Source organism: Rhopalosiphum padi, chromosome 2, assembly GCF_020882245.1.
Source record: "Rhopalosiphum padi isolate XX-2018 chromosome 2, ASM2088224v1, whole genome shotgun sequence".
NCBI lineage: Eukaryota > Metazoa > Arthropoda > Insecta > Hemiptera > Aphididae > Rhopalosiphum > Rhopalosiphum padi.
Genome location: NC_083598.1, coordinates 11,522,682 through 11,666,860, shown reverse-complemented (window position 1 = coordinate 11,666,860; position 144,179 = coordinate 11,522,682). Strand labels below are relative to the sequence as shown.

General features: G+C 26.7%; 10 protein-coding genes across 18 annotated transcripts in view; 7 read left to right on the top strand and 3 right to left on the bottom strand.

The window, feature by feature from the left end:
• The window catches only part of LOC132919547 (uncharacterized), a 13,885-nt gene extending 3,753 nt beyond the window's left edge, over nt 1–10,132 (top strand). Inside the window, exons 2-13 of one of the 2 annotated variants that reach the window (XM_060981228.1) lie at nt 1,976–2,064; nt 2,326–2,392; nt 2,835–2,981; nt 3,069–3,280; nt 4,227–4,375; nt 4,437–4,545; nt 4,611–4,769; nt 5,272–5,394; nt 5,460–5,676; nt 5,751–6,032; nt 6,137–6,358; nt 6,440–10,132. In XM_060981228.1, coding sequence (XP_060837211.1) covers nt 2,062–2,064; nt 2,326–2,392; nt 2,835–2,981; nt 3,069–3,280; nt 4,227–4,375; nt 4,437–4,545; nt 4,611–4,769; nt 5,272–5,394; nt 5,460–5,676; nt 5,751–6,032; nt 6,137–6,358; nt 6,440–9,369 — 4,620 coding nt within the window. In that variant the 5' untranslated portion in view covers nt 1,976–2,061 and the 3' untranslated portion in view covers nt 9,370–10,132. Of the gene's footprint in view, nt 1–1,975; nt 2,065–2,325; nt 2,393–2,831; nt 2,982–3,068; nt 3,281–4,226; nt 4,376–4,436; nt 4,546–4,610; nt 4,770–5,271; nt 5,395–5,459; nt 5,677–5,750; nt 6,033–6,136; nt 6,359–6,439 lie in introns of both variants that reach the window. The other variant, XM_060981227.1, reaches the window with a different exon arrangement.
• Nucleotides 10,133–12,744: 2,612 nt separating this feature from the next.
• On the bottom strand, nt 12,745–18,576 carry LOC132921993 (SH2B adapter protein 2). Its single transcript, XM_060985282.1, is given in 9 exon segments — nt 12,745–13,402; nt 13,633–13,923; nt 14,364–14,545; nt 14,644–14,762; nt 14,848–14,963; nt 15,085–15,159; nt 15,161–15,190; nt 17,663–17,930; nt 18,018–18,576. Coding segments are annotated over 9 exon segments (1,458 nt in total). The 5' UTR covers nt 18,263–18,576; the 3' UTR covers nt 12,745–13,270.
• A 9,471-nt stretch (nt 18,577–28,047) lies between these two features.
• LOC132920576 (repetitive organellar protein-like) lies at nt 28,048–33,777 on the top strand. The gene is made up of 3 exons (XM_060983073.1): nt 28,048–28,265; nt 28,845–28,935; nt 31,887–33,777. Exons 1-3 carry the CDS (start codon nt 28,252–28,254, stop codon nt 33,570–33,572), a joined length of 1,791 nt encoding a protein of 596 aa, XP_060839056.1. The 5' UTR covers nt 28,048–28,251; the 3' UTR covers nt 33,573–33,777.
• A 2,152-nt stretch (nt 33,778–35,929) lies between these two features.
• LOC132920579 (uncharacterized) lies at nt 35,930–39,773 on the top strand. The gene is made up of 2 exons (XM_060983075.1): nt 35,930–36,507; nt 36,604–39,773. Exons 1-2 carry the CDS (start codon nt 36,115–36,117, stop codon nt 37,150–37,152), a joined length of 942 nt encoding a protein of 313 aa, XP_060839058.1. The 5' UTR covers nt 35,930–36,114; the 3' UTR covers nt 37,153–39,773.
• Nucleotides 39,774–39,864: 91 nt separating this feature from the next.
• Nucleotides 39,865–42,794, top strand: LOC132920578 (tektin-2-like). The gene is made up of 6 exons (XM_060983074.1): nt 39,865–40,618; nt 40,682–40,898; nt 40,983–41,197; nt 41,946–42,168; nt 42,228–42,451; nt 42,530–42,794. Exons 1-6 carry the CDS (start codon nt 40,416–40,418, stop codon nt 42,660–42,662), a joined length of 1,215 nt encoding a protein of 404 aa, XP_060839057.1. The 5' UTR covers nt 39,865–40,415; the 3' UTR covers nt 42,663–42,794.
• A 5,124-nt stretch (nt 42,795–47,918) lies between these two features.
• On the top strand, nt 47,919–51,282 carry LOC132921774 (uncharacterized). Of its 2 annotated transcripts, none has more exons than XM_060984974.1 (5): nt 47,919–48,163; nt 49,732–49,814; nt 49,880–49,907; nt 49,986–50,263; nt 50,498–51,282. In XM_060984974.1, the coding sequence occupies exons 1-5, from the start codon at nt 47,981–47,983 to the stop codon at nt 51,015–51,017; spliced, it is 1,092 nt and encodes a 363-aa protein (XP_060840957.1). In that variant the 5' UTR covers nt 47,919–47,980; the 3' UTR covers nt 51,018–51,282. The 2 variants fall into 2 exon arrangements, with proteins under 2 accessions (XP_060840957.1, XP_060840958.1); XM_060984975.1 differs by having other exon boundaries at nt 48,025–48,167.
• Nucleotides 51,283–56,437: 5,155 nt separating this feature from the next.
• Nucleotides 56,438–61,260, bottom strand: LOC132921377 (nucleolar complex protein 4 homolog B). Of its 3 annotated transcripts, none has more exons than XM_060984370.1 (9): nt 61,119–61,260; nt 60,838–60,988; nt 60,534–60,771; nt 60,263–60,457; nt 60,129–60,189; nt 59,095–59,205; nt 58,383–58,540; nt 58,121–58,314; nt 56,438–56,946 (listed from the first exon to the last, which is right to left on the bottom strand). In XM_060984370.1, the coding sequence occupies exons 2-9, from the start codon at nt 60,949–60,951 to the stop codon at nt 56,827–56,829; spliced, it is 1,191 nt and encodes a 396-aa protein (XP_060840353.1). In that variant the 5' UTR covers nt 60,952–60,988; nt 61,119–61,260; the 3' UTR covers nt 56,438–56,826. The 3 variants fall into 3 exon arrangements, with proteins under 3 accessions (XP_060840353.1, XP_060840354.1, XP_060840355.1); XM_060984371.1 differs by having other exon boundaries at nt 61,081–61,183; XM_060984372.1 differs by having other exon boundaries at nt 61,064–61,150.
• Nucleotides 61,261–61,380: 120 nt separating this feature from the next.
• LOC132921376 (xaa-Pro aminopeptidase 3-like) lies at nt 61,381–64,436 on the top strand. The gene is made up of 8 exons (XM_060984369.1): nt 61,381–61,811; nt 61,900–62,033; nt 62,106–62,406; nt 62,466–62,650; nt 62,787–63,090; nt 63,237–63,478; nt 63,562–63,682; nt 63,762–64,436. The coding sequence occupies exons 1-8, from the start codon at nt 61,769–61,771 to the stop codon at nt 63,929–63,931; spliced, it is 1,500 nt and encodes a 499-aa protein (XP_060840352.1). The 5' UTR covers nt 61,381–61,768; the 3' UTR covers nt 63,932–64,436.
• Nucleotides 64,437–69,180: 4,744 nt separating this feature from the next.
• Nucleotides 69,181–126,669, top strand: LOC132921351 (organic cation transporter protein-like). 5 transcript variants are annotated; one of them, XM_060984336.1, is made up of 13 exons: nt 69,181–69,199; nt 76,891–77,088; nt 120,777–121,051; nt 121,668–121,835; nt 121,899–122,002; nt 122,770–122,924; nt 122,990–123,158; nt 123,215–123,344; nt 123,920–124,109; nt 124,323–124,451; nt 124,522–124,706; nt 124,772–124,905; nt 124,993–126,669. In XM_060984336.1, the coding sequence occupies exons 2-13, from the start codon at nt 76,977–76,979 to the stop codon at nt 125,069–125,071; spliced, it is 1,830 nt and encodes a 609-aa protein (XP_060840319.1). In that variant the 5' UTR covers nt 69,181–69,199; nt 76,891–76,976; the 3' UTR covers nt 125,072–126,669. The 5 variants fall into 5 exon arrangements, with proteins under 5 accessions (XP_060840319.1, XP_060840317.1, XP_060840318.1 ...); XM_060984334.1 differs by lacking the exon at nt 69,181–69,199 and adding an exon at nt 71,772–72,023; XM_060984335.1 differs by lacking the exon at nt 69,181–69,199 and adding an exon at nt 76,456–76,808.
• LOC132921059 (uncharacterized) lies at nt 92,768–95,821 on the bottom strand. The gene is made up of 2 exons (XM_060983882.1): nt 95,475–95,821; nt 92,768–94,019 (listed from the first exon to the last, which is right to left on the bottom strand). Exons 1-2 carry the CDS (start codon nt 95,502–95,504, stop codon nt 92,955–92,957), a joined length of 1,095 nt encoding a protein of 364 aa, XP_060839865.1. The 5' UTR covers nt 95,505–95,821; the 3' UTR covers nt 92,768–92,954.
• Nucleotides 126,670–144,179: the final 17,510 nt, after the last annotated feature.

Sequence of the window (144,179 nt, the reverse complement as noted above, 5' to 3'; positions counted from 1 at the left end):
TTTTCTTCAAAATTTCTTCCACAATATATTTCACTTAACGTTACTTTATGTTCTTGAACCAAAGAAGATAAAACCAAGATTAGTTAGTATATAAACTAAAATACTATGCACGTGACTAAAACGCAAGTCATTTATGTAAATGCTCTGTTAATAATATCATTATTATTGCTGACGTCATTTCATAGTAATCACTCAGACGCTTGTTACATGACAATATAATTTTCCACAAAAATATGATTCAAAATGTACCTAAATATAACATAAATTAATTGTGATACAATTTATAAAACTCAATTAAAGTTGGTGTACACACTTACCTACTTATTTTTCTTACTACCAATTAACAAAATATTCATTAGATGATTTTCTTTCTTTATTGGCATGTATAAATATTGATTTTTAATATTAAACTTTCAGAAATAGATTTATTTTATACTTGATGTGAGTGGCATCAATTGATATAATATGATCTATATATTATACAGTATAACTATTGTAGAACAATGCAATATAGTAGTTTACGCATCGTTAAAACTTGTCACTTGAAATCTCTTGAATTTCCGTCTCAGTTATACGTACCTTATACCATTTTATTTTACTTTCTGTTCATTATAGTATAAGATCGTCTTTGATAATAAATACTACATCGTATAAATTTTTTGTTTTTGTTTTATACGACATAATTTCTAAGTGTTTTAAATATTTATAGCTTTTATAAGGGTCTATTAAAAAATAAAAGTAATATTGTATTTTTTTTCAATGTATTTGTTATTTTATTTTACTTGCAGTTATATAGTAGGTAAAGTACTCGAATTAATCGATTTAAATTTTTTTCTTGCTATAAATTATAATATAAAAATATATGTCCTTTAAAATATTTGAATGAATGGATTCTCGAAACTAGTAAGTTTTCAATAGAATAAAATAATTTTTTTGAGTATTTAAACACTAATACTAATATTATTATTTTTCGATAAATCTTAATGGTAGAAACTTTTATTGTTGAAGTAGACATTAATAACAAAAAAAAAAAAAAATCATTGAAGCATATAATAGGTAATATAGTATAATTTAAACATTATTATTAATTATCATCATTATTATTTTTAATAAACTATGTTATAATGATCACGAATTCATGATAGCCGATAGGTGCTGTGATAAAATTCCGATTAATACATTTCAAAATTTAGATAGTTCTCACGACGTATAATATTCTATTATTTTCTGGTGAAATAATGAAAAATTAAATGTTTCGTTTGGCTAATAATTTAATAACACATTATACATTATACCTTTTATAAATTAATATTACATTTAGTAATATAGTGTTACACTTGGGCACACAATGTTACCAACAGATGACTACAAATATACGTAGTATAAAATAAATAGTATAATAATGCGGACGTGCTTACTGCTTACACAGAATAACGCGTGAAACGATAATATTGTTGTAGTAATATTATAGTAATGGTTAACTGACAATAATTGTTAAAGTTCCGCTGTAATAAAATACCTAATACGTTGTAGGCATTAAATTCCTTAATAAGCTACCTGTAGATAGTAATCCACCCGCTCGTAAAAATTAAAGCTATATATTATGCATATACGTCTGGTAGGTCTGTGACATAAAAATAATACTGCCGCGTCGATATAGGAACGTTATGCGTGCGCGAAAACTATTTCAAAATTAATAAGCTATTATGTTTGTCAAACGGGTGAGGTTTCTTTGCGAGACCAGTCAAACCCGATTGCCGGTTTAATATTCGCCGAGAGATGTCCATACGTACTTATGTAATATGGTTTGCGAAGGATTTTTCAACCTCTCTCGGAAAAAAAAATATATATCTATGTATAATATCGAGAACACCGCCTCGGGCGTTCCACTGCAGATCGCTCTACATTTATACTATAAGCCTACCCACGTGTATACGCACGCACTAATGACAACTTTTATTTTTTTATTTCCAAGGGCGCCAACGCAAAAATGTACCTGTATTGCTCGACATAACATATGAAAGAATTGTGAACGAAAAGTGAAAGAAAATTTAAAAAAAAATGGTTTGTATAATATAATAATATGATATATATATGATACACATGCCCAGAAATATTGTTCTTCCATTATATTATTATCGTTAGTATATTTTAGTATACATAAATGAGTACCTATACTCGCAGCACTCGAGTGTTTCAAGAAGGTCGATTTATGAATTATCGGCATATAGTCAGAAGGTCGGTTTAAGCCGATGGACTGTCGAAAGCCCTCATATAGTCATATTGGTTATATTATATCAATATAGATTTTTATTTTTATTTCAGATGACTGAAGGACCGAGATTGTCCGGTCTACTAATCGTGTTCCTCGCAATCAACTTGGCATATTCCGGTAAAACAACTTCCGTTTTGGTTTTTTTTGCTTTAAATTATTATTTATTATTCATGATATTATTTTAAAGTCAAGTTAGGAAATTATGAATAGGTGTTAACGAAAAATATAATTTATTTTTACAGTAACTTTTCATAGTTGTAATTTATTACCTAAAAACAATTTTCGTAAATTAATAGAAATGAACTATGAAGTATTTAAATATTTATTAGATTCAAAACAAAAATGAAATTTACTTAGAGCAACTTTTAATTTTCATAAATTTAATAATGATTCTAGTTTATTTTATGAATATTAACTTAGGTACCTAAAAGGCAATTATTAATTTATACGATTTAAATTAATTAATATGGATACTTGCCTAAAATCTCATGACAATTAACATTACCTACCTATACATTGATTAATTTCATACAAAGGTCTAAATTTATGATTTTAGAAGGTATTCAAAAATGTGAGAATACGCCTATGAAACAAATCATTTGCGAATTTGGAACCGCCAAAGAAATACCAAACTTCGACAGTTGTCTATGTACACACATCGCAGTTCCGGTTACCTTAGAATCGGAAAAAGACGATGAAATTACGGGTAAATATAGTAATATAATAAAATTATCGATTATGTGATATCCGCATGAACCACTCATTTACTTTTATATCATTCATTGTTTGTAAGACTTGACGTCAACGATCAAATCATACAAACAAACCAATGGCGATCTCAAGTCGTTGGCTGCAATATCCATGTACACGGAAGACGTTGCAAAGAAGACAAACCAGATTTGCAATGAAATCGTCGATGTGTTAACTCACTACGATGGCGTACAAATAGATCTAAGGCAATCTGATGTGTCCGTAGATAAATCACTGGTTGTGCATTTCTTCAAGGTGAGTTGGTAAATATAATATGGCACACCCTACTAATGTTCCGAGCATTCTAGAAAAACTATATCACAATTTATATCTCATCATAACTGCGTACACACTGTTATTATTAATATTATGATGTATTTAGGTATTATACGGACGATAATAACCGACTAAACATGGTCGTTTCCTTTTTTTTTTTTAATAGTATACTACTATGACGGTCCGTCTTAAGTTTCACACGACCACATAATATAGATAACTGATATAGTGGCCTTAAACTTGAATTCAACACCACAGTGATGTAATAATTACAACTTGACGTCCGACCTAATAATAGACATGTTAATTTGACCGTTTATTGACAGCAGAAGATAAATTAAATCCTAGTCCCTACGCACACAAGTAACGTTGGATATAATGTTCGTCATTTTTACGCAATGTCGGGAAGTTCAAGGTCACAATAGGAACTGGTCATTCATAATAATAAATAATCTGATCCGAAACCGAAACCGAAAAGAGAACACGCCCATATATTAACTGATATAATAGAATAGCAGTTGTTTGTAATATACCTACCTAGTGTATATTATTATATGATCGATGTACGTAAAATTGTATATAGGCAAAAGTGCAATTTCTTTATTGTGGAAATAAATTATATATTGGTCAAGTTAATATTTTTCATTAAAAATATACTTTAATTCTAGCTAGGTACCTACTATACCTAGGTACCTATCGATTAATTAAAATACTTATTTATATGTAAGGAATAAAACATAAAACAACATAAATATTATTGTTTATTAGTTATTACTGCGTGTTAGAAATTGGAAATTATAAACTACAATTTTTAATTATTTTTTTATTATTATTTAGATTTGTTATTTTTAGTAAATATTATATTCTTTTGAATTATGTATATACCTAATTATTTATTAATAATTTATAATCATAATTTTCATAGGAATTATCGATTGATATTGAAAATAAATTTAAAATAGAGTCAACAAATAACTCTTTAAAAATATTTAAAAACCCAAAAGAAATCCAACTGGTGCTTCCTCCAAATGCTGCCATAATGACAAAATTTTATGATCTCAAAAAACTTTCAAAGTAAGACATACAATAATCTAAACAAACTCCAAATTAAATACTATACGTTTTAATATTTTAGGTACGTAAATTATTTTATAATTGCAACGCACAATCTTGTAGACAATTCTGAACAAGGTTATTCATACCACCCCAGTCGTCTTATGGGAGCCGATGATTTACTCAATGCTGTAAGAAATGTGTAAAATTGGAAAACTCATACAATGATTAATTCATAATTTTTTAAACATTTTAGGATTCTTTAATTGATCTTGTAATTGGACTTGGTGTTGATCATTCATCTATACTTTTATCATTGCCTTCTACTGCAAGTAAGTTTGATCTCAAGGATCCCACCCAGAACACTCCTCGATCACCAGTTAACGGATTACCAACAACAATTACACGTCCAAAAGTAAATCAATTTTACAATTATTACAGAAGTATTTTGTTACAAATTTTAAACGAGACAATTGTAACACTTAATTTTTTTATGAAAATTCTATTTGATTAGGTGTAACATTAATTGTGTAAATAATTTAAAAGATTAAAAGTCAAACAATATACATAAATGTAATTGGTATATTATTTTTGTCTATTATTTAAGTTTTGTTTAATTTAATTGTCCTTGTTTTATTTTCAATCTTAAAATACTTAAACAGATTTAAGTATATTTTTTAAAAATGAAAAAAAAAATATTATTACCTTTTACTCAAGCGCTGTTACAATTGTTTTCGCTTAATTATAAATACCTTTTTTATTATTTTTAATTGTTTTAAGATATTAGTAAAATCAAATATATAAATATTTAAAATGTTTAATCTCGTCAGAAATTTATTATATAATAAAAATATGCAATCGTACTCTATTTTCCTTTCATTCAACTAAGCATAATATAAATATTTAACATGTTTTAGATGTGCGAAGAAATGAAAGAAGGTAATTGGACCATCGAAAGAGATGAAGATCTAACAGCACCATATGCATTCATGAATAAAACATGGATGTCATTCGATGATAGCGTCAGCGTTTCAATAAAGGCATGGCATTAAATTTAATTTTAAAAATTAACGAGTTAAAATTAAAATATCTACCTATATTGTAGGGCAAATACATATTATTACGAGATTTAGCTGGAGCAGTTATTACTGACGTCGAAGCGTTGGATTGGAAATTAACATGCTTAAACCAAACTGCAGTAGAACCTTTAAAAGAACTTACGAAAACGTTTACTGAAACTGCAAGAAAATCTAGATCAGCTCAATTATTAAGTTTACAAGAACAGTTACAACGGCCGGCTGACCAGGGATTCTATTTCAACAGTACTGTTTTAAGAAATTATTTAAGTTTAAAATATTCAAGTACATAATATGCTCACTAATAAATTTTATATTAGATGAAATCAGTTATTCGCCATATTATATTGAGAGAGTGGTAACTAGGGACGGTGAAGTTCATGCAATTCGAAAAGATACAAAAACCGAATTTGAATGTTCGCGACAAGGGTACTTCAGACATCCAAGTGGTTGTAATCGATTTTATCGTTGTGTAAAATTTGATCAAAAATCCAACTATTTTACGGTCTACGAATATGATTGTCCTGATGGTTTGGCGTTTGATGAAAAAGTTGAGGTATGCGTATGGCCTGGATCTTTATCTAATACAGGAGCTTGTCAAGGTAAATAGTCTTACATATTTCAATGTAGTTGGTTTTTCTATATTTTTTTTTTTATAATTTAAGACGTGTGAAGACCAATTTATTTGTTTTATGTATTGATTTAGGGTCAAGTGAAATTGCTCCTGTTCCTCGGAATCAATTTGTCTGTCCACCGATAGAAGGTTACTACGCTGATCCTGAAAACTGTCGGTGGTTTTTCGCTTGTCTTGATCATGCTAAGGATGGTTATACTCCACTTACAGCATACGAATTTAGATGTCCATTTGGATTAGTGTTTGACGAAAAAACGTTAAAATGTGACTGGCAATGGAAAGTGGGGACTTGTGGTAAGTCGAATTAATATTTTATTTTTTATTTGTGTTATTATTACTAATCAATATTATCACTAATGTTTTATTTTACTTTAGGAACCTCAGGAAAATCATATAATTACGGAGAACAATCTTACCAAACAAACCAATTCAACACATTCTACGGAAAAGAGCCATCTATTCCTTACTACGGAAAATATAATCAAGATCAACCTCAATTTTCATTTGATTCCAGTGATTCTTATATTGCTCCGGGTAAATTCGATTTCCCATATTCTACAACTAGCAAACCTCATTTATTGTATGGATCTACAGAAAATTATGTTACGCCAAATGCACCTCGGTTCTTATACAGTTCAGCACAATCTTACGCACCACCAAATAGTCCTCAAATTGCATATGGTCCATCAGAAACGTATGTTGACCATAATAAATTTCAATCATTATATGGATTAACTGGAACTTATGCTTCCGCAAAAAGTCCAGAATTCTCATATGGATCTACGGAATCATATGCCACTACAAGCAAACCTAAATTCTTTTACGAATCTTCAGAATCGTACTCTACAACAAGCCGACCTCAATTCTCATTTGGCTCTTCAGAATCATATTCTTCCACAAGCAAACCTCAATTTTCTTATGAATCTTCGGAGTCTTATTCTAGTACAATTAAACCACAATTCCCATACATTAAAACAGATGCTTATGTAACACCAAATTATCAAACTAGATTACCTAACTTTGATTTGAATAATTATAGACAATTAGGAGTACTTTATCATCAACACCACGGTTCTGAAATAGAACCACAACGTAATAGTGGAATTCTTCTTCACCAACAAAACAATTTCCAAAGTATACCAATAAATAAAAACTACGATTCTCATAAAAATGATGTTCAATATCCACCAATAAAAGATTATGAAACATATTCTACAACACAAGGACCTTTAAATAAAATACCCAGTGCAAAACTCTACTCAGAAAGTTATTCATCTTCTAACGTTTACTCAAACCCATCAATACCTTATGAAAATAATGCGTACAAAAATTCTTATTCTATTTTAGGAGGAACCAATGGATATGATTCCCACAAAGTTAATGAACAATATCAGCCTTCATATAACTTTGAAACATATTCAACAACTCTAAAACCCATTGCTAAATTGCCTGATGTACCAAATTACTCAGAATCAAATATTTATTTGAAGCCTACTTCTAAACCATTTGATGAATATTTACAAGGTATTTCTCATTCAAAATTAAGCGAAGAATCAAAATTCCAATACTCTACAACTAGTTCGCCTTATTTATCTTCATCTCCAATTATTGACTTTAACGACTATCATATTTCCTCAACTACGCAAAAACCAACATTACACGACACTAGCTTGTATAAAGAAAAGTTTAAGACTCAATTTAATTTTGAAGATTATATATCAAGGCTTTCCAGTCACCAATATCCATCTACTACTTCTACGGTTGATTATACACCGTCTGTTCATGGAAATAGTTATGATAATAACTTTGCACAAACTTTATCTACGTATTCATCCACCACTCCAAAACCATCTGTATTTTATTATAGTTCCCCGTCGCCAAAATTACCAAAAGTGAATGAATACTCTGAAAGTTATGGTTCTTCTTTATCATATCCTGTAACTACTGAAAAATCAGTAGATTACAATTTACCTATTTCTTCAACTTATGCTCCATCAGCGTACAGTCCTTCAGTTACTCCAAGTGCATATACACCAACGTTCAAGCCAACGGTTGACTATTACACTCCATCGTCTACAGTTACTAATGATGATTCAGTTTTTGTCGAAGAACTAATTTCCAAATTATCAAAAAATCCCATTCCTTATACATATTCAACTAGTACTCCTAAACCAATATACGACAATTATCCATCACAACAAGCTGGAGATTATATACCAAATGATTCTTTCAATATTGATGAATACATATCAAAATTATCTGAATCTATTGAAAATTCCACACCAAAACCATTATACTCAAGCACTTCTCAAAAACCATATGTGGTATCATACAGTTCAAATGACTATTCATCTCAACCACTACCCACTTCAGTTTACTTATCTTCAACTGAAGAACCTAAGACATTTGATCATGAATCATATTCAGCACTTCCTGTTCAATCAACAACGTGTAAACCTGAAGCTTCAATCAAAATAGTATCCCCTAAGGTACCATACATTCCATCACTCGAATCTGTCTTTAGTGTAAGACCTCCTGTTACATACACACAAAGACCAGAACCATTGATTGGCTATTCTAGCACGGCTTCTGACTTAATAAATTATTATCACAATATTCATTCATCTTTAGATTCTGCATATCGTTCACCATTGCCTAGATATTATGCTGCTCCAATGGGAAATTCACTTTACACTAATAATTATACATTACCCAGAGAATATGAAAAAGACGGTGGGCATCATTTACATGCAGCTTATCCAGCGTACCCTCTAAAACCAATAGTTGTAGAATCAGTTAGTCCAGAGCTGAATGCAGAGTTTGAACGATACTATACAGCTGGAATAAGACAGAACTTGAAGAGCGAAGAAAACGGAAAAGTGCTCGTAATTGGTGACAATAGCCCTCTAATTGTTGGTAAATTGGGAGCTCAATGCGACTGTGCAAAAAAGAAGAAGCCAACAATTGTATCAACTACAACCAGGACAGTAATCGAAAACGACGATGACGATGACGATGAAAAAACATCGATCGTAAAGGAAGTAGAAACAAAGACCAAAGTAGTATTGGATGAAGTAAAAAAACCATCAAATAAAAAGTTATGTACCCGAGCAGGATTATTTAGAGATCCAAAGCAATGTAATAAATTCTATTCGTGTAATTGGGACAAGTGGACACAAAAATATGAACTTAGTGAGTTTAAATGTCCAATTCACCTTGCTTTTGACGAAAATCTAAGTGCTTGTAACTGGCCGTCTAAAGGACCGGCATGCTCACACGATACGCTCATTAATTACTCGAATTAATCTTAAATAAAATCAAGGAAATTCAAAACTGCACATAACTTTTCATATGAAACACGTTTCAGTGTTTTCGAAAACAATATTAACTTGTAAACAATGTACACATATATATTATTTAAGTTATGATAATTGTTCTCAACATGTAAGTATTCACATACATGTTATAAGAAACACAATAACTTATGTATATAAAAAAGTTAGGTAGGTATAATACTAATATAAAGGTTCAATATATGGATTGATTTATCTCCAAATTATCACGCAAATATAAAATATACCTTTTGTAGTTTTCAATTACAAAATGATATCTACTTATTCAAATGCAGTGAATATTACGATGTATATTACCTACCTATGTAAATGTAATATAGATTAAATGTACCTACATGCCTATTATAATACTAAAATTAACATAAATCTGTTTTTATTATTTAGTAGTTGATAAAATACAGTTATCGGAGGAAAAAATACTTTAAACTATTTTGAGTAATTTACTAGAAATTATGTTTAACAATATTGTACATATATTTACCAGCTAAAATTATGTCAATATAACGTTAAAGCGGGTTACAATAATGAGCAACATCTTTGTATTATTATTTTTAATTTTACAAGTTCAGAAGTAAGTCAAAATATTTATAAATACTAAGTATAAAATATGTTAATAGGTATTAAATATTTTATTTCATATTAATATATTATTATATTATGAATTATAATTTATAATATCAATTATTTGTAAATAATAAACATTTTATCAGCAATAGTTGTTGTTTTTTTTGTACATATATAATGGATAATGTTACGGATAGCTATAAAAAAAAATACACAATATCTTCTTCCGATATTTTCTGAATAATTTCGCGTAACCGCGGCATCGCCTAATTGTGTCTGCAGTCTGCAGTCTATAGTTCTATACCTAATAATTAATATGTGTTGATGATAATAAAATTTAACTTCACATTTGTTATTGTTTTATAATAAACATATCCATGACTCAACTTGTTTTCGTGAAATGAATAATATGAATACGATATACATTTTTTTTTTATAATTTCTAAATATTGAATTTCATAATATCAGCTATTATGAATTATAATGATTTATAAATTATAATATAAATCAAAGCAATTATATGTTTATATATTGCTTAAACTGGTTAAACTACATTTAAATTTTAGTTATTACATTGTTATTATTAGACAGTGTCATATGATTTTATTGACATTATGTCATTATGACAAAATTAATAATAAATAATAAATTGTCATGATTGACATTATCATTTTAAAGTGAGTTATAGCTACCTATATAAAATATTACAACTTTAAAATGTCCATAACTCACTTTAAAATAATATCAATAAAAGCATATTAGGTACATTGTCCAGACTACAGATAATATAAATTTGATGATAGGCAAATTTACTCTAATATTAAAGCTTACAATGCTTACATTACAAAACGCACCTATTCTGCTGAACACAAAATTACCATGATGTAAGTTAGTAAGACAGAGAAAACATATGCGAATATAACGTCCTCTTAATATAATTTCTATCAATTAGATTTATTTTACTTGATTTTCATGTATCGTATTTAGGATCTGAACTGTTCTGAGCGGAGCTACATAATCCTTTAAATATAAAGTTTCATTATTAAAATATAGCCACGAATACATTTTTTAAGAGTGATTAAAATTCAAATTTTGACAACCTTGGATATTCGCATATAAAATTACGAATTTTCGTTATTTTTTTGGGATTCAATAAAAATATTAGCCATAAAAATTGCATACAAGGATACATTAACTATTAATTAAACTGATATTGTCTAACGTCTATAGCCCTAAAAGGATATACACGATGACCTTTTTAAAATATTTAAATTATTTAATTTCAAGCTATTTAAATTATGAACTTCGTAGGTATCAATTTACAGTAGTTTTAGATGTATTGATTTATGTTTTAATAATAGCTACAGTACCTAATATTGTAATAATAAATTGCTATACAATATTTGTGATTTGTTTTTAGTAGGTGTAAACATTAGTCTAACATAGTAACATACAAGGGCGGCTTGTTTTAAGAATACTAGGAGCGACTGCTCCTGCCCCGAAAATGAGAAAAAAAATGTTTTAAGTTAGACAGGATTATTTTGTCGGGTGGTACTACTGAGTACCTTCCCACTCTGTTGTTTTCACTGCTATTTCACTCAACAAAATTATTTATTGTACAAAATTATGTATAGCTTGTAATTATTCTAAATAAAATAAAAAAAAAGTTAGACAGGATTAATTATAATCCATAACAGAAGATTGATCATTCAAGTAAAAAATAATTGTATCTATATCATAAAATGTAAAAGTTAATGAAAATGTTAACTAAAGAAGAACCTAAAAATATTACATTGGTCTTAGTAAATTTAGTTGGTGGGAGGGTGGTGGTTGGGTTGTTTTGAAACTTGCTCCTTGAGTTTTGAAAACTCAATCCGCCACTTGTAACATATCCAAATATTCTATTACTTATAGGCTATAAGTTATAGCAATGTAAATATATAGGAAATAAAATATCCTTGAATATTATAATATTATAAGGTATAATATTTAAACTTATCATCACAATTGTCAGATTGTCTCCACTCAAAATCATTTTTTACATACAGTGTAAACACTATTATCATTTTATTTAAATTTAATAAATCCATTGAAATAATGTTATCAATGACTAGATACACTCAAGAGTCTATACCAGGGGTCACCACTCATAAACTAATTTCTATGGAGGTCCGTTTTGAGACTTACCATACTGACAGCGGTCCCTAACAGTTTCAATAATTTACACATGTTAATAAATACATTTTTTTTAAATTAGTATTTATATTGATTTATTTATGCATTTGTTCAATACAGATTAATTTAATTGTTTTGCCATAATATAAATTTAATATAATACACTTATAATTTTTATTTATTTATAATATATAAAAATTATAAAATCTACTCTGCGGATAAGGGTCCATAAAAAGTGTTCGCGGTTCGGATGCAGACCACGGTCCGCCAGTTGGTGACCCCTGGTCTATACCTTCTATACTGCAAAGCAACTTTCCTTTTTTAAATTGTATCTAGTAAGATAATAACAATATAAATCCATAACAAATTATGGAAAATATTAATTAAATGACACCTATTGTTGCAAAACCATATTCAATATTATTCATACATACAAACAATATACAATAATCATAATTCATGATACAAATTACAACTACTTACTTTTGATTTAATTAATTAAACTAACGCTGTAAATAAAGGGTGAAATATTTTAAACTTTAAAAAATAAACTAAAATATAATCATTAATAAACAAATCAAATTCATATCATTTTAAAGTTTTTGACATTTATTTATTTATTACCATCATAAATATTGATTTCAATAATACATGTTGATGGTAATTACTCAAAATTAAAACAAATAATACAATAAAATTTTTTATTTTCATAAGCTACTACTCTTTTTGTTATAAATAAATACAATAAAAGCATGGTAAGGAACCAAATTTGACTAATAATTGCTAACTTATATGTTACAAGAGGCAATTTTAAATTTACAAATATGATGTTAAATTAATGATATTAGTAGGTAAGTTATAAATAAATAAATCTCTTAACATTTTCAATTGTTAAATAAACTTAATTGATTAAAGAATACTAGATTGAATAATTGAACATGAAAATTGAAGTACAATATAAACAAAATCTAACTGGATTTTAAAGCAAAGACAAAAACACACAAACACGAGAAGAAACTCGGCAAAATAATTAGATATATTTTATAACAATAATAATAAATTATTTACATGTTTAATACTGAACAAAATTATACAGGTGGGTGTCTCATTATAACTATCTTAGTGTATACTGGTTATTAACTGCTCTTACAACATTGCCCAATCCTGGTTCAGGTGTTGACCGATTAGTAAAGTCTGTCTGCAAGTCTTTTGTTTTCGTTCTAATAGGAGCTAACATTGTCTTAAACTATAAAAATATAGTTTTTAATAGCAATTAGATATGTTTATAAATGTATAGCAACAGTGGCATATATAGAAATTAATTTCAGGAAGGGTTAAAAAACTTCCATTCTTAAATTCCAATTAATTATACAATCAAAATCAATGCCTGTACCAATCATACATTTCAGGGGGGTTTTGAAGTTTTAACCCCTAACCACCCCTATATATGCCACTGTATATAAGATGTATACATACTTCTCTATATAGTTGAGGTGCTGAAGGTCGAAGTCCATGATCCATACTCTGAGGTAGTGGGGCATTTGGATCACGAGTAATAACAATAAATTCAATATTGGTATTGCTTGGAAACACACCATATTTAATTGGGGTATTTAGTATATAATCTCTGAGAGTTACATCGCCAGGTCCACCATTCTCCAAAGGTATTAAATGCGTTTGAAAATGTTCAAGCATATCTTGAATACTAGGAAATGATAGATGTTGTACTCGACAGTGTCCTTGGTCGTTTAATGTCATTCTTAAATGCTAAAAATAAAATGTATCATGTATAAATGTGAAATGTATGTTGAAAGTTAATTATATAAATAATTAGCTATCATGGTATAGTTTGCTCTACTGCAAAATTTGTTCTAACAACAGAACAATAGGCGACATACCAAAACTGCATTCTACAGTATCAGTAAAATGTTTAATTAATTATTTATACCCAAGTACATTTAGGCTTTAATTTTATCGATAGAATTATGGAATTATATTTTAATTTAACTAACCAAATTAAAAAAATAAAATTATAAATATGTATTCTAAAAATCAAAATTATTTATATTGTGGAGTATAAAAAAATTTTTTAATTATTATTATTATTATTATTATATTGTTAGAGCACATACTGCGTTTATAATATCACTGGTAGAGCTCTATGAGGCATGATAAGTTTAAATATTATACCTAAATATTAATAATACCTTTGGTTTTCCCTTAAAATTAAATGTCAACACATATTCACCCTTTCGGGTTTCAGACTGTCTGACTAGAAACATTCCATGTCCATTAGTGCCCAAGTGTGACACTAAATTAGTAGCATCAGATCGAGCTAGCATACCATGAAACCATGGATAAAGGCGAAGTGATGACGATATATCATTTTCTTTGACAAAAAAAAAATTAATAGTAAAATGCATTATTCATACACAAATTAGTAATTTGTAACTACAATAATCTACTATCATTTTAATTAATTCTTACCAATATCATTATTTACAATAATATCTAAATTATTAGTGGAACTCTGAGGTGAGCTTAATAATGTTTCATTTGAATGTGCAGCTGATGAATCTAACACACCATCAATACTGCCAATAATACTATACAAAATAAATTCATAAGTTTCAATCATCGCTTACCAATTTTTAAGAAAATAAGTATATTCATATTATAATTTATTATCACCTTATATCATCATGTAAACCATCACGTTTACGCATGCAATATTTTACAGTTGCAAGCCATTGACGCATTTCTTCTGGACTTAAGGCATCAATTATATATTCAACATTGTTTTCATCCTATATAAATATATACAAGAATGATAATTTATAATTTATTTTATACAAATTAAATAATAAGTTATTTATAATGTTATATATAACACATTAATATTTATAAATTATAATGCTAGATAATTACTTTCAGTACAAATGTATTAGCATATCTTTCAGGCATTTCAATTTCTTTGGTTTCTCTAGCATCTTGTATCAAAAAAACAAAACACTCCGTGTTTTGATTTTAAAGACTAGAATTTAAATACATTCATAGTTAATCATTTTACAAATAATATTAATATACATAGTACCAGAGGCAGTGTTGGGTAGTTACGTAATGTGCGTTACTTATAACTGTAACGTAGTTACAATTTTCAGTAACGTTATGGTAACTTTGTTACTATTATTTTTGGGTAACGGCAAGAGTAGTGACGTTAATTATTTAGAAGTAACTTAGCAGAAGAACATGTTACATTATAAATTTAATTATATTTTTTATTTTTTCATAAACCGTAGTGTTATGAAGGGGCACTTCACGGGCAGTCCTTCCCCTCGTATCAGCATCAGAAAATTTAATTATATTTATAATTCAAGTAAGTATTCATGTAATTACAACATTTTCCCAGTATAGATATTAATTATTAGATATAATATAATAATATAAATAAACTATTTTGTATTAAGATCATTTTCAATTTCAATTTTTGGAGAAAACTGATTATAAACATCAATAAATAGCTTACAGGAGTACGGATAGCAACTGCTATAGCTTATTTATTTATAGATAATGTCTGATAAATTAATATATACAACGACATACGGTCATGTTCGGATTACTGCTATTATTGGTAGGTTAGGTGAAAATTTAGATAACATAAGAGTAACGTTAAAATAACATCATTGTTACTCAATTACTTTTGTACTAGTGTAACTAATAAGTAATCTAGTTGCCTATTTTATGTTGTAACTTGTAACGTAACTTAGTTACTTTTAAAAAGTAACTTACCCATCATTGACCAAACTACCAGAGGTATACCAAAGTAGGTTTTTGAAGAAATTGCCTCAAGAACAAAATTAATGCAATAAAAAGTTTTAATAAGAATAGTTACATTATGAAATAAAAAAGAAATGTAGATTAAAAGCTGGGGTGGGTGAGTAGTCAAATAGTAGTTTGCCTCTGTCTGAAAATTGTTCAGCACACTACATCAGTGTTTTCCAACTATCATAATCGGTCCACAGAAATAAAGGTTTTTTTTTTACTCAACATTTAAATTAAAAAAAAATAATGTACCAAAAAATAATTTTAGTAAGTGTATTATAACTTAAAAATATAACTATATGCAAGTCATATCATAGAATTCAAAAATGTTTTATAAGCAAGTCAAGCTCAAAAATTACACTAGGTAATGAATAATCAATGATTAAGCTAGGAACTTCATGTCCTGACAATTCCTATACTAGTCAATGTAAACATCGCCTGTTAAATTAAAACCCTTGATTTTTCTTTATCTAATAGGATAAGGCACTCTTTTGTTCAGCAAATAACAATAAATTTTAGTAATTGTAAGATAATAAAATAGGAACTAAAATAAATAATATGCCTATATAATAAATATGCCCATAAAATATGTATCAAAAACTAAAAAAAAACCCAATAATAATACATTATAGAATGTACACCTTGTGGCCACAAAATATTCATAGATCTACGAAAAAGTTTAAAAACAGTTTAGTAATAAGCTTATTCCAAAAACAAATTATATTAGGCAATCATTTATCATTAACAATGAAATATGCATAAAAAAAAAACAATAAATAATAAATTGAATTAATAAACTATAGAGCAAAAATAAAAAAGAGTGTGAGCAAGTGGGTATTGCTCTGCTGTATAGTAGAGATGGAGAGTAGGTCACTATAATAGATGTGTTAAATTTTAATGTAATGACAGGTATCATTGTATACGAAAAACGATTCTAAATGGAGATGATTTGTCAGTCTAGGATATGTTATATTATTACCTATATTTAAATTGAAATATATCGTTATTTTACTAGATTTCGTAAAAAAAAAAATTTTATAAAAAAAAAACACACATCATTGTAAAATCAATACATTCATCACACCATTCAGAATCTAAAATATTGATATTAGGAATAGCATTGTTGTTATTTATTCTAAAAACAAAGATTTGTGATAAGGAAAATCTGTTTAAAAATATCCATAAAAATCAAGATGGTTCAAGATCTATCAAAAATTCTCTAAGCAAGTCCATAGGGTCAATAAGTTTGGGAAACACTACTACACTAGTATAAATAAATTAAATAAATATTAAACATAGTATCAGTGCCCAGTGGCATGCCAAAATAGGTTTTTTTGAGGCGATTGTTACAAGATCAATATTTGGGTACCGAGCAGTGGGTTGATTTAATGCAATAAAAGGTTTATAATAAAAGTAAAAAAAAAAAAAAATGTTGATTAAAACCTCTAGGTTCGTGGGTATTTAAATAGTAATTTGGCTAAGATCTGAAAATTGTTCAGCACACTATTGCGTATTATTGTTTATTATAATAAAATGCCTAATTGTAAATACTATTGTTTAATATATTTTTTTTAACTAAATTTATTAGTTATTACTTATTCATTTAAAATTAAAAACAATTAACAAATACAAACATTAATATTATAGCATTAAACTAAAAATAAAAATGAAAATTATATTATACCTTAGGAGGACAGTAAAATTCTAGGGTGTAACCGTCTGTATTCTTAACCAAAGCAAGTCTTGCTTTTTCCCATCTGGGTTCTCCACCATCAAATGTTTCGCCCAACCGGTAGTTTACTATACCTTCTTTGCGACATTCCACAATAATTTTGGCTAACTTTTTCTTACATTTTATAGGTCTTTGAGACATTATAGATGCAGCATCAAGTTCTACCTCATCAGAATGTTGTTTATGAAATAGTGGACGTAGAGCTCTAAATGACATCCGTCTACAAAAAATTGTAATAAGTAAACATTTATAGGATAAAAAAATGAATGATACAGGTACTTGAGGTACTTAAAAAATTCCAACTTACCTAAAAAAAGGCTTTTTCTTGACAGTGATCATTGACTCTGTATCTGAATCACTATTACCAGAATCATTATCTGGCCAATTATATCTATCACACTCACGTTTAAAATGAGCTGCAAATACTTTAATGTAATGACCAAGTACTTCCTGCCGGGTTGATGGCTGAGATGAAAATGATGACACTAGCAGTTCAGCATTGGCCCTGGCTTGTTCATCACATAAATCAATCCAATTATTTGCATGATTCATGATTTACAACTTTAAAATTTCACTAATGGACACAACTACAGAATAGGATCGAAATAACAGTGTTTTCCTTTCATCACTAGGTAGTACACATTATTATTTATTTTTAAGATGTTAATAAACATAAACACGTGCTAATTTTAAAAGTAAAATACATAAAAGAAACCTAAGTGAAAAATTATTCAAATATTTGATACTCGTCTAAAATTGTTGTGTTAAAAGTCTGTGCAAGTTTATTCAAAATTAATTATGTAAATAAAGTATTGTATTTTTCAAAAATTTTAACATTTTTAAGGAGTGTAAACAACGTGAGTGTGTTTTGGTTATTATCGCTTATCTGATATCACTAATCAATGAAAAGTAAGAGATAATGATAAACGGGGTCAATAAAGTCAGTGTATCATAAAATTCTCCCGCTGTTTCACAATATTTTTAAATGATAAGTGGAATTACAATATAATTACTTCATATATACGTTTTATAATTTAAATTATTTAATCATAAATTCCTAATGCATTAGCGTAACTAAAGATGAAATATATGATGTTCTAATGTTAAATTATATGTATCTTATAAAGAGCTATTTCTTTAGGTAGGTACTAGGTAGTAGGTAGTAACAATTTGATATTCAGCCTAGAAAAAATAAAAATATACAAATTAACTAAAATCAAAAATTTTTTATTGTTAAGGATGATTTAAAATTATCTAAAGAATACAAATAGGTACACTATGCTTCGATGAAAAATTCCATAACAGTCCAAAAATGTTATGTTATTTTAATTACATTAAATAATTTATGAACATTCTTGATTAGAAGTATTATAAGTACTATTATTTTATTTATATTTTTATAAAATCCATAAGATGGTTATCGTATAATATATTAATAATGTGTTTGATGTGTCGGTTTAATTATTGATTTTTTAATTAACTCATTATAAGTATACACCTACACCTATAGCACCTACAGTAATGGTACGTCTTTTTATTTTTCAGAGTACCATCGAATATATTGGATTGATCATTTAATAATCAATCCAATATATTTTTTTATTATTGATGGTGGATTGGCGGTAAATAACAAACCAGTAGGTTCTATTGTCTCATAGTTTGGATGTTATATATAAACTAACCTTACCCTAGATATAAAAATATAAAATTATAATAAAAGAATTTTTTACATGTATCATATTATAAAATAAAATTTAGATTATTATTGTTTATTCAACAATGAAACAGATTTTGAATCTCTTGTTTCATTCTACTTATTCTGTATTTTAATAATTATGTGTTAACCACTCTCAGCAAACTGAAAATATGAAAGCTAAAGTTATTACTTGTCTGAATGAAAGACCATCAAATGGAATTGATGCATTAAAGCATTTAAATAAGCTTTGTTATCCAGTGACCTACTCAAATATTCACTTGCTATTAAAAAATATATGTTCACTGCAAATATCAACAGATACTCTACAAAGAATATTTTCAAATTTAAAAAGGGTGAAAACTTATTTAAGAAATTCTATGAAAGGGGTAAGCTATTATAATTTGTATATATATTTATATTTATATCTGAATGTATACAATTTTTAATTTTTAAGCTAAGAAATAAGTATGTATATAGGAGTATAGGACAGATTAAACAGATTTTCTATGTTGTCATTATATACCATGGCATACCTATACAATATACATTCTCTGAAGAGGTCATTGACAAGTTGAGAAGAAACCTCCAGAAAATCAGATACTTTTGTAAATAAAAAAAACTTTGAATAATTAGGTACATTATTCAACATATTTTAGATTCTGAACGAAGTGATGAATGTATTGATTTTACAATGATGTGTGTGTGTTTTTTTTTTTGTCTGTCATCACATTTTGGAATAGTAATAAAGATTTGATTTTTAGCTTCAGCCCCGATTTGAAAAGGAAAGTGAATCTAGTTGGTACTTTGGGAGGATCAAAATTAAAAAACTTCCAGTAGTTTTCAAAAGCATTAAGAAAATTCCTAAAAAAGAAACAGAAAAACGGGAATTTTTATGCATAATTATAGTTTTATTTTGTTGTAAATCAAAAACAAATCATTGTAAATACTTGAATTTTTCACAAAATGTTTATATATTAGCGTTATCTATTTACGATTAAATTTTCAAAATATTTGGAATTTTTTTAAGCTATAAATAGACAATTGAAATTTTTATTCTTTAAATGCTGACAAACAAAATTTGGCTTTCCTAAAAATCTTTAAAATTTAATACAAGGTTTATTATAATTTGTACCTACTTATCGTAGTAAAAAAAATCAAAAATCGTTAGTCACAATTTTTGTTTATAAGCATTTAAAGTTCAAATGTTTACGAAATATATCAAAATCGCGAAAATTTGGAAGAAATGTTGAAGTTGAAAATTCATAAAATTTTTGTAATTTATATCTAAGGTTAACGCCGGGTTTTCTAAATTTCATGGGGTGCCAAAAATCCCAAAATTATTTAACTTATATAAGCAAAATGAAAAAAAAATTCAACAAAGCATTACATAAAAATAATCCTTTCTATTTCTATATTATATACATGTATAATATTTAGGTATTGAATATTTATATGTTTTATCATAGGTGTGTACAGACTTTGACCGCAGGGGGCCCTTAAAAGATTCTTGTACTAATGAATACTAGTATAATTAAATATTTAATTGTTAATTTTAAAAAGTATTTATTTAATTCAATATATACAAATATAAAAAGTGGGCAAGTGGGTATCGCTCTGCTGTATAGTAGAGATGGAAAATAGGTCACTGGTCACTATAATGGATGTGTTAAATTTGAATGCAATGACGGGTATCATTGTATACGAAAAACGATTATGAACGGAGATGATTTGTCAGTCAATGATAATTAGTTGGATATATTATATTATTACCTATATTTAAATTGTAATATATTGTTATTTTACGCGATTTCGTAAAAAATTAAATTTCATACGCTCATAAAATGTTTTCTATATTGACAATGGAATTTTTTTTTACAGTTACTTGAAGGAAAACTTACGGATAACATAGTATTGGATTTTTGAACCTTAAGTATAAATCACAAAAATTTTATGAATTTTCAATTTCAAAATTCTTTGCAAATTTTCGTGATTTTGATATATTTTGTAAACATTTGAACTTAAAATGCTTATAAACAAAAATTGTGACCAACGATTTTAATTTACTACGATAAGTACAACTTATAATAAACCTTGTATTAAATTTTAAAGATTTTTTGGATAGCCAAATTATTTTTATAGGCGTTTTAAGAAAAAAACTTAGAAAAGTCGAAAATTTCAATTGTCTATAAGTAGCTTAAAAAAGGTCAAAATTTAATCGCAAATATATAACCATAATATAAACATTTGGTGAAAATTTCAAGTATTTACAATGATTCATTTTCGAGTTACAGCAAAATAAAAAAATCGATTTTGTCGAAAAATGGTTATGCGTAAAAATTCCCGTTTTTTCCGTTATTTTTCATGGTTTTTCCCGACGCTTTTAAAAACTACTGTAAATTTTTTACTTTTGATCCTCCCTAAGTAACTAGATTCACTTTCCTTTTCAAATCGGGGCTGAAGCTAAAAATCGAAGCATTATTACTACTTCAAAACGTGATGACAGACACAAAAAAAAAAAATAATAATAAAAAAAAACACACATCATTGTAAAATCAATACATTCATCACTCCGTTCAGAATCTAAAATAAATACAAATAAAATATAAAGGTATTAAAATGTATAATAATAATAAAAATGAATAATAATAATAAATTGAAATTGAAACAGTGTAATAAATAATAATACATAAATATCTATAAAAAATAGTGAAATAACTTAAATAAAGTAGTTGATAGACACACTGTGATAAAAAAATAGACCGCTAGCTGATATCTGATAAATGTTCAATTACTTTTGGATATAAATATATGATACAAGTCAAAAAAGTATTTAAATTCACGATACAAGATACAATTGTATCTCAGATACGTATCTTATAAATACTATAGCATCTAAGATATTGCCCAGCCCTGACTGTATCTAATGATAGTTTTTATAATGCGATTATTGACAATATATTATATTATATATTTGTGGATATATTGCCAAGCATTTTTATCGAGATATTAACTGTGAATATTGTATAATCGATAGTTTTATATAAATTAAAATAGAGGAGAGCCTAAACAGTAAATATGCATCTAAAGCACTCTAAAAATTATTAAAGTTACTGAACAATATTTAAATTTTTTTATTATTAATAAACACATTTAATTAATAAAAAATATTGATCATAAGATTATACTATTAACTGTCCAAAATTTGTTAGCATAGGCGGACATTTGATTGAATTTTTAGGGGGGCTATATAATAATCCAATGTAAAGTGACCCCGGACCACCTTTTTATACAGAAGTATAACATATTACCTTCGATTTTTAGGGGTCTATTGAAATACTTGGGGGAGCTGAGCCCCCTAAGTCTCCTCTGACACATAATATAAATTTATTATAGTAATAAATAATATGACATTGTATTCTGTGTTAATAACGTGTGTTATTTGTTATGGCGACTACCGATTCCGTGGCTTCAAATCTCCCAATTACCGATAACAACAGTTACAATCTAGTTTATTATCTATATCTGTGCTATTAGAATAAAACTGACTTAGCTTTTTTCATGTAAAATGTAAAAATGTTCGCTATCTAGTATAATATATATATCTATGCATTTATTAAAGAAAAAGTAAACGGCCGCAAGGGGGGTCGCGGCCCACCCGCCCCCCCTGTGCGCACGCCTATGTGTTTTATTTATTTCATGTAGGATGCTTGAACACCGCAGCACCCCAGTAGTCGGCGGCTCGGCGCCCATGGTTCTACATAACTTTTTCTAAAAATAACTGCAAAAAAGAATCCAACGTCAATATAGAAAACATTTTATGAGCGCATGAAATTTAATTTTTTACAAAATCGTATAAAATAATGATATATTCTAAAACGATATAAATATTTGTTGTTATCTAATATCTATTCAAAAAGTATAAGCTGTAGAAACTTGAAACTTTCACTAGTAGTTGAGAAAAATAAATTACAATTTAAATTTTAAATATAGGTAATAATATAATTTATCCTTGACTGACAAATCATCTCCGTTCAGTATCGTTTTTCGTATACAATATGATACTTGTCATTGCATTCAAATTTAACACATCCATTATAATGACCTACTCAGTACTCTTCAGTCTCCACCACTACTTATACAGTAGAGCAATACCCACTTGCTCACCCATTCTTTTTTAAATATGTATTTTTGAATATAACCTCCTCTCCCATTGAAAATATTCGCGTGACGATGTACATCAATAATCTAAACTACAAAATCAAAAGTTTTAATTTATAAATACATGTTGACTGCTGTAATATTTAAAATTTTAAAAACGCATCCTAATTAAATTATTTAACTTTTATAAAAGCCATAAAAGTATTCGAATTTCTTTAAGCGAGGATATATGACTAAAATTATTGATGCAAAACGGCTCAGCATTTTATTACCTACTGATAAGAGTCAGTGGCATATATAAGGGGGGGTTAGAGGTTCAAACCTCTCCCGAAATGTATGGTTGGTACGGGCATTAATTTTGATTGTATAATTAATTGGAATTTAAGAATGGACATTTTTTTAAACCCCCCCTGAAATTATTTTCTTTATACGTCACTGGATATAGAATAATAAATAAAAAAAACACAACTATAACCGTATAAAAATAGCTAAAAAAAGGTGGATTAAAGGGGAGATATATCTCTCTATAATCTCCCCCCCCCATAAATAAGCAACTGATATAAGTCATAATAGACTTATTAACCAATATACATTATCAATATAATATTTAGTTTTTTTTATATATAATTTAATGCTTGTGTAACTTAATAGTTATTAGGTAGAGATAGGTACTAAATTATTTAATTAATTAATCAAAATTAATAATTTAAATTATAAATAAACAATGTTCACCTATGTATAATAACAATAATATAATAATATAGCCTTTGATAAATGCATCCGCATTGATTTTAGCTATAGGTAGTATATTATATTAATAAATATACATATTAGATATACACGTCAATTCGTGTGCGTTTGTTTGAATAATTAATCAATAAATAAATGTTTGTTGTATATAGTAGTCGGTAATATACTAATATGCCAAAGTTGGTATCTTTGGTACTTTTGTTAATTATTATTACTTATTATATAATTGTATTTCTCCTCTGATCAATAAGCTTTTTGATATACCTACAATAATATATACCAATACGACCTTACCATCAAGTCTTTTACGTACACCTACATGTGATTTGCCTATTATTATTACTTTTTTTTTTTACCAAATATACCTATATTTTTACTTTTATTTTATAAATTGAAGTAATCCATATGACCCAGAAATAATAGTTATTATTTCGGAAGAAGGAAGAGACAATTTTTTGAATTATAACACTCATCTTAAGTACCTACTATATAATATTACAACAATATTAATTATTAGTTATTTATTATACATAATAATAATATACACTCCAAATTCCAAATATTATTTGATAATATTGTGATAATAAAGAATAAGCACATTATAGATATTATACCTATATATATAAATCATAATAAATTCAGTATTGTTATTTGTTTCTGTACATTAATATACTTAATAGGTATTTTGTTTATGTAAGTACCAGGTATTATTGTTAAGTTATATAGACATATGCCTATACAAGATATAATGTAAAAAAAGAGGGGATTTATTATAATGTGTATCGTTCTAAATAAGTACCTAGCTTGAATTATTAAATCAGCAAATATATATGTACAAATTATTAAAATTTAAAATAAATAAATGAATCATAACAAATTTAAATAATAAGACTAATAGGTTGGTATATTATATTTAATTTCATAATAGGAACATTTTTTGAACATTAAGAATACGCGTATACATAATACAATTTTTATATAGGTAAAATATGTTATATAGACAAAAGCTAAAAAAAATAAAAAATGTAATCGTAGGTAACAAAATTGTATTAAATACGTTTCTTTTTATTCAGCTGGCCACACTGACAGCTTGATCTTGCATGCCATTTCATTTATTATTTTATTCTGCTACTACTGCATACCATACAACTTTGTTGCCACTTGCCGCTGGCCTTGTTAAATACATAATTTTTTTTAAATGTGTTAATATTAAAATTATTTTATATTATACAATATTTAAAATTAACATACTGAATTGAAGAGTTTTGAGGTAATTTGTTATTTTTGCATATAATTTATTTTAATAAAATTAAATTAAAAAATAATTATAAGTACCTAAGTATCACGATTAAAAATAAACAAATTAATTTAAAATGTATAGTCGAGTGACTAGATCACTAATATATAAACCAATGCATATCCCATGCCATAAATTATATTATAACTATTAGATATTATAATTTAGAACAGTTTAAGATAAATCCATTAATCCATATCCATAGATCAAATCGAAAAGTATATCATGATGAAGATAACGATATATTCCTTCATGGTCAATGGCATAATAATATTTAACATTTATATAACTACATAAATAATTACTATTTAAAAAAAAAAAATTTAGAATTTAAAAAAATACATATATTCTGAATAATATAGCTAGAGATTCAAAAATTGGTGACGTCACTATTTGTGGTATCTATAGCCACCGTTCTAGTCAATGACTCAATTATTATTATTTGTTAAGATAATGCGTGGAAATATTACTAAATATATCGTGCAAAAAATACAATTTAGTTGTTATGTAGGTACCTACTTTTATTAAAAACATTTCATTAAATCACCAAATTGTTATAGTAAAAGAATATTCAACCACTGTCCACTACAATAATAACACTACAAGTTTTTTTTTTTAAATATTACCTAGGTTGTACACTTATACCTATAAATAATCATAATGTGCTTACGTAAATTGTAATAATGTTATGTATTATAATTTATAAGTATACGTACTTACTATCCGCGTACCTATCCGCTATCGTATAATATATCATTTATTAATTATTATTAATTTTCAATTAGGTATTATACAAAAAAAATACCTTTTCAAATAATCAAAAATACCATAGATATATACATGTATAATTGCAATATTTTGTACAAACGTGAATACCTATACTTGTAATTATAAAATTAATTTATCCCTTCATTTAAATTAAATGAAAATGTTTATTTTATGTGTTTAGAAATTTAAGTTTGGAAAAAAGTAGTAATATTTAAATTAAAATAATATTTTAAAGTTTTATATTTGTAAATAATTTGCTTGAATAAAATGCCTATAACTATTAATATATTATTTATTTGTATATTTGTATTATACAAATAAGCTATCAGTTATTAGTTACCTACTTAAAACTTACTACCTATTTTTACCATAAGCAAATTAAATAAAAAGTATCAGAAAGCATTTGTTATTTGTTTATTTAACTTTTATTAATTTATATTTATACTAAAAATTATTTATAAATAATTATAATACATATCTATTGCATATAACCAAATTAGGTATACCTAGGCCCTAGTTAGATACCGATTTCTATGTAAAATCGTATATATCAATTATAAAATAGTAATAAATCGAATTTATATAAATATAATAAAGTTAGGTTTAGCTAGTTTCTCTATTATTCACATTATCAACCTATTATTACCTATATTAGGTAAATTGTTTTTAAGTCACAAAAATAACTAATATTTATTTAATTATTTTATTCAAAATAACTTTTACTTATATGTAAAATATCGAAGAGCTTGTTTCATTCAAGAAAATTAATATGAATCCTACTCAGTTATTGATCTTATTATTCGAATAGCTACTAAATGGCTAACGCAAAAATTCTTTTAAATTAATAATTACGTAAATAACGATTTAATATTTATATAAGCATTTTATAATATATTATAATAATAAGTAAACCATAAACGTCTTACAATCAAAATTAATAAAATAAAAGCCAAGTATATGTTAATATTGGTTAAAATATTTATGGAGCTTTATTATTTTTAAAATAATTAATTAATTTAAATGATAATATAAATATGTAAACAAAACAAATACGAATTAAATAATTTTTTATTATATTATTATGACGATTAGATATACGTTGAGTCACCATTTATTGTTAAATTAAATACATTAAAGATCGCATACTTGGGGCCAATAGTGAACAAAGAGAGCAACAAGCCAGCAAATATTTTGTTCTGATAATATTTTATATACGTATATTATGTAGGTACTTATTATTTTTTATGTAAGGAAATTATTCCGCAGGAATAAATAATTTCCTAAACATCTAAGAAATTTATTGAACCTTATAACGGTCACACTGTTTGCATGATCTTGGGGTATTAGGGTTGTATATTTCACTATTTGGTTAATCGATGTTGTTACATTTTATCAAATAAATCGATTGTAATATTTTTATTTTTTACATTTGGAGGCTTATAATTTTTTATATTTTGTAATATAAATTTACAACATTAATATTAATCATAATATTTATTTCAATTTTATATTTAGTATGAACATTTTTAAATTTGAATATTTTATAATTTCACAGGAGTTAGAAGTAACTCAAACATAATAATTAATAATTATCCAATTCAATGAATAATTTATTATCGTAAAATGTAGGATACAATATAATGATTGTTCCTTATCGATATTTCTCGTAATTCGATTGTGTACTGTCTAGTGCCAGTTGTAAGCTGTAGCTCTGAACAGTGTTACTGTTTCGCTCTACCTTTTTTCTACTTTCATTTTTATTTTATTTTTTTAATGTGTTTGCCAATTTTAATACATTGCTATTTGTTTTAAATAAATCTAAAAATGCCATCTTAATTATCCACAATAATTACCGAATATAATTTTAATTTAATGTTCAATTCACCGTGAGTAATATACTTATAACTAGTTATAAGCAATTATTAAACTTATTATTACATACCAAATTATTCATAATTTTTTTTTATTAATTCTTTTATATATATATAAAATACAATTAATTTGTCTATTTCAAATAATAAATTTTGTTTATAATTTTATTGTTTATTTACTGGTTTCATGCTTTACCAAATAGTATTTTATAATATTTTAGTCATAAGTTTTATGACCAATAATTAAATATAGATATTGTAAATAATATTAATTTAGTCAATTGTTTATTTATTATCAAACTATCCAATCAATTTAATTAAAAATTATTTTACTCTTAGAATAATGGATAATATTAGGTAGTTTATTATATTTTGGTGTTATTTGTATTCAATAGGTATTTTAATTTAATTTTAAATTAATATAGGTACAAAATTAAATAGTTTAATTATTAAAAGTACAATAATTAATGTGATAAACTTATAATTAACAATTGATTTATTGACTTATATAACTATTATTTTAAGTGTTTTTGAATGTTTAATTCTTTACCCTATGAGCGATTATAATTAATTTATTAATTATTTTTGTTTTAGATTTAAAATGACTGAAACAGATTTGAAAAAAATTCCATTTTTTAAATTATTAAATCTTGAAGCTATTACTCCAGTGAATGATTCATCCAAGGTAATTATAATTTATTTATTTATCTTTCTTTTAAGTAGATAATTTATAGTATTTTAAGTGTTATTATGCTGTAGAATAAACTATAAGTTAGTTTACTAAAGATTAATAAATTATATGGAGTAAACTTATTTGTGGATCCACTTATTTATATAATATATATTATAATTTTAGTTAATGAAATTAGCATACATTTTGCATAATTAATTTACAATTTGTTTACATGTTATTACATTTATAAAAATTTGCTAGTATTTAATCAACATTAAATTCAATTAAGATAATTATATCACCAAAATGTATTTTTTGATCTATCTTTTAGATATACATATAAGTATCACATGTTTTTAAAATAAAATTGTTTATAATTTATCCTCATGATAAAAATGTACACTTTGTTATATCATCAAACTAGAATCTTCTATTCTTATATAAAGACAATTATTTTGGATATTTTGATTTACATGACTATGTATTTCATTTTGATCAATTAAAAAATTCATTAAGGACATACTTATTTTTAAATACTTAATCAGAGCACAAATTTTAATTTAAGTACGTAATTTTGTGGAATGCAGGTTTTAATTAAAAATGAGCAGTGAGCACATTCCTAATACTTTTAATAAAATAAACAGTATTTTTTTTATATATTTTGTAGTAAATACAGTTTTTTAAATAAACACATATTTCTTGTTTTTGTATTAACTATTCAGACATATTGATAATGAGCATTTTTATGTTAAATATGTACAATCTATCATAAATCATATTAGAGAATGTCGTTATTAATAAGATAAAATAGGTAAAAGATTTTTGATTTCTCAATATGCCCAATTCAATCTATTATTTTAGTGGTATGAAAATGTTGAATAATAACTTTTGTTATATATTTCATGTTTTTTAAAATGTATTTTGGCAAAAATAATCTAAACATTTACATATTTTGACTTGTTTATTTAAAAATAAATACGGTCTTAGTAATAACCAATAGCCATTAATTTGTTAAATAGAATTAATATATTGATTATTTTACTTATATTTATTATCAATGCTTCTTATCTATTTATTCTTTGTTGAGTATTTGTGGATAAATATAATTTATAATTGATTTTGTTAAATAATTTTAGTATAACATAACATAATTTTTATATCAGTTAAAAGTAATAACAATAATACATAATAAATACATTATTTTTTATTTGGTGATAGACTATATTTCATGGGGTGCCACTAATGGATAACATCCACTCCTCATCATTAAAATACCATCTAATTTACTTATTATGTAATGTCTAAATAGTAAATACAAATTGTGAATAAAAAATTTTAGTACAATAAAAAAAAAATGTATATATTAAATAAACAATATATATTTTTAAATTGAAGCACTTTTTTTTAATGATATTTTTTTGGTTATTATATATTTAATTATTATAGTTAATTTTTTAATGATTTTATGAAAAATATCAATCAATTTGATTTAAGTTTTAACATTTTAAATAGGAACAATAGTTTTTAATTTTATTTTTTGAAACTGAATTTTTAATAACAGATTTACATATAAACATTAAATAAATAGATTCCTTTTAATAAAAAGGTTGAGTTTTGGTACAAATTTTAGAATAAAGTACCTAGCCAAGATGGTCTAAGACCATGTCACATTCAATCCTCAATTTTCCCCTATCTGTGGCTTGTGTTTTCCAATCTTGGTCTTCCGTTCAGGGATTCTGCATTTTTTTTAATTATAAATTCCTACCTCGAATAGGGTTTCCAAATTTACTTTTTTTCTACTAAATTTTCTTTCATAATGATGTGTAAAAGTTGGTTAGGGATTTTGCCACATGTGTAGATAAATAATCTTCAGCTTTTGTTTGTGTCCAATATGTTTAGTTTCTGAAAGAGTCTCTAACTTCTGTGTGATTTTATTCTTAAATGTCCTCAAAGAGTCATAACATAAGTAATAACTAGATTTATTAGTGTAACATATAATTTTTTCTTCATTTCTCTCGGCATAGACCAAAACCCTAATATTTTTATTTCCTGACAAATAGTTTTAAGTTTTTTCTTTAACAACTTAATTTTTTCTATCAATATTGAACCAAAGTATGTAAATTGTTTAGCTGTGCTGAACTCATAATTACCAACAATGAGGGATGAATTTATTTCCATACTGTCTTGTCTCTCAGGGATCATCTACTCTGTTCTGGTCTTATTTACCTTTAGCCCTAACCTTTGTAATTTATAGTAAAGAGGACATTCTACCTGCATGTGCTGTCTCTGTCTTACTAATGTAAATCATAACAAATGAGTTATGATCTACATTAGTAAGACAGAGACAACACATGCAGGTATAACGTCCTCTTAATGAACTATTGGTTCAAAATTTATTTATTTACGTTTTTGGAGTATAGAATAAATTGGCTATCGTTAAAAAATAAATTGACTGAAATAAATATTTAAGGTACATAAGGAATATATTTTTTAATAACTAAACATAATTATAATTACAGTAGACTCTTGTTAATCCGGCCAGGCAATAATGCGGTATATCCAGTAATCGGCTGTATTTTAATTTTTTTTTCATGTAAACAACTACAAGAAAAAGTCTTATAAACCTCATTTCAAACAAAAAACAGAAAAATTTCTAATTTTTTTAGCCCTGAGATTAATTCAACCCAGTAATAAATTTGTATATATGTTTTGTTTATGTTTTTATAAAATAAATTACGGTTTTTAAATAAGCAAAAATGCATTTTTACGTGATCCCTCATTAATTTGTCAGTTCTCTGGTCTGATTGGTCTAGTATCTACCTGACGTAAGAGTCTACAAGTCTACTGTATTTTTAATAATTTATTTTATACATTTTCAAATGTAATCACTATTATTTTCTGAAAAATACATTTTATATTTAGTTTATTAATGTGTTTATATACCTATATATATTTTTTTTCAGATTTTCAGAAATCATTTATTAGTTTTACCAGGCCATAAAGCAGATCTCGTGTACAAAAATAACAATATAAAAACTGGATATGAAAATTTTTGTATTAAAAAAGGCACTTTAAAGTTGTTTCCATTTAAAGATTTTGATTTTATTGGTAAACATGTTGTTTGTCAAAAATGTTGTCAAAAGTTTGCTTCAAAATTGTCTTATAAAGCACATGTTGGAACTGGTATTTGTGTTAGAACTTACAATGGACCGAATCTTATCTACCTGAAATATAAAAATAGAAATTATAGACAAGTTCGAAAAAAAAATAAAAAAAAGTTTGAAGAAGACTTTCATGGTCATGATATTAAAAAAAATTTATTAAATCCTGAAATGTTGAACACCTTACAGACTCGTAATAAATGCTATTCTGATATAACATATCAACGAAATAAAGTTAAAGAAAAACCAATTAATAATGACGATCCTTCTGTGAAAAAACCAAGAGGAAGACCTAGAAAGAACATTATTAATAATAATGAGAATAATAATGTTGAGCTTAAAAAACGAGGCAGACCAAAGAAGTTAACTGCAGTCGGAGTTGATAGCTCAAGTCAAAATGATAACAGCTCAAGTAGTAACCTGGAAATCGATGAGTCTGAGGAACCAAAAAAATTTAGTAATTGCATGGCTGATGATGCATTCAATAATAATATCAATGACCATGGCAAATTAAAATCATTTTCTTTCAAAATGAAAAGTCTTAGAGAAAAGTTTTGGAAAATTTTTAAAAATGATTGTAAACCGAAAGATGTAGATATTAATGAATATCAATATCCTATCAAATACAAATCCCAGTGTAATGAAGAAAAAAAAGGTGATTTACCAGCTGAAGAAAAAGAAATTTTTCTTAAAATTGAAGAACTAGAAAATGATATTAAGTTACTTTCTAAACAGTTTCAGGGTAAAAATGAATATTCAAATAACGATGAATTAAAATTAATGCTGACAAAAATTAGTGATATGCGTAATGAAATTAAACAAAGTAAACTGAAGAAGACTGATATGAAGGAATCAATACCAGATGAAGGCAAAGAAAATATTCAATGTACACTCAAAAAGAAAGAAAATGAAACTGAGATTGAAATTAATAGTATAAATTTTGATAAAAATGAAAAATGTATAGAATTCTGGTTAACTAATAGTAATACTGTTTCCTCCACTATAACAATAAAAATGAATGATGGTTGTAAATCCATTAATTGTACAAATGTAGATAATTTTAAAAAAGAATCCACAAGTCAGGACAGTTTTGGAGATAATTTAAAAACATTAACAGCAGATAAAACTCCAAATATTACCAATTCAGTTAATAACCATTTAAATGATCTTGGTTTAAATTATATCTATAACCCAATATTGAACTGTAGAAATTGTAGTAAAAATTTTGCTTCTATTGCAGAATGGAAATTACATCGTTCTGAACATTTGGTTAAGTTAAATAAAAGTTTTTTATGTAAGATTTGTGGACACAGATTCAAAATGTATAAAAATTTTACAAAACACATCAATATTCATAAAAAAACTGAACAAAAAAAATTGTATTATGATAAAAAAAATTCAAAAGCCTTTGTGTGTAAAATATGTAATAGACATTATAATTACCTTAGATCATATTATGCCCATATTAAAACCCATATTGATGAATAACCTTTTTTTTAATTTCCTGATATATATACATGAATTTTTAATGTATAGTACATTTTCTATAACCATTATAGATTGTTCACCATATTTGAATTTAATTATTTTTGTATTTTATGGTTTAATTAAAATATTCATTGTATTTAAATTGCTATAAGTTATGCGTTTTGGTATCTTTTTAAAATAAAATATTTTTTATAATATTGAATTATATTATGTATATTTTAATTATAATTAATTTAGTTTAAAAAATTAATAAAAGTCAAAACAATGATAAAATGTATACATTTTTTGGTTTAAGATATCAAAACCATTAAGTTTATTTTGTGTATCACGTGCAGTGGCGTGCCAAACTACATTTTTGAAGCAATTGCCTCAAGACCAAAATTGGTGGGTAGATAGGTGGTTACTGAGTAATGGATTTAGCATGATAAAATATTTTTAATAATAATAAAATGTAGATTAAAAGCAATAAAAGCTGTGGGTGTATGGTACTTTGCTTCAGGTACCTATGAAAATAATCAGTACACTGCTGTGTAGGTATATACTCATATTATGTACTCTAAGCTGTAAATCTAAAACAATTATATATAATTTACTGATAACAAGGTTCTTCTACAGTGTCTTGAGTCAATTACCAGCCTGTGATGGTCAGTTTGACGATGAATAATTGCACCTGTTTTATCCAATATTATTGTCAACTGCATCTAGATATTGCAGGGAACTAGGGAAATGATAGATTTATATTATTGACACTGAATGTACCTAGAAATGTCTGGGTTTTACAATAACGTATGTATATTTTTAATTAACTATGCTAAGCACTTTTTGGTTGAGTAATTTAAAATTATCTTGCTGCAACTTTGAAAATAGGAAATTTCATTCTTTTATAAAAATTTTTATTTTTTTTTTTTTTTTATTAATCAATAATTAAAAATTGTATAGAAAATATATTAACTATAGAGGTAATTCATTTTCCAAACATGTCCATTTTTTTAAAGTTATTTTAGAGATCACTTTAATAAACCAATTAATTTATCTAGTTTGATGTTGTAAGAGGAATACATATTATCCTATACACCCATTATATTAGTTGTACCTATATAGTTTTTCTATGACCTAATATCCTACTTCTGTAATCTGTCTAGAATTACCGATTTTATTTCTTACATTTGCATAGGCATATCTAGGGGGGGGCTTAGCCCCCCCAGTGCGAATATTAGCCCCCCCCCCCAGAATTATAGTTGAAAACAAATAAATGTCTTATTTTCATTTAGTTTAGTGTTTTTTTTTTCTTATTAAGTATTATTATTTTTGCAGCCTCCCCGATATATTTGATCACCCTACGCCTATGTACATTTGTAAAATAGTTTAAAACACTAAAATACATTATATTATTTAGAGTCAAAAGATGGATGTGAAACTTATACAATATAATTTAATATACAAAATTTATTAATAATACAGTTAAAAAAACAGTTGAGAGATCACAAAACATATTTTTCATGTCGATTTTAAAAGTAGGTACTTAAATAACAAATATTTCTCAAAAAATATTAAAATATATTTATTTACTCAATTCCACCTATAAATGAATAAACGTCAATAATGACTAATGTTAATAATATTTTTGTTTTATTAAAAAATTACATGTATTTTAGAATTTATTGGTATGCATTATACTTATATAACACTATACTACAATAATACAACGTAATGATAGAAATTAGAAGTAGAGGCTAGAGCACGGATTAATATACTAATATATTAATCCGTGGGCTAGAGCACTATTGTATTTTGTCTACACCAAATTAAAATTGTCTAATACGAATTTCAAATTAATGTTAATATTTTAAAGTTTATATACCTATACGACTTCTTAAATATAATTAATATATATAATTGTTATATTTAATTGGTAGGTAAGTTAAAAGAATTATACCGTTTTATTAAATCACTTCACTCACAATCTAAAAAAAAGTGTTGTTAAATTATTTAGGAATTCGGGAATAACCTAAAATTAATTTTGAAGCTAATCAATTATAATAATTGTTTATTTGTTTATACATATAACATATGTAATAATTAATAAATAATTATGAAATTTATTTCATCCTTTCATAGGTACAATTTTCTCTAACAATAAAAGTAAAAATAGTCTTGACCTAGATACAAATTAAAATGGTTTGAACTAGATATTTAATAGTAAAAAAATAATGATCAAGGACAAGAAGGAGAACAAAGCTGCATGGTTCGTATAAAAATTTGTGTTAAGCGATGGAGGGGGTGGATGTTGTTTTTTTTAAGAATTACAAATATAATATGAAGGACTTTAAATTTGTGTATAAACCATAGACATATAATATTATATGTCTATGGTATAAACATTAAACAATGCGATAAGTGATAACTGATAACAACTGTCTTTGTTTTGTTTCTGTAATGCATAGAGTAATACTATAACTACAGTAGTCAGTACTCTATGATCAAATGACTATTGTAATGTAAATACATTTCTTCAGAGTTCAGCTGTGTGGCCGTTTTTAAAATGAATAAAACGCGAACGATTTTTATTTTGGATGCGGGGGCGTTGTTTACCCTGCAAATATTGCAATTCTTCAGTCTAGATTATTACATTATGATTGTGTTCCGGAACACTTGGTACTCCAGATATCCAAACATACTCTTCCTGATGCTCAACATATTGTTGACATTATTGTTCTACCATACTTTCCTCAACTGTTACAGAGAATACAAATATGAACGAAGTAAACAGACAGGAAATCTAGTTGAATGCAAAGCTAAGTATCCTGTATATCTAAACTGCATCACCTGGGGCACATATGTGACCGTGTTGTTCAGTAAAATCATGATGATTTTTTCCAACAATGTCATCTCGTTGGTTTCCAATGATGATTTCATGGGACCTCAAATGCTTAAGGTAAAGTACCTATTGCCTATTATACCATTATAATATAATCCATATTTACATACCTTTAATAATTTTTTAAATTGTATATTTGTTTTATTTTTTCAGTTGCTTATTGGCGTTTCTGGTATTGTATTTTATCTGTTAATCAGTGCTGAATGTTTTGGACGACAAGTAGATCGTGATAAATGGCCAACAAATGCATGTATTATTGAGATTTTTGATTCTGTTGAAATATTATCGATAATCATAGCATCAAATGTTAAAATTGGGTACATAGAGTATTTAATCTACACTACAGCATTTTTAAACTTTATGTTACCATTATGGGTACTGTATAATGTTTCTCAACCAGACATTGATACCAAGCCAATGGGACTTCCTCAACCAGTATGTTATAATTTTATGCATTTAATGTTAGTTCAAATGCCTTTTTTGGGCATCCGGATGTATATGTGGATTGTGTTCAATCAAAATGCCTCAGTGTTCATCATGAAAAATTTGTTACACTTGTTATTTTTTTTGCATTCATTGTATCCATACATAAAAGAAATTTCTAAGAAAAACCAATATAGTCCTGAAACTTGTCGTGATGAAGATATGCCAGAAATTCTTTTGACTAATCGTAAGCACGATGAACCCAATGAATCACTTTAAATGATAATTCGTTAAAGATATTAACATGACCTACTCAATGAAACAAAAAAATAAAAATTATATTTAAGTTATAGATAACTAATATTACAAAAATGTCCCAATCATTTATGATATTAATTATATTTTTAGATATATGTATATATATTTATTATAATGTATATTTTATACAAATGTACTTAAGTTTTTACCTTTCTAGTTACACAATTATTTTTACTTTTTACTTTTTTTTATGTATAAATTAAATGTTCAAAAAAGACTAAATATGTATTCAAAAATGATTCTCAAACATTATGCCAAATATAATATTAAGACTGATATTAATTTTATATTTTTCTAATATAGTTTATTAAGGGTATGAATCACCATTGTGGTAATGTATATTTTTATTTAAAATTTCCTAACATATAATTTTAATTGAGATGGAATTAAATGTGTTCAGTTTTGTTTAAGTAAAATATGTAGTAATTATAATAAAGTTTTAAATAGAATTACATAACATTTTTTGAAGTATTATAAAACTGTTTTTACTTTATATTGTAACTGTTTTTCATTACATTTATTAGAATTTTATTCTTAATTATAAAACAAAATGTAATTTAAATAAAAATAATTTTGTATATAGTGTTTATAGATGGATTAAACTTAATACTTATATAAACTTCTTTAACATAAAGATTAAAAAGTTTTATTGTGGTTACATCTTGCATAATAGGTACTACAAATTAACATTAACAGATTGTTTTAATACTTATTTTAGAGTATTTCTCTAGAGAATTATCAGACAAAATAATTAATGATGAATAAATTTCATGATTTACTTACATTGTAATTATTGTATTAAAAAACTATTTTATGCATAATATTGCAAATGTTTTAATAAAAAAATCAGAAATTGAAGTTTAGTTCAACGTCATAGGCAGTCCATAGGTACATTATAAGATTGTATAATTTATATATCTTTGTTATTTTATGATTAAAACTCTATTGCTAATTTGAAGTTTTGATGATAAGGCTAAAATAGATTTGAGATGATAGACAGAGTTATAATAATTAGTATTTACAGACCTAGCTCCGTTCAATCTCATTTATCCGAACTATCTGGCAGTGGCGTACTTATGGGGAGGCGAGGGCCAAGCCCCCCTCCCCCCGAAATGAAAAGTACAACTATTTAAAACAGTGTGTCTTCTGCTTCCTTTCCCCCCAAAAAAATTCAAATATATTTAATCGGCCCCCTCCGAAATGAAAATCTATATACTCCACTGGTGTTGGTGAACGACTCCTTTCATGATTTTGTTATTTTTTAACCAATCAGCAACTATGGGTAAAATTGTTTGGTGTCAAGCTTAACATTTTTTTAGCAACATCTGGTGTACTCCAAGCCCCAAGGTAGACATTTATCACCGATTATGTTTTCATTATTTGTTAATAGTGTATGTATAGTGTTTTGCCTTTCTACAAACTACTTTGTTTCACAGATGACATGAAGTTCTTTATGGAAATAAGCTCAGCTGATGATGTGTGATCTATGAAAATAACCTTGATTGTTTCGCTAATCGGTGTCATACAATAAGTCTTAAAATCAATACTTCTAAATGTCATGACATTCATCAGATTTCGTTCTCCTATATTTTATATTGTACAAAAATTGCATATGTTAATGATGATCTAATAGATATTAGTTTTAGACTTAAAGAATTCTTAATCCTGGTAATTATATTGCAATGACTTCTATAGTAGAGTGTTTAAAGTTTTATGATTCATGATAACGTCTATCTAAGGACTTAAAATTAGTAAAACCGCTAAGTTCTTTATATTGTGCTTTAGTTTGTCCTATTTTCAAATTATTTAAAATTATAATTATAATTATCCATTAGGAAATTGTATTGTAATGTTTTACTTTTATGTCTTTATTATTGAACTGTTTTAAATGTTAAAAAGGGAAGCCCATATATTTAAAATAAATAAATAAATAAAATTGAAATTTTTTTCTGAAAAATGACTATTGGAAAAATGAACTTTGAACAATGACTCAAACAAGATTGGATTCACTAATGTTATTTGTTAAACAATATAAAATAAATAATATGAAAACTGACAGTCATCAAAAAGTTTAAATACTACCTAATTGACACAAACATGCCAAATGGTATTAGATAATTATAACAATTACACAATTTAATAAATTAATTGTTTATAAAAAATAAAATGAAATGAAAATTCAAAGTAGAAAAATTGAATTAAAAGTATATATAAATACAGTAGAATCCGCTTATTTGGGACACCACATAAAGGGGACAACCGCTTAATAGAGATAGATTGGCATAGTCCTGAACGAATGTATCGATTTATTAGTTTTTCAGTTAATCGGGACAGTCGGATAATGGGGGACAAATAGGTCACCACCCAATGTGTCCCAATTAAGCGGATTCTACTGTACATGTAACTACGTGTTGTGTTTGTGTGTATGTATGTATATTATGTATTTATGTGTAATTAAATATACTGCATATGAACTATGAAGTAAAGTCCTGAGACCGCCTATGGTCAATGTGTTAAATTATTTGGTTTAATAATAAATTGTCAATTGATATGTATTATGTAATATACTAATATGTATTGGCTATTGTCTATTTATTTGAATTGAGTTATTAGTTATACATAGGTAAATTATTATTATAAATCTTTAACCTTCATTGATGTATTCTAAATCGGTATATCACAGTAACAATATCTAATTATTTTTATTTTGTAAATGTAACTTTATTTGTATATTATTCGGAATATCATAACCGCTATGGCCATTAATCACTGGATATTAGGATAGAAAGCTCAGATAAATTATTTACATTTTTTTTTCTTTAAACTTGATAATATTTATGTTAGAAAATTTGATCCTAAATGGCTGCCAAATTTGCTATGAAATATGGTATTTGTTTCTTGTCTGTGAATTGTTGACTGTTGGTATAGCAACTGTTATTGTGAATAATTATTAGTATATACTGGTATAATGGTATACTACATTGTGTGTTCAATAACACAAATTATACATGGACATTCAATCTGATCAATAGTATTATTAACATTATAAATTATTTTATCTTATAATAATTAACCTAAATTTACAGTACCTATCTAGATAATACCATTAATATTGTAACAAAATTAATGATATTTCCTTCTACCAAAACAATAGATATTTGATTTTTGTTCTATAATATTTCATGGTAAACAGATTTTTGTTTGCAAATATTTAGGAAAAAACAATGTCTATAGTTACCTTTGAGAAACCTGTGCCCAAAGTGGCAGAGTCTGATTGGTATTACAAAATAACTGAATTAAAAAACTCTTGTGACGAACATAGGCGTTATACGTTTGTATTGGGAAATGAATCGCAAAAACTAAGGAATGATACAGATATCACTACTTATTGGAGTACACATCATACCAATTCTAAGATCTTTGACAGGTACTTATGGTTTTTATTTTAATTTTAGATAATGAAATAGACAAATAACTTTTATATTTTCAGACGTACTGAAATAACACGCTGGAAATATTTAATTGAATTATGTTATAAAAACTTGCAAAAAGAAATTAAAGACTTGAAAATTGAAAAAGAGAAAACTGAAAAATTTATAGAATTTCTAAACTTGAACTTTACCGTTACAAATCATTGCTTAAGTATAAGAGATGAAAGGGGTGCTACAGATTTATGTCATGATATTGCATCTATTGAATTAAAAAATGTGTGTGTTTAAATGTTTTAAGATTATATTGTTCAATCATAATAAGTAAATTGATGTATGATACATTATATCAAGTTGTTTTAGGAACAAAACATTTTGGAAAAGCTGAAAAAATTGCTAGTTGAAGTATGTCAAAATGCATGGGAAATGATTAATAAGTTAGAAGAGTTGGAAATGAATGTTGCTGAAGACTTAGAAAAAAAAAATAACACAATAAATATAGATAGTCAGTTATTAGAAATAACAAAAGATTCAAATAATATCTCTCTAAAACCAGATCCACTAAGGGTTTCAAAAGAGTAAGTTTTCAAAAGTAATAATATTGATGTTAAATATTTCATTGTGTTGAAGTTTATTGTCTTTATGGTTTTTCTTTTTTTTTAACTTTTATTTATAAATGTGTTGTTTTAAGAGTACCTAACTAACAGTTAATAATCAATTAATATAACTATAATAAATCTACAATATTGGGTATTAATAAGTTACAAATCATATTTCTATAAATTATAACAAAAGTATAGCTTTATTAGGTACACATATGTCTTATTGACTTACATATTGTGTTAATATTGTGTTATATACTTACCTATATGAGTTAATTTTCAACCAGTTATATTTTATAATTTAACAAAAATAAGTTAATTTGCGAAGTATATTGTTCTTATCATTTTATTGTGATAAAAATATGTTTTTTAAATTATTAATTTTTTTTTAATACTTTTCAAATGTTTTTTACTATACCTACTGATAGTCTTATTTAAATATTTAATATAGGATTATTGGTTTCTCACTTTTATATAAATATGGTATTAATAAATAAATTAATTTGTTAACCTTACAATTTACAATGGGTTATAAGTAGGTATAGGTACATTCTTAACAGATAGGTAGTGTACTTAATTCAAGTTAATATTTTTTTAAATCAAAAATAAAACTATCTTGTTAAAATAATATTATAACTTAACAAATGCCCAATATTCATTATGAATTATTAATCTAGTATATCTAATGTCCTAATTGATATTACTTCAAATTATAAAACTATAGTTTCAATACATATGAAAAATGGCTCAAACAGTGCATTGATATAAAACAAAGAATTGAAAATGAATTAATGAATTCAACAAAATTGCGTGAAACTATGTTTGTACCACAAAATAAAACTTTAAATGATCTATTAGCTCAAAATGACAAAGTAAATTATAGTCTCAGAAGACGTATTTATGATACAGAAAGGATTAAGAACGAATTAGAATGGCAAAAATGGAATGTAAGGCAGTTAATACATTATAAGATTATTTATTTACCTAATTTAAAAATTATTTAAAGATGTTAACAGATAAGGATAAATTTTTGAAAGAAATTGAAAAATTAGAAAACACTTTGTATAAAAAATTGAATCCTAAAATGTTGGTTGAAACACGGTGCGAAGAAAGATTATATAGGACTGGTATTGAATTGTGTCTTGATAAAACTACTATTGGATTGCAAAAAGAACATTTTCAACTTAATAATACCATCAAAATGTTGAATGATAAGCTAAATCAAACAAAGTAAAAATACATATGAAAATAATGCTATAGTAGGTACATAGTAAATGCCATGTTTTGATAATATATTTATTTTTCTAGGGCTTTGCATAATATTCTTATTGAGCAAATAAATGTTCTTGATGAGCAATTAAAAAATAAGACTCATGCATTAAATGTTGACCATAAATGTCTACAGTATAGAGTACAACTGGACAACCGGAGTTGTAGCTAATTATCTAATCATTTTTTGGCTAACAGAATATAATATTATAGACATCTTAGATCTTGAGAAAATCCCAATCAGAACACACATTTTTGGGTAAACCAATTTCAACTCACAACTGTTTTTATTTTTTCTAGTTGCATCTGCGTCCCAACTATTATTATTATTATTTATTATTATTTTCAAAATCAATATATATATATATATATATTCTTGGAATAGTTTATTGTAGATAATTTAGCATTATCTTTAACCTATAGGTAATATAAAAAAATACAAATTAATTTGTAACTTTATTTATGTTTATTAATTTAAATTGTTTGAATATAATGTTCTGTTTTGAAATCTATTTAGTACTTATATGATTATATTTATTTACTTAATGAAATCACAATCATTATAATTATAAATATCTATTTGGAAGTAAATTATATATTATACAATTAAAATGTAGGTACAATTCTTGTAGGTGCATAATATACTTCAAGGCTTGAATATAACCTTATATTCTTAAACAATTAATAATACAATTAATATTGTTACTTTGAAGTTTGAGTAATATCAGTTTACTGTTATAGATAACTATACAAAATTGTTTCTACTGAACTCAATTAACTCATATTTTTCACATTTTATTTAACGGACTTATGGTTATAAAAGCTGGTGTATATCAGTCTTAAAAAATAATTGTACCTATAGATATATAAGAATATTTTTATATATCTGTGATTGTACCTTATTGCATGGCATGTTCACATTGAGAGGGTTATGGATATGATATTGGTTCCCCTTTGGCTTATTTTTGTCAGTAATAAAATGTTATGTAAAAAAATTAAGGAGGATTTTTCAGCTCGAACCACCTATAAATCACTACTGGATCAAATATTTAAAAAATATAAATTTGTATAGACTAAAGTCCGTTTTGTCTACGCCAAAAACTTCAATAAAAATATTGTTTTATAATTATTTGATTAAAAAAGTAAGAACGCGTTTAACAAATATAAGTTCTCACTGGTTGTAATTTTATCAGTTTTCGAACATTATTTCATAAATTTATAATATTGATTTATGATTATTATTACTGAACACAATTTATGACTATTGAGATATTGGCTTGGAATACTAATTAGTGAAAATTATATAAATGAAAAGCACATACGGCCACTACGATATCCTGTCTTGTCAGTTGCCACCCTCCCTAGTCAATGCGTTTGAATAAGACTAATAAGAGCTATAATTATTATTATTTATAAGCTAGAATTTTCTAGGGATTTTGTATTTCCTCACAAATTATATCGAGTAATTGGTTATATATGTAAGTAAGTTTCCACACGAACAAAACTATAACTTAAGTAATTACTTTAAGTTATAGTTATAGTAGGTATAATATTTTAAGTTAAATTAATAGATGAATATTGAAAATTTTATTTTTGAAAATGATTTAAATGAGATTATTACATTATTTGCATGTGATACAAATATAGAATTTTTAAAGCAATTTGAATTAGTATATAGTCTATAGATGGTACTTAAAAATTAAAATTATTGCAATAAACGTTTTATACAACTCTATACAGTTATCATAGATTAAAAAAAAGTATTTATAACAGAACAACTAACAAATGTTTACCATACCAACAACATTTAGTATATTATACATGCCTACACGTATTTTTTTTGGAGATGATAGGTATATATTGGCTTAACCATGGTGGACTAGCCTATTTACAGGGCACAATCGCACAGACGTTTTTACCGAAAACATACAAAAATAAACTGTCGTCTGACGTGTGTTTGAATGTGTAAAATAATTAATAGTAATTGTATATATTATATAGGTACAATCAACCAGTTTAAAAAAACAAAAATTCGGCGACCATTATACAATTTAAATAGTGGTCCGAAAATTATATTATATTGAAAAATAATCATAATCCAGCGGATTAAGATAGAGAGTGAGATTATAATTAGTATATTTTTTCAATACAATATATTTTTCAAACCAATGTTTTGTAAAATCGTAATATTGTTGCTGGAATTAGTGCACTCTCTAGTCTCTAGTGAATGCCTTTTGTGGTTACTATTAGCACTTATTTTGTTAATATTATTATTGAAATTCAGGAGCGTAGACAAGTGGGGCATTTTAGGAGATCAACTCTTCTTTCGACATTTCAGAAAAATTATCAATTACGTTTTTATAGAGTAAAACTAGTAAAAGTGCAGGTTTTTGTCAATGAACTTCTTATTATATTATAAGTATGAAAATGTATCCCCACCCCCTCAAAAAAAAAAAAAACAAAAAAAAAATTTGTGTATATGGCTGTTGATGCCATTATTAAATAGGTATTATTTTAGTGTTTCTTAAACTGTGAGGCATGCCTTGGAAAGCTCAAGCACAACTAGGGCAGCGTATGATTAAGTTGGGCATTTAAAATTGATATTGAACTATTACAGTTTTACACTTTAGGCGGTACTAACATAGTATACTATAACATAGTTTACTATACACTAATAAAAAATGTTGTTTCATTTATTCATGGAAGGTGCGATGATATTTTTAAATTTAATAATAAAAAATTATTATTTTAAATCAAATAGAATTGAATAGTACATGTTTGCAATGTTGCACTCATTTTCGTATACGCAATCGTAATGTTTTAAGGCCTATAGATAGAGAGATCGTAGTGATCGTACTCAATCGTTCTACTAAAAGGGACAATCGTACGCAATCGTATATCACCGGGTGTGATAACATTTTTTTATTTTTGGGGATGCATGAACCAAAAATTATTGGGAACCGCTAAAATATGTGATCATTTCAAATAATTTATTTGATTGGTGGTTGATGAGATAGAGTTCCTCGTGACGTAAAATACGTAGTCCATATAGTCGTAAGACTAACTGAAAAAAAAGGAAAAATAGGTAACTGCTTTTCTGTGCAGTTAACCTATACCATAGAATACTATTCTATGCCTATACCTAGTAATTGAGGATTAGATAAGTCACTGTATCATATATATGTAAAGTTTGAATTCAATGATAAGTTGTTGCATATACAAAAAACGATGATTTTTACCGATTCTGAGCAAAGATGGTCTATTATAGTTTAAATTACTATAAGTGTATTTACTATTTTATGATATATTTATGTTACTATTAAAATAATTTATTTTACTATGTTGGTAATAGGGTAGATTATATTTTTTATTTAAAATATTAAATTTATTTTGAAATTGTTATAAACGTTATGAATTTATGATGTATCAGACGCGGATCCAGACTGATAAGAAAGACTGAAATGTGAAAATAGTATATGGACTACGGTGACGAAATAATTATCGAGGCATCTGTCGGCAGTCGAAACTATACTTCATTAAAGTTATCAATATTACAGATTACTAATGGATTTGTATTAGGTGAAGGTACATTGTCTAATATCAATACTGATAACATGGATTTAATACATTACCTATGTACATTGTTTGGCATTTTATATATTTTTTTTATTAAAAGGCTTCGATAATTTAAACAATTTTATAGATAGGAACTGTGGTTGGTATTAATGGTATTATATAGAGTTCCTAGACATTTTATAAAATACCAATATTATACACATTGCCACTAACATATTATATAGGTACCTGCAAATGGCTATAAATGCTATAATAACAACTGCTTATAATACATTTCAATATTTTATTTATCAATATTGATAGAAAAAAAATCAATAATGTCAAGTATCCATTAACTAGCTAAAAACAGTCAAAATATTTTGAAAATGTAATCATACATGATACATAATTTATTAGAACATGTTAAATTGTTAAATATGTTTAGAAAAATGTTAACAGTTGTCACTTTATGTCTTAGTCAGTTATTTGAGTTCCAACAAAATAAAAATTGATTTTGCATAAAATTAAGTTTTTCTTTATTCCCTAGTTTTTTTGAAAAATACTAGAAATATTTTACTTTTGACCTACCTTAAAATACCAACTAGATCTATTTTGCTACTAAAATCCAAAATAAAGTTGAAAATTGGAGAATTTTTGATGCCTCAAAAGATGGCTGAAATATACGACAGACAGATGATCATTGTATAATCTATTATCAATATAGGTACATTCTTCGCTCCGTTTAGAATCTAAAACAGCTATAAGGACTCCAGTCAGTAGCGTGCTGAACAATTTTTAGATCTGAGGCAAACTACCAATTGACCACCCATACACGAAACACGATATACCATCCCCACAGTTTTCAATCTACATTTTGTTTTACTATAGATACCTAAAGTAGTATTGAAAAGTTTTAATCGCACAAAACCCATTTTGTTTCCAAGCAGTCGAAGCAATTGCCTCAAACAATCCTACTTCACACACGCTTCTGGCTCCAGCAACCGACAACCCCTAGTTTTTTAAAAATTAAAATTACATAACTGTTATGGCTACAGCCGCTTAGTGCTTTCGATCCACGCATTGCGTGAATAATATTGGTACATAAAATGGGCTAAAGTATTGAAAAATTCTATATCGTTCACGAGCTTTTATAGTGTATTGTCTGTGATGTGAAACGCGATTGCACGAGGACCCGAGTGCAATACAGTAACGCGTGTTTGTAGACGTTTGCCGGGCACGAAATGGGCAGTTAATAATTATTATGAACTATTAGTATTAGGCCTTAGGTGTTGGGCAGAAAAAAATATGCAAATCTTGCACTTTACTCATTTTAGATTTGTGTCAAAGTACAAGATTTCTACTACGTCTCTACGTCGATTTTCTAGACTACCTACGTGGACAGCTGCATTGTGGCGCAATCAAAAGAGATAGACGTAAAACTTATTTGTGGCCACTAATCTCACGGTTCATTGACCGTCGGGCGCGATAGTAATAAATAACAATTAACAATGGGTTTTATTAAAATAAGAATGTATATCGTCCGTCGGAGGACCCAATTCCGGGACTAACCGCGTCACCAACAATAACGATAAAATAATATACAGATAAATGCAATAAACAACAGTCAACAATTTTGTTATTGTACGCACAGGTATTAATATACCTCTTCGATTGGTATAAAACTATAAACATTAAACGCGCGCACTTCCCGATGGTTATCGTACCGTGGTCGTCGGACGGGCCCACTCGTCACCCAATCGCCCACCCCGTCGGACCTGACCGCCCGACCCATCCACCCGTCCGCCGGCCCAAAAGCACACCGCCCCGCGCGCGCCGGCCGTGCAGTATCAATATATCCCCGTCGCCGGTAACACTGACGGCCGACGAGCACGAGCTCCCCAATGCCACTATCTCCTCGACGGCCTGCGAGTGTGCATGGGCACATTCCCATTCCAGACGCGACCATCGTCCACCTGGATTCTTGGACGGAACGGACCACGACGACGGTACTCGCTACCATCGCCGGATCACGCTGTACACGGTAAACGCGGCGGTGCCGTCGCCGAGTTCTCTGCCCTCGTTCCGGTAACGACAGACAACGCGCCCTTTTCTCTCCGAGTAGGTTCGTAGAAGGTTTTATTTCATTTCTTTACAGTTTTCGACCGTCACCCGAACACGCACGTGCCGCCCGATCGGCGCCGTGGCTCGAGGGTCTTGTATACGATAGGTGGGTGCCTGGCGCCACGGCCAGCTCGTAGTAGTTATAATATATTTCCGGTACGCGACTGCGCCAAATTCACTGTCGTGTTCCGGCGGTCCCGCAAGACCGTTTTCCCGAGTTGCTCGAACGACGCAAATACTAAGTACACATATTATGTAGAGCGTGTTCGATAGACGCTCGACAGATCATCGAGTGGTCCACATTCCCAGCGGCGGTTGGCTCTTGAGATTATCGTGTCGTTTTACTAAATCGTCACCACCACCGCGACCATAGTTCCACGGCTTCTTCTGTGTTTTTTCGCCGCCGCCCGCACAAGCTCCTCAGTCCTTGTCCTCCTCCCCCCCCGATTTCCATTTACTTTTTATCGTCCTCGAAGACGCTTTCCTTTGCTGGTTCGACTATCGCGCGTTTTAGTTGCACTTGGTAAATTCGCGTATTTTTTTTTTTTATCCATCAATTTTTACGAATCATTTTTTTTATAATTAATCATTTTATTCACCTCTAATTTTGAATAAATATCTCGGGTATTATGATAATGATAATTAATAACAGTTTAAACTGTACACCCATTACTAATTGAAAGATTTTCCCTGGTGGTATTCAATTACATCATTATATTAGTTCAATGTTTCTATATAATTGTGATTGTTTGCATTAATACATTTTTCTGGCTTTGTAAACACTAATATATAGTAAAAATTGTTAATTTATAATAATTTTTTGTCAAGTTTAAAATAGTGTTATTTTCATTGAAATGTCTGTTGGACAATATGTTATCTGAGCCTTATGTAATAATTTTTAAAAGTTATATTTCTTGTAAATTAGTGTAACACATTTTACCAACCTATTAAGTAATACAGATAACACAAATGTTCATTATTCTATATATAAAAAATTAATAGTATAATGTTTGATGAATTATTTAGCACAGATCATGTTGATAAGGAAGATGAAGTTTTTTCAAACAATTATTTTTGTTTTTTAATTTTCATCCTTTTGATATATATAAATATTCTATTTTAACTTTGAGTTTAGTAACATTACATAAATATTAAATTAAAAAATTGTTATACCTAAATAATTTGATTTACTGGCTAGAATAGTGAAATAAATTTTATCAATTATACATTTATTATACAATTAGTATATTTAAAATTGTATACAATTTGTCTGCGTTTGCATTTAATAAAGCATCTATTTCTATAAAATATATATGGCTAAAGCTATTGGTATAAGATAATAGATACATGAAATTTAAAATTTGTTAACACTGATAAATTAAAGCAGAATAGTATAATAATATGTAATGATATTTTATATTAGTAATGCTAAAAATATTTGTGACTTGGTTTAAAGTCACACCTGTTTAATTTATTTCTAACAATGTGTCAATGATAATAATTAATTACTATTTTCAAGTTTTATAAAATGCTTATTTATATTACATTTTAACTTATTTTTTTAGACCATGAAGCCACAAATGAAAGAACGTTATCGAAAACAAAAGTTTTTGAAAAATTTAGGTCTACAACCAAATAAGAATACAAAGTATTTATTTATTTTTTTTAAACTCAATTCAGTGGTTAAAAATAATCATAAATAATTTTTTTTAGGCCTGCAGATGATGAAACCGATTTCAATGTAAGTATGATAGTTTATTGTTTAATGTTAATGCTATATTAAGTCTTTTATGTGTCTAAAATTGGTTTTGTATTTTAGATATGCGAAAGAGTATGTTTTTATTACTTTGATGATGATGCACAAGTGATATGTCGAGGTTGTTATAAAAGTTTTAAAACATGGTTAAACTATCGAATGCATTTTAATACATTATTATGCCATACAACTGAAACAAATTATAAGTTAAACACTTATAATGATGTTTATAAAAAATACAAATTAAAGAAAGCCAAGACAAAGAAAAAAATTAATGATCGTTTAAGTGCTGCACAACTTATGGATTTGGAAACATTGAACACTCGTAAAACAAGAAAAAGGTATAATTTCTAATAAAGTATAACTTCCGTTAACGGTCACCTCTATGTAACGGTTAGGTTTTTTGATCCCATCAAGTGTTATATCATGTATTGTCATCTCTATAGGACGGCCATCTCTAAATAGCAGTCATTATTTAATGGTCCCTTCGGTGACCGTTATTTGGAAGTTTCACTGTAGTTATAAATTGGTGTAAGATAAAATAATAATTGATATATTGTTATTATGTTATTTAGATGTTACAAAAACACTAGGGTAGTTGTTACTGTTTCAAAATCTTCATCAGACTCTGGTTCATTAAGTTCAGAAAAAACAAATGTAAAGACAATAAAGAAGGAAGCTGCTGAAAATCTTATTAGTAGTGATGAAAGTGTGGAGGAGTCAAAAACAAAATCTAAACCAAAACCAATTGGTTGCAATACTGTTCAAGTTCAAGACATTCCAAGTAGTACAAAAACTGTTATTCCTAATTCACCTCATGACAATCAGGCGACATTAACCATAAAAACTGAATGGAAAACTAATGACTTATCTCAGATTTCTTCAGACGATCATTCATCAAGCTCTACTAATAGTTTACCAAAATATACTCCCAAAAACAACGAGCCATTAAAATATCAATATGTTTGTGTTATTTGTGATGCACAATTTTTGAGTAAATGTTCACTTACTATGCACCAAGTACAGCATATCAAATCTGACCGCAGTAGTTACAGTGTTTTTATGGCTGAATTAACTCAATCTGCTAAAGTTTAGCCCATCAAATGTCATTTGAGTTATGACATAAAGGTAACTCTAATCCCTATAATGAAGTATCAAGTCCTATTTATTTATTTATTTATGTAACAATGGTTTAACATAAACTGTTTGATACTTATGGTTGTACATTTTTAAGAAAATAACAGTTTTTTTTTTGTATCATTTAAGTTTTTATCATACGTGCATTACCATTAAATATCACAACATAATGTGACCATTGCCGTCTTTCAAACGTATTATATTTACTTTTATTTGATTCCTATATTGTTTTATTTTATTTTAGATTAAAATAATTGTAACCTTTTCCACATAATTAAATTGAGTTTTAGAACACTAAAAGATATTGTTTGGTTAAGCTAAAAGAGTAATATAGAAACTAGTTGCATTATTGAGAATTTTCATGAATCATATCAAATATTATTGAATGCAAGTGTATTTTTATTTATTTATTATTTTTTTTTGATTGTTTATCCAACAATATCTTTAGCTGCTTTTTATGAGAGTTAAGTTGGTGATACTTTAATATAGGGCACTTTAAATTCTAAGGTTTGCTTTTTTTTTTGTATAAAAAATTACTATTATTAACATTTAAGATAATGTTTTGTATTTTCAGTGTACCTCACATAAAATAAATGAAAATTATTAAAAAAAATTTTTTCTTTATAAACACAGTATAGAAGATATAGTTATCTTTTATACCAGGTCATAGTGTCATATTAGTTTATAATTAATAATATGGTTATTATAGTAGTTTTAAATCATATTTGATGAATGGTTGTTGATTGAGCGACGAGTCTTTTTATTAGTTGCTCGATGTGCATCTGCGCGAAGTTACTCATTATACATTTATATATTTATGGCTCATCTGGATAATCACTAAATATTTGACAGTTGTTCAATGATACAACTTTAGATCATTTATTATTTTTTTTATAGATAAAATGTATTATGTATTTATTTTTCTTCAAATCTTAAATATTTTTTTTTAATATAACAATTGTTTTATTTTGTTTATTAGTGAGTATAAAATTTAAATACAAATAAAATAATAGGTACGGTCGTCAATCTTTAGTCTTAATAAAAAATAATAAAATTAGTACAAAATAACTAGGTATTGATTTTTGAATAAAATCAGTTTTGTATAATTTTGTAGTATAGTAAATAATATGATCTAAAATTCTGAGATACTATATAACAGAATAATTAGCTGACAGATTGTAAACCAAAAGATAAATATGTAACAAGTAATTTCGCGCATGCCCACATCGAACACCTAATAAAGAGACGTCGCTAATATAGGCAACAACTTTTTTTATGAAATATCAAATAATATGGTCCTATACTCCTATAAATATAATAATATATAAATATATTATATACTGTGACTCCGTCCATAATATAAATATTTAATATATTATTAATATGATATAACTATATAAGATACTAGTGGAGTAGTGGACTTCTATTTTGATTTTGAACTAAACCAATTATAAAATCAAGGCTAATGTTCTTTATCATCTAAATTTAATTAATAATAATAAATTCTCTTAAAATGCAATACGTATTTAGTAGAATTAAATCTGCATTTATAGTATTTACTGTTTATGTCACATATATGGAATATGAGTTATGACACTGATCTTTGTGATTTAGCATTATTCATAAGTAGAACTAGTTTCTTAACAGTCAAGTTCATCTATCTAAAATGTTATTATTGTTTTTATTGAACATTGAAGGTATTAAATCTTCTGTTATAATTTATAGAACGTACATGGTACATATTAAAACGTAAATACAAATCATAACACTGCAACAGTCGTTCCGCGATCAACATAATTACTACAGAAGTACAGACCATAGATAAGTATATGTACTGTATTACTGTTTCAACGTGGATAATTTTCAGGGCTCAGGCCCAGATTAGGTTAGCAAGCTAGGTGCTGAAAAGATTTCGGTGGACCGGTTATACTTGTCTAGTGGTGATATTGTTATTTTATGATACTGATTAAATACTATTTAGTATAAACATTAGTAGAAAAAATATTTGAATCGAATTATTAAATCGTACAATATCAATAGCTGTAATCAATACTTTGGGAATTATTGTGAAAACTCGGTAGGCTGATCTGATACATTACCTATCCGGCGTTGAAAATATGAAAAATGCTATCAAATTTCGAAAATGCTCTAATAGTCAAAAATTGGCAGTTGTAAATTTTTTGTATAGCCATACCTAAATATATTTAATCTTCATTCTGGATAATGTAATGCGTGTTAGCGGAAGCTGCAGTGTATAGTGGCAGTACTGCCACAGAAAAGATTTTAAATTAAATCTACACTGCAGTACTGCTGTATAATATACAAGGTGATTTTTTAAGCATGCTCACCCCATTATTATGCTTAAATAATGTATATATTCAAATTCTGATTTTTACACAGTTTCGAGTTGTTAAAAGCAACGTTTTTATTTAAAAATAGCATGCCTTAAAAAATCATGTATATATATATTTTTAATAATTAATTCATAATTGTATACAAATACATATTATATATATTTATTACATGTATATAGTTGTATACTACCTATATGAGTATATGAATTACCATTTACCACGCCTCACAGCATAGGCGGAGATTTGATTGAATTTTAGGGGGGGGGCTTAAATCTTTTTTTGCAAAATAAGCTGTGGGGGTTTTGCTCCCACAACCCTTTGCTAATATCAATATATATAGAGGACGCCGTTTATAAGACTCACGGATATAACGTTCAGTCGCTTATTAAACTCAACATCGTCTGAAATGATCCGGGCGAATCCAAATACATTATAAAAAAATTCGGTTATAAGACTTAAATTTCGTAAAAAAATAAACGTTTTTGGTTAAAATTTAGAAATAAATTGGTTTTTAAAAATTAAATATTTTTTGGGTTATTTCTGGTTTCAATTCATGCTTAATAATGTGTGTATTTACAACAAATTTTATCTTATTTCACGTTTTGCAATTATTGTATTTGTAATATGAGTACGAGAAATATATTTTCGAAATATTAATACTCAAACCAAACCAAAATTGCGATTTTTTTTTCATAAATAATAAATACATCATACATCTTTTATAATTTTTTATTAATATGTAATAATTTTTATAATATGGTACCTACCTATGTATTTTAATTTTAATTTTTTTATCAGAATTTTTAAATTTATTCAATAATAGGTATATGTAATATGTAATATTATATGTATTAAAGTAAATTAAAATTAAAGCAAAATATACAGTAAAATAAAATTCATATAGATGTAATTCAATTTTTTTTCTCTACTTCACCTATAAGATTCATTCGGTTATAAGACTCACTTCGTGCTGGTCCCAAAGTGAGTCTTATAAACGGCGTCCACTTTATTACCTACCTCCAATACGCTTTAACTATACTAAATAACCAACTAAAAAGAAAACCTACTAAATACGCATTACTAACTACATATGTACTTTAAAATCATTAATTTATAATACAATAAATATTTTATTATTTTAGTATAATAAACCTATTTTGTTTAGCAAGTATATTAAACATGTTCTCAATAGATACTGATATTGATATCTTTTTCAATGTATAATATTGAAGAGTATTAAATTTTTCAATCCATCGCGACTATAGTAGGTATAATATGTTCAATGTTGTAATAATATTATTATATTGATTACATTTTGGCAAAAAAAATATTTTGTAAAGTTCTAAGACTTTGGCAGTTGTTGTAATATAAGTCCGACGTCCGGCCGACCACATGACTTTAAAAAATGTTCAATAATTTTGAGGGGTTAAGCCCCCCCAATCGCCACCTATGCCTCACAGAAATTCCATAGGTAGGTAGGTAGTTATATTTTTGACGTGTATCACTATAGTGGTGACCTTAGATAATATAAGTATATATATTATATTATCGATGGTGGTGGTGACCGCTGGGCAGCAGGTATTTAACTTAAACGATCTACATGGAATATATAGTGGCGGATTAACCTTCACGGCGCTCTGAGGCACACTCAGTGTTTACAGCCCCCCTTTTTTTAATACTATCCAAGGATCGTAATTTAAATGGGCTAACGTCGAAGAGTAATGGGTTATCGGGTATTAGCGCTCCGGGAGTAATAAATAGTAATGGTCCAATTTTTTTTTTTGTTCATTTTTTGAGAATAAAAATAAAATAACAAAAAATTTGCCACCCTCACGAGCTTAGTGGTTAATCCGCCACTGGGAATACATTTTATCTAAAAATTATTTTATTCAATAGAATGTAGTCAACAATGCATACTAATTATTAGTAGTTCAGCTATTATTTGTTATTATTTTAAATTATTGTTTTATTTCACTTAATTTGTACATAATTGATATAGGTACAACTTTTGTGGGAGGGAATTAACAATCTCCTAACCTACCCCCTGGATAAGCTACTGAATACTACAATACTAGTAAAAAGGTACTAAATTATTTCTCATGATTCATATTTTTTTTTTGTAGAATATTTAAAATCAATGGTTTATGCCGTTTATGGTCATATTATAGGAACAGGTGGCAGCGTGACACTGTGGGTTCATAGCCATGCTACTGAATGCGTCCATACGATAATGCATCTGCCTTAGATCATATATTTATTATATGATCTAAGCCAATACTAGGATAATGTATTAATGTGTTAAAATTAAAAATATTATGAACATTAACGCACATTGTTTTTATTTTGAAATTTGATAAGAAGTCTTAGGTACCTATGCAATATATAGGGTTCTTATGTTTTTTTAAGATAAATGCTTTTCGCGTGGTATAAAATGGTATAACATTTTATATGGTTTGTACTTTAATCAAAATAAATTGTTTATCAAGTTAGACATAGGAGTCTATTATTTGTAAACTAAATGCATTACAAGTAAATTATTCTCTGACTAAATGTAGAAATCAAAATTTAGGCTTGGTACACGTGTGTCACTGTGCGGTACCGCTGCGTCATCGTAATTATAGTGTACACACGTCATCGAATGGCGCGATGACGTCAGAACGAAAATAGATATATTATAGAAACGAGTGTCGACTGTCAAATGTACGACAATAATTGTATCAAATATCGATACACTATGCGAGGTTGAATGTAGATTCTGGTACACAACTATAATATAAACTTATAGAATAGTATTTAAATTTAATTTAGTCCTAAGAATACACTTGTGAATTAAAAGGAACTTAATAATGAATGTGCATACAATGGTTATGGAAGCGTACAACTAGTAGTTTTTGTATTATTAGTAAATAGAATTAATTTGTCGAAGAAAGACAGGCATTATTAGGTACATCCTATTATTGACCATGTTTCTTGAGAGGACACTTTTTGACATATTTTGAGGATTTAAGAAATAATCCAGACAAATGTAATAATAATTTTTTTATTTTTAATGAAAAGTAAATTTAATTTACTTTGAAAAGTTATTTATAATGATTAACATATTGTTATTTTACATTTTTACATCAGGAATATTCCACTGTCCACTTACACGACAGTTTACCCCTACTATGTAAGAATTTTATTTATAACATACCAGTATCTGAAAATAGATAAGTTTTCTGTGAAGTCTGCTCGAAATCAATATTACTACATGTTTGCCCCAAACCCTCCAAAAATTGTGTCCAGTAAAATTTATGTTTTTGGTAGTTGTTTTGAATTAAGCTCTGTGGTGAAGAAACTTAATTGGTACAGTTTTATGAAAAATTATAACATATATTGAATAATATACACGCATCAAAATAACATAGTTTAATTTAATCATCTAAAGTCCATAAATCATCCATATGATTGGATAGTGGAACAGAAAATGAAACAGGTTTTTCATATGTTAAGCTCACTTTTTGAAAGTCCGTCTTGTATTCTTCATCAATAATCTATTATAAAACCAAAAAAGTAAATAAATATATATTTGTTAAAATTAGACTGTTTAAGTCATAAAATTTACAAATTATAATTTAATAATAAAGTGTATACATTGTATAACTTTAGTTAGGTTATTCTCCCTTGGTAATTAATTATATTTTTGCCAGATTAATTTTTAAGTTTTTTTTATATAAAATTGAAAATAATAACTTTTTTTAAATAAGATTAATTATTATTTTTGGATTTTATATGGTATAACTGTATAAGTATAACTCATATTATGTATGCCAATACATTATGATATAATATTTAATGGAACTTACTTAAGAGGATGTCAGCGTACTATTTGATTTCTCTCTCGGACCCACGCGCAACATAGCAAACTTTACATTCACATTAATGATTAAAACCATATTAATTTTTTTAAATTAGAGTGAAATGACCTCTTATAAAATTTAAAGTTAAAAACATTATCTAGAGCATCTCATAAATGTTTTATTATATTTTAATTTTAAAGCGAGTTATGTGTTTTTGAAGATTTATAAACAATTTACAATTGTCAGATATTCATAACTTGCTTTAAAATAAAATAAAAAATTTATGAGATGTCCTAGATAACGTTCTTAAGTTTAAATTTTATAAAAGGTCATTTCACTCTAATTTGAGAAATTCATATGGTTATTGTCATTATTGTGAACGTACAATTTGGCATTTGCTATGTTGCGACTGTTGCGTGTGGATTAGAGAGATAACAAATATTACGCTAACATCCTATTAAGGCATAATTATTAAGCATGCAGTATATATTTATTCTAAAACATTGTGTGTATAATATACCTATACTTTTTTTGTGGGACAAGATTAATTTTTAACACGTTCGCTGCAGGATGACGCCTTGAGGCGTCATTTATACATTTATTTTCAACTATTATTAATTTGGTCAGCGTTGCATTTGAATTTTTTTTTTATCAGCATTGTTCAGTGTATATTACTGTATATGTATGACGTATGTGCAATCCATATCTCAAATTTTCAAATGCCAATAAGCGTCATAAAAAAAAAGTCGTAAATTAGACCAGCACCCGGGTATGAGTATACAAAATTGAGACAGCGAATGTGTTAAAAAAAAAAAATTTCATATAGTTAACAATGTTATCATATACTTTAGAGTTAGTTTTTACTTACACTTTCATAAGAGTTGTCTAATAATTCACTCATGTCCCATTCTACTTGTGGCAATTTTTTAAATAAAAAGTTAACAGATTTTCCCACTTTTGGTAGAATGTGTTGTTTTAAAGAGAGAAGTTCCCATAATGAGCTGTCTAGTGCATTTGATTTTAGCGGATCTTTTTCTTCAAAAATATAAGGATCCGAACCAACTAAAACATGAAATTTTATTATTATTAAATAAGAAATATATATTGTACTTTTAAATGTGCAAAATTACCAATAAGATCGCTTTGGATCAATACTTTTAACGGTGGGTGTCTAATTAGTAAATTTCCTATAAATGCTGCCATAATTTGTATATCAGTTGGTGGTGCAATCAATGAAAGTCTAGCCATGCGTTTGACAAATGCAGCAACCAGCAGTTCAGGTAAATGACTATAATAAATACATAAAAATAAAACTGAAATTAGATAATAAAGAATAATATACAAATGTTTTAAATAATAAGTTATTTTAATACTTTATAAAAATGGTACAATTAAAAAAATGAAATCTGCAATCTTTTGCATAAATAAATTTTACTTTATTTTTTTAATATTGCAAATTGTAAATTGAATGTAAAAACAAATATAAAAATAATTAAATATTAGGATTAATAGTATGTACGTTTATTTATGTTAAAATTGTATTAGTTAATTCTTAAAGAAGACACTATGTATGCATGTTTTGTCTTTATTTTACAAACATACAACAATAAAATATACTAATTTTAGATTAAGGTAAACCAACTTTAGGTTATTAACTTCAATATGAAAATAAATTGATCTATTGTAAAACGTAAAGATAAAAAATTATCTGTGTTTGTACATAATTTTTTCCACAATATTTTTATCTTTAAATAGTAACGTTTACATACTTTTGTTATGTTACTATTTACCAATGTATAAAAACTTAGTTTAGTTAAAATGTTTAGGTATAATATTACTTACGTTGAACGAAGAAATATATCAGCCAAATAAAACAATCTGGTTTTATATCGATAATTAAACATATCTGTTGTAAAAAAGTTGTAAAGCTTCCCATAAATATTTGGACATTCTCTATTTAGAAACAATAATAACAAAAAAATAAATAAAAATATAATAAATGGTTTAACTTTCTGTTATATTATTTCAAAATTGAGATTACTTTTATTTTAGCATTCTTTCATAGTAAGGAATTATAAATTTAAAAAGGTAGACAAGTGAATACCATTCTGCTATAGTATATTAGGTGTCTAATAATATAAAGATATAGATCATGGGTCACCAAATAGCGGCCCGCGAACACATTTTATCCGGCCCGCAGACAAATAATAAATAACACATATTACGATAACATTATATGTGTTATTATTGTAAATTATTATTTTTGTTAAATATTATTGGTTTTTAAATAATGTAAATATGTATTTAGAATTTTGATGGCCCCTGAAAAAATGTTCAGATCCCTAATGTGGCTCTTCAAAAATATTAATTGGGGACCCCTGATATGATGATATCTTAAAATAAATCAAAAATGTTAAGTTCAAACTTGATCCAATTTTCTATTCAAAACCACCATCACAGATGAACAGGCGGGGTTTGGGTGTTTAACCTCCTCCCGAAATATCAGGAACAAAAAATAAATTATCTACAAATGAATAATATGATATTTATGAACATTTATCAACATTAGTTGAATATTAGGCTAGTTAATGTGATAATACAAGATAAAAAAACAAACACATCATTATAAAATGAATAACATTCTTTGCTCAGCTCAAAATTTAAAATAAATTGGCAATATTTTATTAAAAGTTTGGATAAAATGCATTAAAACTAAAAATAGCTCATACATCTATTAAACAATGGACTGTATATGACCAATAGTAAATACATTAGAGAACTAACAAAATTATAGTTAGTAAAATATATTTTTAATTTAATATAAACAATTAGAAAATATTTTGATTTTAAAATAAATAATTTTCTGTATTACTTACAAATTATAATCCTTGACCAAAATAAAAATGCCTTGAAGGCCTAATATTGCAATGGGACCAGCTATAAAATTAACAAACAACATGTTATGACTATAATATAATAAAGTAAAAATAGTATAAAAATATAAACATACGAGTATCCAACGAATCCATGAGAAAGTCTGCAGTTACCAGCGGATTATTTAAGTGCATTAACATTTTTTCAATCAACAATGTTAACATTTCTCGTCTAATTTTAATATTGGATAACATGAAAGGTTTCATATCATCCCAAACTACTGTAACCCATGATTTCAATTGTTCAAAATTATATTTGAATTGAGGACGTTCTATCAAATAAATTCACAAATTTATTAAGTATAATTAAATTATTTTTCAATATATAAATATACATGATATACCTACTGTTATTTTTAAATAAAAATTTATCATCTTCTTTTTTTTCAGTGGGAATTTTAATAAATCCTAAAAGATTTGTAAACATGTATACATTTGTTTTGTCTGTATTTAAATGTTGTACAATTGATGAAAAACATTCCCACGAGTAATAACAAAAGTCCAAATATTCAACATAATTTGTTAATAATTGTTGAAATTGTGACCATTGTATATTTGTAGTTGTAAGCATAGATGTGTAAATTGTCTACAAAAAATATTTAGAAGTGGTATAATTAATTTTTAGTCAGTAAATTATATTTAATACACTCACTTTTAACTGATCAACAGGAAAATAATATTTCTTTTTCACAATTTCTCCAGTTGGACATTTATTTTCCTGTAAAAATTTTTCGAATAATTTTTTGAATTCTGCAACGGACCCCATGCTTAAAAGTCTTGGTTGAATTTTTGTTAGTTTATAACTGCAACAAAATATAAGATATTATGTTTAAAAAATATCTAAAAAAAGTATATATTTAATCGTGGTTTAGCCATACATAAAAAAATGTATTACATGCTATAATTTATGTAATAACAATACTTATTGCTTACTTGTTAGTTGTTCGAAGATACACACTACACAGAATTTTTAAATATTAATACCTATTTATTATTTTGAATATTTTGTTATCATTGTACATTTCTATAAAATGATATAACCAATAAAAATTTTGAACCTCACGTGTATTGCCGGGGCTGGGTAGAGTTACCAGTTCATCAATAAATAATAATTATTGTGTTGTCTTATTATATTCAGTGGTAGGATTCTGTGGTAGGATCAAGATACCTTGGGTAGGATAAAGGTAAAGATTAATAATTTATGATAAAAGTTATAGGTAATTTTAATTTTTTAAAAATAAAATTTATTGATTCACATTCAAGAATTGGATTGTTAATTGTTTATTGAGTATTTAGAGTTTGAAATGTTTGAACATGTATTATTTTAGTGCCCAGTATAATATAAGAAGCATTTTTTTGTTATTTATAATAACAAATTATAAAATCATAAGGTGGTCAAAACGGTAACCGTTGATAAAAAATACTTCAGTGTTCTACGATAATATTTTCGCTGGTTTGGATACACTATACCTGCCAATATGATTTTTTCAAAAGAATCTCTTTCAAGATTTTTACTGAATGTCTGAATTTGTCAATTTTAAGAGGTTTTTAATATTGTGTTGTATTTATTAAATTTAATAAAAATGTATCCTCGTACCCGATTATTGTGTTTGAGTAATTATGCAGGTGAGATAATTTAATAAATTTTTTTTTTTTTCTATAAATTGCTTTCATTAAATGTTATGGACATAATGTGTTTGACATTTTGATGCAGGGAAATTGACAGAATTTTGGTCAAATAGTAGTAGATGTATACACCAGATGAGTATAAAAAATATAGTGAAAACACCGTTGATTTGTGGTCAACCCACTGACGAATCTCATCCCCATTTAGTGATGAAGGGTGAAGTGAGTATTTAAAGAAACGACTGTGTAAAATGAACCTAATAAAATATAGTTAAAACAAATTATATATTTCAGCTTGTCCCCGGTATACAAAAAGAAGAATTTATGATTAGAAGGCGCAAGTTAATAGAATCTGTATTGAGTACAAGAAAAGATTTTTACCATGTAATTGTTATACCGTCAGCCGTTAGGCAATATATGTCTGACCATATTCCATATCCGTTTAGACAAAATACGGATTTTTTATATTTTAGTGGATGCCAAGAAACTGACTGTGCTTTGGTTTTGTGTGGTAATTCTGTTGATAACTTTACATCAACTCTATTTCTTAAGCCTTATGATCCTCAGTCTGAATTGTGGAATGGACCTAGTACAAGTAGGTGATTACAATATATTTAACAGTTCATGTAACTGTTTAGAATATTTTGTTTGCAGAAGCTGAGTGTGCACCATCAATTTTTGGTGTTGATGATGGCAAAACATTACCACAGCTTTCAGAATTCATAATGTCTGAACTTAAAGGTCATAATAATTGTGTTCTATGGTACAATCAAAAACAAAAAGTACAAAGTATTGTTGATAGGACTGTTAATAATGCTGCTGCAGAAAATTCAATTTATGTGAGTTCATCTTAGGTAATTGACAACTGATCATTATCTTTTATTATTATTTTCTGTTATTTAATTAAATATTATTTATTTGTTCAAACTATGGGGTGTTTTGAATTTTTATATTTCATAATAATTTTTTTTGCAGTTGGATGATAGTTTGGTCGATCATTGTCACAAATTACGCTTATATAAGTCATTAGCTGAACAAAGTTTAATGCGACAAAGTTGTCAAATAGCTTCTAAAGCATTTATTAAAGCAATGATGTCAACAAAACCAGGGTCTACAGAACATGAACTCTATGCTAGATTAGACTATGAATGTCGAATGGGTGGAGCTGAATATCTTGCTTATCCTCCAGTGGTTGCTACTGGAAATAATGCTAATACCTTGCATTACATTGATAATAAACAAAAAATCAAGGATGGAGATTTAATTCTTGTAGATGCTGGTAAGATTAAATCAATATTCATGTACAATTTATTATGTACCATATTATGTTTAATGTTTATGTTACAGTTATAATTTTAATATCCATAGTTATTTAATTTAAGTTTTAACAGTGTTAACAATAATTAACCATATTTGATTAATTAGGCTGTGAATATCATGGATATTCGAGTGATATATCTCGAACATGGCCAGCAAATGGATGGTTTTCTGACGCTCAAAAGACATTGTATGAAGCTACTCTATGTGTTCAAAAAGAATTGATTGACATGTGTCAAGAACGTCCATCATTAGATACATTGTATGAAGCCATGTGTTTTAAATTAGGAAAAGCCTTGGCAGCAGCCCATGTATTTAAAAAAAATGTTGATCCTTCAGAGTTAAATATGGTAAGTATTTAAAAATGATAAAGATTATTTTATTTCAACAAAACATAAAATACAAGAATAAAAAAGATTATTGGTATTTTTAGTTGGCTCGTGCATTGTGCCCTCATCATGTTAGTCATTATTTGGGAATGGACGTACACGATATTGGTACAGTCAAAAAAAGTGTTAAGACAGAACCTGGTTTTATAATCACAGTGGAACCAGGTTAGTTTTAATATTCTAATATTTTCTTAAACCTCCCATAAAGTGTGTGACTTAAACTGTATAAGATTATTTATTGTAGGTGTTTATGTAAGTAAAAATAATATAAGAGTTCATGAAGAATTCCTTGGATTGGGTATACGAATAGAAGATGACGTGTTGATTACTGAAAACAGTATTGAGGTGTTAAGTGAAGATTGCCCTAAAGAAATAGTAGATATTGAAAATATTATGTCTAAGCAACCCAAGTGATTTAAGTTGAGTTTGATTAATTTTAGTTGCTTATATTATGTTGATGTTATACCTTTTATATTTAAGTCCTTTTATTTTTTTTTTACTACTTGTTTAATGACAACTATGACGAATTTTAAAGTAAATGTTGGCTGTGCCCTGTTGAAAATAATATTATGTATAATGTATTAATGTTTATTGTGTTTACATTCTGTTGTACTTGTTAATCATAGATAATACATGTATTTGTACAACTGTTAAATACAACAAGTGTATAAAAATGTTTTACTTGTGTTTAAGATTTTTATTGTGAAAAATAAAAATATTTTAAACATTACTGTTTTCTTCAGATATTATTTATTATTATTTTTATTAGATTTACTATTTAAAATTTCACTTTATCATAGCACAGAATATAACATAGTCAATCACTAAATATTACTTAATATTTTATTTAACATATCATAACACAAATATTATGTAAAATATAAATTCAGTGATAAAAATAAATGCATATATTCAGTTATTTTAAAATGTATTTCATTTTATGCAACTATCAATTTAAAATTATTCATTGATCTTATCTGACCAATCCGCTAATACTTGTGAATTGTATATAATATATTAAATGGTTTTTATGCAGTATAATGATGACCATAAACTTAGCAGTATTTAATATACAAAAATCAAAAGCTGTCCAAGTATGTTGCTGCTTTGTTGTTGAGTTTTAAATATTTACTTACTAAGTATAAACAAATAATTATATTTTGGTAGGTCCATAGTACAGTTGAAATTAAATATATTTAATAGCTAATATTTGTTATAGGATACATAATAAGAATAACAATTTTATAAAGCAAGTACAAGTTTTAAGGTGCTAATGTGAATATGATGAATATATTTAATGCACTTAATATATTACTAAATAGATTTTAATGTATAATGAAATGAACAATTACATCCTGTACAAAAACTAATTTGATGATAATATATTAATATGGTGAAACTTGAAATTATTAAATAATAATATAAATTATTGTAAATCTTGTCTTGTGACTTTTATAAATTCTTTGTTTGATACTTATGTAATATATTTTTCAGAAATCTATAATCTAATCTACGAAGCAATTTATAATATTATATTATATTTTATATTGATTCACTTAAAAAAAATATATCTCAATGATATAAACCATTGGATTTATAATCAATTTTGAATTGTAAATAGTTATTTGTCGTATTATTCTTGATTTTCTATGTTATTTGCCTGAAAACAGTTTCTAAAGTAATGATTGCTATGCGTCTCTGCTGGATACTAAATAGATAGAAAAATGAACATTGCCGTTTAGAATATACCTCCTGTAGATATCTCAAAAAGGTCGGCGTATGTTGATTCATTAGTTTTACAATTATTTCGCGTTTCTTTTTTTTTATTAACACAATAAAAAATTCTAGACAGACATACTCACTTCAGTACAGCATTACAGCAGTGCCTTTAGAAAGAATAAATACAACGCCCTCTATGCTGAACCAAAAAGTAATGATATCACCATCAAAAACCTTATACTTCAAAAAAAAAAGATCACTCAACAAAAAAGTCAGCCTATCAAAGTAGGGATGACTACATAGTTGTCGAGTTTGTCTTATACCTTATTAAAAAAAGACACCGAAAAATACAAGATTGTACTTGGGTATCTGTGTTTGGTGATTGGCTTAAATTAAGTTTTAACGCAACCAGGTAAATTGTTCAAGTAGATTAATTTTCAATTATTATTATGTTCTTAAATAATTATTAGTGTCAAAATATTATGAAACTTCGCTGTATAAAGATTATATGTAGGTATTGAAAATAGATATAATTCAAATTTTTAGCGAGTGATGAGCATTTTTAAATTACCTATCCTTTTTTTACATACGTTAAATTTGCTTAAAATTTAACTATCGTTAAAAATTAACATACAATATGCAAACACTAATTTTTGAACTAGGTAAAGGTAATGAAGCTAAACGTGAACTGTTGAACGTAAATTTGCTATGTTACGCATTTGTTAGATGGAAACAACAAATTTGAGTGTTGCGCCATCTTAAAACGATTTGGCTCTAAATCTTAATCACCGCGTAGTGTTTTTTTTTTTTTGTTAACAAACAATAATATTAGAAGTATTTTTTATAAAATGATTATTAAATAATGTAGTTTAATAATGAATTCTTAGTCCACTGGCGCCCATCGATTGGTTATATTAATTATTTACTCCGTAATAATAACAAATGTTTTTTGTTTGCGTTATGAACTTTTTTGGCCATATTGTATTAAACATCGTTTGATATAATGATGAATATTAAGACAATAAATTATAGATTAATGAAATAAGCAATTGAGGAGCCCCTCTTTCCTTCTTGTTTTGAATAAAAATAAAATGTACAAAATAATATTATTTTCGTATGTCGTATCTCCATAGCTATGGATCCATATTGAATGGCAATAATCGACTAATATATTATATATTTTATTCGATTTTCAAAATATTAAAGCTATTCATCGTTATATTTATTACAGAATACATCTCAGGGTTATTAATATTTTTATTTAGGTACCAAGTATTTTATATTACGTATTTATTTTTTCTATATTATACGAGTTTTATTCTTATAGTAGTTGTAGATTTATGTCAAGTAAAATATACCTTTTAATTTACAATTTACATTATTGTTACCGTTAAATATTTACTTTGCCAGTTTAAAGATAAATGAGTAATAATTGTTTAGTTACGAAGCAAGGAATGCGTTTTTAATATTTATTTAGTAGGTATTTAAAATTCACTTCACTCATTGATTGAATGCGATTTATAGCAAAACATAATAAATATCATTCAGGGACCTATGTAAAACCCATTAAGAAAATAACATTCCATTTGGTCAATAAGTAGCACAGAACACTGTGCCAATGTCGCATATTTTTTATGAACATATTTACGTTTAAATCAAATACAAGGTAATTGCACATCCTTGAGTAATATAATTAGTACAATGAGTATACAACTATGGGGTAAACAGCAGGAGTTATACCTTATTAATATTGTTTCTTATGAATTTTCGAAGTATAAGATAGAAAACGTTTCTCATAGTTAAAAATTAAAACTATTCCAATGACAAAATATTCTCAACCTTGCTAGTAAAAAATTATATTATCACAATTTTGATTAATTGGTCCAGTTTAAATTTGAAATATCATCTGTTGTATACGTCAATTCATTTTTAGACGTAAGTCTATTCTATATACCAATATACTCGTAACTCGTACATATACGATCCAACTATCTGTAACAAATTAGACATAAGCACAACGTACAACATCAATTTAATACATAATATTTTCATATAGGTAGACACAGCTCAGTAGATAGTAGTTGTATGTTTTCCATAACGAGTATGATAAGTTCCTTTGGATACACAATATATACACAAAAATATACGACCGAGAAAAAAAATGTGAATATCTATTCGAGTATAGGTATATTATAGACATTTATGTTTGGCTGCAGAAATGTTAAGTATGAAAAATATTTAATTCTGATGGGACACACTTTTTTGTTTAATAACACTCTCCGTCTCCCCGCATATTCGCGCGTATGAGTTATGAAAAGATAACTTTTTTTACTTTTTGTGTATGATTTACAATTGTTTTGTTTCAGTTAATCATTATATTTAGTTGGTACTTTTTTATTTATTTTTCATGACTAACAGGCGCGGATACAAGGTGATGGTTATGGAGGCTGCAGAAGCCCTCCTTAGACCTTAGCGGCTTAGCCCAAAGATTAGACGTACCTAAGAAAGATGTACAAATCGACGTATGCAACGAATAAGGTAGTAACTGCGTCTTATTGTATAGAACGTCTTCGGTTGATTTATGCTATACTATACATTTTGTTGGAAATCGTTATGAACTATGCACAGATATATAAAAATACGTACGTATAAACTATAAACATATAGTACCGAACTTAAGGGTTTCGGGTCCCAGGGCAGCTATTAAAGAAGGAGCCTTTTAAAAATATATTAATAAAAACTTGCTTTTAATCTGTTGCTTTTAAAACTGTATAAGATGCGGTTTCGATACATATTATCATTTTATACATCCATAACAATATAGTGTAACATATTATTAATTTTAAAGTTACTGCCTACTTCATATAATAATATTCTAATAAGCCTATTTCTATCTAAGCATTAAAAAAAAAAAAATAATAATATTTTATACACGAAATACTTCTCCATGTTGATACATTTTGGGGGGCATTTTTTTTTGGTACTTGGAATTTTTTTCATCTAGCCCTGTCCCCTTAATTTAAATTCTAGATCCACGCCTGTAATACTATGTTTTTATTCTATATTTCCCTAATACAAAATCTAACAATATTTTGTAATATTTCGAAATACTTTTGGTATCTTAGTCTCTCAGGCGCATAATTCAGGGGGAGTGATAGGAGCGATCGCCCTCCCCCCAAAATAAGCACCTATTTACGTGCCTGTAGACTCTTAGCTTATCTTTTACATGGATGGCTACTTTAAATCATAAATAATTATTAGAATATATTATATTTGCAATATATTTTAAAGATATTTATACATTTGTTTTAATAAAAGTTTGAATAAATGTTGGTATATTTTACTATTTTTGGATAATGTTTATTTTTTTAAAAGAAAAACACATGATATGCTTTAGCATCTCTTTGATTCTTATCTATACGTTTTCTGCATACATGATACATATTATATACTATATATATTATATATAGTGAGTATATAATGTTAATATTTATAATATTCCGCGCACATATATTTTTGACGGCGTAATAAAACTTGGAAGCATGTTTGTTTATTGAAAAATTACAATTAAAAAAAAACAACAAATTATTATGTTTATACCTTTATTTAACATAATTGGCACTTATTTGCAGTATTGAATATTTCAATATTTGTGAATTTGAAAATAATGTTGTATATCACTGACGATTGGAAAGTTATTTAATAAAAAAGATTTTAACGATATCTTATTACATCATACACCAAACCAGTTAAAAGTATTATTTATTATTATTATTAAATTCAGGTAAACAATTTTCTGAATACCTATTATCGTTATATTTTATACGTTACAATATAACATTTTAATTTGCATTGCTACATTAACAAGAATATGTGGAATAAAAATTATCGAGTTTACAATTTTAGTTCCATTTGATTTGTTGAGGTGTGAATGACACAAAGGCACACTCGTCGATATTAAAAGTAAACGATTTTATTTATTTAACTATACAAATGTATAGGTAATTTGTAGATTTTTATTTCTAGTAAATATACTTTTTTAAATTTATTTTACTAAAAAAATCAAAATCAAAAATCGAAAATGTTTGTAAATTAGATAGGTAATGTTAAAATTATATTAATAATTATTAATAAGTAATATATAATAAAAAAAATAATATTTAAAATAAATATTATTCATTACAAATTATTTTAATATTTTAGTATGTTACTTTCAAAATACTCTACACACATTGTATATTTTTGTATAGAATTAGAATCATCTATATCGTGCATTTATCCGTTTACGTTATAAGAAAGGTGTAGGTATGTAAGGTATGTATCATATTATGTACATATACAATATATGATAATATATTGTATAAATGGATATCCTATATATGTGCTATTATAGCACATATATATTAGTTATTAATTTTTGTAGTGGGTAGGAAGTAGGTACATATTTTAAATTCATTCATAAGCCTAAATAGTTAAAACTTAGTCCATAAAATTTTAGTTGGCATTAATTATTAAACATATTATATAATATGATATACATTACCTAGATTATTTAATAATACTACTTTTTTGATTTGACTAATTGCGTTACAATGTGTGTTTTTTGAGCTAATAATTAAAGCTCAAATATTTTTTTTATAAATCTATAATATAATGTTATTGTCTATACGATATCCGAGTTTATGGTAAAACTGAAATATATAACTATAATTTTATTTTCATTTTAAATTTTAGATATTAGATTACTTAGGTATAAATGTTTTAAGCTTTTGATCGAACTAAAATTGTATAGAAATTTGCGTGGGTGTCTATTAAAAACTATAATATATAGGTTGACTACATATTTATTTTTCACGCACGAAATTCATTACTTTATCGTAATATATTATTTCGATTATTGAATTAATAACATTGTTTTATTTGATGTAGTCGATGTAGGTAAAATTAATTTATTTTATCGTTTTACACTCTCTATAATCTATATAGTGTATATGTATAACATGTAAAAGGCATAGTTTATTTCACATTAGCACGATTAGAGATTAAATATAGGGGTTGTGAGGCTAATATTTTATACTTAATTATAAGTCTATTAGAGTAGAGGGCTGTTTTATTAAATATTAAAATGTTGATGTATATTCTACTTATCTTACTGTTTTTTAGACTATATAAAATAGTAAATACATACTGGGTATAATTTTTTATTTTTAAAAATAATTTAACATTATCTACAAGCCCTAATTTTTTTATAAAGTAAATAGTAAATACAATTTAAAAATTTAAAAAAAAGATTTTCTTACTTGAAATTTCTTACGCAAAAAATGTGTGAATTACCTATGCACCCAAGTATTTATAATCAAAAAATTAAAAGTCGACCAAAATACTTATCTGTGTTTACTCGTTATATAAACAATTAAAGAATACAGAGCTAATAAAATCATTGTGTTTCCTATAAATAAAATACAATTTTTATTGTTTTTGTTTATCATATTATTATATTATATGTAGCTTTAGTTTTTTCTACAACCCTTGTTCATGTTACGGTATTTCTAATTTCTATATATTAATTATTGTATATTCAATATTCATATAATCTGTTCAACGAGTGTCGAATATTATAGTGTAGGTACCGTATTACCTACTGTGACGAAAGCGCCGAAATCAATACAAATTATACATAGGCAGCGTACAAACCGCATGTTTTCGTTTCCGTTGCCGTCGGTCCGGTACATTCGTGTATAAAATTATTATAATAATAGTGTAATATATTATATTACTCGACATTAATATTTTACATTTTGCCGTGGAACGCATATAAAGACAATACGTAGGTATCCACCTACGCAATAATTTTAATATAAAACAACATTATACGAAAAAAATAAAACGATCGTGTTGTGTGCGTTCGCCGCGGTAATACGACTCGTTGGTTTTTTTACATTATAACATCTACGCCGTACAGGAGATATTATACACGATAAAATAATATAATATTATATTCCGATGTGGCGTATATACTATATAGTGAAAAATAAACCTAACGAAAACGCGCGAGAAACATCTCAAATCCCAATCGTAGCGTATCGCGTAGTAAACCGGTCGTAATACCTTCGAGTCGCGGGCGCGCATTTTCCCTTCGGACGACGACGACGACGACGACGACCTGCGTTTTGACGCGATCAGCCGCAGATAGGCGGTACGTACCTCTATCGTATAATATTATACTATTATACACATTAGCAAGCGCGTTTACAACAATATATAATGATATTAGTATAATAATTTATTATTACGTATACGAGACGGATGACTTGATTTGGTGGTGGAAGTTTTGCGGTCGCGCTCGATACACGTTTTACGTATTTATTATTATTATTAAATATTTTGTTTTTATTCACACACACATTATATTATATCATGTCTGCGTGTGTGTGTGTGTGCGCGCGCGCGCTCGCGCGTGTAATATTGTGTGCGTTTTTTTTCTCTCCTCGATGACCCGCGACCGCCGCCACCACAAAAACCGGTGTGTCTGCGCGTATTCGCTCAAGTCTGGTTTCTGTCGCGTTACGTGCAGCACGCGCGCTCGCCCAGGTATATTGTTGTATGCTCGCGTCCGCCGTCGTTCCGTTTTGCACGTGTCGCGCGCGCCGCCGCCGGTCCGCTGCTGCAGGTGTGCCGTGCAGTAACGATACATCGTTTAAACGCATTACTACACGCAGCAGCAGCATAAGTGCTGCGCTTTTGGGGCCGTCACAACATTGCACACAGCACGACAACCGCAATAACAGTAAATGGATTACCTATATATTATTCGTAATCGCGATGTCTTACAATATTGAAATAATATTATTATATGTTTTTGCGCCGGTCGCGTACGCGAGGTGAAAACGTCGTACGTCCGCGCGGGCGCGTCTTTGGATTTTTTTGCCCGCGCGTCTACAGTACAGAGACGTCATGACCGCGGTTACTGTCCGCGCCGACAGTCGTTGATATTCAATCGTCATGCCATCATAATATAATATTATAACAACGAGTCTATGTATCGTATTATTTGTCGGTGTTTCTTCGCGGATCCCGTCGCACTGCACAGAGTCGAGTCGAATACGTTTATGTCGTGCAGGTCTGTTAAGAGCGATGTGCGGTAGTGCACACAGTCTCGGTCTGTCCGGATTGATCCGTGTCAACGCGTACACTCGATAAAAGCGATCAAAACAGCTTAGGGCTTGGGCAGTCGGGGTACCGTTTAAAAACGGATGAGTAAAATGATTTATTTAATTCTGGTCCTATTACACGTCTTATACCTTACAAAAAAGTACTCCGAGTAAATAAACAAAGCCATCAATGCAGGTTGGTTGGAAGCGCAGACGAGGCATCGAAAGTGAGATTTGACCAATGGCGAATATATCGCTTGAGGGATAGTTTAATTGGGTAAGGTATACAGGATTTACCAATCTTGCAGACCTATGATGCGGTACAACAGCAAATTGGTGATGGTCAATGGCGGATGTATTTATTTAGTGTTTTGAATGTATAATATACAGTTTGTTCTATCGTGTTCTTCTTCGTACATATACCTACATGTATTTGCTCAACGTCTGCCTTAACATTCAAATTCGCCTAACTATAAACTTAACTATATTATTTGTCGAACTAAGTAATTAAAATCTTAAATAATTTTATAGATAGACTATGAATTGTTATAATTTATTGTAGTTCTCTTGTGAAAAATCATTTTTCCGAAATTGACATTAAAAAAAGTAAGTCATTTACGCGGAGACAAAGACGATGGAAGTGTAATAGTGTAGTAGTGAATACTCAATACATTGATATCACGATGTGTTATACGTTATACCGGTGAGTTACCGTTGGTCCGATTGGAAAAAAAATTTACCAAATCAGTACTTCCTAGACGTCTTAAGACAATCATATTTGGTACTTATATTTAACCTGATATTTGATCGTTGCAAGTTGCAATAATACAAACCTCTAGATTATCCATTTTACAATTTTATATTATCAGTAAACATTAGAGATTAATTAGGTAACACTCCTTTTTTTTAATCATCATTATATTTTTAATAAATAAGTACCTATTAATATTTCTAAAAATATATTTTTTAAATTGGACGATTTACTTACAAAATTAAGAAAATATATCATATTACCTATTAACTGTATACTGTTTTTTAAAACAATTTTTACTAGTCTTAAAATGTTATATATTTAAGTATAAACAATATTTAAAATTGTTTAAAACTACGAACTTTGGAACCTAATTTTACAAGCAATTATCAAAATTTTGTTTTTAATAAGTTTGCATTAAATAAATGTACCTAATATTTTAGTCGTTGATTTATTATTTTTTAATAAGAAATTCTTGATAAATTAGTGAAGTTGTACATTAATGAATAGTTTAAAAAAATTATATTAAAGTGTTGTGTACCATATGTATTTAGCTCTGTGTTTGTATACAAGCAGTTATATAAACTATCGAATAATATATACCTACGAGTACACTAGCGATTTAAATACAACAGTCACCTATTAAATTGAATAAAAACTAAAAATGATAAATTGTATCATTTTAACCAAAAAAGTATCCGTGATGTCATAAAAATAATTAAATAATATGTAATGTTTTGTAATTTATGTTCTGACATTTTATAAAATTACTCTAAATCAAAATAATGTTTACCTATATCATACTTTAAAAATTAAAATTATGTAAAAATATATTTTGAACATGACATTAATAGAGCCTATAGTAAATGTATCGAGTATCGATTTTTTATAGTTACCTATAATAGTTGAATGGTATGAAATTTAATATTCATGATCATATAATCAATCATTTAGAAATATTTTTTTCTCTTTTGTCACCGGTGTTGTCTAAAAATATACTCAATTGCGATGAATTAACAATAACAATATTTCATCTGAATCGTAATAAATAATAATAAGTAATCGAATTAATGTTAACTATTCCTTTTAAAATTATCGATGTAGGTAAAACTGTACACGATTTACTTGTTTATCATACAATTTGTACCTACCACTTTTCGGTGCTTATAAAAAAAAAAAAAATAGTTAGGAAAAACATGTTTTAATAATTTTCGTTAAAAATATTAAAGTACGACAAATCGTGGTCAGTCAAATATTTTGGATTAGGTTTTAATGTTTTATAGTAACGTTTGAATAATTATGTAGTATCGTCTAAAATATTAAGTTAGTTCACGAATCACGATAGTCGATAAGTTCCCCGCATCATACCGTCGCAGCTTACAAGACTAACAGTGACAAAGAAGACAGGTGTTGTACAACGCGGTACTCCGAATTCAAGACATTCGTAATAATTAATCGCTATTTTAGATATTTGACTAACATATTTGGTTTTCTTTACGATATTTGTAGACATTTGATTGATATTTTTGACTAAGAATTATGTCTAATGTAAAACTAATCTACTTAAGATCTTTAACCGCCCGAAATGGATTAACATAGCTGTGGAGACGTGGAGTATTGTAATATATTATATTCTAAAAGTAAATTGGAGCAACTAGTAAATACTTATTTATTACCTAATATATTTTGTACACAAATATTCGATATGTTCTGCATTAAAACTTTTTATGGTTCATTAGTTTGTCGATCACGTGCGTCTCAGCTGAGGATTACCTCCGGGCCAATGCATATAAATGTCTCACATTTCGTGCTCTAAACCAATATAACGATAATAAAAATTAGTGAAAGCCCGGAGCTTGGGACTGGTTTCAAAATTACTTTTGAAAAGTTATTATTGAAAATGATATCGGTATAGAAATCAAAACCGGTAGGTACTAAAAACCGAAAATAAATTAAACAGTTAAAGAATATGAAATCTAAAATCGAAACTACCATTTCTATTAAAAATACCGGTATATCTAATATATATTATATTTAAAATTGAAAAAATTAATAATTTGATAAACAAACTTACAATGTTCACTGTTGGACATCATCCAATTTCCTCCCCCGTCGATTGTATTGTACTTATTGTTATTATAATAAAATGCAATATAGTGATTATAGGTATTCTATAAATATGCGATATTGTGTTGCGTACTGACATTATATAAAATATAATATTAGTAATATCAATAATATTTTATATTATTTGAATTTGCACCAGTTGTACAACGATAAAAATAGCTAATAAATATCTGTAGCATATTTTCAGGGGATGACAGTAGAAAGATATAAATTCCATTCATACATTTTTTGTTTGGTTTTATGATAGTTATTTGACCTATTTCTAAAAATAAGATCCTATTAAAAATGATATAGGTATTTCTATTGCTTGATGAAAATAAAAAGAGAAATCGAGATTTAAAGTTAAACGACTAAGATAACTAATAAATATAGTTTTTGTTTAATAAATTTCAAACATAGGTATACAATATATATGTTATAATTTAAGTATATCTATACCATTATAATTTATAAACATTAAAGGAACAGTTTATTTATGAAAATATAAAAATAATATTATCTATAGGCTTAGGATTTTGAGTAAGATACGTCACATCACCTACTAAAAAAATTAAATTTTTAAACTTTTGATGGTTTGACGTACCGGTGATATATTTTATTTATTATTGAAAAATTTTTCTTTACATTGGGTTTTAACAAAAAAACGTTTTTGTAAATTTAAATGGATATTGCTGTTTTTTTCGTGATAGTATTTATAAAAAATTATATTGTAACAAACCCTCGTACTCACACGGCCGGTGCGCGCGCTCAGGTGGGTACATTATACGACACGCGCCGCACAAGCGCACCAACGCTTATACGCACTGTGGAGCGTGTTTACAATAACAATACCGAATAACGATATGTATACAATATAATATTATTATAATATAATATAATATAACATCGGTTTTTTTCGTTGTTGTCGGTTTATTATTTATAACTCGCGAGTCCTTGATTTCCTGCGAGCACACGCGGAGTACGTTCCTTGAACTAAATTTTCTCGCACGCATAGCCGCATAGGTAATACCCGCACACATGGACACGGTATACCTAGGTAACCTATACAATACTTATTATGTTTATTATACATGTGTATGATTATGTACGCATGGCGCATAGGTGTAAGTACGTACGTGTGTGTACAGTCGACCGTCACTCCTATACCCTCGGCGTCATCAACTGCTGACGATCGCGACCGGTGTCGGTTTTGCGCGCCGCCACGCCGATATAATAAATATATTGTAATTTGTAGATAAATAATAATAATATTATTATTATCATCGTGAAAGCAATAATAATGATATAAATTATAATATCATAATCGTGCGCGAGTTTTTTCCACCCACAATTATTATTATTATTATCGATCGCATATCATCCGCGACTATCATTCCGGTCGGTATTTATTTACTGCTGACGCTGCCGAGATAATCGTAATATTAATTCCCTGCGATCGTATCGTGCGGTTTTGTTGCTGGTGCAGTTTATACACACGGTCGTTTTATAATATCACCCCGGAACTCAAAACAATATTACTTAAGTCTTCCTCTAAACCTATTTCGTAATATTATTATTATCCATTGCAATTATATATTTTTCATATTATACTGTATTATATTATAATTATTCATTTTTTATTCTAGTTGGTATTAGTCAGTCTTATATTCGTTACTAGCCGATGGAATCGAAGATCGTGCAGCATCGTCGTGCGTAATCGATCGGCCCCGTCATGGCTAACAACACGGATAAATGGGCTGAAGAACAGGAGCCCAATTCGTTTCTCTTGGGCGAAGATCGCAGCGTGCAGCCAGGGTTCGTCAGGCAGAACCGTCGGCAATCCGGTAAGGCGACTTTACGATATTATTATTATCATTAACGTGAGAATGGTACTCGGTAATACATTTTTTGAGGGGAATTGAAAATACGTATATATTTGTTTATTCTGTGTATTCAATATCATCGGTGGATCGTGATAATTTTACATTGTAGTGGTGTAACATTTTAGTAAACCTTCCTTTTACCAAAACTATTTTTTGCAAAAAAAAAAAATGATGCAAAACCATTTACTAAATAAGAACTTACAATTTAACAGTGTAGAGTGTAGACATTAACAGGATACTTGATGCATTTAGTGCTATTGAAAATTGATGAATTTCTCTATAATTCTTTCTTTAAAGTTTAAATTTTCATAATTTTAAAATTATATTTTAGTTATTTATTTAGTTATCAAACCAAGTTTATTAAATTGTAATTATTTTTTATTACTATATAATAGGATTATATTAATAAAAAAATGATTTTTTTATTATTATTTATATTATGTACCTATCGTACCTATATACACTATACAATAAATTTATTTTTGTTTACATTTAAAATCTTAAAAATTACCGCATTAAATTTGTAAGCAGATTGGATGTTATTATGTATTAAAAAACTAAGGTACACTATCCTAGTATTAGGGTATTAGTAATTAGGATTCGATAGAAATTTGGAGTCTGCGTATACACCAATGGTTATTAGGATATATTATAGTATTATCTATTTACCCGTGCTTACCCTTTAAACGTAGTCTGCACTTACGGATCTTGTGATGCAAAATGTGATAATATATTATATTATGAATTAAATACACAAGAAAACACTGACTTTATTGTTGATAAAAATTATTTAATACAGTAGACATAATGTTTTTTAGTTTACAGTACTATTTCAAAACAATATAAACACTCGTTAAAGTTAAATATTCAAGTTTTGAACTTGTCTTAAAATAAACAAAAGACAATATTGTTTTATTTTTATAATTATATGTTTACATATAATAATTTTAATAGGTTTTTATTATTATATTGTGTTAGTTACATTGTCTTGTTTTTGGAATTTTGGATATTATTTTAAAAGAACCTAAGTTAGTGCCATAATAAATTCTGGTTTAACATCGATTTTAGTATTTATTTTTATGTCTAGTACATAAAAACCATATTATATGTATTTATAGGTATTTAAATATTTTTTGCATTTTAGCCTTTAGGTATAGTTATAGATTTTAGTCCCTATGTAACTGTTTTAAAGGATTTAAAGGATATAATATGTTATAAAAATACTATAATTTTTTAAAAATGAAACGTTTTAACAAATTGAAAAAATAAATAAATTAAACTTGTATGTACTTATCTATAAAATAATATACATAACTGTGTAGCAAAATACCTATACAATAAATAATCGTAGTTAATACAGTTTAAAACTACTGACATTCAATTATTAATGTATTACACTGTCACGTAAATAATATTTTCTATAATTACTTTATTATTGTGGAGGGTTCTTTTTGAAGAAAAAAAAGATTGTGCCTACATAAAATATTTTCATTTAGATAATTAGACACAATAACTAGGCATGGCCCCAACTACTCAATTCGCTTTTAAAATGTTGAATTTATTAGAAAGTTAATATTTCCAACATATGTACCTATATAATAATATATTAAAATACTATATATTTTTGATTTATTAATTCTAATCGCGCATCCTATTTATTTGTTGTGTTACGAGGAAAATAATACACTCGAGTGAAATGCAAGCGCCAAAAGCAGTTACGCGAGCTAATATTACTTAGTGTACGTTTTATTGAGATTTTATAATATACCTATCTAATAGATTTGTGTAAAGTTATAATGTATTGTGTTTTCCAAACAACATATTAAAATTACGAGTCGTTTGTGTATTCATCATGAATGCACATAATGAACAGGATAAACGCATCAAACACCTTATATCATATAACAAGTGGCGACTTTTTTCGCTAGCAAACACTTGATGTATGGTGAGGTTTGAGTATTATTTGCGCATAGTTTTTGAAATAAATTTCACATTAGCTTAATGAGCATCTATATTCTAGGAAGTATAAGAGTTACGTCCCGGAACTCGATGTATTGACGACTGTTTATAGGGATCCATCATGTCTCACATGTGTTACACGATTTGATTACACACAGTGCATAATAATACATACAAATAAATAATAACTTGTCTCCTACTTACATGGTTATGATTGATGAAGTTCCTACGGGTGTACGTTGTAAACATCGTAGTACAATAAGCTTGTAGGCACTATATGAACATAAGTATTCTTCTGGCACGGGGGCAAACCGGTTGCGTAGTTGTTCATATATTTTTGTACGGTATTAATTATTAAGGCGCGCTTCCAGAAATAATGAATTATTGCACTCGAATTTTGAGTGTAGGCAGGCAGAGGCCGCCATCTATTGATATACTACCCTAGGGACAATTTTCAGCAGTGTAAACCTGCTGGCTATGATATATTATATTTGTATCGACTCTCGATTGAGCATCGGATCGTGACCGACTGTTGTAGCGGCGCATTCAATGCATTTTTTCACTGCAGGCATCTATAAAACTACACTGTATTGCAGACATTTTGTGAATTTTTAGTCACTCAGTTAATCAAATATTAAACTATATAACGTTATTAATATCATATATCAGGTTACGTTTTGAAATTCGAATTATTTGAATTAAATATCAATTTAAATACATTGAATGACTTTGCATTTAATTTCTTTTGTTTTTAAGCGTAAATATCAAATCTGTTGTTTTTTAATCGGCCTACATGTAACCTTGTCATTACTCATTGTTAATAATTTTATTATTTTAATTTAAGGTAGCCATACGTATTTGACGAAAATCTATAGCTTAGCTGTATAAACAAGACGATACAAAAATTATTATTTTCTTTTTGAATTGGCCTACATTGAGTAATTTTTTGGGACCTTTAAGGCTTTAAATTCGTTCTGCAACCTTGGTGTTTCGTAAATAATAATAGATATCACCTATGACCATTAATGTATAATATAATCTACTAGTTATGGCCATCTATTTCCCAAAAACAATAAAGAATTAAAAATAAAGCAAATCTGTGCTTCTTCAATACATTAATTTATGCACATTGTATGATATATTCACTGCACAATATTTTACATAATAATTTATACACACGTTATTTAAAAATTATACTGATTTTAAAATATGATGTAATTATATGTGATTGCTTTGAAAAGGAACTTATTAAACTTATTTTTCTTAAGCTATTTATTATGTACCTATCTACAAAGTACAAATGTATTAAACTTGTAATAATTATTGTTGAAAATTTACAACAAAATTAACAACTAAGAATATAATTTTTTATTTATTAAATATAAATATTCTACACTAGGTAGTAGTAGTAAATTATAAGAAGTAATTGTATTTCTTATTTATGAAAAGAATAATAAATAAATTTACATTAAATATAATACAATTTTTTCAATGAGGTATTAAATAACATATATAAAAAAAAATAGTATTACATTGAATGTTAGTTTTAATTTAATTTTTAACTTAAAAAATAGAATAAATATTTAATAATTTATAAATTCTAAGTGTTAACTTGATATGTATACCTATAATATTTTTTTTTAAATAAGTTATGATAAAATATACAACTTTTTTTATAAATACAAATAGTTATTTTCTAGGTTAAATACTGAAATTGAAACTATATATTGTTTCGTGATTATCATAAATCTTGACGCCCTTAAGGTTACGTCTATAAATTGACGCGACCGTTAATTTCGGATATTGGCCATGAACACGGCAGTGCAACTTTACCCGATGGTGGTCTCTTCGAGCGGAACCAACGAACATGGATCGTTTGGATTATTCTTGTCCTTGACATTGATCTCTTAATAGCAACAAAGGTCACCGTAGAAGATCTATTAAAATAAAACTACAATATTAATTTAACGTTTTCATTTGGTTTGGTTTTTTTTTTTATTATGATACGTACAATTGAAATAAATAGATAGTTGTAAAAGCCAACTAAAAACGTATAATATTATATGTATACATTATTCTATAACGTAAGTGTGCACCTATAACCACACATTTATACGACCTTAATCGGTACGATGTGAAAATGATATTATACACGTTTTGTTCCTTATATACCTACCTATCCTGGCTATCCTTATATACGCCTCTTGACGTAGTAAATAAATTTGTAATTGAAAATTATATTGAACTGCATGAACACAATATTATATTTATAATATATTATTTTGTTATGTAAATTGCCGGACAGTTGTGTATAAATCGCACGTGGAATTGGACGTAATCCAAACAGGAAGCGATCACCTACTATCGTTATACGATATGGATGATGTTGGTAATTACTACATAAACAAATATCACATATATACAATATGTGTGTGTGTATGCGTAACATCGGGAACGGAATTTTGATGATTTATCCGGCGTGTAATATTTGCATTAAAGCCGTCGCGAATGGAATTACATTTTTAGTCGTCTGGTAGTTAAAGTTGTGTATACCATTATATAGAAAGCACCGTATTGAATTTGATGGAGATTTGCGCCGAATAAAGGATTGCCTACACCGTTGCACAGCTTCACAGTACGCGACGTATTTCGTTAGTACTTATATAAATACCTAAATTAATACGAAATATAAGTATAACATATCAACGTACAATTTTTTACTAGTTTTTGTAAACATGTGGGTAGTATATTATTAGATATAGGTACGTCTCGTGAGTCGTGTTATAGGTAGTCGTTTAATGTCTATAGGTATCGATATATGTATGTATACATATATTATATAATCCATCACAGAATAAAATAACAATCTCTATGAAATAAGAATATAATAGGTATATTGTCATGAATAATATAGTAAATATTTTAAGCGGATGATTTTTACAATACAGAGGCTATAGTATTGACTGCACGGGTTTTTGCGATTACGATAATACATACATTTTTGTGTACTTATTGTTTTGTATGAGTACAACCTATCGGTTAATGTGACCTAACTATTTACTTGCAGTGATCTATGCTATTTGTAGGCATGTTGCGCACGTGGTGTATATGGATTTTTTGTTTTAAGTTTTCTATTATTTTTATAATAATTAATTAGCGTAAAATTGCGGGAGCGATGATATAATATACAGGTGTAGGTACACACTTAACAAGATGACTGCAAGACTGCGTAGGCCGTTCGAGATCTGAGTGTATAATAATTGGGGAAATTAAATTAAAAAGTATTTAGAAATCTTAACGTCTCGGTTGTTAGTGAAGATTAAGTTTAGTGTAGTAATATTTTAACTCCTAAAAGTGGTAAAAGTAGTTGGTCATATTTATAATGTACTCGTATAAATTACTCATAAACAAATATTGAATAGTCTTGAAAAAAAACTAAGTTCAGATTTTTTTATGATGTGTTAAACTCTTGTAAAATTCATATTTTTAGTTTTAAGAGCTTTTAGAAGGACATGTTATCATTTTAATTGGTGTCGTTATTTTAGTACCTATCAATATGTATACATTTGCAGTTAAAGATATATTTATTTGCTTATTATTGTGCTTAATGAATAATGATTCATATGAAGAACTTTTATGTCGTGTCATCATAAGTAATACAAACGTGTGTTTAATACTTGTAAGCTGCATTACTTTGAAGATAAATACTAGAGTTTTTAAGCTAAATGTAAAAATTAAAAATTTGTAAACCAATATATTATAATTGCCAATTTATATTGATCATTATTGATATTTTATTATTTGTTACAAATCAATAAATTGTAATTATTAAATATATTGAATAAATTAAATTACACAACACTAGATATAGTATCTAAGTATGTTATTTTGAAACTTATACTAAATTTAAATGGAAAATCATCGAGAAATGTAATACCCGTTCGAAATTCATAATTACATACAGATACCTATAGTTAGTATATTTTTTTTGGATATAAGTGTATAACTAATGTTAGGAGTCTTGGTATAATTAAATAAATTATAACTTTGGTTTTGTGATGAACATTTTTAAGATGAAATTATCAAAATACACTTTTTATTGTTATGAAAGCTGCAGGTTTATACTATATAGTATATTGTTTTCATAAGCGTATCAACGAGAATACAAATATACGTATGTAGTGTATTTTTTTAAATCTTTAACGATTGGTGTTACATATTTTTTTAATCATTGTAAAGTGAAGCATCTATGCCTGAATGTCTGTATTATATAATACATACCTAAAAGCTGTTTTTAAAAGCGTAATTTATTTTAGAGACTTTTTATAATTAGTTATAATTTTAAGAAACCACTAAGACGCTGAGTAAGATAATTACTGTCAGCGGACAGATAATAATAATTATCTAGGTATTGTTTTTTTTTTTTTAATAAATAGTATGTATTATAACATTTTTAAAGTGAAAATATTGGTTTAGTGTATAAATCATGGTTGATGTTATGAATTCAATACCATTAAGATACCTATTATCAAGTGAAATGTGTACTTATACAAATTATAAATATTTTCATGAATATTGCGTCACTCGGGTAGTTAGGTCATTAAATTTATTTGAGATTATTCACAAGAATTTAGGTTAAGGTGGTAAATGGTAATAATTTTGATAACTAAAGATACTTATTGAGTGTTGTTGTTTTCCAACAGTTTCCAAAATAGTTTTATGGTTACAACTTACATTTAACGAGTTTCTTATAGGCAAACGTGACGATTATTTGACTTGGTGTAGTGTTAAATTTAACAGTATTTTTAAATTAGCGAACTATGTATTACCGTGACAAAAATTTTTACATGAATCTACTAGTGATATTACCATTGATCATTAGAATTTTAATGATACCTACAAGGCTACATATGTAAATAGTCTGAAACAAAAAGATTTTAATTTAAACTTAAATTTTAATCTCAAATTAATCCCGATTTCAAATAAATCAAATTAATTTATCTCAAATAATATATATTATTAAATATAATAATATTTATTTTTAATTTTAGCTATTTTAATATTTTTTTTTCTGATATGAATTATTAATTAAAAAAATAAAAAATAATTTACATATCAAAAATGTTAAACTCAAAAGTTTTAGTTTTCTTTGTTAAATTATGTGCAAACTATTAAAAACAATGTATAAATTAATAAATCAGTAAATTTTAATTTATGTTCAGTAATAATAATAAACGCAATTTAAAAGTAAAATAAATCAAATGAAATAAAAAATAGACTTTAAAAGTGGAAATATACATTATGTTTACAATTAATGACCGCCGGTCGTTTATTAACAGTGAATACAATACAATTATGACAGGTAGACAGTGATTAAATGTCATAAAAACATATTTAGTGATGCTAGTTCCAGGTTCTGTTTATAATCAATAATTTGAAAAGATAGAATTAACTAATAAAAAACATTTTGCTTTGTTTATTTTGCATTAGTGTTTATTAAAATATATTAAGTATATGTAAATTTGTAACGTGTCAATATATTGGATGATTGCGTAATATATTTTAGCAACTAATTTTTTTAACTTTTTTTTGCCTAATGAAGTATACAGTACACACGTGTTATATTGTAAAGTATTATCTTAATTTAATTTTGAATAAATATAGGTAATACAATATTATTTTATTAATTTTATCAAAAAAGAAAAAAAAAATGTAACGCAAAAAACCACAAGTATTCTTTTAAAATATATTTCGATGATGCTAATAAATCAATTTTCTTATAAAACAAATCTATTTAAAATAATATTTTTTTTAGTTCAGGTAAATTGTTTAAAACAACTAACGCTATTTAAGTTTATAACAGCACATTTAATCAGTATTTGTATACATCTGGACACATTTTAACTAGTATTGGATATAAGTTATAATCTTTTATATAGTGCCGACATAATGATAATAAATAATAAAAATCACATGTGTTATAATAAATGTTGAACTGTATTCATTTAAATGTCTACATGTGTATTAAAGTTTGTATACTAAACAATAAGTGTAAAGTTGTTAACGGAAAATATTGATGTTTACATTTTTTCCTTATTATTTTACACTGTTTATCTTAAATATCTGTTCATTTTGGAGTTATAGTTTTTTTTTTTTATTTTTATTTTGAAAGTATTATAATTTATAAGCGTGAGTTACTTAATTACTATTATATGAAATCTATAAAGTATAAGACTTAACTTTAGTTAAGTAAGTATTTATTTTTTAACGTTCACAATTCTACACTGTGTCATTAAATATTCTCCAAAGAACTTACTATAAAATATATTTCTATAGAACGAAAGGTATAAATAAAAGTACTATAAGGAAATTATAATATTCTTACCATTTACCGAATACAAATTATATTATTATAATTATTATTTTTTGGATTAAAAATAAAATAGATATTTAATTTCAGATTAAGTTAGGTATTCTGAAACCTTCAGTAAATTAAGAACTATTAAATAAAACAAATTTCTTAAGCATAATAATTAATATTATTATAAATTTGATACAGTTCAATATTTTGAGTTTCTTATTTGATTTTTATAAAATGTTTGAAATGCTTTTAAGTATAAATCTTTATATAAATAAAATATTTGATAAAACAAAAAGTTTTAACGAATAAAATGTTTGATTTTATATGATGTAAACGCATAACAATCTTTATAATGACAATTGTTTCATTTAATTTAGCTTAACAAGTTAAAAGAAAAACAAATTAAGTATTAATTTTTGGATGTTGTATCGGTTTGAGAAACGATAAGTTATATTTTTAAAATCTTTAAATCTTTAATTCTTTAAAAACAGTGGTGTTGTACAAGGGCTAAAATAACTAGTTAATAAAAAATGAAACAAGGAACTTCATACGACCACGACGTGTCGATATTTATGATGGTAATCGTTGTTAGTCTATAATTAATAGTATATCGTAATACGATAAAATATTTTTATTAACCATTTAAATAATGTACGTGATATGCAAAATAAATTACAATAATAATAATTGCATAACTTGTTAATTAAAAGAAAAAATATAATATGAATCTTAATGTATTTTATTTACATTATTATATATTTTGTTGTTTTGTTATTACATGAACGCCTTACTGAGTAAGAACGCAATTTAATATACATTCATTACATTGATTATCTAGAATTTGTAGCTGTATAGTGAATAGCATATCTAAGGTGAGTGATGCAATTTTAAAATAGCATGTCCACAAACGACAGACTCATTTAAAATACCTATTTAACGATCTATTATTTATTTAAGTTAATTAAATGTCACGTTGACATATTTTATATATACATAAACGTTGTGTTATGTATGTATAACATTGAATTATGAACCTATTTATAAGTTAGCTAAGATTAGCTAACTCGTTTTTTTGCACCTTAAAGCTATTATAAAAAAGCACATTATGTGAAATATTTAAATATATATGTAATTCTTTAAATCATTTTGGCAGCTTATCAGACGTAGTGAGCTTGTAAATCATTAGTGTGTTACAACAATAATTTTTACGTACATTCCTCTGTACGTCACATTCATTGGAATCAGATTTATTAAACTTTTCTACAAAAGTAATTAAATTGATTTACCAGATACCACCATAGAGTAAAATGGAAAAATTGTACAGTACAAGATATATTGAGAAGGCTTGTAAATGAACAACATCATACTATACTGATTGCCAAAGAAATATCCAATCTGGGACCAGTGGCGCTGATGTCATCTGAAATACCTATCAAATTTCTGTGTAGTAACTAGTAGTATACCTTCCACCCACTTCGACTCACCAGAGGTTCTAATTTTCTTTTTATGGCTAATTATATGCAATTTTCGAGTTTATATTAAGACATAGTAGTTCAAAGTCTAGTTTTTACCAATTTCAAGCTCGAGGTGTGCCATCCACCTACTTGGATTATCTATGATATTTGTCGCAGTTGATCAATAGGATCCGGGCCACCGTGTGGGTCGACGTGGGATATGAAATTTTCTTTTTACTTTTTTACTATTTGACAAGATGGTCTTTGTGGCATGAGTAAATTTAAAATATTTTTAATTTATGTTTTGTCACAGTGAATGCTTATAATACTTTCTATTGATGAATTACATAATAAAAATATTAGGTATATGTATAGTAATCAAGAAAGCTCTCTTGTTGAACGTTTTTAATTATTATTTTTATAATATGTTATACATACTTGCTATGTAGTATAGTGTTTATTTAACAATAATAATAGGTAATAACAAAATATTTGTCATTCGTTTGTAGGTATACTATAGCTAGTAGCTACTATTTCTTATTTCATTTCTATAAATATCATTAACGTTTTTTCACAACAAATTATTTTCAACATATTGTTTTTTAATATTATTAATGAGAGAGTGGTTGAATAATAATATCTAATGAATATAATCTGCAATGAAACGATGCCATTCATATTGAATATTGATCAAGTCAATCAAATTGTTAGTGTTCAATTATTTTTAAAAAATTTCACAATATTTAGTTTTTATTAAATCAACATATTTTTTTAAATTTAAATTTAAATTGATTTTTAAGTAACAACTAACCTTGCATGTAAAATCATACGGGCACTGAACCTACGTGCATCGGTTTAAACTCTTGAAAAAACAAAAACGCAAAAATGAAAATAATTAGTTTATAATAATGCATGAAAATATAATCGTATACCCTGATTATTTTTAACCATGTAAATAAAATTGTAATTATATGTTTCGGTTTATTTATAAGCTATAATTTATAGGATTGCCAATATAATATTATGTGTATTGAATATTGATTATTAAACAGTTTAACGGGCTTAGTATGTATTATAAGCCGTTAGATAGCGCTAGAATTACAAGGATGAACAACAAGCGGAATTAAAATCATAATGAGAAAATAATCCAAATAAAAAATTGAATGATGAAAATATAAAATATGACAAAACTTTCCTGAGTACAATTAGTTATTTTTTATATAGGTACATCATGTTTTGAATTAAACATTGTGGATACATAAACAATAATTATTGTTTTCGATTTTATTGGAATTATCTTATTTAAATATAAATTGTTATATTAAATTATTGCCATATTTCAGTAGTATTAAATGTGTAATATTCATTATTGCTATTTATAATATTAAAATATTAATATAATCTCTAAGGATTAAATACACGTACTGAAGTTGTTATTTTAAAACATCGTTTTTTTAACACTATTTAAAATTAAAATAAAAACTAAATTCTTGTATAAATAGGTGTACTTATCTACTCATACGATTTATACAATATAGTAACTTATAGTAATTTCTTATAGCTGATTGAAAAAATTAATTTTTATTTCCATGTTAGATGCCTATTGTGTGGACCGTCAATTTGATGATTTTACAATAACGTGTACCTTTTTGGAGCAGTAAAACCTATTTGATTTTCAAATTTGAGGTTTCTAGTACCAAATTAAATCTAGTTGGTACTCTGAGGACCAAAAAACAAAAAAATTCCATTTTTTATAATTTTTAATCAAAATTGATTTATTTTTTTGTTGTAATTCAAAATTAATGTAAACACTTGAAATTTTCACGAAATATTAATTAGCAATTACTAGATACGAATTAATTTTCAAAATATTTTGGCTCATTTTATGTAGTTTATAAATTATAGATATATGATGTCAAAAATCCAGATATCTGAACCCAAAATTTAAAATCTTAATTATCCGAATAATTAAATTTTCACATATCTCATAATTACAAAGGGAGGTTTAAAAATTATGTAAAATGTATAATTTCAAGTCTTACCGACTTAAATAAAACACAGTTTAAAACCTATAAATTAAATAATAAATATTTAAATTTTCAATAATTTAGCAATAAGTTTAAAATATCCGAATTATTAGGATAATTTGAAATTTATCCGTCATATGATTCGGATTCGGATATCCGGATTATCCAGATAGTATTGGAATCCGGATATTAGTAACTCCTCTAATTTTAAATGTTTGACTTTTTTTGTGTCCACATAAATTGTTTTTATTCCTAATTAAAAATAGGAAAATACACAATCAAATCACAATTGTCAAAATCACGAAAATTTTAAAGCTATTATGTAGTTAGAAATGTATAGAATATTCAACTTCAAAAAAAGCAAAATAATGCATTTCATAAGCATTTTTTACTGAAATCTAAAAAATATTATAAGCTTAATTTTTTTTATATATATTTGAATTTAAAATTTGGTTAAAATTGTTTTCTGTTTGAAGAATGACGTTTTTGTAAAATGGGAGCCGTTTAGGAAAAACAAGAGTCAAGCAGCCTGTTAGCCATTTTATATTAATAATTGAAAAATAAATTACGGTAATATCAATTAAATAATAAACTATTAAAAGTCATATTTAATATACAATGACAGACTGTTTTTGCACAGAATCGTTTTTCGTATAATATTGTATATAATGATTTATTATCGAATTCAAATTTAATACATTTATTACAGTGATTGACTAAATGACGAGGTTCAAACGGCATCTACTGTATAACTACAGTGGTTAGCCACTAAGTACTTATTATTTATTTTTTTTTGAATATTATAACTAGATAACAAAAGTATATATTAATTTTAATTGACCGTTAAAAGATAAAAAATGATTTTACCGTTAATGGATTTTGTTTTTGGAAAGCAGTTTAATGGATGCTATATTAGTATGTTTTTTGAATTAATGTTTAAATAGTTTTGATTAATAAATAAGTGAAAACATAAGAAAAAAATGTAAGAAAACTTGGTGTTATTAATGTTTTTGACGAGGGTAAATATATTGAAATTAAAATCACCCACTTTTTAAAAGGGTGCATATTTAATGTGAAAAATTATATGAAATTTAATTAATATACATATGCCTGTCAATAACATAATATTCGATTCATCCGGTGAAATAATTAAAAACAAAAATCTTAAGGTATTCATGACTTTCAGCTACAAAGAACCAAAAAAACAAAAAACTGTTATACCTATGTATTTCATAATCAATTTATTTTATTTTAAAATTTAAAAATATTTGAAATGTATCTTAATATTAAAACGACGATGTTTCCGTCGTGGTTTTGTTAATTGTATACTAACCTATTATGAGAATTCTATCGCAATAGTTGATTTTTGTTGGTCGTTAGCGTTTAGGCTGGTAATGCCGTTCGTTGAAAATTAGATTTATGGTTAAAGTTTTGCAACACCGGGCCGTGTTAAATTAAAAGCGAAATTTACACTTTTGAATCGCTTGGTCGTGTTTTTCATTTATGCGTTAATATTGAAGTGAAAAAAATCTCACTGTTGACATTTTTGACAGGATCTGTTAGCGTCAATTTCGGCAATAGTTGGCTTTAGAAAAAGTTAATTTTTTTTCCGACAGTATTATGACAATGACTGGTAAGTGGTAATGGGGGACAGACGTTATCTACCCTTATCATCTATGACGACGGGGTTTATTATTATTTTTTTTTTACAGGGACGCAATCGAGTCGTTGGTTGTATTATAATAGCTGAAGGGTCTCTTAATTGATATTATACGGTTTATGTCTGTTTTCGATTTAGAGTGGGCTGGTAATGAAAGCCATTCTCTCGTTAGATTTTCGTCGAAATTATTCTGATTCCCACATCCACGATGTCTAATAATTGACGACCAGCCAGTGGGGAATTTGAAAATACGAGTTATACGATTAAATAATAATAATTAATATCCAGGAATGTGATAATTCCAATAAATCATACGCATATTATGTCGTTTTGCAATGACATACGTGATAATGAGTGCCGACCATCATCGCCAAGGAGTTTCAGAATTAATTTCAATCGATCACTCAAAATTGAACCGGATTATAATATATAAGTATATATTTATATATATTTTTTTTGATTTATCGTTTTTTTTTTATAACAGAAGAGTATTTCTTGACAAATACTCGTGTTTCTTTATTAATAAATATAGTGTATGACTCATTGTATTAGTAGAAATAGTATTCAGTCGTAAACAAAATATTTTAAATAAGAACACATACACATAAAAATGTGACAAATAATGTTGAAAAATTATTTCCATAATGTTGACAATCAAAAGTTATAATACATAATCGAGATACAGATGATCCGTTATTTAAATTTTGTTGTTTAAAAAAATATAAAATCATTTCTAAGTAATGTTATGATAATATTAATTAAACTATAATATTGATTGCTAAAAACTTGTAAACAATAATTTTTTTATACAATGATATTTTTATAGGTTTAAATCTTTATTGTAATATTAAATTAATTATTTTTTTTTTCTATGAGAACATTATAAGTGGTAAGAACAGATGGTATTAATAAATTGCATGGTCATTTATTAATTATATACATAAATATATTATTAAGTAGATAGCACTTTTCATATTTCATCGATAAAATTGATTAGTATTTATAAATTAAAAATGTATTCGAAAATATTTATATTTCAATATAATACAATATTGCATTATATAGTATTGAAACCAGTAACGATATAAAAAAATTATGTTAAGATTATTATTGATAAATTCAAATGTACGTATATTCACGGGAACAGAATAGGCAATTTATATATAGGAATGCAATATATATTGAACGTATTTTATTTGAAGGCTATTATTGTTCTAAATATAATATTATAAAATAGTACATAGAAAAATTTACATTTGTATGAAATTAAATTCTTAAGTAATAATCAATTTATATTGAAATTATTAGCATCGAGTAAAATTATAAAGAGTCAGTAATTTAACTAGAGCCGAAATGAGTATCAATAATCCTAAAGTTAAAAGCGTATGAAATGTTTAAGTAACTATCATTGCATTATTATTGATCTTATACAATTTTATTCGATTAGTTGATAATTTATATAGATATTTTAGACTCTATCTAGACTTATGACGTTTTAGGCATTGAATGGTTTATTATTTAAGATTTTAGTATTTAAATTGTGCAAATTATTTATATATTATAAGAATCTTGATTTTTTGTTATTTTAGTGTGTTTATTTTTGAACAATAAGGATTATATTTTACTGAACAGTAACATTAATATTTTTATAAAAAAGATAATGTAATAAATGGGGATTTTAAGTAAAATATTATAATTCTATAATTTTTCTTTTTCTTATTAATTATAATATATCACAGTAAACTTTTTTTTTTTTAATTGTAAATGATTTCTCTACAAATACATTTCAAAAAATGATTATAGATCATAATATCTAAAAATCTATTTAAATTGATTAATTATAATTATTTTATAATATTTACTAAACTTAACTACCTATAAAAATAGATTGTTTTGATGGTAAATGCAAAAACATAAAATATATTTTTTTTAGAATTTTGAAACAGTTATTGAATTCTGAACTGTGTATAGGTACACACGTACAGATAAGTATTCTGATTGTATCAATTTATACCTAACCACAGATTGAAGTATCAGTGAAAAAAACAAATTCAGTTGTATAATAAAGTATTTCTAATAGGTTATATTGTATAATATATTATATATTATAATGGTTATAATGATTATTAATTAACAATAAATTGTCATATCATCGTAACGATATGGACATCGTGGTGGTTATTATTATTATTATTATTATTATTAATTTAAAAACAATAACATACATCGAATTACCAATTCACAGCGCAATATTACTGCAGTAACGCGCAACTTAAGTTGGCCTGCAGCAAAGTCTGTGGTTAGCTCTTTACAATACGATTGTGTGGTAATCAGATTTACAATTTAATATAATTACTGTATGTGTACTATTGTCGGCGGAAATCGTGCAAGTTCTTCCGCTCGCCAAGACGAGCCACCGCGTACTCGACGTCGGGAAATCGGACATCGGCGCCGGGCACCGGAAGTGGTCGGCTAGTTAAAACAATGGTCCGGATTGGCGATCGGTCGTATTCCGATGCGACAGGGCGTCGTAATCGGTCTCGGGAGGTCGTCCACCGCTTTTCCGACCAACGGTCTGCCGGCCGTTGGTTCACGTTACGCACCGGTAGTTGTTGCTGTTTTGGCGTGACGATGAGCCGATCGACGGTGGTCGGCCGACTGCCCGATAGTCGGTCGCGGGTGGGTTGCAGACTTTCTACGAGTCTGTCACCGGTAGGCTGATGACTTTCCCCATGTCCGTCACCATTTGGCCGCAAACTTTCTACGAGTCCGTCACCAATAGGCTGATGACTTTCCGCATGTCCGTCACCAGTCGGCCGCAAACTTTCCACGAGTCCGTCACCGGTAGGCTGATGACTTTCCGCATGTCCGTCACCAGTCGGCCGCAAACTTTCCACGAGTCCGTCACCGGTAGGCTGATGACTTTCCGCATGTCCGTCACCAGTCGGCCGCAAACTTTCCACGAGTCCGTCACCGGTAGGCTGATGACTTTCCGCATGTCCGTCACCAGTCGGTCGCAAACTTTCCACGTGTCCGTCACTGGTCGTTTGTTGTAGTCTATTTACCAATTCGCCGACTGCGGCCCCTATGGTGGTCGTCTCGACTTCTGCTTCCGTTTCTGGTTCTAGGGTCGTGGCTTGGTCCTGTTGTGGGTATGAGTCTTGTTGGTCCTGCGTTTCGGACATATCGTCAGTGACCGAGTATGTCGTGGCCCGATCAGCTTTTTCGAAATCGCCCAGTGACCATTTCTTGTCGGGATTTGCGAAGAACAGCGCTGGTGGTGGGAATCGGACGGCCGTTAGCATGTGAACGCTCTCTTCGCTGGCCATTGGAATGTCAGGGAGCGGAACGCTGTCTACAGTTATCCGCCGTTCACTTGGTTCCTCCACCGGGATACAGTCGACCATTGTCGATAGCGACCACCAAAACGTCTGTACGTGAAATTAAATAAAAAAAGTATAATTTAATCTATAATATAATATACAATCGCATAGTTGTTATATATTGAAGAGTTATTACTCCTTCAAATATAATAATATGTTCAAATCGACCAGCTATACATTTTTACGATACAATGTATTAATTCGAGAGTGCCGAGCGGCCGTCGTATGGTACGAATTTAGTAAGGCCTGTGAATCTAAAACTTTCACCCCAATGTCAGATAATATAATATAGTGAAATCATATACCGCTGTTTTTACCTAGCCAAATACTGATTTTTCAATATTATTTTAAGTTTACCATAAACGGACTAGGAATGGTGTTTGTGCATGCCCATACAACACCATCATAGATGACATTTTAAGAAAAACTTAAAACTTAGGAAAATAGTGCGAGAAGTAGGACATCTACATCTACAAACGATTTTACTATATATCGTATTCTAGTGGGTGGTTAAACTACTTGACAATTTCATATAGATTCTACAACTTTTGACGAAGCTAAGCTCACGACTAAACTGCATCTCTTCACATATTAAACCGATGCTATATCCATATGAATATAAACGTAGTATATATTAGGATTAGGAAATAGTAATCGATCGAGGAGTAAACTATATTACATGAAAACACTCGTGAAAATCACTGAATGTCAGTGGAATTTATTTCTGTTTCGTTCGCGTTTTAATTAAATGCAATGCATGTTCGTGTTGTATTAAAATGTATAAATGTCGGTTTGATTCGTACTCGGAGAGACTCAGAACTTTATCAGTTCATATATTTCATATTTAGTTATCATTATTAAAAATACGTCTAATAAACAGTCGTAAATTTATAACATCTATACCCAGATACCATAGTTGGTTAGATCTGTTTATTTTTAAATGGTGGGTATGGAAAATATTACCACACAAGGTGTATATATATATTCACGTCAAACATTTTTTTTGTACCTATTTATGATTAGTGCTCGTTTACGGGTTTGAATATTGTGTTGCTCAGTAAAGTAATGAATAGTCGAATAAAAAAGTAATTTCCTACTTTATGTATTTAAATGTTTTTGAGAAAACATTATGATTCAAAAATGAATAGTCGATAATTGAGTTTCAGCCGTTTCAGGAGAAAAAATGTTGGCATTTCATGCAAATAAAAAACGTATTTATTTAGAACTTTGTGAGCAATTTCGTTTAACACGTATATATAAATAAAAAAATCGTAAAAGAAGATATTTATTGTTATTTAGTTTTTTTAGTTTTCAAACAGCAACAATAATCGAAATAAAATATAACACGCTTTAGACAATTCATGTTCATAAATATTAATAATATAGTAATTAAAAAAATTTAACTACCTATACAGCTAATAAACTTGTAACTCTTGTAAGTATACTACTACAAAAAAATATATTTTTACTTTAGAGTATCGACTTTGATTAAAATATACTTACAATTTGTATGAAGATAGATTGAATGATCATGTTGGTTTGCTTGATTTTAGTATTTCTATCAGTCTGTACACGTGTACACTGATGGTATATTCGATATTCTACCAGTTAAATTCTATCATCCGTTTATAAATATCAATTACCGTCTTGACGTTAATGATTGTGTTAATTGCGTGCTTGTATAACATCTATATTCTATGTAATTTAACTGAAACCGAGATATTAATATTGAATAGGTCTTTGTTCCGGTTTGTTTTTCTTTACATCACTACACGTTAATAGAAGCTTTTTCTTTTATGACAATAATTTTACATTGCCCGTTAATATTATTAGTAATTTACGTACTTATCATTAATTTACGAATAAAATATTTTTGGCTCAATTACGACGCAATTATCAATACCTTGGAATATAATTCCTTAACTATTATCTATAGGCTATAGTTTACTACAAAATTGTTTGAAATATTAAAATAGGTAAGTCTTAATCTGACACAATATGGAATACTATATTATGATAATAATATTGTGATGTAGAACCCTTTTTTTACTATTATTATCATTGGGTGATTACAATAATATTATGTATGTATAATTAATAACATATTAATTAAATTACTATAATCATGTAGAAAATATAATAACTGATAATAAATTATATATAATTTATCTTAATGGAAGGTAATTAAAAACATAATCGTCTAATATTTATTATTATTTAAGTTTATGAACGTTGAATGAATATAAGGTACCCACATACAATTTTGTTTTATTAGGTTGATCTAATAATTTTTTTTTAATTTGATTTCAAATAGAATGAAGTATACTTTTAAATATGTATTTTAAGGAGGTTATATAATTAGTTGAACTATTTTTGTGAAGTGTAAGAAAAATACAAGTGTTATAAATGACATTCTCTTTTTTCTTAATATATTCATTATCAGTAACATACAATTAGTATTATGGATTAAGGTCATATTTATATTATAAAAAACTTTGTACTAGATATTAAAACATATATATACACACACATACACAACACATATATAGATAACTTCCAACTATGAAAGAACTGTTTTTCGGCAATATTTTAAAATATTAAAATTTAAGTACTTCTATATATCTAAATTTATTGTTTAGTGTATATACTAGTAGATATCTGTATAATATCTATCAAATATCTATTAAGGTGGTAATATGACTGGCACCAAGTAAACTTTTCATAATTTGTATAGTTTTATTCGGTGAATACAATTTGTAATAACAATTAAATAAGTAAGTTATAGGCTAGATTATACATTGTGAACTACAGTTATAATTTTAATTTTTAAGTCCTTAAAATAATAACATATCTTGAAACTTTTGTTAAAAAGTTTTGCATCGTTTGGTGACAAGCAACTCTAATGAAATCTAAGTTTTTAGGCTAAATTAAACTTTAATTAAAAATACTTAAAATAACTTTTACCACGAATAAATTAATTGTACTGCAGTATTAATAATATGATTGATATGACGAGGAAATGTCGTGAACAATAGAAATAAATTTTTAAATGAATTCTAAAAAGTTAGATTATAATGATTAGGTTGGAATATGTTGGTATTAGAATAAAATCAAATCAAATAATGGTTTTTATAGCAGAGCGAAGGATAAGTTAGTATTTAGTATGTAATATATGTACGAAAAGAGAAAAAAAATTTCCAGGTTATTTATTAAAAATACATAAAATCTATATAGATTACAAAATGATTCTATTAACAGTACCTTATATATAAATAAATATATATATATATCGCTAAAAGTATTAAAAATTGTTAAAAATATTTTATTTACATTATTTGAAATTATAACAGAAAAATTTTTTGAAAAAAGCTATTTTATGTAGATTTTAAAAACTATTCTTAACGTTATACACTTAAAGTTGTTTAAGTTTTTACTTTTTTGAATAACAGAATATATTTTTGATTATAAATATTGGGCAAAATATTTAAAATAATATTTAAAATGATTTAATACCAACAAGTGGTTAATTAGATATGAGACAAAACTAATTAAATTCCCGTTCGAAATTTTATTTTTATAAATTTAAATTCACAGATAAATATTCTGATCTAACATATAGAATTAAAAATATGTTTTCATATTTTATAATTTATTAGTATTTAAGTTTAGATTAGAGGAGTTGTGTTATAAAAGTTATCCCGAAAAATATTTGTCAACTACTCTGCTCATCTAAACTTAAAATAGTAACAAGATGCTTTGGAATGTAAAATTAAAATTTCATGTAGTCATTAACCAAAGTGAAAATGTTTAAAATGATAACGATAAAAAAAGTAAATAATTTAACTTTTTACATAAATATTGTTTTGTAATCACTTCAATTACGTAAAAATATATTTTTGAAAACTTTAATTCCATCCGAGATAATGGTTGTTAACTGTTAATAGAATCACTCAGTAGAAGTTAATCAAGACGAATAAAGACCAAGTGTATGTATTTCAATGTTTTTTTATACATATAATTTACAATTGTTTTATGCATAAAACATTTTTTTTTTCAAAATTTATGGGATTTATTTGCTAAAATGTATACTGATTTATTTAAATGGTCTGATATTAATATAAAAGAGAAGTTCATATTCTAAATTAGCTTTTTTTCGTCATTAACTAATTGTTTTAAAATATATGATTTTTACTAAATGTCATGTAGAATGTAAAAATATGTACAAAATATGCGTTTATTTGTTTTTGTGATATGCTTGAGAGAACATTGTCTGTAATCGTGTATGAGGAAATAATGTACTTTACAAAAAATGACAACAAAGAATTTAAATAATTATACATCACCAGTTTCCGGCACCAACAATGTGCATGATTTTGCACACGGGAGCATGTTACATAAAAAAGATATAAATTATGTAGGTACTCTCCTAATTTTTTTTATTTGAGGTTTATTAATTTATTATATGTTAGTAGACTTTTAAATTATATTTTTTTATTTCCATATTGGAACTTATATGTATATAGTAATTATGAAAATTGCACTATTGAATTTTCTAAAGTTTTCAGGCTTTAATAACGAAGAGCCTAGATGTAGCATATACCCTTCGTACTGTACCGTTCGTGCGCATTTCTATAAATGAAAGAGGGTACTTAGGGTAGGGATTGGTATAGTCTACTTGAAAACTCTGCCATTAAGTCTAAGGGAGGTTCAGCCACAATATTCCTACCCATCAAAGCCAAGGATCATGGACATTGTTTGGAGGTTTAGATTCTTAGAACTAACTTAACTGGGCCCATTTCCATCTATATTAACGTCGCGGAAGTGTAGTGAAGGATATTAATTATGCTTTAGAATATTTTGTCGCCTCTGGTCTTAGTAATAATTAAAAGACAAGCAACTTTTTAGTGCTTGTTGTATATACTATAACGTCGAATAAACTTGTGAAACCTATTTCAATTGTTATTGACTTTAAGTACATACATATAATAATATGATTAATTTATGAATACACCATAATAGATAATGTCTTTCTCTGGAACACGCATCACGGTTATTGAGTAAAAAAAAAATTTATGTACTTTCGGTGTAAATAATGTCCTTCGTAACGATTATTAGATTGTTCATAAAAACAATACGACATGTCCATTTATTATTACTTGTGTTGTTATAATGTTATTTTTAATACATATACAATAATAATATGTGCAAGTATAGGAATATGTAGCCTATAAAAAAAAGATCGGTTATATCTTCGCCCAGAGGTTCGCACTGTCACTTTCAACTTCCGTATCGACGAATTCTTGTGTCTAGAAACATTTGTTATGCATCCTCATCGGACAATACGGTACATTGTACGTATGCAGCGTAATTGGATTAAGAATGTAATGTCCTCGAACGTTCATTTTACTATATTGTGACGACGGCATGAAAATTACCCGAAGGGGCCATCTGGTTTTTAAATCTGGCACAGCCGATGGACAAACCGCGTATATTATCCGCTGATAATATTGTTAGATTTTTTTCGTTACCTATATATAATATTTCGATCACATTTATTACCGTGGGTACTAGAATACAGTATTATGTTATTATTATATTATGATTGATCGTGCGCGGGCGGCGAACATATTTGCTCGGAGAATCCATTAATGGATATAGCCGGTGAAAGGTTCTGACTGTTATAACCGTGAACGAACGAGCGTCGACGTACATTGAAGTGTCACTAGGCCTTCGATCCGTGTTTTTGCAGTATTCCGTTGCGATTTGTCAATTACACAGAAAGAAAAAAAAACGATTGAAAGGGGAAAAAAATGTCCAAAAATAAATAAATTATGTTCAAAACATCTGTGGTTCATTTCCTTTTTAGATATTATCATATATTTTTACTCGGCCATGAAAATAATATATAGTTAGGCAATACAAGTGCATTAGACACAGTTTTTTCTCTATAGTAAGTACGAAAATGTTAAATACATTTAATCAATTAACAAATTCAAACACTGTTGTATTAAAATTTGGTTAATTATCAAACTAGGAAGATTTACTCATGTATCTTTTATTTTGTTTTTGAATATGTTTTTGTAAAAAGTTAAAAAAAAAAAACTAAAATTGAAAATCAGAATATCAAGTTTGATGAATCGTCGAGGTGAACGATAGTGATTTATAATAATTATAATATAACTATTTATCTATATCCGGAATACAACGGAACTCGTCAAGAATGATCGAAAGGTTATTCGGTCACTACAAGAATAAACAGATATTCATGTGCATTAGGCTTGTTGGTCATTGTAAAAGTGACACACGCATCACAATGGGCAACTACGAGTATATGTAATTAGCTAATTTGTTTCCAGATTTGACTGGATTTAATTTAATTGAATTTATTACCATTCGTGCCTCATACCCACGCGGGCACTGCACATACATATGCGTTTATTTATTGTAATGGTTCCATTTGTTAAACAACCCAGGACCAGCTAATAAATCTCCACTTTCTACCACTGACACTGCACTATAGGTACATCATTTCCAATAATGCCATTTGACTATGGAAAAACTAAGTCACTATACAGAAATATTAGGTTGACAATATGATATTATGTCAAAACACTATACAATAGTCAATAAGTGTTATCTTTATCAATCGCACTATTTTTTTTTATCAATCACAAAACATTTTATGGTTTATTATCTACAGTAGGTGGTATAATAGGTATCACCTCAAAATAACCAATATACTTTTTTTTTTATATAAATTATATAGTAGATATTTTATGGCTATTTATCTAGATAGTTTGTGAATTAAATTAAACTGGATCTCTGCTTGATGGTCAATATAATATTTATCATAGCATACTATTTTAATTTATAAATAAAAGTACGTCTAAAATAGTTTAAAAAATATATTATATTATTAACTTATTGAAACAAATAAGTTATTTATTTTATAAAATTTCCACTAAACGAATATCAATTTAATAATAATTTAATAATTTCTCATTATCATTATTTTTACGTTTATTTAACATTAATAATTTGCCCCGGTAATAAAGAATATGTTTATTAATATTTAAATATATATATATATATATATATATATATATATCACTATATAAGTAAAAAAATATAAAAAATACTGACAGTTAGTGGTTTCGATACATTTAAATATCAGCGTAGATAAATCAGTTTGTTTAAAAAAAAATTCTAATTTATCATATTTTATTTTTATACAATGTACAGTTTCACTGGTTTCAAGGTCACTAATCCCAAAATTATAAACTAATTTGTGTGTATACGCCTCGATATAATATCACAACGTAAATTACATTGTCTCTCGGCAATCGGTGAGATATACATATATTATATAACCTATCTAATTTAATCAGTATTACATCGTTTGATAAATGAAATAATTGAATATTTAAAAGATTTTAATCGTGTAATAATATTCAATTTTTATGCTCCCGGACATGTATGTATTTTTTTCTTTTATATGCAGTAATCATAATACCAAATTAATTTGTACTAAAAATATTTTTTATGATGTAATATGATATATTTTATAACAGTAGGTAAAACTACTTTATATTTTTTAATAGGTAATTTAAATGTATGTTGTGTATGTGCGTGTATCTATAGGTGTATTGCATTTATGCGTATACAAGAGAAAATAGTGATGCTAAAATAATGAAAATTGTGTTCGGCTGTTTAACTGAGAGAAAGTATAACAAAATAATTGTGGGTTAAGGGATTTTTTCAATGATTTTATCACTACAGGTGTCCTGTTTGGAAACACCACTTTACCGGAACTTTTGAATGGCTTATTTTTTTCCAACATTTTTGGCATTGTAACCGTAGGGGGTTAACTTTTAGTACGCCGGAAATGTTGTCGATTAGCCCCCCTACGATTCGTCTGTAGTTCATATAAGCTCTAATGAAATATTTATATTCAATACAAACGTATTAAAATTGATTATTTGTATTATTATAAAACTATAATATAAGTAAATGATTTTGGGCATCAGATTTATTATCTTATAATTAATTTACTTTAAAATTTGAATAACTGTTATATTGAAAAATAGTTCAGTGATAAAAATATATTTTGATAAATATGATAATTTATAGTCTTATATATTTGCGTTCAAGTACATACAATTATTAAGCCAAGTAGATAGAAATGTAGTTTGTAATTTAGAGATGTTCCGGGTAAATAATTTGTTATAAACCGGGCACTGAGTACTGGCCGAGTACAATTTTTACTTTGTATATTATAATATATTGTGTATGTATTACATTTATTAATTTGATTACAATAATGTAAGTAGGTATATGAAAATAATCAAATGTACAGAAATTAAAGTATATTCTAAAAAGTAATGACAAGATTTAAAAAATGCGCGATTAAAAATATTTAATATGCATTTATCGGATTTCGTTACAAATGTATTAATATAGATTTTAATAATAATATTCAATTGATAGTTTTTTATGTTCTATAAAAATAACTATTATAAAAAACAAAAAACAAAAAGTAAATAAAATATATGTATTCCATATCGATATTGATATTGATTTCAGATAAATTCTATCAAATATATACACACACATATACAACCTATACAAATATTGTTTGATAATTTAAATAATGGTGTGTTTAATGATTAAACTAATAATAAGATCCTTGTGTCGTTGCTTAAAAATGCATTGAAACGTTATTGATTAGCCACAGGCGTTTGTTTAGTGATTTAAAACCTTGGTTTCATCAAGTAGATATACTTCTAACACCTGAGTACTTAGGTGAGAAAAATCGAGGTGTCTAACACCATTTTCAGACTGAGTCTGGGACACATTTATCCGTGACCTGCTGGCAATCAAGCGCAGACACAACTGATCATATAAAAGAATAGAAAACCATAAATTATAAAACAGCCTGTCAATCCATATAAACCCAAAAGCGCTTCGGTTCTGTAATAGGGTATAGGATGGAAAAGTCCTTAACATATTATTATAATTGCTGTGTCAAAACAATGACCGATCTTTGGCCCTGATGGTCAGTATTTGTTTACGGTGGGCGACAAAAAGTTAAACAAACTGTATTACATATTTATAAAAAGTATAGGTATTACTCGTACAATATAAGTATTAAATATTTATGTGAATAAGTTCACTTCAAAAAATGAATATTCAATGACATTTTGAATTTTGGGTACCTTATATATTTTATTTCGTGTAAGCTCTTTTGACCCAAATATTATCATTACCCACCCGTAAAAATCTAAAAGTTAAAGTTATTCATACAAAGTCCCATTACTGGATACTCTTTATTTTAACTATTTAGTCTTTTTGAAATGTAACTAATTAATTTAATTTATTTTAACTTATTTTACCATATAAATATAATTTTTGCTTATTATATAAATAAATTTATTTATGTTCACAGATCGTATACAGTTTAAATTATAAAAATTAAAATTAAAGTTATTTTTTTTGTATGCGAAATTTACTTTAAAATTTCTAATGATATTACAACACTAATAAATTTTAAACGATATAAAAATTTTCTATTACCTATTATCACGATATATATTTATTATTTATTGTTAATTTTTTTTGTGTAATTAATAATTATATAACTGATTATAATTCTAGATCAACACAAATACTTTTACTTATGCTTTTAATTATTTTAATATAATTAATTTAAATTTCATATGTGTCTAGCTAAGATAGTAATTTAATTAAGGATGATATTACATAGCTTAAGAGAATGTGGATAATTTTGTAGAAAAAAATCGATCTTAATCAGTTGAAAATAGAGTAATTAGATTATTTGTTAAAAGGAAAACTATTGGACAGGGTTTAATTTGAGGGTAATTTGTTTTCGACCTTTCTCGTTAACTTATCTCGTTGGGGGATCTGAGCTATGTTACGCTCCGTGGTTAGCACGTGGTAAGACAAAGCATCTATTATAGCAATCTAAGAAAGACATGTGGGATTTAGGTTTATGGAAAATTTTATGACGTGTTTAATTTATTATAACACTCGAACTGTACAAATGTAACACGTCTATTAACCATTGTCCATTAGATTGTAATTATATAATTCTCTTTTATAATTATAAATTTGCAATAAAAAATGTTAATTACTAAACTACCTAGTATGATTAACGCAACTACTCGCGTGTAAAATAATTTTGTATTAATCTTATTAAACACATGCTATTCTATAGTTTATTTCAATTAAGTTTATGTCATATTGTCATATAATTTCATTAGTAAACGATCCAACGATCATAGTTTTAGTATCTAATATATTATTTATATTGGGATCTTTATTTTTTAATACCTACTGCACACATTACTCTATAGAGACTCGTTGAGTAGCAATACTTTCGTAATCATTCGTTTGTGTGATTTAAAAATTATTCATATTATGTAGTTAAAAATTACATATTGATTACATAATTAAATAATCGTTTAACGTATTGGGATAATATCAAATAAATAGTAATTTGAGAGTAAATTATTTCAAAATAAAGATGTTTTACAACTACAATTGCAAGTACATTTTCGAAATCCAATTTTTTTCTTCAAAATTCATCTCATACGTCAATACAATGTACAAGCGTAACATATTATGTAATTGGTTTTATTAAATATTATTTTTTCTTCTTTTAAAACTGTTAACGAATAGAAGAAATTCAGTACAACTTTCACGCTGTGGGTGTCCAGTGTTCTTCAGTACCCATTTTCACACACTCCACGTGTGACAAAATATTTTATGATTGTCATGATTACGATAGTCTGTAATTATTGGAGAGGCTAAAATACGGACAGCTGAATTCAAAAAAATATTAGTCAAGGCGTCATAAAGTCAAATGCCCGAGAATGTAATTCTATCTAAATATTAATAATTTAGAAAAACTAAAACCATTTATGTTTTTTTGAAAGCACTTTACTGATATGAATGGTTAACAGTAATTATAGGTTAAACTATATTTATTTTTATGTTTCGTACAATGAAGTCAAATATCGGTAAAATACTTAAGGTGCACTGCTGACCCAATGTGTTATCCAATGTACCTACCGTCAAGGCTATCATCAATTCGTTTTTTTCATTTCCGCATGGCTAGCTCGTTTAATGTTCGTATTTCGTAACAATACGGCTGGTTTGGAAATTGGATTAAACTATCAATTTACGATACAAACGTGTATTTATAATATTTTCTTATTGACCGTAAACATTTTCGTTCGAAATTCAACGAATAAAGACAGCTTAAGTGATTTGTATAATTTCGATGAGACAGCGAAATTAATAATACACGTCATGATTTGATAATGCTAATAATATTAATCTGTAGTAAAAACAAAATGACCTGACTCAAAAAAAGTTAACACAATGGGCTGAATTTTAAAAATGTTATACGTATTCATACAAAGTTGTAATTTCATTAGGATTCTGTATGCCATAAAAAAAATGAATGAATTATAATATATATTATAGTTATTATTCGTTGGCATAAATATTTTATATTTTATTTTTATTCTAAGTTAAATATTGTTTTATAGTATTTTTTTGTAAATAAATAATTATCCATTCATATAGAGCCACAGTGTACCTATATAATATATACATATAGTCGCTAAATAACTATATTTATTTTAAAAATACTTCTTAATTCGTAATCTATATTATCTATCGGTATAATGCTATTATAATCACACTTATGTCAAAAAATATATTTATGTGATTTTTATTGATTTTGATATTTTATGAATTCGCTTATTTTTTAAAAGAAAATTAGCAAAGTTTTAAAAGTGGAATATATTAAGTACTTATTTGAATAAACTAGCTCATTCAATTTCAATGTAATTTAATACTAATGATGGGTCATTAGCATTGAATGTTACGAAAATATATTTCATTTAAAATTTATTAGAAGCTGATTATGTGACAGCTCGGGGAAAAAATAGTTATGGTAGCCTAGTTAACTTTTAATCGAATCATAATAATAATATAATATTATCTATGTTTAATGACTAGAGGAAAAAAAACGCCCCATGAATTTAGAGCCCTATAATATCACATACAGTATATTATAAATAGTGCAATGTACATAAATTTAAATTTGAAAGTCATACCTCGTGGAAACGTTAATCATTCGAGTGTACGTATTGAATATTAGCTTTGTCTATACGGTTTATAATATTCATACGGTTACAGATTCTGTAAGGATATATTAAATGTAACCGGCCAAGGACAGTATTTTATGCTCCAAATGGGTCTGCCGTTTGCAATATTATTTATTTGATATTATAATAACGCGTTTTATAGATACTTGAACGGCGTCGGGCTGACTCGGTGCCAACAAATAGCTGCCTGTGAGTGTTCTGAAATCCGAATCGTTTGCGTAGTATGCAGCATTTTCCGATATTTAGCTGAAGCCAGGCAATGCTCACATCTTGGCCTATATGAAAAGATATAGGTACTATACTAAAATCAAAAGAATATAAATACTTAACCTCATTGACTTCGATTATTTTTGATTTTGTAGAAAGTAAAGCTCCATTTTACTTAACGAGTAAAAGTTGGGATTAAATATTTTTTTTTACAAATGTCTTATCATGCGGGTATAGTGTATATATTTTGAAATTGAAGAAGTATTTTTATTCTCTCTTCACCGCATAAGATCATAAGCTGCTTCAGCTTACAATAAATTAGTTTGGATTTTTTCAGTTTGATGCTACAGTGAAATGTTAATATTTTGAGATAAATCTGATTATTTAAAATCCAAGTGAACAAATTATATCGTTTTAATAATATGGTTATATATCAATAATAATACATTTGATAAGGCATTTATAAAAAATATAGTCAAAGTTATTTCATCATAATTTATGCGAATAATAGTTATTTAACCATAAAATATATGTAGATGAATTATTATTATACTGTGTTAAAATTAACAAAAAAAAAAATTGTTTATATAACTATGAAAAATATTATACATAAAAAAAATAGATATCTAATAATTGCAGTATTACACAATCATACACTCTGAAAATATTATGTTTATATAAAATACTTTACAAAGTTCTAGTTTCAAGAATTAATAAAAAATACAAAGAAAATCTATTTAAATGTGTTAGTTATTTTTCTTTGTTTGTAGTGCCATTATATAAAAAAATTGTAGACTCATTTTTTTAAAATAAAGCCTGTGTTTTATTATTAATTTAATTTTAGTTTAAAAAGAGTTAAATATTTTTAATTACATTAAAAATAATTGATTTTTAGTTAAAGTGTTAAATAAGAGGAATTTTAATTATTAATAAATAGATAAATAAATTATAATATACACTATAGTTAGAAAAACGTCTTTCATTTCTCAAACGGTTAAATATAGTAAGTAGGTAATTATATGAAACCTGATAATTTATAAATTACTTAATTAACATAATATAATTGTGATTTTTAATATTAACATCATATATTATAATTATTTTAACATTAATTTATAATATTTTGGCATTCAAAGTTTCTGATATGAAATAAAGGTTAAATTACATATCATGAAACTCCAAAAAAGTAACTAATGGATATGTATTTTGAGAAATATTGTATACAATGAAAATATATTAATATAATATACATACACAAGTTATAGAAATCACTAACTATTAAATAAAATATTATGTATATCTTATACCTTTCATGATAAAATTTAGATATTTTATGCCCCTAAAAAAAGATCACAACAATGACGGTGCGCAATTATACAGTACACATCATTAAAATAAGTTTAAACATGGCTTTATTATTTTATCATTTAAATACAACTTAAATTGTATTATTTATTTAACCATTTCTAATTTTATACAATTATTAAACGTCATCGTTCAAAGTTGTACAAATAAATTAATAAAAAATTATTGCATGGGGATATCTACCTCCAAATAAATAACAAGAAATATAGTTGTAGTGAGAATACTATTATTAGGCAAATCAATTTATCTAATATACGAATCTGTTATTTAAAAATAAAAAATTACTAATAACGTTAAAAGTTTTCTTATGTGCCGTCATTGGGTTTTTTTTCTCAAAAAGATGATGTGTAACAGAAATGTCGAATTTCAGTTATTTATAGTTAAACTTATTCTTCGTAAAGTCGTTAAACCCGGATAAAGTTTATAATTTATTTTTGGTTCAGATAAACTATATTGACGTTCCGGACCATTTGACACTTTCGCATACCTACCTATCATAACACAATAAGTCGCGGGTATTTGATGATGTAAACATTTTTTTATTTAAATCATGATTTTTATCCGTTTGTTATACTTTGATATTCTTATCTCTTCATTACACAACATAATGTTCAGGCATAATGCCGTGTATGAACTAGTTTCAAATACGTGTACCGTACACAGTTAACACGGTTTTCAGTGTCTTGACATAATTACATTTTACGGGGACAGAGTCAAAATATTGTCGTACCCGCCGGGATGCGCGTATAATAGGTATTGTAATATTAAATTATTATCACGGGGTGGGACGTAAATTTTAAAATCGTTTCTGTTACAAAACACGGGCCATGCCAGAGCAATATACACCAACGTGATCAGCCATCAAGGACTCGACGAGCCCAGGGATCGAAAGCCCGCAAGCACGGCTGTGTTTTTGTTGTAGAACATATTATTATTATTTTTGTTGTTATTATATTATTATTATTGTTCATATTGTACACGGGAACGTCGGTTATACAACGCGACATACAAAATACACGGTACACGATACTATGTGATAATAATAATAATAATAATAATAATAATAATAATATATTATATTTTAAACGTGTTGTTCCCCTCCACGCAGTCGGTAAAAGCACGCGGCATGTCCTCTTCTCGGCCAATAATTGGTGCACTCGCCGGCCGCTTTATTCAGTCACATTCAAACGTGTCTTAGAATATAATCTTAATCCTGCCACTCGCGAACACACTAAAAAAAAAGTTTTAATTTTTAAAAAGTTTATTGTTTTATGGTCGCATACAAACAATTATTATTTATTTTTTATGCACATACAATATACATTATACATAGTCTTATAGTATAAGTACAGACATCACCTGAAGTGTGTACTTTGTATATATTTTTTTACGCATACACCAATCGTTCGTAATATTATCGCGTCAAAATGACGGTAATACCCACGTTTGTTATCGATAAAATATTTTCGAAAATATTCAGACGACAGTCGAAGAATTATACTGTGGAACGTAAGTACATATTATATATATATTGGTAAACTTAAAAAAAAACAAAACATCACGGATTCAATATATGGTTAATATACGATTTTTCATCTTTATATCCAACGCATAAAAGTTCTTAGAATAAGTTATCACACTTTTTGTGCGTATCGCAATTTGTACTTTTATCTTGAATTAAATTTATCGTCTTTTGCTCACCGAACTAAGTTGTACTGCAGATTTTAGATAAGTAAAATATACGACTAAACTTATTTATTTTAACGAAATATCATTAGTGTCCATCATATTATCTAAATAACATAGTATCGTTATGATTAATTACTGTAATTAGAAGGAAATTAGAAGTTCATTACGAAGATATATATAAGTTTTAATAATCAACGTTATATATGTACACGGCGAGTTGAAGAAAAATAATGAAGTTAATATTATAATATTAAATACGTTTTTGAAATATTCACACGCGAATCACAATTTAGAAAACAATCGATTTAAATATTAAGCCAAAAACATTATTAAAAAGTTATGTTCCTAAAGTTTGCCTCATCTAGTCCTTTATAACCTATGATGGTGCAGTGCTCGAGAACGACTTAGTTCTTACGATTAACATAATATGTAATTTGTGTATTAGATAATATGATTATGATTATAAGATACAGTTTAAATACAAACAACTTTCAATGCTTATAAATATTTATCCCACGTTGTTAAAATACACTGTTGGAGTAAAAATAAAAAAAATGAAAAAGCAAATAATAATAATAATAATAATAATAATAATCTATACAAACTTGCGTAATTAACACATGAAATAAGCATGCAACCGCTAACCCACTTGCCTTCTTTCTTGGTACTTATTATTACGCTAGCAATGAGATTTCACTTTTCCACCACATCCAATTGCAATGGACATCAATAAAAACGATAGTTAAAATTTATTGTGAAACAATAATGAAGATTTTTTTTACCATACCAAAATTGCATGATTATTTTATGGATTGAAATATAAGCTTAAAAGAGTTATCTTATTCTCTTATTTTTTTTTTATATATTTTTAAAATTTTAACTGTAATATAAATTACACAATTCCATATTTGGTACTAATATAGTTAATTTTAGTAACTGTTCTTATATTATTACACATAAATAATTATAATAAAAATTTGGAAATACTTTATATTCTTGAAATAATATTGGTACTGGACAAATTAGGCATGATTTCATAATCAGTATTATTGTGTAGGTTGGTGGTGTACATATATTTTGTGTGTCTTATATATTTATGAAAAAGTTTTTTTACACTTAGGAAACCAGTGCAGATAGGCACATAATAATTGATGGATACGTTTCTGTGAATATTATTTAAGTAATATACGTTTATAAATTATCGAATCAAAGTGTTAGTATACAAATAAAATATCCAATTTGTTTGTGGATATATAAAATAACAAATAAATGTAATTTTTAGATTACATATTACGAAAAAAAAATATATAGACTTGGATGAACCATAGTTGAAAGATGTTTATATTATAAATATATTTAAAAAATGTTAAGTTATACTACTTTTTAATCAATTATTTAATTGACTACCAAACATACTGAGTGCACTTGAACGATTTGAGTTGAACTTGACGCTTGAATGATTTTTAACCCACACGGCCAAATATTATCGAACATAATATTATATTGTAAACGTGAATTCAGTAGTACCTATCAACGAATGCCACAAACTATTAAAAATTAATCTTTAATAACAGACTTTATCTAATTTACCAGTATATGGTATTAAATATAATATACAATGTAAATATTTTGACGACAATAAAATATATATAATACAATTATTATAATAATCTAACCGGTTTTTATGAAAATGCATATGATTATGATTTATTTGTAAGTTAAGTAATAATAATGTATGTTAAAAATGACATTAGATCATTTATAGTGATGTATTTTTAATCAAATTTAAAATTAAAATAATATTCAAAACAAACTAATGTGTCTATACTCGCCGACTGCAATGAGCATAAAAATACGGAACACGGATGCTCGTCGAAATAATTATAAACCATTATAATAGTTATTAATTGTTTTCAATTAGACACTATACTATTTGACAATTAAATACGTATTAAGTGACGTTGACGAATACAATGAAATTAGTAAAAAGGCAATTCGCTGTTCAAATGTTGAAAATAGAAGGAATTGCTTATTCAATTTTTAAATAATAATGTTATTGTAGTTATTAAATAATCCGTAACCAGTTCTTTAGATATTGTGTCGTAAGCAATAATTTCGATGCGAGGAAAGTGAATTTATATCACGGTATAATTATACTGTACTGCGTGTCATCACGTAGTAAATTTATTGTATACGACTATACTTTTTGCTTTCGGAGCAGCTGTAAAATATACGTTAGGCGCCTTTATAACACATAGTATTATACTAGACACACGTTTATCAGACACGATATTTTCCAAATCTGCAATACACCACGTACCATAACTGCCGTCGCGATTTATTATATTTTGTACACCCTCGACCAACTTTTGTTCCTTATTTTTTTTTTTTTTTTTTGTCCCTCGAATCCGATGCCGTACACATGACAGTTGTGTCGAAGTCGTGTTCTATATTATGTGTCTCCGTTCATAAGGTGGCAAAAGTCGAAGGACGTGACTAATTTTTTTTCCCTACACACGCACATATGTGCATACCCGCTATCCGGTCGTGTGTCATTTAGCGCGGAGTCGTGTTTCAAGTCTGCAGAAAATACATTCTACGCGATTTTGTATATTTGATATAATAAATAATAACATTTCACCCAATGGTTTTATTACGCTCAACGTGCATTATATTAATTCATCGATTGTAACTGGTTCTCAGCGATTAACTCGTATCACGCAATGAGTTCAATATTTTTCTTTATTTTCAAATGTATAATATAATATAGTCCTTAACGACGGACATTGATGATATTATTAATGAAATTGGAGGATTTAATTTTTTATATTTTAAATAAAAAAAAAATGTCTTTATGGAGGTAAATAAAATATTATTGAAATTAATTTGAAAATGTTAATCATTGATAATTTTGGGTACTATTCACTTTATAACCATTTTATTTATAACCAAAAATACGAATTGACGATTATTTTATAATATCTAACATATCTCGAAGTAAACACATTGTTTAATTCGGCTTAGTTTCTTGAGATAATTACTATATATAAATTTACTTTTACAGATAATCTCTTTTTCACTCGAATAGTTTGTGTTTACTACTGATTTATTAGTAAACTACTAACAAAAATAAATATCTCAGTTAGTTTTTGCGGCTTTGAATTCAAATTTCACCGAAATTATTATTGCCTTGACATTATAATTAAAATTTATTCGACAGGTTATGATATCACTAATGACGACTATGTTATGATTTAAACGGAATTTTCATTAAAAAGGGGTAGTCATGTTATTGCTAATTGGAAACATTTGTTTACGCATAGTGTGGCCTTACATTGCGGACTTTTAATAATTGTCGAAAAAAATGTTAAAACGTGTTCGGTAAAAAACCCAAAATAAATGAGTGTACGAAATGTGCGATGCATAGTTACAAAATATATGTGGCTTATAATAGCGATTGCAATTTACAACTCAACAACATCATTTAATAATGCAAAATACCTATAGGCTAGCTATAACGTTTACCAAGTATACGATATTATGATGTACAAGTGTCTTATCGTGCGACCCGATCATATTCTACCGCAATAATTGTGTATTGTTACTCTGACTATGAAGGCGTATTGTTGATTTACATCTAGACAACTAGTTATAGATTATCGTTAATGAAATGTCTTTCAGTTTAGTTTCACGCGGATAAAACTATCACTTCGTTAGTTTAAAGGGGAGAATCATAATTTCTACAAATATAATATCTATTGTATTTATTTCTTCTACGAGATTACATCCTATTGCGATTTGTATTAGGAGGGTATCAGTGCTAAATTCGATATTGTAAACCGACACTAATCATAATTAAGTTTTTGGATTATGAAATCATCAGATATTGTGTTAACAATGGGAAATGCTTAATTTAATGTTTATGTTAAGAGATGTTGTCACTGAGTAGGCAAACTATTTATAACATTAATGATTAGTTTTCTTAATACTATAGGTTTTTATATATACAATTTTCCCTTTTGAGTATACGATATTCCTTATTTGGATATTTTACAAATTACTATTGTAATGTTACAGGAAATTAACTTAGCAAGATTTCTTGTACATTATTAAAGATGTATAATATATGCTTATGATTTTTCAATTACAATTTATTACAATTTTTTTAACTGCGTTTATTATAAATTTATATCTATGCAATGCATGTGGATTAATTCTTTAGTGAAGGTAAGGTTGAACTACATGTAATGAAGTATATAATTTACTATTAAATACTACCATTTTAGAAGTTAATTATTTAAAATATTTGGTAAATAATTTTCAATCGATTCTTTTAAATAATTTATGGATGAAAATATAATTCATATAATTATCATAAAATTATCATTAACTATGTTATGTTACATATTTCCGAAAGTATTATTTATATTTAACTATTACCATTAATTCGGATCAAAGTTATCATTATACTATTTAACTTTAAAAAGTTACTTCAATATTAAAATGAAATAATATAAATTAAAAACACTAAATTCATCAAATTTAATTTAAAAAAAAAAATAAAACAAATAATTTAGATGAGTTACTATAATCCTAGTATTACAGTTTAAAATGTTCGGTAAATATATGTAGGTATAACGCGTATAGTGTATTACAGTGAAACCTCTATTAATGGACACTATTATGTACGCGGTTTTGGGTTTATATTTTACAGGGGGACAATTAGGTATGGTCAAATATCATTAGTCATTATAAGATTTACATTTACGTGATAATTATTTTTAATGATTTAAAATTCAATTCGTTAACACAAAATCTATAAAATAAATTTCATCGCTTGATTGTATTATATTAGTTTTTCATTTTAATTTAACTTATCTTAACTTCTCATCAACAATTTAATTTATGAACAACTTTATATTACACAATATTTAAAATATTCATCTTTATATATTTGACATGAAAAAAAACCAAGCATGATATTAGATTTTTTTTTAAATTTAATACAAATTATTAAATACATTCTCTCATAGTTAGGTAAATACGTAGGTAGGTATATATAGGTTATCTATACCAGTTGGTTTTAAATTTTTTGTCAATGACATATTTTTTTAAAATTTCATACTGTTTATTATTGTATATTTTCTATACCCAGTACCCACCTACTAAAAAAAAATATATACATTTACTATTTTTGTAATTATTTACACAGTACACATCTTCATTGACGTACACATAGGTACTTACTTAATATGGGTACACTCATGCAGTCATGCTATATTATTGTTCACGAATAATCTAACAATAACTGAATGTATTATTTCATTGTTAATATTCTAGTCTCATAATTTTAAATTATATGAACAATTTGATATATTCTAAGATTAATTAAAATACTCGATTGTAAAAAATATATTTTTCATGTTTCAGAAATATATGAGTAAATAATAATATGTATTAAAATAAATGTTATTATTTAAGATTAGTTTATAAATTTTATATTATTTTCACAGTAATATTTAAATATCAATTTTCATTTTTATAATTTCTCTGACAAATTATTAGTTATACATATCTATATATTTTGTAAAATATTTATTTTCGATCGTAAGTACCTAGGTAATATTTTATTTATTTTTTTATTTAAAAATTCAAAAATTTAATCTCGCGCATAAAAAATAATTATCTCGGAGCTGCAAGTCATAACAAATATTACGATGGGACTTAATAATAAATAATTGTGATCGATTTATTTGATAATTTAGCTTTAGTGTTTATGTTGACATGTTAGTTTATGAACTTTGGTTACATTTTATTTAGATATCTTATTTCAGCATGACCTTATATCTAATGATGTATTTTATTAGTTATTACCCACGCATGTCGCATACGTTAATCTCAGTTTAGTGAATGTAATACATTCAGTAATAAATATGCCGTATAGTTTACCTATTGTTAATGATTTATAATATAAGAATGTTACAACTAATTCTATTAACATACCTTTATTATATTATAATTTATAGCTATCGTTTATAAAATATATAAATATATATTTTTTTTTTATTGATATAGATATATATTTACGATATTTAATACTTTGATTGATTGCAAAATATAATTATATGTTTAGTAAAGATTGATTTATGCGTGCCACATATTTATAATTTATAATACACTACTTTTATAATTTAATAAGTAGAACCTTTATTCTTAGTTAAATTTGAATTATTATTCTTTAGTTAATAGACACATCATGAAGTTTAAAATCTGAAACCACATAAATTAAATTTTCAGGTATTGATTATTGTTTAGTATTATAACACCCATGTTTCATTCTTTAACATCGGGTGACAAGATGCTTAAGTCGATAATAAGTTATTGTTTCCTTTAAACTAAAAGTAAGAGAAAACATATATTAAAAATTATTCTAATTTTTCTCAGACATAAGTAAATTTAGGTATGAAAAGAAATACAATCAAAATTCTATAAATATCACCTTTGTGGTGAAAAGTAGTCTTCCAATTTAATTTTTCCCGTTGACATTGAAATATGTTTAAACACAATACCTACTACAATAGAAAGTATTAATTTTGCTTAATGAACGGATCGTGGGTTTTGTTTCAATGGGTTGACAGCCTCGGTGTATTGTTTGCACGACGAAGACGGTCTTTGCTCTGTATTGTCCAAACGTTCGTCCCGCGTGGTTTAACGTTTAATATAAATACATAATATATTGTATATTATATTATGAACGCCGTACATATATATATATACATATATATATATGAATATATTTTAATCTCTACTGCCAATTGAAATTCGGAGTGGTTCATTCAGGTTTCGTCGTTTAACGTCTTTTAAACTACGGATATAACAGTTAACGTCAATATAGGACAATAACGAAACAGTGTCCTACTGGACTTTTTTTTCACTACTTCCATGTGACAATTTAACACTTTCGTATTGGCATTAGTAAATCGAAAAACAACCCGTGTTATCGCACATTAAACGTTTACGGACGATACGATAATAGAATCTGTGTGTATGGTGTATGCGTGCCAAACTTATAAAACGTCGAAACTATGAACAGTTAGGGTTATACTGCAGTCGAAAACAACTTAAACAGATAATATTATAGCTGCTAGTTGACAACGTACAATTAAGGGCGTGCCGGAAAGTTGTGCTGACAATTTGGCATAATACACAGGAAGTGCATTCAAACGGTATATCAAAAGCTCTTATATGAGTAGGTATTCTTGTGAATTTATTTTTGCGGTAAGCCTTGTTGATAAGATGCATTTTTTTTTATCGTTGCACTACAAACGAAAGTAAAACCCTAAACAAACTCAAAGAGACGCCACCGTCGGTTTCTAACTTCAATTTTATATTCATTGAAATTTTGTTGAAAATAAATGTTTAAAATGTTTAATTTGTTTACCTATGTTTAAAAATTCTTTATTTTATACATCGTATTTTAAACTAAAATAAAAGGACGTCATCAATTATATATTTTGGAAAAATATCACTAGTTTGTATATTTGTTTTAAAATGTTGTTAATTTTACTTTGTATGGATAGCTAAGTAGCTACAAACAAATAAAAACATTTTAAACAATTAAAACTTTGGATACATACATCAAAAATTCAAAACATTGTAATATTTAGTAAGTACTCGTATTAAAAAACTTGTTATTTAATTAAATAATTCATTATCGAATAAGGTATTTTGTTAGAGTACAATAAACTTAAACATTAAAATCATGAAGCATTAATAGATGAACAATTGCTTTTTAGGGAATTTATATTAATTTTAAATTAAATTTTAATCTAAAATTTTTTTCTTATTGAATAAAAGATTTAATGCAGACACAACAAGATACATAGATAACATAATAATTTTACACTTCAATCTATTCATAACTGTTGGCAAATAACATATTAAGTCACGATTTTCGTATATATTTTAACTGATAATTGAGTTTAATTATAACTTTGAAGACACGTGTATTTATCAAATTGTATTAATTATAGGCCGAAAATTATAAATTATATAATAATTATCATAGGTATTTAAATTGCATATGAGTAATAATGATATTTAAATTGTAAATAAATTGTACAATAAGCACGCAATGGCAAAGAACAAAGAATATTCTTAATTTAAATATTTTCGAGCGTGATGTATTTATTTAATAATATTAATTTGCATTTTCTTCTAAAATTATAAGAATTAAATAAAAAAGGAGACGGTGGTGGGGTCAAGGTTAACTACTGACATAATAAGATTATTAATATTTGGTTAAGTTAATATAGATTGGATTTTTATTTTTATTGAAATTATTTGTTTACATGTAATTTGATTATCGAATATTATGGTAATTTATAATTTTTGAGTTATGGATAACAAATATTATACTTCCTTATAAATGTCATGGTCTATGTATGTACCTATACTAAAATGAACGGCCATGACTCTGAACAGTTTTTGCAACGGAATTTCCAATTATTTTTAGGAATACAGTTATGGATGATTGTCCGCGCTATATAATTAAAGTGACGAAATTGTATGATATGTAATTTGATAAAAATTGTAGGTGCATTTAATACCATGATATACTTATTATATATAATTATATCTTCTTTATTTTTTCATGGTATATTTTGTTTTAGAATTTATTGTGCTTGGGTAGTTTTAGCCATTATGTGATGTTTTCACAATTTTATTAGGTATACGCTTCAGCGATCAACTGTAGCTCATATAGGGGGCCCCAAGTGGTAAAATTTTTTAATGACTTTAATAGGTTGAAAAATAAACTATATTTTATTGTTTAAAAAATGTACTATTGTACATTGTATTATAAGTAGGTAGGTACGTAAAATTAAATTTAAAAAAAAATTACATGATAATTTACTGAGAAATTGCAGAGTTAACTTACCTGATAATATGTTAAATAGATTACTTAGTAGGTGCACGTATCTGTTACCATTAGATACTTACTACAATTCTTACTACGCAGTAACACGAAAAATCACCAAACTGGTGATGTTGTTTACGCCGATTATAAATTAAAAATTCACTCATTACATTATAGATAAGACGTTATCTGTAGTTTTGCTAAATATAACGTATAAATATACGTTGGCATATTTTTAGTATTACCAAAAATTATTTATAAACTACGTGTCTTTATCTTATATTTGATATTTGTGGCACAAAATTTATAATTAATTTAAGATTGGATTAATTTGTTTTTACATTTTCTCGAAATCGAGGTAGACTTACATGGTATATATAAGCTTGAGCACCCAAATACCATTTGAAACACGTCCCATATTACAGGCATTACCCACCAATACTTTTAGTTTAATTTTTTCAATTGACTTCTTAATTTAAACCCGCACTGCTATATTAAATGTTCCTTAAACGTATAGCTATAGTTTATAAGTAAAAATAAATAAATAATCGACATTTGGTCATTTATACAATACTATTAAACATTAATCGTATTTGAATTAAATTACAAAATAACTGAAACGACGGATGTTCGGATAAAATATAAACAAAAACAATGGTTACGTTTAGGTACATAATGATCAATGTTAAATATTTATCTCGTTTTAAAATTTTGCAAACAATCCACCACGTTGATATTATAATATATTATTACTGATACCTACGCGACCACTGCAATGAACACCAAATCAATAGGTACACCACAATTGTGTACGAAAACCCTGTCTGTCGGTATATTATTATTATCAGTATAACATAATAATAATAATAATAATAAATAGTACTAACCGGGACACGCGCATGATAATTTTTTTATTAACATTCGAGTCTGGGTACCACTAGCGCATAAATAAATATTATGTACCTGTATAATATACCTCTATACCTGTACGCGGGAACCACAACACAGACGGATCGTCGTGGCCTGCATCTATTTAGCGATGTACGCGTCGGTAAACGGATTTGTTTGATAGGTTTAGCATTCGAACGCAATAGATGGAGGTCGTCAGAGATGTAATCAATTTATAATAATATTACGTATGCAGCATGTGCGATATATACCCGCGTACTTCGATAGATCCGACGTATAGGTATATAACACTCGCTATAATATACCTATGGATCGTTGGCCAATATCCTTGGCATGGCGATAATAGTGTGCACAACTATTATAATATGTGTATTATATTGTATAAACATAACACTATTACGATTTACGACGAACAATCGCTGCCGCCGCCGCCGCGTCTATGAGCCTTTCTCCGGAGAATCGTTTATCCGTTCATGACTTTTATAAACAATGACATGCAGAGTGTCCAATAATCGCCGCAGTTCAAGCCTATCACCTCCGTCAACGGGTAGATCGACGAATAATATAATAGGTTTATCATTTTTCCACGGCGGACACGGTTTATACAGCTCAGTCAAATTATAATATTGTTATGTCATTAGTGGAGACTCCTGCAGCAGTTATGACGTGTTTTATTTTCATACTCGCGCACCTACGGACGACAGATTTCGATTTTGTATACAATTTTATGACTACATTGTTTGGCCAGTGGCCGCTGAGCGCACAACGAGTGCGACGAGTGGAAACGGGACCTAACCATTAACCGTATACCACATTGTCAGCGGAAGTAAATTCTCAATACGTTCCGTATCCTCTGGCTATGCATTCGCAGAAGGCCCCCCCTCCCCCGCTTTTCGATGTATAACGATTTTCCACACACATACACTCGGTAGCAATTCCATACCGTTCAAGGACCATTAATAATGATATAGTTTCCGGTTGTTAATTAATAAATGCGGTTTGAAATGCGATCGAAGCAACGAAAAAAAAACATTCATGATATATCTTATTATATTATATTCCGGATCGTTTGTTATTCGACGCGGCAAGTTACACTAATATTATTATTGATTTTTTTTTTTTTTTGCTAATAAAACGTAGATACGGTTCTACAGCTTATTATTTGAATGAATAATCACATTCAAAGTCGATTGAAATTGTACTAGTTTTTAGTCAGGAATTATTCAACTATCAACTTTGATATTTTATATCGAATATTATTTATAAAACTATACTATTCATTTTAAACTGTAATTAAAAAATAATAAAATTTGAACATTTTTTTCGGAACCCACTTCTTTTATGTTTTAGTAGGTATATAATTGTACTTGGAATGTGAATATCATACAGGTTACAACCGAAAAAAATGTTGATTGAAAACATTAAAATACAGTTTAAGAAAAATAAAATACAATGTCACTTTATATTATTTCTATCGTGCGTTTTTAAATTATAAATTGGTATTTATTTGTTATTTTTCAGGTAATGTCGGAGTTTTCAAAGATGACAAACGAACGGAGAAGACACATGAAGATCCAGTTTCTATGGCCATCGGCGAATTCGGCCGATGGCAAGCTATGCTTACATTAATTTTGTCCTTGTTAAATTTGCCTTGTACATGGCACATATTCGTATTAACGTTCCAGGGGGCAGATACGGACTTCTGGTGTACACCGCCGCCGGGTGTACTGAACCGGATATCCGTGGATGAATGGAAAATTCTAAGTGGTGTAATCTCAGAATCACCAACAACCAATGTGAGTTATAAAGAATTCTAAAATCAAGAATAAGTTACAATTGTGAAACAATCAATTATTAAATTTAACTCAATTTTTATTTATTTGTCCAATAATAACATAATAGGTATACCGTGAATAAATTATATGATGTTAACAGAAAAAATGTATTATTTTAAATTTAAAACAATAAATATTTTTTTGATAATATTATACATTTAGTGAGTTTTTGAACAACTTAGTATTGAGCTTTAAATGGTACTATTTTATTTTAGCGAAAAAGTTAAAACAGTGATGTTTATAGTTTTAAGATCCTTGACTGTGATGGTCATGGAAATAAAACCACAAAATACTCAAAGTGATTAAAATATACAATTCCATACAAGGTGTCAATATTATGTTAAATGAATGTATTGTTATTTTATTTGTCAATATTTTTTTCAGTTATTAGATAATTCAAATTAGTATAAAAAGAATTGAATTTCTTTAATAATTTAAATTTCTATTTTAATTGTAAATTATATTAGCTATCTAAGATAATATTATACGTGAAGGTGAATCTCGATAAAATGTTTTTATTAAATTTATTGTTTTTATTAGTTTAAAGATTTTATAAATATTTTTATTTCATACATAGGTATCAGTATACGATCCTTGTCATTATCGTGACATAAACTATGACAGTTTACTTCGTAACTATACTTACGGAGAATTACTTCAAAGAAAAACAGAACAATATGAGCTGAAAACTTGTTCTTCATGGCAATTCAATACTACTGAATTCGGCGATACAATCACTTCTGAAGTAATTTTTTATAATTAAAAAATAAATGATAGTTTTTCATTTATTTAATATTCCGATTTACAGTGGAACCTAGTTTGTGACCGAAAAGAATTAAAAAACTTTGCTGAGATGATGTTCTTGATGGGTGTTGCTTTTGGAGGTTTCTTTTCCGGACTCGTGTCTGACAGGTAAGTCAAATTTTGACAGCTTTAAAACATTAACAAGCGAACAAATATTCATAATATGATAATCTTTTTACAAAAAGGTATAAACTTTTAAACAGATTACGAAAATTATTTGACGAACAGTAAAATCTTATTATTAAACACTGGTAATGAAATTTGTTAAAATATGTTTATAGTACATACCTATACTGTTTGTATAAAGCTTGAATATGCGAAATGTGCAGTGTCATTATATTTTGTTTAATTTATTCATTTAAAGTGATATTAGTTTATATTGTTGTAATATTATTATTATTTAATAAAGAGTAAAATATAAAGCGCTACTGTAGATATTAACAGTTTACTAGCGTATACCTACCTACATAAATAACGCTAGAAAAAATAGAAATGACCAACATAATAAAGAAAGTTCAAAATGTTATATCATTTTCTCTATTTTTTTTTTCATTTCCTTTTCTTTTCAACCATTATATAATTTAATATCTTTATTATCTGTTCCGGGGTTTGTAAAATTCGTTTAAACATCACGTATACCCGAGTACGTAGGAATTATTGTTAATACTCGTAATTGTTGAAAATATAAATTAGATTTCCGGTAAATGCATTATATACATGTTTATTTCCTTTCTTTAAAGATTTAAAGGGGATCATTTATTGAAAAAAACATTGTTATACATTGATAAATTGGTTTAAAATACCTAAATTTAATTAAAAAAAAATTGCTTGATTTATTTGGATAATGATTAATTAATATTATTTTATGCTTATAGATTTGGTAGAAAGAAGACATTGATGGCTTCTTTAATTATGCAGTTGGCTCTTGGTATTTTAGTAGCTATTTGTCCTTGGTTTGAATTTTATTTGGTATTGAGATTTATTTTGGGATTTGTTTGTGTGAGCATCGTCTTCAGTGGTTTTGTCTTGTGTAAGTATTCCATATATAATATTGTTTAATGGTGTTGACTTGATGATGGTTTTTGTTAATTATAGGTATGGAACTGGTTGGTGGTAAATGGTTGACAATTGCTGGAGTTCTTTATTTGCTCCCAGTTCCGATGAGCTATATTATAATTTCCGGAATTGCATATATATGTAGAGGGTGGAGGTTACTGCAGTGGTGTGTTACGTTGCCCGCTGTATTTTTCTTGGTTTTGCATTGGTAAGACATTAGATAGAGATATGTGGAAAACATTTTTGATTCGTATGGATTATTAGGTTTGTTCCCGAATCACCGAGATGGTTATTAGCTATGGGGAGAGTGGAAGAGACAATGGAAGTTTTGCAAAAGGCCTCTAAAATCAATAAGCATTCTTTACCAGTGAACATGGACAAAATTCTTAAACAAGTAAGTAAAAAATTAAAAATTACATTATAACTCCTGTTTCATTTTTTCGGCATGGAATTTATAAACTACATACTTTAATTTCATAAATATCGTATAATATCGTATATTGTATATTATGTAATATTATGTTAAGTGCTAATGTAAAATGTATACGCCGTACTTAATGTTAGTTAGGTTATTAGTACTTGTCTTAGTCACAGTAAAGTTGTTCAAATTATGAGTAACACTCGTATTTTTGTTATCTTGAAAAAAGTCGTCTTAATAGTATAGATTGTATATTTATAACTTCGTAGAATTATAAAAGAATTGGTGTGTAACTTGAAGGCCAAACTCAAGTTCTTTTAATCATATCTTAGTATTTATAACTAATTAATTTGAAATAATAATAATATAATATAATAAATATATTTTATATAACATTTAAAATATATAAGTATATAAATAAATAATAATATATAATATAGGTACAAAAATTACTAATTTTAAATTTTAAAATTGTTCATAAATTATAATCATAGTTAGTTTATACTTGTTGAATATATTGTTTTAATAATCAACTATTCTTTTTGTTTCAGAGTATAAACAAATTTGAAATTAATGGCAAACCCAAAGTACGAGTTTCAGATTTATTTCGTACTAAAAATATTAGAAAAATTTCACTTGTTTTATACATACTTTGGTTCAGTCTTTACTTAGTATACTACGGTCTTGTACTTAATTTGTCCAACATTGGAGGAAATATATACATAAATACTATAATCTCAGGTAATTTTTATGTTAAATTAATAATTTTTTTTTTAAATTAGAAAATAATAAATTATTTATCTATATTTATGCATTATAATTAATATAAGCAACTCCGTTAAGAAAGTGTACACTTATTTAAATTTACGATAATGAATTAAATCGATTCAAGAATAAAATAATTAAGTTTAAATGTTCTCTAAAGATGTTATTCAATGTTGAATTTGAAATTAGGTTTGGTCGAAATTCCATCAATATTGATTAGTGTGGTAATATTGCTCAAAATGGGTCGAAGAATTCCACTGTGCCTCACCATGGTAGCTGGAGGAATTGCGTGTTTGCTAACTACAATTCTACCACCAGGTATTTATATTTATTTTTTTAAATTTTATTTGATACACATTTTTTTTAAATATTTTATTATAATAATTAGATACGGATGAGTGGATATCACTATCATTGGTGATGGCTGGCAAATTTTCCGTTTCATCGTCAAACGTTATTATGCCTCTCTACACAGCTGAATTGTTTCCAACTGTTATAAGAAATTTAGGCGTGGGAACTTCAAATATACCAGCAGGAATTGCTCTTATTATGGTGCCATATCTTTGGAATTTAGTGAGTCTAATGAATATTTCTTCTAATGTAAATCGTATAATTATATGACTTACCGTTTATTACAGTCTCCATATAGCAAAGTGTTACCATTATTGGTATTGGGAACAGTCAGCGTTATTGGTGGATTGTCTGTACTTATGTTACCAGAAACAGGCAGTTATCTTTCTGATACATTAGAAGAAGTAGAGGATTGTATTAGGTAAGTAAAAAAAAATATTTTAATAAGTAGTATTTTTGAAGTTTTATGGAATTTTTAACATAATTACGTATTCATGTTTTATTTTAGCACATCAAATAATTCACAGAAAAAATATATCGATACAATAAGTAGTAATGTACAAAATTCACCATCCGAGAAAGAATAATTTTATTATTCTTTCATAGTACATATTAGACGGTTAATTATTGTTTATTCATTTGTCTTCCTAAACTTTTTATTACGTTTTATAAGTATTTTAAAAACATATTTTTATTCATTCTACATATTTCTGTGATAATTATCTAAAATTATTGTTGATTAATAAGTCAACGAAAGTACTACACCGATAAATTATATTATGTTAATATACGTAGCTTTTAAAAAAAATAAATTGAATTAAGTTAGTTTTTGTGAATAACTGAACTTACTTTGTCAATTTTTTTTTTTTATAAATTATTACCTATGGATAATATAATATATATTGTTAGACATACATGTTATTTACATTTAGTATTATCCTTATTTTATTAAATAATATAAAATGTATATATTTAAATGATTAATATTATATATGTATTATGTATTATGTATAATGTATATGTATATTTTATATTAATAGGAAAAAATATTAACTTTAATCATAATGTTTAAGATAAATAACATATTTGTTATTATGTTTTTGTTAACCGTAAAGTAAGTGAAAAGTATTATATTAGTAGATTGTATTGATTTATAAAAAATTGTATTATATAAACTTAAAATATGATATTGGAATAATTGACCAAGACTTAATATAAATATATTTAAATACTACTAATTATATTTTATAATCTTGTAATTTCTCATACATGAGCTATGTACTGCGTTTTAATTTCAGCGTTAAAACATACATAGGTATTAGATTTTATTTTTAGATGTTTAAACAAAATTTTACCAAGTACTTACTACAACAAATAAACTTAAATATAAAAGATACTACATAATTGTAGAAAACTGGGTCATAATTATTAAATGTATATATAATAGTTTAATAGATTGATTCTTGATATTTGAGTATATTTAATTTTGACCTTCGAGACTTGAGTACGTATAAATATTATCAGCGAAATAAGATTTATTTAAACTCGATAATTTGATGAATACAAAATCAAATCTTGTTGAAAGTTGTCCGGAGGATTTAAAGAATATAAAACAACGAATCTAAACACGTTTTTCGAAATTTGTATTGCGTATTTTGATTGATCAATGTGTTGAATAGATTTTTTTAACAGGAAAAATAGTCTGTTTCAAATCCATTTATGTGTCTCTTTATGCATTTACAATTTTTTTTGTTTGAAAACAATTAATCTATTAAATTGCCTTCAATTTTATTTAATTAATTTCTAATGTATTATTTGATTTAAAAAAAACCTAGGTTACAATGGTCATTGATTGTCATAAAATATATAATTTTTAAAACATTATTATATTATATAAATTCTATTTTAACACTTTTTGATTAACTTTTTAAATTTGTTTTAATTAGTTTATAGATTTATGTGTGTTTTGGCCTGTAGGTTTTCTGGTCCGGACATAAAAACTCCAAAAGTATTGGATAAATGTTAAATATGATTCCAGCTTCCTGCCTCCTGAGTCCTGGTATGCACTGAAGTTTGCCTATCTATTGTATTAATTAGTTTTTTAGTGTACCAATGGGTCTATTAAAATACTAACATTAATATAATCATTATACTTTTGTGAATTTATTAAAATTATTTCTCGAATTCAGGTTTTAATAAAGCATATTTTTTTCAACGGTGTGTTAACAAGAGATATATAGAGATGTATAGAGAATATTATAAAAACACCTGAATAGTGCACATAAGAGGTACTCAAAATGCAGTTTTGGACTCACTAGTAATATTCACTATTTATCCGTTATTATTTGGCGTGTTCTATAAACATCATTTAATCTTGAAAACAAAAAGTCAAAGTTATTACCCTAGTGTAAACTTAAGTGGCTATTAAGAATACGATATATAGGACATTTTTATTTTGGTTTTATGGCCTTTTATAGTGAAGCTCTTTAAGAGGGTCTGTTGTCAAATTGCCGAGAATACCGTATTATTTACTGCTGCTGGGACAGAAAGGAAAATAAAACCGACTCCCTCCTCCTTCCACGTCACAGTCTGACAAGCCTAAATAAAAAAGTGCTCTCACTGGACTTGCAGAAACGTATGATTAAAAAAAACATTTCATTCTCATACAAATCAAATTTATATGAACCATAAGCCAAGTTTAAATATCAACATTATAAAATTAAATTCTGTATGTTATTTCAGGAGTTACATTCAGTTTAGGTCTTTATATAATTAATTTAGTATTTTATGTGTATACCTGATTAATTAATTGATTTTAAAGTTTATAGATATCTTTTAATCAATGTTTATTACTTTAATAATTAATAATTTATTTCAATAGTAATTATATGTTATGTAATGCATTCAATTTTTTATAGATTTTTATGATATGTATAAAACCAAGTATTGATATTCTTAGAGTCTTTACAAAATAAATATATTTTTAAATATATATCAGACGTATAATTAAAATAATTATTTATATATACTAATAAAATTTAAAATTTAGTTATAATCTTGTATTCTAAGCGAGTACAGGCGTACTATGTACAGCCTTTATACGCTTAAGTGTATTTTTTTTTATTATGGTTGCTAATATTTCTATACATTTTTCTATGGGTTTATATTTATAATATCTATTAAAGACTCAAAGTTCAACCTCAAACATATTAAGAATAAATAAATTACATATATTGTCAATATTTAGTCATATTTAAGAATATTATGATTAAGTAAATTAGTATATAAATTATTAGGCTCATTAATTTAACTACATTATGTGCTGAGTACTACACACAATTAATATTCTAACGAAATAAGGGACCGAGCGTCTCTAACTTGTTTCATTTTGCTTAGCATAAGACTGTATAGGGTTGTATTTTATTTTATATTTTTATATTAAACATAGTGATGAATAATCACATCTAAAGACGTTTTGAATGGAGACTGTTTTACTATAATAGCGTAAGCATATAAAAGGATGCTTTTAAACTTAAAGTTTCTTATACAATTTAACTTGAAAATATATTGTTATTTCTATATTACTTTAAATTTATTTCTGTTAAATAAACAGTAATTATTTGAACTTTAAGACAATAGGATTGTTATATTTTTAATTTCTGAAAATCGATTAATTTTATTTTATGAGGGTAGACACATAGATTGGTCTAAGACCAATTCATTCCTTGTTCCACTCAAAATAATTTTGTAAATACTTACCCTATACGATTTAAAACAGGTTCATACTAGTCTGTATTCAACACACAATCATCTTCTATATTTAATGGCTAATAATTAAATATCCTAACCGACAAATAAAAAACATCTACCACCAGTAGTCCACCTAAATGTATATCACTTTTTTTAGATCGGATATAATTTAGATTTTAGAAATAAAAATTAAAATGTCCTTTTATGATTTAAGCGATTAATAACGATTAGTAGAATAATGTTTATAAGTAAATTTAAATTAGCTTAATTGTACATCTATAATTTAACTAAATCACTCACATTTATTAAATTAATTTCAATATCGATTATTATTATTTTGATGTTTGCCAATAGTAAATTAAAGTTTCGGTTTATCTATATTTATTTATTAATAGGTATTCGATAATATAAGACTGTGACTAAATGTTTATTTGGTTAAATCTCTCAAGTAAATATTGTCTAGAAATTCGAATAGAAATATGCTTTTCTAGACCTTATCTCGACTGGAAAAATAAATTGCTTCTCGTGTATATAAGCAATGCACTACCTCAATGAGCAAGTGGGATACAGTGAAGTGTGTTCAGTACCCATCTCATGTTGCTAAATTATGCAATGAAACGTGGATTGGAAAATCCGTGGTAAAACACTGTCAAAACTGTTTTGAATATTTTATGCGATTTCTATTTTATTTTTTCACCCTACCGCTTTTCTTTCTAGCAACTGAAAGAGAAGTGTGTCGAGGAGCCGTTCATTTTTGTTATTTCATGAAGGGCGACAACACGTGCTCGAAAACGACGAGTTTACAAAAAAGTACCTACTACTCGGGGGGTGAATGTTTAATGTGGAGAAATGTACCACGTCGCAATGCCAAACCTTCTACTAGAACTACCATTTCTTCTCTTTTACCCTCCCCTTTATCGTTCACACAAAAACGTCCTTGGCTAAACCTACATCAAAACTTCCAACCATACACGTGCGTAAACTCGACAGCCAAAGTTTCTCATGGCGTGATAAAAAAAAAAAAATGTTCTCTACTATATTGTCTGCACTAAAAGTCATAGACTTAACTTACGAAGGATTTAAAATTTGATGAGCTCTATCTGAAACTAAACTATATTTATTGAATTCAGTAGATATATCAATAATTGTATATTAGTAACTTATTATTTTTACATAATATGTATTGATCTTTTAATTGATATTCAAGTGTTAAACATAAAATTGATTATTATTTAAATTTAAAATTAAACAGTTAATTATAGTAGTTAGTAAATTAATAATTTATTCAAAAAAATAATTGCCCAATACTTTTACGAAAAAAGTGAATATAGAGTGGTAGAGAAACATTTTATCCTGGTGAAAATCTTTTTGATTATATTCTACTCTTCAAAATATAAATATAAAGATTATGTAGTCAATTATTTTTGAAATATAAGATTATCAGGATGAAGTATCTTTAAAATGTATAAATATATATAAATACATATATAAATATATATAAATATATATATAAATATATATATATATTGTAGTTTTTCAGTTTATGTTTGAAAATGTAAACGGAGATGAATTGAAAATCAATGATTGCTTTTAAGTACGACGATGAAAAGAATAACTAATTTGTTAGGTTTATTATAAATTAATTAATATTATTTATATCAAAAATTATTGCTTTCAAACATTAGTCCTAAGAAAATAAATTTAAAAGTATGTATTATAGCATCAGACTAACTTACTTGTTTAGTATGTTGCCTTAATTTTACTTACAAAATTAACTGTAATCAATCAAATAGTAGTATAACTTTGTAAGTTTCGTTTAATTTGGTTTATCTTCTATAATGTTCAGTTGTAATATAATCAACGGCAGCCTAGGTGGAGGTACAGCATGAGTTAGTGAATGATCAACTTCCGAGTTTGTGAACTGTAGATAATCCAACTTTTAATTGTTATGAGCGAAAAGTCATGTTTGCAAGTTTACAAATCATAATAATCAATTATATTAATGTTCCTTAAAATATTCAATGGTAAAGAGTTAATTAACTTAATGTTATTATGTTAAAATTTAAACATAACTTACATATTATGTATACTATATTTACTATGTATACTTATAGCTTAACTTTCTTATCAGAATTATAATATAGTGTGTATAGATTTTATGTAACATATACTATTTGGTGATTTTGTGGGATCACGAAAGGTTTCACAAACAGTTTTTGATGTTTAACGAAACGAGAGAGCTTATAGTTATTTTTTCTTACTTTAGAGATAGAAAATCTTGTTATAAAAAGACTGTTATTTAAGATTATTATTGGTCCCTTGGAAGTCTTTTAAAATAGCGTCATAAGTCGAGAAGTTAATGGAAAAAATGAATCCATAGAAATAATCAAATAAACTAGGTAAACATTTTTTTTTTTTTATAATTCAATTAATTTAATGGTACATTTAGGTTTACCTATAGACTCCAGTCGTTGTTAAATAAATATAAAATTAATTAATACATAATAATTGATAATGTTCATTATTATTAATTTTCCATAGATATCAAATATGAACAAATATAATATTATGTAAATACATACTAGTATAATGTGATTAGATATAGGCCATGTCTTTTGACTTTTTAAATTTATCGAATATAATATAATCTCTAAAGTTCTATTTTTAACATTTTTAATTTTAATAAATTTCAAAAATTGATTCAGATAAAAACCAAATCGTGCGGATAACCAATCTCTTAAACACATAATAATAAATTAAAAATATTATTATATTATCTCTAGCTTAAATAGCACAATTATTAAAAAATATAAATTTTGTTTTCAAAAAAAAATAATTTTATATTTCATACACTTGTGCGTATAAAATCACATTTGTATGTGCACATTGGTAATGTATTCATCAGGTATCATATAGGTTAACATACGGTGGAATTGCGCAATTTTAATACATTAGTTCATCATACGTTATTTAAATATTGACTATTTATTGAAACCTTAAATGTTTGTTGGTATTTAGCCTGATAATAATTATTGTTTTATAGTTAGTTTAATATTATAAAAACTTAAATAAATTTGAACAAACTTAGAACGAAAATCAAAAATATTTGAATCTGTGTCAGAAACAGTAATTGTATTAAACAAATATAATAATTATACATAATATATTACACAAAACAAGAACAATGGTATGTGAATATTTTCATGTAAATACATAATATATTGTAAAAATGGCATCGTTGAATTAATTAGGTAATTAAATATTTATAATATACAGAGAAATATTAGATTATTGGAAAGTACTAAATATCATAAAAATCATTATCAAATTAAAAAAAAAACGGGCCACGTTTTAAGATTGATATTCGAGACACTTTCGGTAACACCAGAGTTCAATACAAGTTTTATTGGTCGTTGTCAACCATCAATAAAGATAGAAGATCAGCTATAATACACTGTATGTTGTATGTTGTACACAAATGGTATAAGGTTGTTGAAGCCTATATAATCCAATTACAAATGTCGATTCCAATTTGTGCGCAGTTCTCTGTATGTGCCGATGGATCAATGTACCGGCCCCTTGGTGCCCCTTATGCGAACGATCAAGATTGTTTGGTTTTCAAGTTTCAATACCTTCTGAATTATCTATAAAATACCTAATTCGGTTAATAATATCATCGATATCCAAGGGCAGCACACAATAACTACCTGTGTTGGAAATTTATTAGTTTTACTCTCATTTGCTTATCACATACACGGCGTAACAATGAAATATCAACCCAGGGTATGATGTGCTCAGCGTTTCCATTAATTCTCAAATGTACATTGATCATTATCTCCCACAATAGTTGTTGCCAAATGGACTTGTATTATAATATGTATTACAATATGTACATTTCGTGACCATTCAAAATATAATTGTTCTGTTTCATATTTTTATTGTACAATTAATTTTTACTAAAACTCAAAATTATGTTTAAATTAAAAAAATTAAAATAGTATAAATGTCTAATTATTATTATTAAATATAAATAATAGTACTTTTCAGTGTCTCGATATTTTTGTAATTATAAATAAATAGTTATCGGTTACACATACAATCAAATTTCTTGGTAGGAACTAATTAGAAACAGTAATAAATATACTTAACTTCGCTATGTTATATGGCTACAAATTTTCTCGTGATTAAAAAAACTATATTTTATAAATTTTATTTGAGATTTAAATAAATTCAAGGTTAACACTTAAAATATATTGTATAGAATAATAAAATAATTTTAAAATATACTTGCAATTTAATAATTTTATATTATAATTTTTAACTAAAATTCGTTTAGTAGTTATTGTGTTTTGTTTTGTCATTTAACAACACGATAATAATGAGGTAAGTTGTATAAAAGTTATGTTGTAATACAGAATTGACATTTTTATCTAAAATCAATATATATTGTTATATTTTAAAACTAAATTAGTAATATGTTCCTTTTTGAAAAATTCTTCTTGAAAATACATATTATTGTTTTTTATTTACATGCATTTAGTATCATATTATATACCACGAGTATTTATTTTGTTGTCAAGCTAATCTTTATAAATAAATTTATTTGAACCACGTTTATAACTATATAACTGAAGACTCCTCTCAGATTTCATTCATTAAACCAAATGCATTCTTTTAACAACGTAGGTACTAAGTAATTTTATTCCTTAATTTAAAGTTAATTTGATCATTGGTGGCCGGTGGTAGAAACTAGTATTTTAAAAATGTATACTAAGTAAATTAAGGAATATTTTTCCTAATTTTTAAATTAATTATATGTATACAGTTTTATAATTAAAGATTAAAATATTTAAAGCTAAAATTGGTGTTATATAAATATTTAAATTCAAAAAAATATATATTAAATTATTATTTTATCATGAGAAATACTAAAACGTATTTAGTTAAATGTTTATGTAGTAGAAAATTATATAGTTTCACATACATACACATGTGTAGATTGCCTACTGAAAATATGTTATATTATCATTTAATACAGAATTTCTTAAGACATTAGGATTTCGTACATAGGTTTCATGTTAAAATCAGATTATTATGTCTGGTGTATTAATAGAGTGACATGTTAATAATAAAATATTGTCATATCCATACAAAGAAACGATAGCTAAGAAAAAAAACCTTTACCTAACTGGGCTATCAGCTATATTGGATTTGTCTAAACCCTATGCGGTCACCGTAAAAGTTTCTTGATGTCTGAAATTGAAGTGATATTACCCAAGGATGGTGCGAGGGGCCAAGAAATGGTTTGCATCAGTTAAACGACCCGAGAGGGAAATTTCATGGTCGAACTAACTTGCTTCCACTTGTCCACTTGTCTTGGGAGATACGCAGTTAAAAGATAACGGTGATCAATAAATTGAAACACAGGAAAAAGAAAAAAATAAGACGAATAAACAGAAAAAAAAAGTCATCTACTCAAATGCAAAGTGCTTTTTTTTCATTACGACTGAATGAGATTATCTAATTTATACTCAACAACGTTATCAAAACCAAATCACTCGGATCTTATTATGCCTGTCCTTCTCAATATACCTGTTAATTTAATTTCGACAGCAGTTTAGGGTATTTCAATACGATGTACTTGTCGCAGTATACAAATAATTATTGTTTGACGTTCTTAACAGTTCTAAAATTATTCGGTGTATAAAATGAATTATTCAAAACAAAATCAATCAAATAAAAAGCCATAGAATGTCGTGAGATTATATTTATAGAAAAATTGCCAGTTACTGATGTCTGATTGAATTTTTTTTTGATACGATTTATAATAAAATAAAAATATTCAAATACATTTTTTTTACTTTTTAACGTTGAATGCATATATTAATAATATTATAAAAATGGAGTGTGTGAGCGGAATATTTGTGACACAACATCGTTAGTTTAAATCTGGTCGTGGTTTGCTCATATCACACAAACTGTCCAGAGAAATGGAAATGTTCTCATCCCCACCGTAGTGCAGAAGATAATGGAAAACTACCCACTGTATAGTATGACATACCTAGTAAACAATAATATATATATTGTAAAGAAACATTATAATTAGACTGTTGTCAAAACAGTGATTAAAACCATAAATGAAGGTTTTAAAATGAAAATTGTGAAATAATACCTAATACCTATTTAAAAATCACAATCTATTCTTTTAGGCAAATACTATTATTTCTACAAATTAAAAAAAAAATATTAAATAAAAAAAGTTAATGCGTACATTTGAACAAATTATTTACACAGATAATAAACAATTATATGTATGTATTTGCGTTTTAAAAAATCACGATTATTTTTATTTACACAACAATGTACAGTAGAGGAAACTTTCATCGTATCAATTTTCGCCCATTCATTGCGAAAACTCACAACAATCGTTTACTAAAATCACGGTAATCATTATAATGTAAACGTAAATCGGCGCAGCGCAAAAACAACGACTAATCGTTACGATTATTGCAGGGTACCTGAGCACCCCCGTACGAGGTCGGAAATGACGTTGTAACCTTTGCGGAGACAATAATATCCATTTGCCCGTCGTTCACAGGACTTGGTCGGCGGCGATAGTGTGGACGATACCGACGCGTGACGTACTTACGCGTATTATATTATATATTATTATCACTGCGAGCGGCGGCGGAGTATCGTCGGCCATCGGTCAACGTTGTTCGCGGTCAACCGGACCCATTTGATATCCGGCCCGGAACTTTCGACCGCGTCAAGTTGTTTCCGGGTCTGCGAGGGAGCGGCCGGGGTGACAACTGTAAGCCTCACCGACCATCCCCGAATTTCTCCGCACAACCGTTACCGCCACGTAAAAGCGCCAAAATCGTCCGCGTGGCGAAGGGCGACGGGGTCTGCTCCGCATACCTATACATACACACACAACACACACACACACACACACACACACACACACACACACACACACACACACATATATATATATAGGTGTGTATTTATTATGTATATATAACTTTATATCGGTATGTATATACATATTATATCATATTGCCAGAGCAATATAACACACGGCATTTTGACAGACGTCCCGCTAACCGGATCTGGGGCGTAATTAACGTAATGGATCCCGGTGTTCGGCGCAAAGTGCATAAATGTCGCGCAGACCTCGGCCGAGGGGTCTGCATATACATAATATTATATCGTCAGCGCGGGGGAGGGTAGACGGCTGACAGTTCGCGGTAAAACACCGTTGCCGCGTCGGCATAACGTTATAATATGTGCAATAATATAATAATAATATATAATATGCATTTCTGTGCACGCGTTATATATTATCTGACGTACGATACGCGTAAAACGACGGCGTTGACGGTAACAAATCACGCGTATAACGCGGTACCGCTAAAACGAATCGGACGCTGTGCGATATAAATCGTAATAATATATGTCTAAATATTGCGACACTATACGACTTTATTGACGACGCGGATTCTCCACCCCCCAGCGCCGTGGCGACGGCGGATGGGGTAGGTATATATATGCGCCATAAGTATTATTATTTTAATTATCGCTGCACGGTACAAGTGCAGTTAAACCGACGATATGCCGTGTGTGGTAGGTTACGACCTAACATATAAGTAATCGTATAACCGTGAGCGCAAATATCCCTGTTTTGTTTAGAGGGCTCGAGTTATCCATAATTTGCTTTAAACGAAACGCGCAATAAAAGTGAACAACATCAACGATCAATTACATCATTTCAATTCAATATCGATTACGTATCCAGACAAAGTAAAATACACCAATAAAAACACATATTATATCCGTAGTAAAATAATATAAATCAAATGATATTCATATAATATAGTATATATTACTATATATGTAGATTGTAGAGATACATTACACTACTGAAATAATAATATAATCTGATGTAAAACCTTAAACCAGAAAAGAATCTAATTCTATAAATGTTTATGTGATAAAAAAAAAAATAAAACTATTATAGGTACAACGCATTAAAAATATTCTCAAACAATACGCGATTTATTTTTTACGATTTATCGATTTTCGTGTAATTTTAATTTGATTATTTACTATTCATACGGTTAAATTTAGTTACAAATTATTATTTTCAGGTGAATTTTTACAACATTTATGAATTATCACTTTATAAGAATGTTATTTAATTATTACGTATTATCTTATTATATGTACATGCTATATTTGAATATATTTTATGTAATACGTGTGTAATAATTGTTTTTATATTTTCATTTTTTAATCTAATAGTACGGAAGAACTCTATATCTCAATGGCGGCAAATTCATCAAACCATTCTTTAATTTCTCTTCTGTCACGTGTAGTTTGGATCCATTTCAGTATTAAGTATTCTCATAATATAGCATAGACTTATGTGTAACCAATATAATATATTTATTGTGCATATTAAGTTTTATACGTATAACAATTATTTATTGTAATATTAATTTTTAACGACAATGATTTTACTAGGTATGTTATTTTTGAAATTGGTAAATGTATAGTGTATGTGTTCTTTATCAATGATTTAGGTCACGTGACCATTTTAATCTTTAGACATCGAAAACTCGGTGAATTATTACAGAATTTGGGAAGAAAGGTTATTGATCTTATTAGAGACTAGGGAGTGTCCTATATTTGCCTTATGATTTCTGTGAAACAAACACATTAAAAATCTGGTGCACAGGTGTCCCCATGCAAAGATACCCGGGTGAAAGCTTGTTAATCCGATTAAGTTGTACACAAACATGAGTGAATTTTGGCCGGGTAAAAACGTTCGAGAATGTATAAAATGTACAAAGTATAAAATGCGTCAAGTAAACATGAGTGATTTATACTTGTGTGCAGAACACTAGTACGTAATACCTAAATAATCAAGAAACTTAGCTACATGAAATATATATTATTTTTACTTTTCTTTTGTCGAGTAAAACCTTTTTGAAAAAAACACGTTTTTATTCATATAATATAAGTAGAATACATATTTTGTTTGTGGTACTATATTGTATCCTAAAGCTTAAACTCTCCAAACTATAGTTGAAACTTACAAATCAATATATTGTTTTTTTAATACCATTATTGAATAACTATAATAAGTTTAATACTTAAAATACAAACTATTTTTATTTATTTTATGGAATTAAACATTTAATACTCAGTTATGTATTTATCCTAGTAGGTAGTCATTTATAGTGATTTAAGTGTAATACCTAGTTATCCACATTATTTTTATTTACTTTTTAAACATTTGATTAATTATGAAAATATTTGTACATTAATGTTTTTATTTTAATATTGTATAAATAATTACGCGTAAAGAAAGTTAGTTTAAATAAGAAAATATCATCTATATTCTATATTATAATGAGTAAGGAGTTAGTTATAAATGCACTTTTAAATTGAATTAAAGAAATTGGACAATATTAATTATGTTATACTATAACAAATAACTGTATCAACTATAATTCAAGGCCATTAAAATAAATCTGTTTTATTTTATACATAAAAAAAGAAAAAAAAAACTCAATTATTTTCATGCTAAAGATAATAAAACCTAAAACTGTTTGAAAGTAGAATGGTATAATTATTGGAGTTTTCATTTGTTTTTTTGTGTATACTGTTTTTTAAATACTTATTTTGTTTTATACTGACATCTCACATTTGAACACATTTTAAAGCCTGAGGGCTAAACAAAGTTTGAACATAAAATTATAACTAATTGACCGTACTCGATATTATTATCAAGTAGAAAGTCTTTCGTTATATTCAACATTTTTTTAAGACAACAGTTAACAACTAGAAGGTATCAGTATGAAAATTAACATTACCTTTGCAACTTAAAAACTTTCAGATGTTGTTATAAAATCTCAAGGCCTTTTTCGTAATAATCTTGGACTGGTACTTTAAAATCAACCATAAATTAATTTGGCAGAACTCTTGAATATTAAGTATAATAATTTGTATTGTCATTTATAATTTTACGAATAGAGTTAAAAAAAAAATTTTTTTTAAATAGTTAAGAATATATATATTATTAAAAAAAAATAATATTTAAAAACTATTAACTTTACATCTTTTGTTCGTACCTAGTACAAAATACCGGTACCATATTGTTTATTTCCATGTACCTACATAGCACATATTTTATGGCAAAGTCAACATAGTAAGATAACCTATTGAATTTTGTACAGTTGCCTAATTTTATTTTAATTTTATATTTAAGACAGTATATATAATATCGATTGTATGTTGTTTGCCAATTAATAGCGTAAATGTACTTAGTTTGGTTTTTCTCAAAAAAATTTTTTTGTTTTAAAGGTTTAGTAATAAGTGGTTGCCTAAGCTCGATAATAAATGTATCAGAGAAGTAAATACACTTAATAATAATAAACAAAAAAATGATTGCCAAGAAAATATTATTAATTAACGACATGCTGAATTCACGGGTTACTAGACGATTCCGCGTTTAATTGTTTAGATTATTAGATTAATTAGTTGCAATCGCTAAATTCATAATTATTTAATCTGAAATCCGATTAATTAAAAACTTTCATAAGTTTTAGTGTCAAATTCAGGTATTTCTTAATTGAACATAACATAATATGTTATATACGTCTTATGTGTTATTTAAGTACTAATGTTTAAATAATGAACGTTAAGTTAATTTAATTTATAAATATATGTTTTACATTTCGATAAAACAAAAAAATACTTATTAATTACCATTGATTAATATGAGTACTGTAAATAGTAAATAATTTTTCTCTGAAAGTTTAATTTAAAGTAAAAAATAATATTTAACATATCAAATGTGTAGGTCTTCAAAATAAATAAGTACTCAACACGCGTGTTTCAATTTATACAATGCTATTTTATAATACAATACAAATAAATATAAAGTTTGAATACTCGTATAATATAATTTACAGATTTATTACGCAGTTGTTTCGTATGTAACATTAATGTGAAATAATATTAAATTTAAATTGTTATTTACACCGAAAAGCAATTTGTCCAGTAGTATAAGAAACAAAAATGTAATTGAAAATAAAAACGTTTAGAATATATTCATTTCTTTAAATTACCATATTTTAATAGTATTTTAAACTATTTATCATTATAATTTTATTTATTTATTTAATTCTAGTATAGAAATATATAATACACATATTTTACAAATAGATGTAATAAATAGAGCGTAAATATAATAACGCGTAGTGTAAATAAATATTTAGCATATTTTGAACACACTATAATTATCTATAATATTTGGACGTATAGTATTTTTATCATATATACTTTCATTATATAATAATTATTATAGTATTTATTGCTTGTTATTACTTATTATACGTTTTAAAAATTTAAAAATTCTTATTTTTCATCAATACTTATTTCTAATAAAATATTTAAAATGTACTACTTGAGTTCAAGATAATTCATCAAAAAAAAAAAAATAAAAATAAAAAAGTGATTTATCTGGACAATGGACATATAACTTATTTAATTTATTTAAAAATAAATTTTAATGTTCACTATAGGGAGACGCTATATATTATTGATTATACATTGGTATATATTGAAATATTAATTTATTATTTATTATATATATAATATTATGTATGTAGTAAAGATTGGGTATAAAAATGTTTTATGTTTATATACAATAAAAAAAATCTGTTATCTTTTTCTGCTCTTCGCAATTAATTTGTAAATTAGCTACCATTGATAATGCGATTTCATCATCTTACCGAACACATAACCGAACCATTTATCATTTTACGAATAGGAAAATCATTAAGATAAGATAAAATATGAGTGAAATGTATAAAAGATAAATATAGTATTTTTATTACTTAAATATTTTCGATATGTTTATGTATTGTGTCCATTATGAGAGGTAATTTTTAATTTTGATACCTGTTTTTAGTGTCTACGTCCATTATTAGGAGTGTCCATTATTAAGAGGTTATAATTCTTATTATGTGTAGACATTTTTACCGGAGAATTAAAAGTGTTCACTATTGAAATGTGTCCATTTATAGAGGTTTCACTGTATTATTAATTATATTTAATATATTTTTATATAATAACTATAGTTAATTTTTTTTGATTATTTAATATGGATTTTAAAGTTTATTAAGTAGTAAAGATTGGTATTTAATCAATGTTATACTAGTAACTAAAGGGTATAATGAGTACATAAAAATTGGAAAATTGTTCGTATAAAAAAATGTATATCAGCTAATTTTATATATTAGTATATATATTTTTTATTTTGTATATTTTTTTGTTTACAACTGAAGAAATAGTTAAAAAAATGTTGATTAATGAAAAAATTATGAAATCCATATACATAATAAAGTTTTGATGATAAGTTATTTAATGATTTTTTTTAAGATTATTAAATATAAATTTAATTTAATTTTCTATACTCAATTTAGAAATCGATCGTCAACCGAAAAACTCCTTCTCATTTCTAGAAGAACCGAATTTGAAAAATATATGTTAAGCACAGATTATTATAAATTTATTTTTTATTTCATTTCTTTTATATATCCATGTAAATAGTATGCGAACATCGTATGTCCCTTGTTGTTAAAGCTTAAGATCATTAAAAAAAAAAAAATATATATAAATAAATAAATAAATAAATAAATAAATAAATAAATACAATGTATTATGAAATTTATTATTTTCATAAATATTATTAAGCTTTCAGTATTTTAAACTTGATTAATCACCGAGATTTAAACTTAATGACATTGTATATGTGTTCCCATTATTTCATTTAAGACCATGAAATCCCTTAAATCTATTCTTCTCTGTTATCCTTTTCTTGGATTAACTTTATATAATGAACAACTTAACACGTAAGACACAATAACAGAACGCTATTACAGCGATAACTATTTGAATTCAAAAAAAAAAATAATGAGATACGCGACACTAGAAAAATTGTGCACGTTATTACACTGGTTATTTATACTCGAATTAAAATTTAATTAAACTTTTTTATTTTTGCTATCTTTGAGATAAATTATTTTACGTTTTATAATAAATAAAAGTAGGTATACTTATTTTTATAAAGAGAAAACTTCATATGGAGGTCATCATAGATAATTTATTAAAGTCCATCAATTAAATTTTCAAATATCTACTTTACAGAATGTATGTTGCATAGTTGTATCTAGTATCTTGTATAATATATTATAGTAATTTATTATTTTCACGATTTATTCGGTATCTTGTACTTTTGTGTTAAGTATTTTGATATTTAATCACTTAATTTGCGTGAAACAATCAAAACAAATTTAATATTTATAGATCATATTATATTTCCTATGTACGTAATTAATAAATAAAATAAAACTGAATGTTAATTTAATATTAATATATTTGTATAAATTTAAATTATAATATAAATGGTTTTATGATGAGCGAGGTATAATGAATGTAATTAGCTTAAGTATAGATATGTATGGACATTGGACATATTAAAAAATATAATAATAAGCGTATAAAATATCAATATTGATTTATATATTACATATACATTATACATGACGAAGTTTTTATTGTTGATTACTTTCATTGACAGCTTTTTTTGTTATTAGATTTTTTGATTTGGGTTTACGCCCACTAAATGGAGTGTTATTATTATTATGTAATTTTAATTTGAATAATTTATCGAATAAAAAATAGATTTAAGTTAGTTTTGTGTGAGTAACAATATATATTTATGTTTGTTACATTATACAGATGCTATGATCTCATATAGAATACTTCAAAAATTTAAAATTATATAAGTAAATATTTACAGCATATTTTAAACGGCAATAGTTTCATAGCCTTAAATATTGATGAATACATCGCTCATAAATATTCAGTTTATTTGCGTATGAATAGTAAAATACGTAAAGAATTTATACTTCGGTTTGCAATATTTTTATTTTCATCCATGACGTAAATCATAAAATTGAAAATTCTATAAAATATTTGTACAAAAGTAAATAAAGGTTATGTGACAAGAAAAAAAATACTAACTTACATAGTCATCACATGCATGAAAATGTTTAAGATTGTATGTTTGATAACTGTCTTGAACAGGAAATATGTTTCACCTTAATAATATAAAAGGGGTATATAATGTATGAAATATTTGATTGGGACTTTGCATAGAGTATAACTACTAACTGATTTAATTAACAACATTTAATCAGACTTTAAAAATTAATAAAATTAAAAAACAACCTGAATTTTATCAATAATATATATTCATTAATCATTAATCTGGAGAATTATATGAAAAAAATTTGATATTGAATATAATACAGGAGAAAAATTAAATGAATATTTGATTATTATATTATAATAATTAGGTAATTAGAAATTACCTTCAGTTTATAAAATTTTAAAAATTAAAAACAATTTATTTTATTATTTAGGTTTAATATAATAAAAGCTTACAAATTTTGAAAAAATATATATTCTGCGATAAGTATGGTTTAATATATTATAGTTGAATATGTAAAATCATACATTTATATTTTACCTAAGTTTATGTTTGATAGAAAATAATTAATTAATTTGGAATGGAAGAAATGTGAGCGGGTGAACAGTTTAAAATGTCAACTAGACATATAAATTATTTTACGAGGTTATTTATAATATTATTTTATACAAATTATTATCAAGTGTAAGAATTATTGTTTTATTTAATAGGTTCTCATATACTATAAAACACAAGCTTTTAAAGTATAATGATGCAATACGTTATGTGTTGTTGTATACCTAATGTTTTACTGTAGTTTTTTTTACGAATTCTTTTAAACCATAAAAGTTTTTATTAATTAATTCTATGACATAAACCCAATGAATTTTGCTGATTTATTTAATTTATACTAAATTACCTATCTTGTAAAAAAACCGTATTTCAAACGACTTGAAAAAATACCATTTTCCATAGTATATATGTGTTAGGTAAATTAAAGTTCTTACTCGTAAATTTTCTGGGAGCAATTACACAGAAAAATGAAAACCATTTACAACGTGCGATGAATTTTCGTTAAGCTTATGTGTTGTGTAAAAAATAAAAAATAAAAATTGCGGAAGGAAATATTTTGTATAATGTATTAATGTTTTATAAAAATCTAGACGAAATGCCAAATAGTAATAATTATTTAACCTAGGTCCGTTACACCGTAGACTAGTCAAAGCTCGAAGTTAGTGACCCGTGTAATTTATACGCTTGTGTATGGAATTGAATGCTTTGGATCGCATCAGTAAGTTTCCATCTCGCATATATGCGTCGGAGAAACGCACAAGATGCCCAACCACGTGATCGCTACACATATTAAACACACTTGACCAGTACAACGTTTATACGATTTAATTTACAATTTAACTTAGTGTTGGATCTTCAACAACGCGGCAAATAAACGAGTAGAGATGTTTTATTATAACAGTTACTTTTAACTGAAATTTTATTATTTTTGTCTACTCTTTTATTGTATTGAAATTTGTATGTATTATTGTATAATGATAATAATTACCGTCAATAATAAATTATCTGACTGTTCACTGCAGTTTTTAGGAACAGATTAAATAAATCAACTATACGCCACAATACCTACAAGTCATAATTCATATTATTTGCTGCTGTATTTTGATTAATAAATTGTCTAATAAAGGATTTAAAATAAACGAAATCGTTATTAATCTTTGATATTAAAATATGATGATTAATAATAATTGTATATAAATTCCTTTAGTTCAACGAAAGAGTTCGTTCACGAGTGGCTTAGTTTTGAAATAGATTAATATTAATTATAACTTTAAAATTAAGTTCATTGTATTAATATACATTTTATGTGCTAGTAGGTTTTG

What these genes read in the sequence shown, in the direction of transcription:
- LOC132920576 (XM_060983073.1), top strand. An exon ending in CAGTGAATGATTCATCCAAG is followed by an intron (nt 28,936 to 31,886) that starts GTAATTATAATT and finishes ATTTTTTTTCAG; the next exon opens with ATTTTCAGAAATCATTTATT.
- LOC132920579 (XM_060983075.1), top strand. Translation starts at nt 36,115, where the DNA reads ATGAATAAAACGCGAACGATTTTTATTTTGGATGCGGGGGCGTTGTTT. An exon ending in TGGGACCTCAAATGCTTAAG is followed by an intron (nt 36,508 to 36,603) that starts GTAAAGTACCTA and finishes TTATTTTTTCAG; the next exon opens with TTGCTTATTGGCGTTTCTGG.
- LOC132920578 (XM_060983074.1), top strand. Translation starts at nt 40,416, where the DNA reads ATGTCTATAGTTACCTTTGAGAAACCTGTGCCCAAAGTGGCAGAGTCT. An exon ending in AATTCTAAGATCTTTGACAG is followed by an intron (nt 40,619 to 40,681) that starts GTACTTATGGTT and finishes TTATATTTTCAG; the next exon opens with ACGTACTGAAATAACACGCT. An exon ending in TAGAATGGCAAAAATGGAAT is followed by an intron (nt 42,169 to 42,227) that starts GTAAGGCAGTTA and finishes AATTATTTAAAG; the next exon opens with ATGTTAACAGATAAGGATAA.
- LOC132921774 (XM_060984974.1), top strand. Translation starts at nt 47,981, where the DNA reads ATGGGCACATTCCCATTCCAGACGCGACCATCGTCCACCTGGATTCTT. An exon ending in ACGCGCCCTTTTCTCTCCGA is followed by an intron (nt 48,164 to 49,731) that starts GTAGGTTCGTAG and finishes TTATTTTTTTAG; the next exon opens with ACCATGAAGCCACAAATGAA. An exon ending in ACTCGTAAAACAAGAAAAAG is followed by an intron (nt 50,264 to 50,497) that starts GTATAATTTCTA and finishes TATGTTATTTAG; the next exon opens with ATGTTACAAAAACACTAGGG.
- LOC132921377 (XM_060984370.1), bottom strand. Translation starts at nt 60,951, where the DNA reads ATGGGGTCCGTTGCAGAATTCAAAAAATTATTCGAAAAATTTTTACAG. An exon ending in CATGGATTCGTTGGATACTC is followed by an intron (nt 60,190 to 60,262) that starts GTATGTTTATAT and finishes TTAATTTTATAG; the next exon opens with CTGGTCCCATTGCAATATTA. An exon ending in GATCCAAAGCGATCTTATTG is followed by an intron (nt 58,315 to 58,382) that starts GTAATTTTGCAC and finishes TTCATGTTTTAG; the next exon opens with TTGGTTCGGATCCTTATATT.
- LOC132921376 (XM_060984369.1), top strand. Translation starts at nt 61,769, where the DNA reads ATGTATCCTCGTACCCGATTATTGTGTTTGAGTAATTATGCAG. An exon ending in GTGTTTGAGTAATTATGCAG is followed by an intron (nt 61,812 to 61,899) that starts GTGAGATAATTT and finishes ATTTTGATGCAG; the next exon opens with GGAAATTGACAGAATTTTGG. An exon ending in TATAATCACAGTGGAACCAG is followed by an intron (nt 63,683 to 63,761) that starts GTTAGTTTTAAT and finishes TATTTATTGTAG; the next exon opens with GTGTTTATGTAAGTAAAAAT.
- LOC132921351 (XM_060984336.1), top strand. Translation starts at nt 76,977, where the DNA reads ATGGCTAACAACACGGATAAATGGGCTGAAGAACAGGAGCCCAATTCG. An exon ending in TTTTTCTTGGTTTTGCATTG is followed by an intron (nt 123,159 to 123,214) that starts GTAAGACATTAG and finishes ATGGATTATTAG; the next exon opens with GTTTGTTCCCGAATCACCGA. An exon ending in AACTACAATTCTACCACCAG is followed by an intron (nt 124,452 to 124,521) that starts GTATTTATATTT and finishes TATAATAATTAG; the next exon opens with ATACGGATGAGTGGATATCA.
- LOC132921059 (XM_060983882.1), bottom strand. Translation starts at nt 95,504, where the DNA reads ATGATCATTCAATCTATCTTCATACAAATT. An exon ending in AATCTATCTTCATACAAATT is followed by an intron (nt 94,020 to 95,474) that starts GTAAGTATATTT and finishes TTTCACGTACAG; the next exon opens with ACGTTTTGGTGGTCGCTATC.